General features: G+C 41.0%; 1 protein-coding gene and 1 gene segment (V, D, J or C); both read right to left on the reverse strand.

The window, feature by feature from the left end:
- Nucleotides 1-40,394: 40,394 nt before the first annotated feature.
- EPHB6 (EPH receptor B6) lies at nt 40,395-107,074 on the reverse strand. Of its 3 annotated transcripts, none has more exons than XM_059493987.1 (17): nt 106,929-107,074; nt 88,145-88,363; nt 77,650-77,714; nt 74,428-75,124; nt 61,875-62,030; nt 60,518-60,856; nt 51,932-52,056; nt 50,745-50,907; nt 49,862-49,976; nt 47,071-47,126; nt 46,836-46,955; nt 46,187-46,434; nt 45,075-45,290; nt 43,890-44,039; nt 43,548-43,741; nt 42,156-42,311; nt 40,395-41,119 (listed from the first exon to the last, which is right to left on the reverse strand). In XM_059493987.1, the coding sequence occupies exons 2-17, from the start codon at nt 88,236-88,238 to the stop codon at nt 41,011-41,013; spliced, it is 3,003 nt and encodes a 1,000-aa protein (XP_059349970.1). In that variant the 5' UTR covers nt 88,239-88,363; nt 106,929-107,074; the 3' UTR covers nt 40,395-41,010. The 3 variants fall into 3 exon arrangements, with proteins under 3 accessions (XP_059349970.1, XP_059349968.1, XP_059349969.1); XM_059493985.1 differs by having other exon boundaries at nt 42,156-42,329; XM_059493986.1 differs by lacking the exon at nt 106,929-107,074 and adding an exon at nt 106,448-106,842 and having other exon boundaries at nt 42,156-42,329.
- A 27,272-nt stretch (nt 107,075-134,346) lies between these two features.
- LOC132087327 (T-cell receptor beta-2 chain C region-like) overlaps nt 134,347-144,179 on the reverse strand; it is a 64,034-nt gene continuing 54,201 nt past the window's right edge. The window contains 5 exon segments of the C gene segment in view: nt 134,347-134,665; nt 136,237-136,343; nt 137,463-137,480; nt 137,865-138,200; nt 142,477-142,520. Coding sequence covers nt 134,639-134,665; nt 136,237-136,343; nt 137,463-137,480; nt 137,865-138,200; nt 142,477-142,520 — 532 coding nt within the window.

Genomic DNA, 144,179 nt, shown 5'->3' on the forward strand with positions numbered 1-144,179 from the left:
TTATAATCTGTTTTGTTTGACACAGTCTCTGTGAAGAAAGAACTAGGTCCTTAAGGGCATGAAATACTTCAGGTTGGAGGGGACATCAGGAGGTTGCTTTGTCCATGTTCCTTCTCGAAGCAGGGTCTCCTATGAGGTCTGACAAGTTTGCTCTGGGATTTCTCCAATCTGATCTTGAAAGCTTCTGAGGAAAGAAACTGCACAAGCCCTCCAAAATCTCTTCCAGTTCTGAAGAGTCCTCATAATTAAAAGCCTTTTCCTTATGCCCATTCAGAACCCCTCTTGTTCTGACTTTTGTCTCTTGCCCTCCCACCATGCACTGCTGAGTAGGTTGTCTGCAGATATAACACTCATCTGAACATCCACAGGAACATTAAAGCAGTGAGAACCTCACTGAAAATAAGTATTTTTCCAAATGGCTTGAAGAAAGTTCAGGGGTTTTCCACATATTGCTCAGTGCAGAAAACATAAACACAGACAATGCAGTGAGCTACTGTGGCTTGCTACTAGCTCAGTTTTATGCAGTACCTGGAGCAGAGCCCATGGTGACTTCAGATCTTATTAATGGAGATGGTTTTACAGGGGGAAACACCACAAACTGCTATAATAAATATTTCTTAACAATGAACAGGAAGATGCCCAGGTCCTGTTACACTTGAAGCTGAAAAAGAACATGAAACTGATATTATGACATGTAGCTCTGCTGGAGAATGTAAAAAGAAGTATTCTGTGGCAGTTTACAAAGGGAGCAATGGAAATGTTGGTGATATGTCATGTTGGGACCTAAACCCTTTCCACTTTATTCATGCAGATGACAGGAAGATTTCCAATATAACATCAAAGTTACACTACACTTATATTTAATTGACATGACATCTTGTCAATTCCTAAGTATGACTCAAAAAAAACCCCCAAACACAAACAACAAATAACCAAAACAAAAACAACCAAACAAAGGAATTTAAAAATTATGAGGAAAAAATATGATTTGGGTCTGACAATAGTACTAAAGAATTTGCACATTCTTCTGGCTGAATTGTTTGCAGAGGTCTTGTCTAATACTGAAGACTCCCAAAAGTCTCGACCCTGTGTTTCCACTCATGAGACACCCTGATTTTCATCATTCTTCAACAACACTTGCATGCAATTATCCAAAATCTGGCAGCATGGATTTTTAAAGTATTTTAAACCTGGAGGGATTCTTAGATTCCCTTGGAAATCTCATGTGCAAAATGAGTGTCCAGATATATTCTTGGGTTGTGTTAATGGCCTTCACTTGGGGAGGTGCAGTGCCACAGCTCTGACTTTCCATATCCTGTTTGAATTTGGAGTTATATTTTCTAGACTGGCACATAACTGAGCAGCTGTCAATTATTTAAAGCTTTTCTACTTAAAAAATTCCTTTGTGGCTCTCTCTCAAAACATAATGATAAAGAGTTCTGTTACTGGGCCTCTAACATTACCCTAACTCTTCATTATGTCAGCTCAGTAAGTCAAAACATTTGCCTCTAGAAACTGGGAACTTATGTAAAACTTTGTTTGCCAAGTCTCATAATTTCATTACATTTTTACATTTCAGCCAACTGGAAAAGTGTTTGAAAAAAAAACCCAATCCAGAATTATGACAAAATAAAAGTTTTTAGAAATAACTTATAGCAAATAAATAAGGGGCATTTTTATCATCAAAACACCACAAAATTGTCAGGCACTCCTCCATTTCACTTTTGTTCACTTAGTAAAAATGCAGCTTAAAATTGGGCCCCATGGTGCAGTTGTCTCATTCAGGCACCACTATATTTGAAGGCTACCTTGTTCTCTGCAGTTATAGTACTACCTGGGTATTTTCAGATGGCTTTGTGAATGTGAAACTGGAAATGCCATTATTTTAATTGTAAAGGAAAATTTTCTGTTGAGCTCAAATCTGCGCTTGAGAAAACAAAATTTGGGACAATTAAGAAATTATTTTCATTCAATCAGTTCATTTCAGTGTGTTTCCAAAGATTGTTTTACAAAGTTAAACCTAAGTAAACTTCCTGATGCTATCTTTTTCTAAAATCTATAAAGAAATGTCAAAAAAGTAGGCCGCTGAAAACCTGAAGATAAATCACTTTGGCCAGGAATTTTTATATCATTCCAGCAGTCTGCAAGACTGGGTAACTGATCTCCAAGCCTTGAGCCTTGAAACTGGGCTCCAGATTGGAGGGTTAGATGAAAGACCGCAGAAATGCAATTTTTAACTGTAAGAGGACAACCGTAGGTTCAGAGAACTGCATGACTAGAACAACCAGAATTTCTCCATTCCATCTTTCTATTTTCTTGCATTCCATATTTCTAATAAATGTGCTGCTTCATGTGGGAGAAGATGAAGGGAGGGAAAAGAAATAATGATCAGACTAGAAATAGAGATATAGAAGACAGACAGAATTAAAACAGATAAAAAAGAGAAGAGAGAAAGTGATTCCCAAATAGTTTAGATCACGTCTGTATTTCACTCCAAAATGAAAAGAAGGAAAAGTTTCTGTACCATCATCGCAGGTGGTGGTGAATGTTCCCCCTAAAACAGCTGGAACACTGTTTCCACAGTACAGGGGATCACAGACCTGCAGGGAGTGAAAAATTTTTACACTGAACATGAAGGCATTGCCTCAGATTTCCATCTTTCATTTCACACACGCGGGATGTATGAGTTTGGTAACACCTAACTAAAACAGGTAAAACATCACAGTCGGAGGCAGAAGAAAGGAAAGGCCTCCATGGCCCACAGTCCATTTTGCCTTAATCTCACCTTGAACGAGCGGAGCGTGTCATGGATAGGGAGTTGTGTTAGCCTTGGTGGAGTCATGAGTTTCACAGGATATTTATGCATCAGCAAGTGAAGGTGTGTTCCACATCAGTGGCCCAACTGTTATTGGAATGGTGATGAAGGACTTGAGTTCATTCAGCCTTGACTTAACTATCGCAAAAAGGGAAATAACTTCTGTAGACTTGCCAACAGAGAGAGGATGAGCTCCTGCTACAGGCAGCAGAGCATTGCTAACTCCCAGCATTCATTCTTTCTCATCAAAACAATGAAGAACGTCTGGAATATTTTCTTTATTAGATGAAAGGACAGCTTGGAGGAATCTGTTTAGAGTCCCTTAAGCTTGCTCCAGAGCTGTGTACATGATTTATTTTTCATTTGAGAAAACACCAGAATCATCCATCTGAAGATGTGGTTTCAATTATTCCTATTCTTCTACTGCTATGTGGCTTCCTTTTTGCCAATTTTCCTTTCCAGAAACTTTCTTCTTTCTGTTTGTCAGACAATACACAAGACAATAGACATTGTTTCACATTGTCTATTGTCTAATAGAACAATGTTGGGGGCATTCCAGGCATTATCATAAGTACCCAGTACTTAGAAAATAAAGTCACTCATTACTCTTTCAAGCTACAACTCAGTATAAGTAGGTGGAAAAGAAAGGAAAGAATCAATGATTTGTTAGGTCCAACATTTCTCATATTTACTAGAATAGAAGTGCAAATTATTTTCATTAATATATACTGAAATCCTGGCGCAGCAGAGATCGAAGTGAATGGGATGAAGAGGCATTCTGAATTTTCCATTTGTGGCTGAGTTTTTCCTGATCAGCATCCTTGGCCAGCCCATGGGTAAAATGAGCAATGAAGCTGAATCTCATGATTCTCTCCCAGCTCAGAGACTGCCAGTACATATGTGAGAAAGAGATGGTTCCCAGAGACATGTAGCAAATGTGACAGGAAACCCTAAAACATTGTGACATGACGCTGGATCCAATACATTGCACACATCAAATTTTGCCAGGCCTTTTTCTTTTTGCTTTCTGCTTAAAGCATAAATAGAAGAAAACAACACTCTTCAGTAACTGGTCTGCCAGACACGGTGTGAAGTATTGCTTTGCCTTAACCTTAAAAATTCTTAAAGATAAAAGAAGAAGATAGCAGAGAATCAGAGGGGTTGAAGGCAGATGCACTATTTATGTTTCTCCCTATGAACTCAGTGACTCCAAAGAATGCAGAGATGAAAAAATCCTGCACACCTGAGGAAGGTAGAAGGAAGAAATAGTTCTGATTTCTCATTACAGACAGAGAAGTGGCCATGAGAACATGTAATGAAACAGAAAAATGCAATCTAGAAAAGCTATTGATCATTGAAGGGGGACAGTGAGTCCTGGCTATTTCCACAGTGCTTACTAGGAGCATCAATTTCCCTACAGAAGATCAGGAAAATAAATGTTGTCCTCTAGATAAGCATATAAAGGACTCTGGGCTTTTGCCTCATTCATATCTGTGAGCCTGTCACTTTGTGAATATTCATGTGTGCACACTTGTGTGTACGAACTCGCTTTCAGCTTCTGTAATAATATTTTCCTTTCAGCACTTATGAAAGGTATTCAGTCTGGTGGCAGTCTTTCAGGGATGCCTTTATATCTTGATGATGCTTTTAGCTGAGTGGTGTCAGATTAAAAGCTTTTTCTCATAATAGCTGCCTAATTTACTTCATATACTGTCAAATTATAGTTGACATTTCCAGTACCTGTTCATGTTGGGCCATGTTAGTATTCAGATCTCCCTGCTTCAAAGAGAAACAACATATGAATCAAGCTTCTACTCTGAGGAAAATACGAATGCTGCAGAATAATAATGAATAAGTTGAACTGGAAAAAAAAAAGGGAGAAATTAAATGCATTTAGTAAATTCAATAAATTAGGACTCAGAACTGCAAAGTTAACTTTGAAGTTAAGTGTGGGAAGAAAGAGAATAGAATTTGTGTTTATGTGTGTATATATAGGTGACTGCTGACTCTGCTCGGCTATTTAGAGGGTAATAGAAGAATGGAATAGAGAAGACAATGGGTTTACATTTCTCCTTTGATAGAAGTTGCTTTGTAAATGTAAAACATCTTGAAAACATTGAGCTTTTTCTCTTAACACACAACTCTTCTTCAGCATCTGTCTCTAAAAGAACAATGTCAGAATTGGTACTTTTAGGCAGCAGATGAAGGTCATCAAAAGTCCTGCACTACAGAGCTCCTATTCCCTGGCTGTTCTGGTAAAAGCTTTCCTCAATAAGTGAAAGCACATTCAGATGGAGGATGCTGGACATATGGTCCCAATTTGTGATTGCTTCTTGGTCTGTAAGGCCAAATCATGCAGTCAGTTCACCTGAAAACCTTCCTCACGTTTGGTTTCAGGAGTGTGCAATATGTAACAGGCTTTCATCCAGCTTCCTGTCAATTTATCTTGACTGTTGAGTTACCCATTAACATTTTACATTTCTATATCCTTAACCATGCAAAGATGTCAAAACACTTGACATATCCTATGGAGTGGGACATAATTATTCATCCTAGCAATAGTCAAATTCAAGGACTTGAAATGAAGACTCATTTAAAATTCCTGTAATTTTGAGAGAGCTCACTTTTGAGAGAGCACACAAGATTTGAAGACCCTTAACGTGTTCAAATTAAATAGTGTCCAAAATTGCAGAAGAAAATACTACTGGACCGCAACACAGAGAATTACACTTCCCTTTGTTCTTACATGTTCCAACCACAGAACTCTCTTCCCATCAAGACACTCTATAGCAATGTCATGTGGCCCAGTTTTTACTGAGATTTTTAATTTGGCTCTTTGTGGAGAGTTAGCTGATCTAGAATAAGACTGACTGGAACACCCATTAGAAATGAGCATTTCCTGTACCACAGCATCTGACTGAATGCAGAAATTTGGCACTTTCCAGGAGCAGCAGGTAGGGTTAAATTGTTTAGTGCTAATTTTCCATCTTGACAATGCTCCCTTCAGCCCATAAATATCCACATAATTTACAACTGCCTCTTTCTCAAGATTATTTTTCCCATTGGACATACAAGCAATCAGTAGTGGTGTTGTTTCTCATTCAGACAACAACTCTGTCTGCATGGAATCTTCAGGCAATATATCCTCTATTGTTTTCTATAGCCAGATCTTAAGTTTTAATAATAACTGTAAAATTACAGACGCCACTGATGGCTAGCAGCTTCCAGATGTATGAGGCAAATGATGCTAATGATGCATAGCTAAGTGAATAAATTCCTCTGTTCAGAGCAGTGATGTCCTAACAATGTGCTTGTGAGGGGCTGTTTCCTCCAACAGACCCTTTGTATTTGCCTTGTCTAAAGGCTCTTTGTTCAGGAAAGTGATGCAATTGAAGAACATATTTAAATGCTTTTTTTTCATTCCTCACATACAGGTGATGTCAGTGTTTGCTAGTAGAATTATATTTAGAGCTTGTTTTCAAGCTGAGAGGTATGTTAGCCTTTTCTTTTGTTAGTGCAGAGAGGTGAAAGAGTCAGTGGTGCTAAATTATAGGTACTGTGTGCCAGGAAGGGTCGTGGAGGTTGATTCCTCACTATAACTAGGCTATACTACCTTATAGTCCTGGTCACAAACTTATCAAACTTTAAATTAACCACACAAACAATAAAAAATAAAGACATCTCCTAAACAAATGCAGGATCATGGATAACATACAAACAATGGCAATGGAAGCCAGGCCTATTTCTGTACATGAGGCCATCTGCTTGATTCCAGCTAAAACTGCTCAGGTAATTTCTGACATCAGCCGGTGGATTTCCCTTAACTTTCATCATGTAAGTATTAGGAAACTGCTCAGTGTCAGGTTTTCTCAATGGTCCATAGTGGGAGACTTCCAGGTAGGAATTCAGCCTGCTTTGAGTGCCTCTCTCAGTCACAGAGTGAACTTGTTGGCTCTCTGACTAGTGACATTCAGATCTCTGCCACTGGTATTGGATGCCTGCCTCTGCAGTGTTATGGTTCAAGGAAATTTATTTTCTTAGCACTTGCTTAGCAGGATGTCCCTGTGATATTTCTTACTTTTTAAACATGCATGTGTCACTTGTCTGAATTAATAATGACTGCAGATTAGTGGTTTGTATGACCTCTGAAGGCAGAAATAGTTAGAGGTACACATTTTGACATTGATTTCTCTGGAAGTAGTCTACTTTTTAACAGCAATTTCACCCACTTGGGAGCCTTTTCTATATTGTGGTAAATATTTAGACAGCTGCATTTGAATCAGAAATACAACAGCATTGAGATACTACATAAAACTTAACATTTCATGGTTTCCTTTCAACTTCCCTTTAAGGCAGGTTTATTGTATTTCCCCTTTTTAAATAGAAGAACAACACATTTGAATAGGTGACATCTTTGAGATTCCAGTGAAAGCGTCCATTTATTTCATATATGCACTCCAGATACATTGTAGTTACAGAAAACAAAATGAATTCAACCCCATTTCTTGCCTCAGTATCACTTTGGAGATCTGCCATCTGCTGTGACCTCAGCAGCCTCATTTGCAGCATGAACTGAATGCTTCCAGATCTCAGGGTTAGGGCTGCTTTCCAATCAGAAATCCAGAAGGGATTTTAAACATGTTAGGAACACTTACTGGAAACTGCTGGGCCAATGGTAGCTAAGTTCTAACTCAGAACATTATTCCACAAGTTTGAGGGTATTATTTACTGTAAGTAACCCCCCTCCAAATGAGATCAAAATTTCTAATACTTTAAAACCAGCTCCCTAAAGACTGAATGAGAGACTGTAGTTACATTGATTTTCAGGATTATTTCCTCTGAATATTCTTCGTTTGTTTGTTTGGTCTCCTTTTCTTTTCTTTTCTTTTCTTTTCTTTTCTTTTCTTTTCTTTTCTTTTCTTTTCTTTTCTTTTCTTTTCTTTTCTTTTCTTTTCTTTTCTTTTCTTTTCTCTTTTCTTTTCTTTTCTTTTCTTTTCTTTTCTTTTCTTTTCTTTTCTTTTCTTTTCTTTTCTTTTCTTTTCTTTTCTTTTCTTTTCTTTTCTTTTCTTTTCTTTTCTTTTCTTTTCTTTTCTTTTCTTTTCTTTTCTTTTCTTTTCTTTTCTTTTCTTTTCCTTTCTTTTCCTTTCTTTTTTCTTTCCCTTTCCCTTTTTTCTTTCTTCAGAATTTTGGATTTCTTCTACTTCTGATTTTTTTTCTGGTCTCTGTCTTCAGTTCTGTTTACTCACTAAGCATTTTCCCCTTTCTGAAGGTCTTTTGCTTTCTTTCTTTCTTCCATAAAAATCACTCCATCTCCCCTATATTTTTCATTATCCCAACTTTCTTTCCTTATCCTCAGCCAACTATGAGAATGCTGCTTTAGGTTGTTCTCCCCACCTCCTACTTCAGAAAACAGCAGGAGTTGCAAAAGTAACCAGGGTCATCAATATGGCCAGGACTTCACACGTTTTGGGAACCTGGCCCCACTGACCTTTTCAGTGGTGTAATTGAACTGGTGCATATGGTGTTGAGAAGGATTTCTGAATGTCACCTTCATGACTACATTGTTATTCCTGGAATACTTTTTTCATCAAGAAGAGTTTGCTTACTTGAGTCATTTGTTATTTCCATGCTTTAAAAATGTCAGGAACCCTGTCAGGGAGGAGATCCATTACCGTATAATTTTGAAAACCATCACAATTGAGTATATTTAATTGTTTTCATATCTGTCATACTTTACAAGGCTTTATTTTATAGGATGAAGAACACGAAGCAAGATTTCTTGCCTCTTAAACCTCAGGTTAAATTTGTAAAATAACACTTAATGTGGAGCTAGACATTTTTAATTTTCAAATAAAAAGGTTGAGTCAGAGATCGTTCTACCAAAGAGTAGATTATAAGTAAAAAGCTCTGTGTATGTTCCTTATTTAGGGTTTGCTTCCCAAAGCTGAATTACACTTGAAAATGTCTGAACAAGAAAATAATAAAATCAATATCCTCAAATATTGTTAAAAGGGTCTGGGAGTAGGTCCACAAAGATGATCAGAGGGATGGAGCACCAGCACCTCTTCTATGAAAATGGTTTGAGAGAGCTGGGGATGCTCAGCCTGGAGAAAAGAAAGCTCTAGGGAGATCTCATTACTGCCTTTTACTACTTAAAGCCTATAAAAAAGAGCATGAGTCACCTTCCACACAGGCAGATAATGACAGGACTGGGGGAATGGTTTTAAATTAAAAAAGAGAGACTTAGATTAAACATTAGGAGGAAATTCTTTACTATGAGGTGTTGAGGCATGGGAACAGGTTTCCCAGAGAGATTATGGACTCCCCATCCCTGGAAGCATTCAAGGCCAGGTTGAATGGAGTTTTGAGCGCCTGGTCTAGTGAAAAGGTGTCCCTGCCCATGGCAGAGGGTTTGGAACTGCATGATCTTTAGGTCTTTTCCAACCCAAACCACTCTATGACTTTATGATTCTATGAAATACCAAATTTTTTGCTCTTGGCTGTGTTATGAAGGAAAGAGAGAAAATGGAAATGCAGGAATGAATCTTCCTATAAAGTTAGCTAACTCATGATGAAATCCTAATTGAAAGTTCTTGTTAACATGTTAAGAGATAGGACCAAAGCCCCCCTAGGCTTAAACATGCATTGCTAAAGCCAGGGCAAAGACTAACCTTCCTATCCCCTGCAACAGTTCATCACAGCAAATTCTCTATGTAAATAATTCTCCTTCTTTGCTATGCACATCAACTCTGTAGCATTTCCTACCTCTCTTGCCTATGGAGAGTTGAAAATACTAAGAACATAAAGGTAATTTACCATAGTAGTATGTGTGATTATCATTGCAGATTGGGAGCTAATTGGTCACGCTAAGACAAATAAAATTTAGTGTTATTGCTCCCATTTTGTATAAGATGGAATTGAGATATAGAGCTGAGCTGCCCAAGGAAATAGCTGTACTTGGCAGCACAGCTGCTGTCACATTAATGTCACTTTAGTATACACCTGAGATAAATACAATAGTGTGGTAGGAAAAATAAAAATCTTCTCCTCAGTCCATCCTACTGGATATATACAGTCTGCTCTGGATGGACTAGATCAACTTCAGGGCATGCAGCCATCCACAGGAACCTCAGCAGGCTGGAGAAATGGGCTGACAGGATCTTCATGAGGTCCAACAAGGAGAAGTGCCAAGTCCTGCCCATGGAGAGGAGCAATCCCATGCACCAGCATTTCCTGGGAGCCACAGCTGGGAAGCAGCTCTGCAGAAAAGGACCTGGAGGTTCTGTTGGACACCAGGTTGTCTCTGAGCCAGCATTGTGCCCTTGCCACAAAAAAGGTTGCATTAGACAAAGTATCGCCAGCAGGTCAAGGGAGATGATCTTTCCCATCTACTCAGCTCTGGGAAGGCCACATTTGGAATTCTGTGCCCAGTTTCAGACTCTCCAGTACAAATGGACAATCTGGAGAGACTCCTGCAAAGGGACATGAAAATGATTAATGGACAGGAGCATCTCTTGTACAAAGAGAGATTGAGATAGCTGAGACTTTTCTGGCTCAAGAAGAGAAGCTTCTGGAGGGGATCCATCAATCTGCACAAATATCTGAGGAAAGGATGCAAAGAGGACAGAGCCAAGGTCTTTCCAGCAGTGTCCAACACCAGGACAAGAGGCAGTAGGCACAATCTGGAACCCAGGAGGCTCTGATTGAACTTCAGGAAATGGACATTTCTGAGTAAAGATAATGGGCCAACTCTTCAAAGCACCTAAAGGATTGTTAGGAAGTGAGACTGTTCTGAGTGGGCAGGGCAGGATTTTACCACTTCTAGTCCTTTTCCTGGTCAAAAGTCAGACCCTTGATATTTAATCATTTTTCAAGGGACTATCCTTCAGCTAAGAGGACTAAACCAAATTGTGTTTGTCGGATATTTCTCTTAAGTGGTCCTGAGAACACAAGCATCCTTGCTTCCCTAAAGGAAAGGCTGGTCACAACCATCAACAGAACAGTGAAATATATATTTGGTTTTCTTGTGTGAACACACATTCCTACCTACCCTGAACCTGAATTTATCAAGACCCTCACATGAGGATCATGACAGGCAGCTATACAGTTCTAAGTTACAGAGGCTCCCCTTGTCCCTTCGTTCATGTCTTTGGACAAAGACAGACCTCTCATCCTGGCTGCCCCAGATGCTCAGAGGCAGCAGAGGTTTATGTTCCCAGTCACTGAGGTTCTCACACTTGTTCATGGACAGCTCCCTCCCACCAGGCAATTCCTTTGAGGGCAAAGAGTCAGTCTGATGTCCACGGGGGTAGTGAGGCTCTCTGAGTTCACAGGGTTTATCCTCATGCACTTCAGCAGACAGACTGTACCCAGAGACCTCACTGGAGCCAGCCGGCCAAACCTTCAGCAGATTACAATCATTCCAACTCATGCTTTATAAATCTAAATTACTTTTCTTTGATTTCTGCTCAGGTTTAGAGAATGAAGCTGCTGCCCTTGGTTTATGGTGCCAGCCAGATGATGCTGTGGCTTTGTTATGTCTTTTTAGCAAGAGACCTGTAACCTAACTGAACCTCACACATCAGTTTTGGGTTGGAGTTCTTTGCATGCTCCTTCAGTTGAGCAGCATGAGGGACATGAAACAACAGCCTGATTCCTGGGCCCTCACAGGTTTTTTATTGCCAATATGGCATGATCAAATTTTCATTCAGGGATACCAAGTACCTGCAGGGATTATTAAGCAGGCATAACAGAAATAGGCATAAAAGAGATCTTATGAAGATGGCTTCTTTTCAATCCCTATGCTTATATACTTTTGTTTTGATGGCTCAAAAAGGGGAAAAGAACATCTTAAGACAGCTGAAGGCCATGGGCAGCTCTTACTCAGGGCTGGGTTTTAAGCATGTGCAGATGGGATGGCTATTGTCAGAAAAAGACACAAGAGAGAAGTTTGCCTAGAAACTTAAAGCAGAAGAGCTTCAAGCAAATCTTCACATTCTCCTGTCACTAATACTGTTCCTGCTTCTGCAGACAGGAACGAAATATACCTGAAAGAGAAACAAAGTGAAAAGAAGTGGAGGTGAATTGGATCCCCTGACAATATTTGGTACTCTTGTAAATGTGCTGTTTATCTTTGAAATCTATTGTTGCAAATATGATTTGAAAGTCCTGCGTGGAATAAGTAAGACTATGGGAAACACAGTAGATTTCTTACAATCTCTGAAGAAAGCTATCTCTTTTTAAAAGAGGGAGTAGCTTGGGAAAGAGGTGTGTGCTTGCTGTCTTTCACTCAGCAACTCTCCATCAGGCTGTCTGTCCCTGAAACTCAGCCAAGCTTCATCCTTAGTCAAGTGTTGCAACTCCCTGGCACTCTTCTGCACCAACATTTCCTGCAGAAGCATGATTCCCACTTGGGTAGCCTTACCTCAGGTGGGGTAGCCTTATCCCAGGTGATACAGGGGAAGTGCCATTCACACATGAGAGGGAAAAAGAGATGGAGGTGATGGTTTGAGTTCAGCTGAGGACGGCACAGAACCACGGAGATGGCCCTGCCTAAGTATCATGGGTTGCTCTGGAGCTCTATTTCAACACTTTACAGGGTGACAGGACTCAGGTCAGATGTCTGGATGAAATCAATCTACTGCAGCACAAAATGTATGTCCAAGGCTTGCAGTACCTTTCTGCATTTTGCTTCAACTTTTTGTGGGTTTTTTGGGTTTTTTTCACCCCATGTTTACCTGTCTTCTGTCCCAAACTTGCTTCATTCAGACAGCTTGGAAACAGTTTTTTCCTTTCATATATCATTGGATATTAAGAAATGGGCATTCCAAAGATGCTAAAAGCAAACTAAAGGATGCTACAGCTCAATGGCATTGGTACTTTGACAACTGAGAATTCAGCAGCTCCAAATTGTGAGGGAAAGAGCAACAGAGATCACAGGAATCTCCTGCCATCATTAATAGTTTGTGGTCTTGAGGGAGACATACTCTGAACTTTGGCCCAATTGCAACCAGAAATTTGGTGTGTCACACCCATGATTATCACATAACATCTCTTTCTCTTCTCTGCTGAAATGTTTATGGAGAGGGACAAATTTTTAAAGCATTTTAAAATTGTGTGACTGTGGAGAAGAGTAAAACAAAGATTACAGGAATGTTCCATCATGTCCATGTAAGGTCCTAGGGGAAGAAAGTCAGCCACTGGAAAGCTGTATTGGCCTTTCAGTGAGGCTGAATTTGTGTGGCCACAATTAGATGAGGTTATGTGCTTTCTTTGCCACTGAGAGCAGGAGTCTTCTCCCTGTGTCCCAACCCACCTACACTCACTCATCATCTTCCTCATGCCAACACTAATGCTGATGTTGCTGTGCTGCAAGCTGATGAAGAGATGTTAGCTTGTTGCAGAAAAGAAACCTGAGAAAAATATCTGTTTTCAGCTGGATGGGCTCTTGATGTGTCTTTGTGAGCTGAACATGAATTAAACTCAGCACAAGGAGGTACAGATAGCTGCACCCCTGGGGTGCAAGGGTGAGGCTGAGCCCTCCTGGTCTGCCCTCCCCACCCCAGTGGTGTGCTGCTGCATCCCAAGACACAACATACCCACTGCTGATCCATCTGGCTCTGCTGCCAGGCTTTTGGCATCCTTCTTTTCTGGCAGTGGCATCCTGTGAGGTGGGGAATAGCCAAACAGTTTGAAATTAGGCTGGCAAAGGGACTAGCACTGCAGTCTGCTTGGCGAATGGGCACTAAACTTGTTCCTTTGAGCCTTAGCTATCTGAGAAGTATCTCACCCTTAATTGCAGGGAGCTACACATAACAATTATCATTGTGACTAATTTTCAGGATTCATAGCACAGGGGTCTCAGTATCTGTGTTTCTGAAACAACACTTAGGTGAGAGAGGTGAGCTACTGGATTTTCAGAATACAACCAGAGGAAAAAAAACCTCCAACTATTGCCAGGATAAAAAAATTTCACAATCCTAACATAGTACCTGCTGTGGACCCTGTTCTTGCAAGGTATTTGGGGAAACTGAGTACTGCAGTGTGGGTGATTATTTCCTGGGGGTGGCCAAACAAGTGAATCACAGGACTGGCTTGATCAGCTATTTATTCTATTAAGTCTTAGGGTGTGCATGCTGTAATTGTATCTGGCTTAATCATGATGAAGGCTTGCACCCAAGGAGCTCATGAACATGGAGGCAGTAAAACTTGGCTTGAGAACTGAAGTCCAGAGGGCCAGTAATTAGTAACTAGAAGGTTAGCAACTGGAAAACCTTTCCTCTAAGCCCTCCTACTCTATTACCAATTAATGCCACTGAATTAATGAACTGTTGAAAGCAAATAATGAAATTAATGGAATGTGTCTGAAAAGAGGAAAGGGTGGGATGTTAGAATACTTCCATTGTTGGCAACTTCATTTTTAAAATTTTGGCCTATTTAAGAGTAGGATGAAAATAACAATGGGAATATTGTAATGCTTAGGGCTGGAAGCAGCCACAAGCTGAATGAGAGAAGTGAACAGTTACAGAGCCAACATCCTCCAGAAAATTTTCTCCTCTCCCAGTCTGTAAAGGAGTTCATTCAGCCTTGGTCATCATATCTTAATAAATGAGGTGAATGTAAGAATGAATACAAAAACTTATTTAAAGCATAAAGAAAATGTGATATGTGACAGTGTTTAAATTGTTTGGTTTAGGAAGATTAGAAGCTGGGTGTGTACACAGAGGGAAGATTTTCTAAAACAATAAATGAGAAAGAAGAGGATGATCCTGTTCTTCACATAGTGGAAGAAATCAGAGAAGCTGTCAACAAAAACAAAGTTTGCTTTACATAAGAAATACAATTTGCTTCTAGACAAGTAAGTTTTCTACAATGAAAAAATTAAAATGCAGGAAATCTAGACCTTGGGCTTTTACTTTGTTTTGTACAGGGTGTTTTTCTTTTTTTTTTTTTTTTTTTTGTAAGGTAGATTATGTTCATACCAATGTCCAGCAGCATGAATCTCCTGTATGCAGTGGGAGATGCAAGAGACCTGTTGAACAGCATTCCCCAGGTGAAGCTCTGCCAGGAAAGGGACAGTTAAATGTCCTGCAGATTCTCCCATCCTCAGTGCTGTTATGTGCGGCTGCACAGGGCACCACTCCCCAGCAAGCACACTTCACTGCCTTATTTATATCCTTTAGTGCATATGTAAGTTGTACCCACGAGTGCATCTGATCCTCATCCTGGCATTGAAGAAGCCTCTGTCATCTTTCTGCACTGTGCATGTCACTGGGCATTCTCTGACAGGGCACTGAGTGAGCTGCCTTTGTGCCACAGCATGGCCAAGGACATGTTACCCCAGTTTCACAAAATAAGAAAGGAAAGCATCATATAACCTTGAAATGTTATTATAGTGAATGGCCTTGGATAACTTGTACTAACTCTCCTTAATTTCAGCCTTATAACCTGTAGGGTAGGGCTTCCCTGTTGGTTATCTCATATCCCCCAGCAGGTCTATGTTAATTGAAAAATTTGACTATATCTTAAGGAGTGATATATTGTAATTCTTGTGTGCATTAAAATAGGACTAGGTTGATTTGCCCCAGGATTTTATTAATTTAAATTATCATATATGTTTTGATTATTCCTGTTCAAATTATTAAGTACCATTAGATTATATATATATCATCAGAACGTGCATAATATTTTTTTCAACAATACCTGCGTTCCTGGTGTAGGAAAGGCCAAGTGCTATCAGCTCATGTTTCACCAAAGTTGTTTATTCAGATATCTAAAAAGCACCCCACTGTCCAGCAGGAACTGGAATTTCATGTAGAACTGTCTGGGACATTCTTCTAGATGATTACATAGATAACAGGCCGAGGAATGCAGCACTGCTAATAGGGTATTAGGAAAGTAGTCATTACCATAAATTACTGTATTTTTAAGAGTGACTTTTTCTAACAGGTTTATCTAAAGAGTTATTATGTAACACAAACAGCCCACAGCCGTTGCATTTTTATGAGGTAAATCCTACTCTCAGCGACACTGTCCAAACTCATTGACCTCAGTTAGCCCGTTCAAGTGGCTCCAAGAACAGGTGACCTTTTGGCCAGCATTCACCTCCTCTTCTGTCCTCTCATGAGGCTACACAATTTAAAGGTTTCTTTCATGTTAGAAACACGGTTTGATTTTCTTTTCAAATTAGAATAGAATAATTCTTGTTGGAAGGTCCCTTTGGCAATCACCAAGTCCAAACTTAACCAGAAGTTAAAGCAGGTTATTGAGGGCATTGTCCAAATGCTTCTCAAACTGACAGGCTTGTGTCCTTCACCCCCTCTCTAGGAAGCCTGTCCAGAGGGATGCTGTGAGAAATAGCATGAAAGCTTTACTACAATCCAGAAAACCTTCACTGACTCTCTTCCCTTCACCCACTAGGCAGCTGATGTTACAGCAGAAAGATTGGTTAGACAGGACTTTCCCTTTAACTGTGCCGGATTATTTTGTCATTTCATTGCTCTCTAAATGCCTTTCAATAGCATCCAATATGATCTTCTCCATAATTTTCCAGGTGCTGAGGTTAGAGTAACAGTTCTGTAATTTCCTGGATTTTCATTCTTGTAAACTGGAATAATGTAGGCTAGCTTCCATCTTCCAGTCAGGAATGAATTCCCCAGATTTCCAAGGCCTGTGATAGATTATTTCAGCAGCTGAACAGACCTGTAAACTGAACTGTTAAGTTTAGTACTATCTCTTTTTTGGAAGAGAACTCTGATCTTGGAAGAAAAGATCATGAATATTATTTGTCATTCTGCAAGATTTAAATTTTCATGACCATAGTAGAGGGAGATTTGGAATTGTTCCTTAAAATTGGTTTAATCAAAGAGATCTAAAATTAGGTACAATAATTTTAGTGATTTTAAACTTAGACTGACTGTAGGCTTTTCTAACCCAGTGTACCATCTTTACTCTTATCTGTGCTACATGGTTCTGAAGAAGGTAAAAGAGCACTCACAGTTAACGCCTTGAAAAAGAATTTATTCACTGTTAGCTTTTATTTTGAAACAAAGGCTGTATTTTGAAGGTTTACTTGATTGTCCCTAAAGTATTGCCCCAGATTTATTATTTTTTTCAATAGTACACTGAATATAAGCTGTTGGCAATTCTGATTCTGTTAAAAAGCAAGCAGATATGATCTGCCTTGTTACTTTTTCCTTAGGAGAGGAAAGGATGAAGTAACAAGCTGTTTATGAAGCAAATTTGGCTAAAATAGCCACTATAGGATGCTCTATTTGATATTTATTCCTGAAAGTCTCCTGTTGATGTAATGCTACCTTTTCCTACAAAACTGTGTACACCTCCAAAACACAATATTTATTTATATCTGTGAAAAATATCCATCCTTTCCTGGCATAGAATAGCTGCTACATAAGAGTTTACTAAGACAGTAATTCTAATCAATGTGCTTCTTAAATTACATATGTGTATGGGAAAGCAAGGCAAGGAAAGCAGCAAGAGAAGAAAGGGTGCAGACAGGTTTGCTTAATTTCATGCCAGCTGAGTCCCCACAGCATATTCAGAGTGATGAACAGAAAGGCTAACAGGAGACATTAATACATGAAGAGATTATGTGTTTTGATCAGAAACAGATGTGCTGAACTGAGACTTGAAAGGGGTGCTAGCATCTACATCTTGGGTAAGGTACACTGACATCAGTCAGTACATGTTGGAACTGTTCCTGATTAGAAACTGTCTGGACTTTGCAGGATCACTTTCCAGAGAACACCTACTACTGCAAACAATGACAGTGTGAGAGAGACACTTCTAGTCTTTTTTGTTATGAAAATGACAAATGTCATTCCAACTGCAGAAACTATAGAGAGGCCTCTTTATTCATCTAGACCAACATAACAATTTTTGATGGAGGTCTTTATTTCACTTATAGGAAACTTCAGGTATGTATTTATATTTTATATATTTTACCTATGTATTACTGTTGTTAATACTGTGAACTCTGTAAGTTTTATAAAGTTCTGTTCTCTGAAAGGAAGTATAAATATAAAATTTTCTGTTATACATACTTCTGTCTTCCTACTTTTGTTTTTGTTTTGTTGTGATTACCCATATGCAAGCTTTAACTTCCAGGAGAGTTGCAACTAGCTTGACATCCATGAGCAACCTATTCTCTGAATTCTTAGAAGTATTCACAGAAATTCCCTTTGAGTAGCAGCTGGGATGCATCCAAGGATTCTCTGTTAAACCCCCCCACACACAGTGTTTTGGGAATTAGGTTATCAAGCAGTCGTGGCGTCACCAGTGATCTCAGTGGAGCACAGAACATTCCCCAGCAGCAGAAATATCTGATAGTGTGGCACTGCTGGTATGTTTAAGTATCCAGTAGGTTCTCTGAGGTAAGAGCCACATGATGCAGTGAAATTGCTCTTGAACCCTCTGACTGGCCTGGTGACCATGAGGAGCACAGCAGGTGTGCCTGCAGCACACCAGAAATCCAGTTCTGTTCTGTGTGCAAGGCTCAACACAAACTGGAGGCTGCGGCTGTTTGTGTCATTCTGTTTGTGACACAAGATTACTGTCAGAAAGATTACTGTCAGAACACATTATTTCCACACTGTTTTTCACGTATGTTCTTTTCTGTATGAGTTTCCCCATGTGAAGATACTGTGATGCTGTGTAGAAGGGATATGTGTTCTATCTTGTCAAAATTATATAACAAACATACCACCAAAGCAGTGCCTATTCTAATAATCACTTTCCTGTCTTCTTTTTCCCTTTCTTTTTCTAAATAAGTTTTCCCATAGGCCTATGGAAATATTTTTGTATTGGCTACCTGAAAGGGCATCAATAAACTTGAGACACATCAGTTCCATTGGTTGCCATTTGCCTTGGGTGTCATTAAATAACTGAAATTACTCATGTTCAACAAATGCCACTGGGTTTGTGTGTGTTTAAACTTTTCCAGAAATTGTTTCAAAATCTCTATAAAGGGGGAAGAAAAAAAGCTTAAAATACAATTTAGTCTACAGAGACCTACCTAAAGTGGAAGGAATAAATCCAGTAATAATTTGCCACTTATGCACACAGATTACAGGGCTACAAATTGAGAGCAAACACTAACTGCTGGTTTTTAGAATTAAATGTTTTATTCCAGAGGGACACAGAACCCTTTCTACACTGGTTTCAGACAGTGCAGAGTGGTGAACAGGTGACATGGGAAAAGAGATAATTCTAGGCCCATGCTTGCTTGTAGGAGGATGTAAGGTAAGAAGGCAGCACATATTATCTGTGGATAAACCTTTTAGGACCAGGGCATTGCTCCTGTTACTGTTTAGTCAGTCTGTGAGGAAGATGGGGGAATGGAAAATGAGACCAGATTATTTTGCTCCTGGGCTCTCTTTCAGGTTTCACTGTGAGCTTAGTGTAAAACTGGATAACAGAAATATTAATGAAAAGAGAGAAGGAACAGATCACTGCTGTTCACTCTATCATCAGTGCTGCAAAAATAAACAGAATAAAGATTAAAACAAAGGAGTTCTGCAAGACACTGGGTGTTTGGTTTTGTTTTTTTTTGCAATCTGGATCCATACTTAGAGATGTAAGTCTTGTGTGTGTTGTTTTTCTGTTTTTAATAATACAGCTAAATAAACCAAGATTATCAAAGAAGAAAGTTACCTATAACAATGGTCAAGGTGTGAAGGGGAGCACAGAACTGAAAACCATTTTGGGGTAGTAGAGAACAAAGAAATTGACACGACAGTCAGTGTGAAAGTCTTGGCATGCATATTGAAAATATGCAAGAGAAAGAATGTAAAATGTTAATTAATACATAAATTGTTAAAGCATCCTGAAAAGTTAAAAAACTTGCTGACAGGAACTCTAACAATGAATCAAGGATTGGACGTCTGACACTGAAAAGCTTACAAAGTACAGTCCATGCAAGTATTAAAATAAATAACAATGAGAAGTGGCATGTTATAAGTGTTAAGTATCTCCACAAGGATAAAATGCCAGCCTGGCAACAGCTCTGTGAAGTACCTGAGAATGATGTAACAAAGAACAGTGGCTTGGAGCTTAAGCCAAAATTAAACAAAAGGAGTGATATTATCTGTAACTGCAGCATTGATTAACTGAGGAACAAAATTCTGCAACAAATGGTAAATTTTTAATCCTCAACACTTTCTTGAAAACAAACTCCATCCAGACACCTTTACCCAGAGCTCTGGTATGTGGAGATTTATAAGCGTCTAAGATGTATGGAAGGTCAGCCTGTGTGATTTTAGGGTTGCTTCTGGCCTTAAATTCAAATAATCCCCTTTATTTCAAAGAGGTAGTGAACATAAACTCTGTAAACATGGGAACAGGGGAGGAGAGGAAAGACGATAAGAAAAAAGCGAGGAACAGCTACACATAACCAAGTTCAGAATTTATTATGTACAAGCATCACCTTCTGCCAAAATGGTGATAAAGCACATTTTTGTCTTTGACCTTGTACTTGTCCTTCTACGCTGGCTAAAGCCAGAGGTGGAGAACACCCTGTATTCTGAGGAGGCTGTCAATGCTGTGCTAGTCAGCTGGAGAACTATTTAGTCAGTAGGAAATATGCCTGCGCCTCATTAAACTGTTCCTTGTGTGTTGCAGTTGAAATTGTTTTGCTCTTTGTGCTACCGTTGCTTTCTGTCCTCCCCCGTTTTATAAAATTGAGAAGAATTCGTGGAATCATAGAAAGTTAAGGGGTTGGAAGGGACCTTAAATGTCATCTAGTCCCAACCTCCCCTGCCATTGGCAGGGCCATCTCCCTCCAGGCCAGGTTACTCAAAGGCCCATCCAGCCTGGCTTTGAACACCGCCAGGTTGAGACATCGACAGCTTCTCTGGGCAGCCTGTTCCAGCGCCTCATCACCCTCAGAGTAAAAGGTTTCTTCCTAACACCCACCCTCTGCCATGGCCAGAGATTGTCAGTCACACAAGGGGTTTTGCTTATACTTTGAATCTTTGAAATACTTGTGTGCACCTTGCTGGGTTAGTCATTGCATATGAAGTTGCCTTTTATAAGATTGCATCAAATAGTGATAACCTACATATTTAAAAGATAATAAATCTAGTGAAGAATTTCTAGTCTCTGTTTAGATAGGTTGTTGTGCTAGCAGTGGTTGCACAGTGCACAACCAGCTGAAATACACATCATCACAGGCTTCTGTCCTGTTTCTGGATATTGGCAAATATTATAATACAGTCTTGAGTTTTAGTGACTGGGGTCAAGGCACTTAGTGGCTGCTGTCTCATAACTCTTATATGCTTCTTTACCTTACACATTAAAGGTACTTGCCTTGAAAATTACAATTTAGGATTCTAGGCTCAGCTCTCTGTGACAGAGGCCATCCTGTATTTTATGGGAGAGTGCACTGACTAGAGCAAGGCCCATATATGAAATAACTATTAGGATAAGGTGAAAACTAATTTCAGATTTAAATTTCTAATTTATGGTGCATAATATTTGATGATCTTCCCTTTTCTAGCAATGCTATTTTGATTGTGGCTGGGGTCGGTGTTCCATAACTGTAGAGCACAAACCAAAAGAAGGTTCCAATGCCAGAGCCCTTTGGTGTCTTTTGTGCAAGAGCCCATAGACCCTGCATTGAGCTGGTCACTTTTCTGATAGAAATTCTGTGCAAATATATGAGTAACAGCACTGTGTAAGTGAAAAACGGTCTAAAGACAGACCAATATCCTTTTGTGCTGCTGTAGAATTTCTCAATCAGCTTCATTTTCTCAGTATTTTAAAATCCTTCAGACTGTTTTCACATTTGCAAAGGTAAAATCTCATCTTTTCCTTCCCATGTTTCAAGATATTTGTGCTGTCTTTCTCAGTGGTAATCTGATTCAGAGGGTTTTTTAAGCAAAGGACTAAATACTACAGCCTTGAGTGCCATAGATCAAAAATTAGGAAGATAATAGAACAAGAAAGTGTGAAGAGAGAAAAAAATTAGGAAGACAATAGAACAAGAAAGTGTGAAGAGGGAATGTCTCCCAGTGAGAAAGATTTTATGTAGGAATTTTTGTGGTAGGTTAGGTGTCTGGGATTTACTCAGCTTTTGGAGCAGCTGTAGTGATGCCTGTGCTGCCTTGGCTGCATTTAAAGCTTGCTCAGGTAAATAAACTGGAAGACACAGTTGTGACATCAGTTTAAAATCCCCAAGTAGGATAACATTTTCAGCTACTCAGAGAGAAGAACAGCTGTATTTGCTCTCAGCTTAATAGTTGAGCTGTTTGGAAGTGCAGCACACACAGAGCAGAGATGTGGAACTTGGGACTATGCAGCCTGTATTCAGAGCCATGATGCATTTTGAAAATCTTTTTGTTTGTATCCCCACTGAGAGGTGGAATGCAGTGGGTGTCAATTTTCTGGCATTGGTTTAAATACTTCTGTGGTGTGTAAGAACGAGGGCTCATGCATCAACTCCCTTAAAAAAAATTGCTAAACCCATTTATTCCTGACCTTTGGCATCTTGGACAGGTCCACACTCTCACTAAGGAAATACAAAAGCCTGCAATCACCCAGATCACAGCTGATTGGAAATAAGTATATATTCAGTGTCTATAATAAGGGAAGCAGAATTCTGGCACAAATTAGTGTAACTAATCTCTGAGGGATTGGCCCAGATGAGGTTATTTTTTTGTGTAGAATCCAATTTAACTCTGTATCAGAAACACAACTCTAATTAGATAAATGTAAACTCTCTTAAGGGCGTCCCAGACATCTGATTTGAGCAGAGTAGTTTTAATTTCAAAATTGCTGGAAATTTTCTAACTGTTGTTACTCAGAATAAATTGCCATACAATTATTAAAGAAAGTGTCTAATAAAAAAGCAAAGTATATAACATGGAACAATCTTGGGTTAAAAAAAAAACAGTTTATGTTTTGCTGTTATGGCTTCTGAACCAGAACTGCTTCAAGGGAAAATGTCATTTCAGCAGGTATGTAGGACACAGATATCAGAACTTTTCTATGTCCAAGTAGAAATTAAATAAATTTCTGTTTGACCAAGCATTTTCAGCTATGATTATCTTCACATTGGGCTGATCTGGTTTTCAGAAAAGCTAAACTCCTATAAATTCTGATGGAGTACTTAGCCATAGAGCAATAGAGATCACCCATATAGAAAACTTTTTGCTATTTACAAGGGGTGCATGTCTGCTAAACCCACTCACCCTATTGTGAGTCAGTGGAGAAAAATTATGCAGAAGCTGATGCTTATCATGATCTGATTGAATCACCTCTATCATTCCTTTCTGCTGCTGCCTGGAAAGTTCTATTGTGACTTTGGAATCTTGAGAACAAGCCCAAATCATCTGCTCATTTATGTAGGTGATTTTTCTTTTTTAGTTACAAAAGAATGTAATATGTTTTATTCAAAGATAGTAGGATTTTTGTGGGGAGAGAGGAATCTCACTGAAAACTCTTTTTAAGGGGTCTTCAGTGTCTCAGAATGCAAATAATTCTGAACAGCAAGATATTCTTTTCTTCTAAAAGATCTTTTGGGCAAATCTTGTTCTACAACTGCCTGCCCTCCTTCTGTGCAAATGGCTTCACTCTGAGCAGCACGCAGGAGTTTGTATTGAGGGGCTCAGGAGCCAGAAATGTGGCACAGCTGAAGAAAATGTAATTAAATCAGGCAGACAAAAAAATGCTACCTTTTTAAAAAAATAAATTATTTATATTACAAGAGCTCTGTTAGCTGATATAGCATTTTCAAATAAACCAAGAGAGACTCATTGTCTGAGCCAGGGTGCAGTCAAGCCTGGGAATGAGAACCAGGTGTATAGTTTTATGGACAAACTCCCTGACATTTAGAGGCAGCAGCTGCATTCCAATGTTGTTAATCTGGCCTCATAAAGCCTGTTCACTTTTTATACATGGGGTCTGATATACCCCCAGGTGTCAATGGTTTAGCCAAAGAACAGAGTTTATGGTGGGGGTAGCTTGCTGTTTGTAGCCACTTGAACTAAAACCCACTTCAAATGGCTTGTATTTAACAGGAGTTGGCAAATACATGCCTTCTCCAAACAGAGATAAGCTGAGCAAGTCTTTATATGTCAAGTTCAGGCAGAGATGAATTTCTTCAAGCCCTCCCTGTTCTCCACTCAAGTCTCTGCTGCAGCCTTGTGTTCATTTATTCTCACTGCAGCAGAATGGCTCCATCCTCACCACGGCGTGCCTGTGGTCCTAGAGTGACCAGCAAGAATGAGAGTTCCAAGTTTATTTAAACATTTGAAGTAGCCATTTAAAGTAAGCCTTTTTGTGCTGGGTCGGGCAAGGCATCTCTCAGCTCAGCAAATTTTTTTCTAGTCTTAGAAAAATAAAATAAATTATTGTTCCTGTCTCAGACCAAATTCATTACATTTAATTTCAAAACCATAAATCACCACTATATGCCATCAGATCTACTGCCATTTCAATGCTGGGCTTGTTTTCTCAAGGACAGTTTCACTCAGTCTTTGGGGAAGGGAAGGGAAGGGAAGGGAAGGGAAGGGAAGGGAAGGGAAGGGAAGGGAAGGGAAGGGAAGGGAAGGGAAGGGAAGGGAAGGGAAGGGAAGGGAAGGGAAGGGAAGGGAAGGGAAGGGAAGGGAAGGGAAGGGAAGGGAAGGGAAGGGAAGGGAAAAAAGGAGAGGAGAGGAGAGGAGAGGAGAGGAGAGGAGAGGAGAGGAGAGGAGAGGAGAGGAGAGGAGAGGAGAGGAGAGGAGAGGAGAGGAGAGGAGAGGAGAGGAGAGGAGAGGAGAGGAGAGGAGAGGAGAGGAGAGGAGAGGAGAGGAGAGGAGAGGAGAGGAGAGGAGAGGAGAGGAGAGGAGAGAAGAGAAGAGAAGAGAAGAGAAGAGAAGAGAAGAGAAGAGAAGAGAAGAGAAGAGAAGAGAAGAGAAGAGAAGAGAAGAGAAGAGAAGAGAGAAGAGAAGAGAAGAGAAGAGAAGAGAAGAGAAGAGAAGAGAAGAGAAGAGAAGAGAAGAGAAGAGAAGAGAAGAGAAGAGAAGAGAAGAGAAGAGAGCCTCTCCAAACTATAGCACTGCAAAAATAAACTGGTCAATATATGGATCCTGCTGTTCTCTTGAAAAATCCATGTTGCTCAGCTCTGTGTCCTGGACAAAATTACATGTTTATCTTTTGCAGGCCACTAACACACCTGTCAGAACTGTTGTTACCTGAACTATCAGCCAAGCCAATCCTAGCTGGATATCACAAGGCAGCTACCAAAGGGAGCAGATGCTCTGTTTACTCAAATGAAAGCAAGTGAAGTTTTCTTCTTGGTTAAATACCGTGACACTGTTACAGTATTTAAACAAACATAAATGGAATGACAGCCTCAAAATCTGGAAAGGCTAAATGACAGTCAAACTGAAACCATAATTAGTGACCCAACAGCAGGCCTTAAGGATTGCTTTAAGGATTAATAATTAAACAATAAAAAGATTTCATAATTGTATGAACTTCCAAGAAAAGTGAATGTCACTGCTTGAGTCATCTTAATATGAATAATCAGTGAGTAACACAATCAAACACATCTGAGAAGAATAAGTCTAGTGAGGCATGAGCAGAGATTAATTCCTCTATTGAAAGGCAAGAAGGACAAAAAGGCAGGGAGCTTCTCCTTTTTCTCTTCCTTTGTTGAGGGACTTCATTACAGACTAGCAATAACATTTCAGACCATGGAACTACCAGTCAAGTGGTATTTTGATACTCTTCAATATAATTTTAATCAAAATATATTTAATGTTTCCTTAATAAAATCATCAGGCTTAAACCGTTCTCAAAATTCTACTTTCGCTACCCAGGGGGGAAAATAATTCTGTAACAAAAGAATGTAGTTTCTTGATTCCTGAATACTTTACAAGTAGTACACTGACACACACACTCTTCCACAGCCTTGTTACAGAGTTCATGAGATCTGTACAACTATCCAGTCTTATGTAGATACACATATCCAATCAGGTGATGAGCACCTATATTAAAAATCATTCCAAATAACACAGAATATACTTTACAGAAGTCTGATTAAAGTTTTAATTAAGGGGTATTGCATTTACTGCATCTTCACAAAATTTTAGTTGTAGAATTTTAAAATTCACTTTAGGCATTTTAACATAGTGAACATCCTGCTGAGAATAAAGACAGAGAATGTGTTAGGCACCGATGCAAACAATTTTAAGGCAAAGGTACAATTATACAGTGACTGACCTTATCCTTAAAGATAAAGCAATAGAATTGGTTAGAGTTGCTCAAAGAAAACACAGGGAACTTAAGAAAATAATTAGGCAAACCCAGAAGATTCAGCTAGAATTATAAGAGATCCTTCAGCACAAATGCAGTTCTGTAAACCTGTAAAACATTCCCCTCAAGCACAGAAGACCAAACGCTTGTAATCTAAAAGATTTAGACTTCAGCAGTGGCAAAAAATGTGATTTTTTGACTACCCAATGAAACGACATTCCAGACTTTCACATATATTTTCTTCTGAGAAAAAATAAGCTTGACTTTTGTCCATATTTTTAATTTCCAGTAACTTCATGTTTAAAATCTTAAATATTCTGTAATCAGCTCCAAGGGTGTTTTTTTAACTAACCTTATAAATAATTCCGACTTAATCTGATTTAATTCTTGACTCTCTCTAGGAGTAACAAGTGACAGGAAGACCTGATCAATTTTCCTGAGGAACCTGCTAAACTGAGGGACATTGCTGCCATCTACATTTTGGCCCATTCCTAATACTGAAGACATCACAGTCTGCATGGATAGAGAGAAGCTGTAAAAACTCCAGAACAGCCCCCTTTTCTATGAAGTGCTCAGAAACCATGCAGAAATACCAGAAGGGAGCTCAAAAGACTTGGCAGAAGGGTTTCTCTCATCTTCTTGTAGGAAACTAATGGAGGATCAGGACCTACTTTCCACAATTGATTTAGGGTAAATGATGAGCCCTATATCCTCTTTCAATGCCTCTTTCAATGTTTCTCTGGGACTAATATCCAAATACATGTGCACGATACCTCTGTTACCTTGAGCAGAAAGGCAGCAAAACAGAGGTCCTGGGCTGTGATTGCAGATGTTTATATTACCCTCTGAACCATGAGGAACTATGAAAACCATTTACCTTATCTATCTTTTTAATGAATCAGGAATTGCAGTCCTGGTAAAGATGAGTAGTTGACAGCACTAACCTAGTGCTATGCAAGTGCTGACTCCATATTCAAGTATACTCCTGTCTCTTCATCCTTTTCAGCTCTTTCTTCTTTGATTTCTGTATCCCATTTTGGAGATGCAGGTTAGAGAGACACAGCTCTTTTCCTAATTTTGCTCTCCAGCCTTGTATATCTGTGGTGTGACACCTTGTTGGCAAGATCTGCTGTTACCCCAGTCTTGCCCTTTCAGCATGTTTGTCAGTAACTGCAGGCTTGACTTCTCAATTTCTTAAGCACAGCCCACCTCATTAAAAGCAGACAGAAGGGTTTTCATTCCCTCCTTATGAAAAGCATGATGCTGCATGTTGTTAGTGCATTTTCTTAGCATATCTCCTTATTTTATTTAATAGAGAGATGAAGAAGTTTCTTTTTTTATTTTGATTTTTTTTTTTTTTTAATTTGGCAGATTAAGCTGGCTGGGACTTTACAGGCTGAACCCCTGTGGCTCTCAGTATCACAGATAATTACAATGGGCATGCAGCCAACCTTTATGTTACTTAAAAATTATTTACTTCTCTTTACAATGACATCTTTATTTTCAAACTTTCCAGAGGGGTCATTATGTATTATATTGAGCTGAAGCTCCCATGCTGGGATGGAGCAAGATGAAAGGTTTAAATCTTTAATTAGGATTCTTTTTTATCCGAATTTCCTGGTTAGAGCAGAAGGATGAGAATCAAAGAGACAGCTTTGTGGTCTGGCTGTGTATTTCCATCTGTCAGAAAGAAAGGATTTGGTTACTGAATTTTGTACTGTGGCAAGAATCAATGATCCAGCCTACTTGAAACTGGTTGGTGAACTTGAAATGGGAACAGAAATCCAGAAATAATGCCAGGAATATGTGCAATATCTGCATGGATCTCAGATGTCATGTGCTGGAAAATGCTGAGGCCCAGCCGTGTAAGATTGGAAGGTAATTTGACACCTTGAACAAAGTCTAGTCAAGTACAATAAATGTGCAATAACCCTGGAATGCTGAATTACCACCTGTGTCAGAATTATGTTTCCTTTGTGACATCTTCATCAGCTCCCTAGTCATGTAAAAGCTGAATTATAGATCTTCTGGTTATGCAAAATATCTGATCTATAAAAGGTGGATCATTTATATGTGTGTCTTGAGAGTTCTCAACATGTCCACTACCTTGAGAACAAAAACCTCTAACCAAGTTTGCTGATGCAACAAAACTCATTTCCTGTAACCAATGTATTTATTTTAAGACTATGAATGGGCAATTTTTATTGTTCCAGGCTTTGAGAATCTCCCATGCTCCAGGCCTTGGAGGATAACGAGCTATTCAGAAACTTCTCGCTTGTAAAATCTGTCGTACTGGTGAGATGGGTGACGCCCCTTCTTGTGCCAGTCTAGGCTGCAATACTTTTTTAGAAGAAAACCACTGGGGCCTGCATGTTTGGGCAATGGGTCCCAGACTGTAGCTGTAGCAGAAAATAAACTTGCCAGCTTGAAGGGGAAATGGCTGAAGGGTGGGGACTCAGCACTAGGATGGTTAATTTGTTAAAATGTCCCTGCACGTATTCTTGGCATTATTTCTGGATTTCTGTTCCCATTTCAAGCTCATCAACCAGTTTCAAGTAGACTGGATCATTGATTCTTGCCACAGTACAAAATCCAGTAACCAAATCCTTTCTTTCTGACAGATGGAAATACACAACCAGAGGCAGCCCTTCATGTGACTGCCTTGTAGGACAGTGTGGGAGCTGCTCAGCTGTGACAGACACAGCCCCAGAACCCGTCAATGAAACAATGACATCTGAGCTGTAAGCAGGTATAAATATATGAAAGGACACTATCAGGACATCCAAATGATCAAACGTGGTCCAGTAATTGTCCAGAACCATGTAAGAGATTCACTCAGGATCCCAAAGAACTAGTGAAAATTACCTGCTCAAGGATGTTTTATTCTACTTACCCATGACTCAGTTTTATGATACCTCTGAATACTTTGCTTTCATTCCAAGAGGTGAACTGTGTACCTACACAGTCCAAAACACTCATGTCCCTAAACTGTGTATTTAGGATGACCTAAAAAGCCTGTAAATCAATTTTGTCCTTGGAATGTATCCCATAATCAGCTTTTTGTTTCTCCATTTCTTTTTCCTATTTGATTTGTCTGGATTGATAATTGAGAAAGATCACGTTGTGATCACCTCTGCAGACATATTTCAGCGCTGACAGAAGCAGTGTGGATCCAGATGATGCCTTTCCTATCTGAAGCTCATTCTCACAGATGTTGCCACACGGACCTTCCAGAGAAAGCAATGGAAACAGTCGTGGGGAGGAGCCTCCTCCCTGAACAAACATAATTCATGAGAGGAGAAGGCATCTGAAGTTATCTGAAGTTCTTATAAGATCATGTAGCCCTCAGGAGCAGTAGTATTTATTTGTGGTTTTGCCTAAATTTCAGGGTGAACACTACATTCATCTTGTGAATTTTTGGAGGGGTATGTCACTTTTTAAAATGCTTTCATAGCAACTCTGCATTGTGTGAGAATTGCATTCACCTATTTCAGAAAAAGTCTAAAAAAAGGTAGGGAATTTGTGTGTGAAAGCTAGTTATGGTCAATTTCCTATCTATGAACAAAGATCTTCATTTCTCTGTGCCACAGCTTCTCCATCTCTAAGAGATCATTAATTATTTCAGAACCATAAACAAAAGCTACTTCACTGAAATCTGGTGAACCAGCATTTCCAAGTGCTTGAGATATTCACACTTAAGTGTTTAGAGAGTATAAAATTATGACTGGGAAGAGAACTGGAATAAACAAAGTGCTAAAACACTTAAATGAGAAATGCTGACAGTGAATTTGTTCACTCTGAATGGCAATTCATTTCACAGATCTAATATCTGCCTTTGGGTCCAAACAAATTGAATCCTGCACAGATGAGAAACTAGATTAGATCTTAGGTTCTTCCCACAGGACAAAACCTAAACAGACTGCCTTCTAGAAGTCACTCCTAATATGAAAATGAGATGAGCCTTGAACTGACAATTTCCTGAGACTTGAAGGAAATCTTATGCTTCATCTCCCTAGCTCCATGGATATTCATCACTCATTGCCATGGAAATCTTTGAAAATCCTGTGGTTTCCTACTATCTCTCAGTTTTCCACTATTAAAATACCTGTGGCTGTGCTGTGGATTTCTAGTTGTTGAAGTGTTTCTGGCACATTTGATATGGTGTGAGAGACAATAAGGAAATCGTGTGCTGCAGGAGAGATTGCTCTTCACAGTGCTGTGGTGAAAGAAACCATCAGTTTGGTGAAAGTGATGATGGAAAAGGGAGATGATGTCAAGAATCCTCAGGCCACTAAATAAATTTTCAGCCACAACTATTACAATCTCACCTACTTTAGTATTCACCTGTGGGTTAAACTGCTTTTAAACTGTGTTTTCTTTATTTCTGACATGGGTGTCTCTGCAACTGTCCAACTTTTCTTCCTCTGTCAACCTGTTGAATCAGTAGCATGTCTGTGTCTCTTCCACAAATCGTAACTTCAGAATTGCCAAGAAAGACAAATCTTATGAGTGAACTTTTCTGCAGAAGTTTGGTCTTATAAAAGGAAGTACTTTTTTGTCCCTGTACCCTAATGGAACTATATCTTGTGGAGAAATGCCTGTCTGAGCCTGCAGGCAGCCTGATACAGTGAAAAGAAGCAGCAAACTTTAATCCTGTAAGATAATGGTACTGACAAGAGCTGGCAATGACTTCGCTGTCACCCATTACAAGACTAATACAACTAATATGAATCTTCATACCATGCTTCCTCTCTCATACCGTGCCCAAAACCATCAGCTCTTCATATGCAACTATGAAAATATTCTGCAACCTCAACTGTGAATAGAAATATGCAATATGAAGTTCTGATGTCCGTGGAAAGTGATTCTAAACCAAAGTCATCATAAAAAAATATCTAAGGAACCCAAAAGGGCAGATTGTGCAAATGCATTCTCATTGTTAATAATGTATTCAAATGGAACTGTTGTTCTGGGGGTCCAGATGTATTGTAAGGTAACATTTGACATCAGACATGGCTTCATGGTTTGCCCCTTCAATTAATACAGATGGCTTTGAGAAAGTGATATTGTTAATTTAAAATTTAGATGTCTGAACATATGTATATATTAAATATTCATATAATCTCTTATCTACCCTTCTGAAATTGAAAAGCATTGCTTCAGAGTGCACAGACTTGTGATTTTCTTTCCAAAGCTGTCTTTCCAATTTGTTCCTCATGTGGATGCATTTCCTTCTTCCATTGTCTCCTACAGTCTTAGTGTCATCACAGCACGCCACATCATCTCTTCTCACCTAATCATATGCTTCAAAAAAGCATGCAACAGTCACAGACAGCAGATATTCAAAAAGGCTTCAAAAATACCACAAAAAAGGGGTTGAAATTTGATAAGCAAAAGCGTGTGCTGAGTGTCAGGAAATATTTGTGATAGTATGGAAATGGGGATATTAAGCATTAGGCACTTAGCAGACAAATTCCTGCTCAGTTTAAATTAGAGTAGATAAAGAATTATTATTAATATGCTAACACTCAGTAAGTCTCTCTCTTGACACAAAACATCTGTCTATGATAAAAAAAAACTCTCTTTGAAATGCTGGAACACCTCTGCTGCCAGGATTTGGCAAGGCAGAGATGGAAGATCAGCATAGTGCCTTGTTGCAGGAGAGAACAATCTTTTCATTATACTGTTAATCTGAATCACACCTGAAGAGCAGAAAATCTCTGCAGGACAGGTGGAAAAGAATGCAAATCCAAACCAATTTTTTGTATTTCCATATTTCATTTTTGTTTTCAGTTTTACAAATTCTGTAGCTTGCTTGTTGTATGGCCCCTTCCTAGAATGCCGGGTTTTCCCTTTAAGATACTACTGAATTGTCATTTGATACAAACTGGAATAATGCAATAAATGCCAATATTTTATTTATGATAGTCAACCAGCTGGCCACTGTATTTAGTAACTGTCAATGCCACCAACTGTGAGTGTAAGGAAATAAGAGAAGAAATTTGCCATTACTTTTATACTGACACTTCAATTAATTTTTAAGCCAAACATCTGTGTGGTGTATACATGTACATACCTGTGGTGTGTACAGAAATATGCGTACTTTGTTCTTACACATGACTGTACTATGTGTGTATTGCATTTTTGCTTCTATTTCTTCCCTGGAAACTTCAAAATCTTCTCCTACTGAAACTAACATCGTAGAGCTTTCCATCCCATTGATTTTTCAATATTCTGCTTTAAAACTGTTACTGGTCCATTGTCTAAATTCCAATTGAGAAAGTATGAAAAGTTCCAAAAGAGGGTCACTTATCTCTCCATGTAGATACTTAATAAAAGCAACTTTTCAGAGAGTTAGACATTTTTCAAATAAAATGTTCTACAGATGGTGGTCTAATCTTACTCTTGATTACTTCACTGTAAATATAGTGACATTTCATTGAAGTAAAGGCATCTCAAGTGAACTACTTTTATGAGGAAAAAAATTCTGTGTAAATGGAGCCATTATGAGGCTGATGAACTCCTTTACATCCCACTCACACTATAAAATAAGATTGAAGTGGGACGTAAGCCTTGCACTGTGCATGATGAACTTCTCTTGCATGATGAATGCCAAGTAGGAGCATCCACTCAGGTTCTGCACTGCCCTGCTAATAGAGACCATGAGTAAGAGCTCATTAACAGGAGATTATAAACAGGAGTTGTGATTAATATAAACAATTCCTTTCCCCTTTTGTTTGCCCTTTCTAATGTTTGTAAATAATTATTTTGTTATGCTTCCACTTGTATTTCATTATATGAATAGTTCTTTCTCTCCATCCCACAAAATCAAGGAGATATTTTTCTTTTAATTCCCGCACTAAAATGAAATGCTGAAAACAAACCCCCCTGTTATAAACCATGCCTCTGGCTGTATGGCTTTGCAGAAGTGAGTCTGGGGATACTGGTTGTCCACAGGTTGAACATGAGCCAAGCAATGTATCCTTGACACCAAGAAAGATAATCCTGGGCTGCATTAAACAGAATGCTTCCACCAGACCAAGAGAGGTGATCATTCCCCTCTGCTCAGCTCTGGTGAGGCACCACCTGGAGTCCTGCATCCAGATCTGGGCTTCCAAGTTAAGAGAGACACGTAGCTGCCACACAGAGCCCAACAAAAGGCCACTAAGACAGTTTAGGGAGTGGAGTTTCTTTCCTGTGAGGGGAGGCAGGGAGACCTGGGACTGTCCAACATGTACAGAAGTCTGAAGGGAGTGTTTGAAAAAGGCAGATCTGGACAGGCTCTTTCAGTGGTGTCCAGTGATAGAAAAAAAAAGCAATCAGCATGAAGGACAGCATGTTCCATCAGGAAATGTATTTTACTGGGAGGGTGATAAAGCACAGGAGCAGGTTGCCTGGAGATGTTGTAAAATCTAAATTTGCTGCATTTTCAGTCATTCTGAGGCTCTAAGCCCAAAGATGTTTCTTACTTTAAAATTCTTCAAGGGTTTGCTTGTTTGTGTCTTATATATTTTCTCAGTCTGTAAGTTCTTATTCCCTTCATCTTCTCCTCTAAAGAACATAAATCTTTCATTTGCTCTGTCTTTACTCTCTGCTATGACTTAATTCTTGTCAAAATAATTTTCTCTCTCTTTCAGCCAACCCCCTCTAGATTCCTTTACTCTTTTTGCCTTCAGCAAATAATTCTGGAATGTTGTTGAGGGAATTTCAAATGAAGTGGTGGTGTGTAAATGGAGACATTTGTTGACACAGAGCTCTCCCTCTGGATCATTTGAATGGTATTTTTCAACCTCATGGTGAAAAATATTCAGTCTTAGGCACTGGTTTGGTACACTACAAACTTGAAGAAATGAAATTAGTTCTCTAGTTTACATTAATGGATTAGGCATAAATCTATACTTCTTTTTTACCTATGCCACCATCAAAGCAGATGATTAAACAAGACAGAGAAGATCCAGGAATGGATCCTTGACCTGACTTGGTATGCCAAAAAATGAAAAAGCAGGGGAGATTGATGACTAGGACATCATGGATACAGTTGCTTAAGAACTTAAGAGTAGTTCAGTATTGTGGGATCTTGACTATGATGGATCAATTTGAAGAGAGGACTGGAAGGGGTGCATGTTATTTTTTATATCTATCATCAGCTTAAAAGACTTGGTAATTCACCTGCTCCATTTCTCTGTGAATGGCATCACAGATCCCAAGTGATGTATGGACAACCATCGGGTTGCTATCATGAAACACACACATCACAGCCCTGTGCAACCCAACAGCACAGTCAGTTTCATAACAAATGACAGGAGAATTTTATGGCATGGCCATCCAGATCCACTAAAAGATTTCAACACCTGAATGCCTCAGCCTGTGATCCATAGTTGCTCCAGCAAATCTATTTCGGTTTCAGAGAGGATGTAGTTTAGGAATTTCTTGACTGAGTTATTTTAGATCCTAGGATACTGCTGTAATGCTTACCCATAAGATCACATATATGTTACTTAGAGATTATCTCATTAGCTTTGCCCTGGCTGTACGTTGTAGGGGACCTATTTGATAGGTATTCTCTCCAAGCAGAAATGGAAAAAATTGACAGGATACAAACCAGCAGTCATGAACCAACATTTAGCAGGTGAGGTGGTAAAGTCTACCTTTGATAGGGCCATTAGGGATTCAAAAGTTCTGGATCATTTTCATTTTTAGACATTTTATGTTTGTAAATTCCTGGTTGTAATTAAAAAATGCTGTAACAATATGGCCCGGGATTTGTAACTCCTCTGCCCTTGGAGTTTCACCAAACTGGAGTCACACGTTCATTCCTTATTGTATTTAAGAAGGGCTTACAAGCCAGGAACAGCTAGATGCTGGATTTTCTGATGAGGTGCTGAACAAGCAAGAGAAAACTGAGTCTATGGAGGAAGTGGCAGACACTGATATATTTTCCTTAATTCAGGCAGTTCTTACAAATACGTAATTTGAGATTTGGATAGCAAAGTTCCCATACAATTGATCTTAGGTAGTCCAGACTTGACTTATGGATCATTTTATGGTCTGTTAGATTGAAATACTGATTAAAAAATGCTTAGCATTGTAAAATGCCAATACAAAGATCCATTTTTTTAAAACTCTCCTCTAAGGGTAGCGCTTGACAGCTGAGAAAAGGGTGCACTTTCTATCTATATAGAATGGGTTTCCTAAAAAAAAACATTTACGTCAGAAGGACCAGAGTGCCCTGACTGAGTCAAAGAACTCAGTTGTGAAAGGCTTACTATGATCTGTGAGTGAACAAGCAGTGAGCAGTCAGTGTGAGAGGCTGGTTTCCTGTCCATGGAGTGTATTAGTGAGACTGGTTCTGTCTGTTCTTGATATTCTCTTCTTAGAAAGGAAGGCAGAAGATGAGATGAAGAAGAGAACCATAACAAGGATGGGAGGACCAAACAAGATGTGTGACAGGGAAGGAGACATGTAAATATTTCCTTTTTTAAGAATATAAAGAAGTGAGTATGTGACCCAAGGAGGGCGGAAAAGGCAGAAGTATCAGATTACAAACAGCTCTTTATCCAAATTGGCTAGTAAACAAAAAGTGCAAGGGAAATGGCAATTAAAAATTATCACAGCCACAGGATAAAACAGTCCAAGGTATCTTTTAAAATCATTATTCCTGAATTAACCAAGATTAGATGCCTTTCTAGCAAAAATTCTTCAGTCAAATGTAAGTTAAACTCAACAGGGGGTCAAGAGATGAAGTGTACTGTCCTGAAGGGTAAAGATCAATGTTCCTTCTTCTACCTTAATAGTAGAGACAGTAAGGCACATTATAATTACTGTCTCTTCGAACAGAACAACATGAATAGATCTATTTTTAAATAGCTTATTTCAGATAGTGCCTTGTCATTCATATCTGTCCAACTAGATGACTTCTCTGAATAACTCTGATTTTTAATGTCCTGTTCAATTGAAGAGTTAGTAGGGTTCAAAGAAGATAAGTGTCTGATCTCAGCAACAGAACTGCTTATAAATGATCAATCTGCTCCAGCTGTTCAAATGCATAGGCAGTACTAGGTTTGGCTAAAAGTGTCCAAAATGCGATGAGATGTAACTCAAATTCCAGTTGTAGCCAGCAGCCTGTGTAGTTTCTAGTGTCACTATAAACTGGAAAAAAATCCAACCTTACTTAGCATGGCCTGAATTTAAAGGAATAAGTTTTCAGAAGCAAACAGCTTTAGCACTGTCAGCTAAGCACACTTGGTCTTGTATAAGACACATAAGTAACAGGACAAACTATTAACGATTTGGGGCACAGATGTTAACCCATTGCACTCATACTTGTGACTTGCTCTTGCAGCACTTGAGTAAAAGACCACATTACCCTGTTTGAGGAAAAGAGGTCATGGAAGAAACCAGAAGGAAATCTCAGAATGTTTTCATGAATCCGCATGTTTCAGCTGAGAGTATTTCAGGAAGAGAGTTTTCTCATCACTCAAGAAAGGGAAATGAAATGGCTAAGCTCCAGGCTTTTTGAGGGCAGTTCTGTGCTACAGCAAACTGGGACACTTAAGCTCTGCATTTAAGCACACCAGGGGGAGTGATTCCTCTTTGATGAGGTCCTAGTTACAGGTCCACAAGATCTGGAAGACACAGTGGCTTTTCAACAGCTCAGTGCAGCTCTTTCAACAACACTGAAATGGAACAGCTTTGCACAAAGAACACGATGACCTTGAATGCCACAACAAAATGTAAATTCTGAGAGAGGTGCCATTTTTTCCATATAAAGAGTGAAGGACTAGACTAGCTTTTAAGTAGAGCAATGAGGTTTGCTCTTCCATGCTGTCTTTTAATGATATCCAAAGATTCGAATTTATGTGTGATCTGCAATCTTCCAGATGCCTGGTACTCACGAATAGTTGCTAGTGCACATCACATGTGATCAGCTGATTGCATTGCCCCTCTAGCATTACCTGGTTTCAGGAAGATAATTTATCACTTTTGTCCTGAACCTAAATCTCCTGCCTAGCTGCATCTCTAGGTGTAGAAGGCATGAACTGCACATAGAAGACATGAATTCTTCATGAAGATGAATCGTGTAGCCAGCTGATGAGAAAATGTGCCAAAAGCAGGATGGATTCAAGCTGGTTACCTTCACTTGGAATTGCCCTCAGGTCGACGAGTTGGCTGGAATCATGACCAGGGAAGATCCAGTAGCAGGGACAGTTCTACCCTTGTTTGTTTAGTAAAGCTAAGTTCCTTGGTGGTGTTCATTGTTTCCCACCACACCCATAGGTTTCATTCAGCTTCATAACATGTGAATTGTCTGGGACTAGCTACAGCAGCTTCTCTCTTTCTACACAGCCCTAGGTGCTGAATATGTTTGTGCTAAACAGACAGACTCTTTCAGCATTTCTCTCCATGGAGCAACTTGTGCTCTCTCAATTAGCCCTAGTACAGTGTTGTTGAAGCATGGACTAAGATTACACCCTTCAATTAAAAAAAAAACCAAACAAGCAAACAAGAAACCAGGGACTTCAGCCATTTCACCCGCACATGCATTGAAGCTACTTGGGCACAAAGCACAGAAATCACTGCGTAAGTTATGCCGTCATTGAGCCTTTCATTAAAATCATTTCAGGCATGGAAGAAAAAATCTTAGCTTACGTGCTTGTCTTTGAACACTCTGGTGAGCAGGGCCTGCTTCTGGCAGAAACATGCCATGGCTTAGTGAGGCAGGAGTGCACAGGCATGTAGCTCCTGGCTGAGAATTTCGCTTGGCTGCCAAAGCAGCATAGGTGGGAACTTGCTTGCCCGACGTGCTCTCTGGCAGCACAGAACATTAATTGACGCCCTGGTGCAGATCCAATTATCTGTCTGGGAGGCTGTCCAGCAACAGACACCAAAAAGACAGGTTCAAGGAACCTCATCAAGAATAATTACAAAACAGCTTGCCTTAAGGTGAAGTTTCTTCCTGTTTCCAGACAGTGAAAAGTTGGTGTTTAAGCACAAAAGACATTCATTTTTGAAATATATTCTTTCTAGCTATAGGCATGACTCTTCTGAGCTTTCTTACAAATGCCTAACACTCTTAAGAAGGTTTGTCCACTGATCCCTATGCATTTAGTTTATTCATTATTCTTGTACACTGCCTGTTGTAGAAACCTTATGGAGTGAAGGTGGGCAGTAACTTCTCCCACTGCTTCCTTGGCAAAACTCTGTGAGACGTTTTCAGCACTGTTTCTCACTCTTCTGGTGAAGGGCAGATACTAGGTGCCTAGATGAGCCCACTGCTTTCCCTCCTCATTTCCATGCCTACCTGTTAGGATTGCAGGACATCCCAAAGGACTGTGGAAACAGAATATAGAATTTCTGGTTTCAGACGATTAAGAAAAGTAAGATCAGGGTACTTCTAATGCTTTTGCCCCAACTGCCCTTCCTCCATGTTTGCACAGTTAAAGAGTGACATGATGGCAAATGACACAAGTTGCATTGCAACTTGAGAACCTTTGCATCCCAAACTGTGTAAGAGAATAACTGCCTGAAAACTGGGAACACACTGGGAATAAAGAGAATGGAGACACTTCTTACAGAAAATAGTTATCCATTTGCACTCAAATGTGATGCCAAGCCTGTTCCTTGTGCAGTTCTAAGTCTCATTGAACAGAATTCAGGCAAGGGTCCCATTTAATTTCCTATCACATGAAGAGAGCAAGAAAATGTTTTTCTGCATATAAGTTTCTACTAGGCTGAAAAGAGGCCATAGAATTCTATCTAGATTGCTAATCTCTCCAGTAATCCTGACCACTCAAGGCATGGAAAAGAAAGGCTGCCTAGTTTCCCCAAATGGCACACAAACTTCTAGAATATGCTCATATATGAAGATGCATACATGCACTGTTGTCCTCTGGTGAATATATATGGAAGGTGCTAGAGACCACAGATTCCCCTCAACATCTTGTGCTCAATATGCTTTCTGAGGAGGACAACACTTGTTCTGTCTCAGATGCCGTGGGTGGAGCTGACAGTCAGCATACATGTGACTGGATGTGTGAGTATTACAAGTTTCCAGAAACCCCTTAAAAAGCACAGACTGAGATTTTCTGGGTTGGACTCTAGATGGATGTGATTTGGGTTTTTTTTTTAATCTTCACACTCTCTTTGTACTGTCATGAACGTTTTATTCATGTTTCCTTTTATTGTTTTTGTATTGACTTTTTATATTTTGAAAATGTGCTGCTGTTCTCTCTCTCTTCAGCTAAAAAATTAAAATAACGTTACTCTAATGCTGCAGCAAGAAGTCTGAACTGCACTGGCTATTCCAGTGCAACTATTCTGGAGCACATCCCATTATATTATTGGACTTTTCAATCACTCTTAAATATGACTTCTTGGTCTTCAGTTGTTAGGTTGACTGGGGGAATCTTTAAATCCATACAGGAGTAGTATGTGAAGAAGTTGTGATATACTTGACAGCTAGAGAAATACATGAGGTTCATGTCTAGTCCTCAGATGAGCACAGATCACAACAGCTGGGGTTGTTTCCTCTCTAGACACACAGAGGGTATCATAACTGGGGTCTTGTTTACCTTGGTCATTTCCCTTCCTATGTGTTGATGAGGTAGACAAGTGTGTAGTTTATGAGTTTTCCTCTGAGGTTCAACTTCATGGGGATAGATAGACAGATACAACCCCAAAGCTCTGCTCCTTGAAGCAGAGTTTCCCATAAACAGGTAATAGTCTGCCTGAAGGGATACATAAACTCTGCCATTCTGGTCACTCTCATGTGCCTTGGGATCAACATTGTTGAATCCAAGAACACTGTTACCCCTTTTTTAAGGACTGAAATGACTTATGGAACTGGTACTATTCCCTGATCACTCTTGACAAAACCTTGGAAAGAGTTTCACCTCACTCATTCCAACTGTCTTTTTGAAGTTGACTACTGCGTGTCTGCATTTTCTTAAAAAAAAAAAAAAAAAAATCAAACTGTCCCTAATGGCTAGGGTGAGAAAAAGAGGAAGTATTTTTCAGCAGCAAAGAGTTTCAGATTTTTGTCATTCTGTTTTTCATTGTATGGGGTTCAGAAGAAAGCAAAACCCAAGATCTGGGTACTCAGGATTTCCATATATCACAGGTTATGCCTTTCCTCACAAGAATGGGCTTGTGAGAACCAGAACCTGTTTGTTTCCCCCTTCACTTGCAGGTCTTGCAGGATGGATTCTAGGTATCATTGTTTATTCTCTTGCAGTCCCATAAATAGAGATGGGACTGTTCCTCAAGTCAGCACAAAAGATTAGCAATTCCCATCACGGAGCATACCCAAGAACTGCACACGAAATAGCACTGAATTTCGATTCTTTACTCTGAACCTGAGTACCAGGTGACATCTGTTTTTGCTTACCACATGCTGTGCATTAGCTGGAACTTCAGTTCCAAACTGAGCTGGCACACCAAGTGATAGCCTGATGCTCATCTCCATCTGAGGAATAATTTTTCACACCACAGTGGCATTCTTCAAAAAAAAAGCTAATTTTTTGTTGCCTTTATTATGTCTTTGCAGCTTTGCTGGGCTCTCAGCCATAAATAAAGCCTGCGGATGACTTTGTAAAGTTGTCAGATACCTTTTGTTGGCAGACAATAGGCAACAGGTGCTTGTGATCTGTCCAAGCCATTATTTCATCTCCACCCTCTGTTATTTCAACCTTCCCTCCCCAAACCCATTCCCAATGTATGACATCAGCCACATGTAATTGTCACCAGTCATTCAGTTCTGCTTTCAAATCACAGCAAGGCTTGGTTTTTGTTCATGGAACAGGACACATGGTGTGCACTCTCTGGGTGCATTAAGTCTTCAAGTAGCATACTGACATCTTTTCCTTACATTGAAAATTGCTCTGAATTCCCCCAGGACCTTTCCAGAATTTGAGACTAGTGGAATGAGGATGATGTAAACATCACACTTCAACTGGTTCAAGTTGATTCAAATGGACTCGCATGAGCTGGATGCTGTTTAGAATCTTCTTCTGGTGACCAATGAGGGTGATTCCAATACGCTGGATATCTCTGCAAAGGAACAGAGGACACAGAAGATGTTAAAATGAACTGCTTGTTCTGAACAGTCTCAGTCTATTTTGCTGTAGATGCAAATAAATGTGGATGGATATGTGCGTGTGTCTATCTGTGTCTGAGAAACAGCTGACGAGGTTTCTGCTTTTGCTTGAAAAATGTGTGTGGGTGGAGGGGGTGTTGGCAGAACTTGGTAGGTACAAAAGGAAGCAGTGAAACTGGGCCACAAAAAAGAATCAGAGGGCTGATCTCATACAGAAAAAAAGAGAGCTGGAGTTGTTCAGTCAGAAGAGAAGGCTCCAGAAAGAACTTTCTCAATCAATATATAAAGGGGTCTTACAAGAAAGATGGACAATGACTTCTTACTAGGTGCTGTAGTGACAGGACAAGGGGTCGAGGTTTGAAACCGTTGAAAGAGAGCAGGTTTAGACTGGAAATAAGGAAGGGTGGTGGGACACAGAAACAGGTTGCCAGGAGAAGTTGTGGATGTCTCATCCCTGTAAACATTCAAGGTCAGGTTTGACAGTGCTGCAAGTAACACCATCTAGTTAAATGTGTCCCTGCTTATGGCAGGGGTGTTGGACTAGAGGATCTTTAAAAGTCCCTTCCAATCCAAACCATTCTGTGATTCCAAGAATGTTTGTTTTCCTGGATCCTGTTTTTTACATAACACTTCAAGGCAGTATATGGTGTGGCTGGTTCTACACATCTGCTTAAAAGTAGTTGTTATTATCAGTGCTAGCTGTCATGAACACTCTGATATAAACAGGCTCTCTGCAACACTGACAATACGTTTTCTGATGCACATTGGATCAGAATTGCTACTTACAGATACAGGTTACAAGTGTATCACAGCATGGGTGCCGTCCAGAGACCCTAGTAATATGCAAGCAACAGTAGCTACTTTGCTTTGGCTTCCCTCTCCTTTTCCATGTGTATGTATTTTCCATATAGCAAATTTCTCAGACTGCTTTCACTTTCTGCATGGAAAACTTAGTGTCTGGTATCTGCTGTTCCCTGCTCTGTTACTTACTCGAGAGTCATGCGTGATATGACATCAAATGTAGCCAGACCAGCCTGGTCAAAATTCTCCTTGTAGCGACCCATCTTGATAGCATCCAACCACTCGTGGGCATTGCTAAGGGAAGGGAAATCTGGAGGACAGTTGCTCAGGAGAGGCTGAGATGGTCTGCAAAAGAGGCAGGTTCTAAAACCCAAGTTATCAGCATCAGCTGAGCACACTAGTAAAATAAGAATGATGAGAGGGAGAGAATGCAGCCTCCGAAGAGGACAGAATGAAGAACAATATTTGTTCTTCATGCCCTGGTTCCTGAAGTCCCACCTTGATGTGCTGTTTTTAGACTTCCAGTGTCCCTTTTTCTGCCTGAAAACAATCAACCAACCCAAGAAATTGATTCTCCCTTCCCATTGCCTGTATTTTCTCAGACACATTCTCTTCTTGTTGCCCAAGATCCTTCCACATTTTCTTGGTCTAGACCTATTAGCTGGGCAATGAACTGCAGTGAGGAGGTTTCTGAAAGAGACCTTATATACCTTTTCACTTTTGTGACTAGGTCTCTCTCTCCTAAATGTTCTCTTTTGGTCAGATAGTGACCTATGACACAATGAGTGCATTATTTCAGCTCCAACACCCATCAGATAAAAGACTTGCACTAAAAGGCTGAAGAGATTACTGTTTACATATGGTATTTCCTCTTTTCCTCATCATCTGAACTTGTCCCAGAGCTTTAACACTCTTTAGGTGCTGCTTTTAGTAAACTGGGCATCACTAGATACTTTTCCCCTTCCCCAGATGTGGAGTGCATTCCACTGATAACAAGATTTATAACCACAGAGAAAACCCCTCTAGGCCAGCAGGATGTAATTTCGTCATCAGCCCAGCAGCCAACTAACCTTGGCACCATTTATCCCTCCAGAGACTTCTTCTTTGCTGACCTCCTGCCTCTTGTTCCATCAGACCGCAAAATGTGTTGGGAAAATATGGGATGTAAGCTGCAGTTCTAATTATTCCCACGTAGAGACTTCCTTCCCTCCACAGGCTGTCTTCTTTTTCTTCATCATCTCTTGTGCTCACATAATATGGTGTGATCACAGAATATCTCGTGCTGCTGCACCCAGATGTGTCCCTCCCTTCATTCCCTATGATCCCTCAGTCACTCAATCTCTGTGCAACTCATCGAGATTTTTCTCCTGTCATATTCAGCACTCAGAGCTCCCCGTTAACTGAATCAGGATATACAGTTCTTCCAACCTGCTTCCCCTCTTTTTTTCCACTTCCTGTTTGTTCCCAATCTCAAATGACCGGGTTAGGAAAAAATGATATAGCCTGATTTCTGGCTTTCCTTTCCTCATGATGCCTACTGAGAGACAAGTCCTGTTATTTTGCATTAAATCCCCATCTCACCTGCTGGTCCCAGTGCCAACGGCTTTGAGGGCCGATGGCTTGCGAATCATTTTATCCAGGGCACTGACTATTTGCTCAAATTTGGGTCTCTGGACCCTCTCCTTCTGCCAGCAGTCAAGCATCAGCAGGTGCAAAACAGTTGGACAGTCTGGGGGTGGTGGCAAGCGATAGTCCTGGTCAATGGCATTAATTACCTGCAGGAAAAGAAGAACAAAGCTTTATCACAACTGGGAAAATAAAAAACAAAAGAGCTTCAATCATTCGGTGTGTGTGCCTTTCTTCTGCTTGAACTGATACAGGACAGGCAGGCAGAAGTAAATCCTCACCACTTCCAAAACTTACATCCTGATTGGACATATCCCAGTAAGGCCTCTCACCGTAGGACATCACCTCCCACATGACAATGCCATAGCTCCAGACATCACTGGAGGAGGTGAACTTGCGGTACTGGATGGCTTCAGGGGCAGTCCAGCGGATGGGGATTTTGCAGCCCTGGCAAGCAGACAGAAAGCAACCAGAATGTATTGAGATAAGGACTGCTTGTGAAAACACCATCACTGAAACAATCAGATGTTAGCAGCACAACACAGCCTGGAGCACGGAGTGACAGTTCCATTGATTTGGTCTTGGAAACATTGCTGGTTTTAATTCATACTATGTTCAAGGTTTCCACCTTGTTTTGCTGACAAGTGTAAATGAAAAGAGAGAATCATGTCTCCATGATGCTACAAATCCCATGATTTTATACTTTCACAGCTTTACTTGACAGCATTTGAAAGTGGCATATAGCAGAATCCTCCTGAGTCACAATCATTTGGAAATCTAAAACCGTTTAGATAATGTCAAACTGCAGCACTTAGGGACAGATACACTGAGTAGCTAGCATTAACTCATTTCCCTTTCCATCTTGACCTCTCTAACTGCAGGTATGACCTGTAAGATTAAATACCATTCAGGTGCTGGTTCTTCAAAATGCACAGATCTAAAAATTGTTCCACTTTTCAGTGACTGAATTCTTCATCCCCTTCTTTTTCAATCCACCTGCTATACTCCCACACTTTTTGTAGTATGTGTGACAGGTGTCACAACTTCATAGGCAATAAGCTCATTTGATGGTTGGTTGTAAGCCCATAAATACACTTAGGTCATTTATCTTTTCTGTAGGAAAAAGCCCAACTTTCTTCAAAGAGTGGCAGTACGGGATTGTAATCTCTCCTTCGGTCCTTTATCCTTCCTACAAAAAGCTAATGAAAGGGGGAAGATAATAGCTACATCAGGCTGTGAGGTTTGACCATCAGGCCATCAGGCCACAAAGAACAGCACCGAGACTTCACATGGCAGAGTGGCTCAGGTATTCAGTTATTTTTCATTTTTACTGCTTTAGAACAAATAGCCCACAAGACAGAAGGCTCTACTCCATGCTTCTCTATGGTCTTAAGACGGAATTAAGAGGGTACACCAAACCAAGGAGGAACACAGGAAAAATTCTGTGAGCACTACACAACTCCCACCACAGCAGTGACTCACCAGACCCCCCGTGTAGGTGGGATTGGAAGCATCATCCTCCAGGAAGCGGGACAACCCAAAGTCTGACACCTTGCACACCAGGTTACTGTTGACCAGGATGTTTCGTGCTGCCAGGTCCCGATGCACGTAGTTCATGTCTGACAGGTAGCGCATGCCGGCTGCAATCCCCCGCAGCATTCCCACCAGCTGCAGCACACTGAACTGCCCTTCCTTCTGCTGCAAGGCACGAGGCAAACACAGGCTCTCATGGCCACAGAACATCAAGCCAACAGGAGAGAGTAACAAAGAGCAAGGTAACAATGTGGATGTATGAAATTAGAGAACACACAATCTTAATTTCAGCCCAAATCTGCAGGTTCAAGGACAACACATAACAAAGGAGGGTGGGCTTTAAGCAATGAACCTCAAATAAAATCAGACATTGGTGAATGAACTTCTCCTGAAGACAAACCTCCTCTTTGGGCCACATCCCCCTTTAGCATCCTACACCTAACCTCACCAAGATGGCTAAATGAATGTGTACAGACAAATCTGCTTGTACTAAGATCTTTACAATGGTCTCTATGCAGCTCTACTCAATGTGCTATTCAAATTGCACCTGCCAAAGCATTTCTGGCTGAATGAACACACGAATCAATAAAAAGGAGAACTGAAGCAGCTATACTACACAGATTGTCCATATTTGTGTTTCATTACTAGAAAACTTGAAATCCAAAAATAACTGCAAGTTTCATTACTTCATCACAATGTTAAAACTAGAAAATATTCTGTGAAATAAAGTCTGAAAAATGTTTTTACAAAGGAAAAATTTGGAACATGTATATAAGCAACTGAAAGGGTGTGTACAAAGATTTGGCACTGTTTACATTAATTATTGAAGAAGTCTGAAATACTGAAATTTTATATGGTTGTTGAGCCCTTGGAGTATTTTCACCATGTTGTTCTGAAACCACTTACTGTGGCTATTTGCTATAATTTCTACTGCACCTGAAGAGGGCAACTGAGGACTTAGGGAGACAGGAGTGAAGAAGAAGGACAGGCAAAATTATCAGGTCTGAGACTGGCACACAGCAAGATGAAGAGGTTAGTGGTTGTGGGAGACTCTGTGGTACCCTGAGGAAGGAATCCAGCGATCCATTCTCCATGAACTCTGTGACAATCATGACTGGTCGGCTCTTGGTGACCACCCCCTCCAGGTGGATGACATTGGGATGCTCAAACTGCCCCATGATGCTGGCCTCGCTCAGGAACTCCCGCCGCTGCTCCTCTGTGTAACCTGACTTCAAGGTCTTAATAGCTACCATGTATTCACGCTTCCCTGGGTGTTTCAGGCGCCCAAAGCACACCTCTCCAAACTCTCCTGTCAGGGAGGGAAGAAACACACCTCAAGTAAGGAAACACAGCAATGGATTTTAGTCAGATGTACTAAAGCATTCTACTGTGGATGACTTTGGGCAATGCATACAAATGAGGTTATGGGGCTCTTTAGATTAAGTCAAAATTTTTGGTGAAGGTTGGAGACCACTACATCTTTGGTGTTCAAATGAGCAGTTTTGAGTCTTCAAAGGGTGTTTTCAATTTGGCTTCGAGCCAGCATCTAAGAGTTAGTAGGTTAAAATGAATTTTGGTAAAAATGAAGGTTTAGATATCCTGAGACACTTGATGTACCATGGATCCATGGGTCCACTTCAGGCCAGTACTGTGCCAGGACTCAAGGTGAACAAGAAGGCACTTCAAACACTCTGCAGATTCTCACACTACCTGATCCAATGACCTCCTCAATCTTGATGAGGGACACATCAATCTCCTTGGCAAATTCTCGAATGGCTTCATTGGGATCTTCATAGGTTGAAGGATCAATGTAGTACTTCACTCCAAGTCCTGAAGTGGGGGAAACAGCCCAAAAGATAACCAGGATCAAACCCTGAGACACACAGGTATTAATGAGTCCTAGAAAGAGACAGGCCCTTGCCATCTGTTGCTCAAACACACTTACCTCGTGCACCGATATACTGCTGCAGGCGGTCTGTGTATGGGGTCTCTCGCCTTTTACTGCAGGACACAAAGGAAAGGAAAGTCAAAATACACACGAGAGTCTCTCATCAGATGCTGGGGTAGGCTTCTCAGTGCAAGGCTCAGAGAATCCTTCAAATTAGGGGTAGAAGACGGATATTATGATCCTGCCCATCTCCTGGTAACCAGTGCATGCTTGCTTTCTATGTGGTGGCTTTTACACCACTGTTGGCACCCCCACATTAGAAAAGACAAATGATAGGGCTTTCAACACTATCCTGAAAAAGCATATTACAGTTTAACTTTACTGCCTTGGAAGTTTTATTGCTATTCAGGCTAAATTTGAATTTTAATTTAATTTAATTACAACAAATTATTCTTCTCAATTATAATGTATGCCTTCTTCTGTGATGCCTTTTAAGTTCTTCAAAAACATTCTAAGAGTCATTTACTCTATGTACAGATCTCCCCCAATTATTTTTCCTCCTGGCTTTCTTTAACAGCATTTACTTTGGCCATTCTATTCATAAGTATGGTACCCAAACAAACCACACAGACCCAAACAGATGGAAATCTGTTCCTTGATGTGACTTTTGCATGTACAGGTCAAAACAGGTATGGTCTTTATTATTGTAGGTTTATTGCATATATGCATCTAATTTCCAGTAAGCACAGATCCTTCTCAGCACAGGCATTTATCAGATTTCATTCTCCTTCTGAATGTGTATGATTCAATCATTTATTTCCCACAAAATCTAATTATTTTAGAAGTTTCATTCTATTCTTTGTTTGCACTAAATCTATTTGCCATTTTCAAGCTACTTCCTTTGTTCCAAGCAGTGTTCATTTAAAAAAAAAAAGTATGTTTCATGCTAGTTTCCAATCATCCTATTAATTAGACCAGACTGTAAATCAAACCCTACAGTATCCTGCAGTATCCCTGCTGTCTGCATGGATTTGTGTCAACTCATGTTTTGCTGTTTCAGCATGAGACCTTTTAGCTGCTGATTCAATTAACATTTGAAGGCAAAGTATCATGAAACATTATGTTACTTTTCTTTATGAACATAAGTAATTCTGACATTCTAACAGCTAACTGTATTATTCTTACTTGTCAGACTTATCTCTTTAAATTCTGCTTTCAAATCCACAGACAGTTTTAACGTCAAAATTTTTTTTCTTGTGCAAAGAAATCAGCTTTGCTGGGAGCCTATACCTAAGAGCTCTAATTCTGTTGTTGAACCTGAAAGTCAGGTCTACAATAATGTTTTTTATAGATTATCTAACAAATTAATTGTTTTCCATATAAAAAGCCAACAAAACAATTAGCCAAAATAGACGTTTCACAGTGCATATTGCCTGAAAAATGTGTACCAACAATTTACAAAAACAAGTTAAAGTCTTAGCATTTGACTCTAGATATGTTCAACCTTTTAAGGAACTACTCATTTCATCTGGCGTTCTTAATTTTCTGCATCTTCAAACTTTTCTTATCAAGGACAAATTTAAAATAGAAATTTAGTATCTCCACTTCTTCTGAAAAGCTGTCTATTAACTGTACATAATTCTTTAAGTATAAATGAATGTATTTTTTATGATGTTTCCTCATATGTATATTTACAAATGCCATTATTGTCTTTCCCCAACACAGTTTTGGTAATATTAACTGATTCTGGGTTTGGTTTATTATTTTAGAAAAATATATGCTTTATTGAGTTGTGCACATAATATCACATTTCCAGCTGGAACAAGAAATTGTATTTTTAACAGTTCAAAGTAACAAAAGGAGGCAACATTTAAAATATAACAATATGTGATAATTCTTTTCTTTCCAGAAAGAAAAATATTAAAAGAGAATATACAAAAGAGGAGAAAACAAATGTAGAAAAGAGAATAGAACAAAAAAGAAATCATTAAAACTAGACTTCACTTTCTAAAGTTAAGTAGTTTATACATTTTTTTTTTTTAGGTCAGCAGAAAAAGCTAAAAAGTCCCTCTTGTGCAGAGGCACAGTAGAGCAAAGACACAGAAATCCATTACTGACAATCTAGGGGATTAAGTTCAAACCTCAGTAAATTCAAGGAGCGGGTAATGACTGTTTCTTTTCTTCAAATAACAAAACCCCCATTGTTTACTTTTGTACCTCTATAAAAATAGCAACCCTCACCTTTTTCTCTTTAAAATTTCTGTCCTTTTTCTTTTTTTTTTTCTGTAACAGATTATCTCAACAATCTTTTATATGCCCTTTATTCTTTTCAAAATGGAAAGTGGTATTTGCTTTCTTTAACCTGTATTTTATGAGCTAGTGTTCCATGGGGTTGAATAGATTTTATTCTTCAGCAAATGAGGCCTTGTGTTTTGGTCCTTGGTGAAAGGGTATTTATCACCTTCTAAATAACTGGATATGCATACTTATTCCACCAGTCCTTCTCCACTACATTGTTTCATTCTCCACTTGCTTGCCTAAATTGCAATTTACAGTCCCTCCTTCATAGTGATGCATTTAAGTACCTTCTGAGTAACAGCTTTGAAATGCTTTCCTTGTGTTCATATTGCTAACTAGCCAAATATCAGCTAAGTACATGAGTGGTTTACCAAAGGAGAGGCTCGTCAGATAGGAGTAATGGGGCAGGATCTTTCCTTAATTAGAGAATGGCATCTCAAGGGCGTCTGGTTAAATGCAGATCAGGCTGTTTCCCTTGGGACAGGGTTATGTTGCAGGGATAAGGAAGTTCCACTGTCTGAAGTGCACATGAGCAGGTCAAGGAATTCACCTCTTGAAGATGATGGCAAGGATGGCAATGGCAGCAATTACCAAGAAGGCCAGACCCCCGAGCGCTGAGCCCACGATCAGCGGCAGTCGGTCCTGCACCATCTCCGAGCGCTCCCCTGCCAAGGAAGACACACACACACGGATGCAGAGGACAGGAACTGTGCAGCTTCCCTTCTGCTCACCGAGATCTTTCCCACAATTCCAGCCCTACCAGCCCTTTACTCCCCAGTCACTGTGCTTCTCCAGCACTTTCTTTCCTACATCTGAAAAGCCAGTGTTCCCTCTAAATCCACTTCCTTTCTCTTCCCTGGTCCACTGACAGCTGACAAGCCACTAAAGAACAGGTTAGCTCTACACCTGGGCTGTATCCCACTGTCCCCTATTAAAGTAGCTTGCCAATACCTTTGATCCATACCAAAAGGATGGTGATCCTGCTGGAAGGCAAGCTCCTGCACATATACCTGTGTCCAATCTACCTTTGTGTCCTCTGTCCCACCTGTCTTTTAGACATTCTCAGAGTTTTCAGCTGTAAGATGTCCCCATGACAGCTGAGGGCCAAACTACAGCAGTATATAGTGCTATGTACTGCCACATCTCCCTGAAGAGATTTTTACTGGCACACTGCACCTGCTGGTCAGAAGCACAGAGGCAACAAAGAGCAGGGCTGGGGAGTATGGCAGTAACATAAACAATACCCTCTGACAACATGAAGCTCCTCGGAGTGAACAAATCTACATATCCAAATTGTTATAAACAGAAATACAAGTTGAGTAGGAGTGTCTGGTAGCAGTCCTCCAGGGGATAAGCCAATACACTCCATGGACACAGGCAAGTGCAAGGTGATCATGTGCAGACCTGAAATGGCACAAAAAGGCAACACTTACCTCCTGTTGAAGTCTGGAAATACATCTTCCCACTGTAAGGGCCGTAGCCGACTGCTGTCCTAGCGCGCACTTGGAAGGCATAGATCTTCCCTGGGCTCAGACTTGATATCGTGGCCATGTTGGTCTCACTAGTTAAGGTCAAGGAATTATCCTCATCTTCTGCCTGCGAATGTCAATGACCAAAAAGGAATGTGAAACTTCTGCCTACACTGCTCACTCTCCTCATCAAGGCATGACAGTTTCCATGTCAACCCAATATTCTTTGAACCTTTACAGAGCCTCCCAACAACAGCTGCTATTCCAGACCTTACTTCCTCTCACACTACTCATTCCTCACTGCTGCTTTTCATTCCCCCAGGCCTGGGCTTCCCACAAAGCTCTGCTAAAGACTCTCAATCTAAACAAAAATGAAAGACAAAACTTTGTCCTATGGTTCACTTTCTATAAACTCCAAACTCGTGTACTCCCCCAGGAGAATTCAGAGCAAGAACACATGTAAAGCTGTATCCAGGAAGCTGCTATACACATCATCACAAATAGCAGTTCTTTTTGCCACTAAAAAATAGTAGCCCTGCAAAATCCTGCAGAAGTATTTCTGTGAAAGACCAGTAATACGGAAGGGGAGTTTCTCTGAACAGCCCCACATATCTCTTCCCCTCAAGTCAGATGGATTAGGAGTGACAAGACATGAGAATGGAGGATAAATTTGTATTTGCCACCCTGTAATTCCAGCACACAAAGAGGTATTTGCCACTTAGTGAATGAAAGAGGGCATTTCTTCTCATAAAATTTCTTAGAGATGTCTGTCCAGGCATAAATGAGGACACAGGACTTCTCTTCATAAATGAATGACAGATTTGCAGTGAATTCAATTCCAGTAAATATATTTAGAAACTTCAGCTCCTTCCACTGTTATCAGTGTCAGCTGATACTAAACTTAATGTTAGCTGCAGCTTTTAAGCTTAAACAAGCATCTTCTTTTTTCTTAAAATCTGTTTGTCCCTAGATGTTTCCAAGTTGGGAAATGCAGATGGACTGATGCCAGAAGACATGTATATCACAAACTTCTGGTATTGCTAAAGTTTGTTCCTTCCTCATAACTGATACTTTTTTTTTCCCACCTTGTTGATTCTGATGCAGGGGTGCATCACCCAGACAGAAAGTGCTCAGTGTCCCTTTTTGCTCACCTTGTCAAAGTAGCGTAGCTGGTAATCCAGGATGACCCCATTGGGCTGGTCTGGCTGAGGCCACGACAGTGTGATGCTGTTGGTAGTACGACTCACCTGATGCATCATAGGCACAGCAGAGGGGACTGGAATAAAAGACAAAAAGGAGAGATTCCAAAGGGATAAGCTTAAAAATGAGCTGTATTTGAACAGTCCTTAGGATGAGTTATTAAGTTAGGCCAGCTCTTCCCTTAATTTTCCTTAATTTGCATTATGAAATACTTTGTAAAATAACCAGAAGAAATCCAGGCACAATATTACTCCACTGGGGGATACAGTCATTGACAACTCAGACTGAAAGGAAGTGAAGAAATTCACATCCAACTGATCACGCAGCATAGGAGTTAAGAAATTATCTATATATTAGCTGGAATATAATTCTGATCTTCAAATGTGCAATTTATATGTGCAAGATGAGAAGGTGCTCCATGCCACTGCCTCAAGATCACGCCTGGACAAAGAATACAACAGTGGTCAAAACAAATGCAGAGCACATTACTTCTCTTCTGCTCCTCCCCCAGACTGTAATTCTTTTCCTGGGGGAAAAAAATCAAGTATAGGCTACCAGAGTAATGGAGGCCTTGTATATGAAACATGTACATGTACATGTTTCATATACATAAATGGAAAATCTAAAGAATGGAAATTCACTTCTACCAAAATCATCCATGAACCCATCTGCACACACATGCACACCCTCTAGGTTCATACAAAAGCTAAGAGTGTATGAGTTTCATCCTGGGAAGAGATTTCCAAGCAAAAATTTCAGGACAATTTCAGAGGATCCAGCTCTTTTTTCACAAAGCTCTTCTCAAGTTTTGCTTTCTCTCTGCAAAGAAAATGTCACGCTGCCAAGAAACCTACAGGTAAGCAGCTAGGGTATCCTCATTTTCCTAATGGATGCAACATTTTCAGCAACATTTAAATTCTCCAGAAAAAGCATGCCAATGAAAAGTTGCCACCAAACCCCACTGGTTTTAGAAAATAGACATAAACTTCCTTGATGTGAAGAATGAAGCAGAGACTTTTGGCAAATGATCAAAACCTGCAGAATATAATTTTCTTCCCTCATTAATCGTGAAAAAGATAAAAGGATTGTTTTTAATAACAAGATAAAATTATTCTGAAAAGCATATTTGAGATGGGCTTCAAACAGCTCAGGCAAGTGGGAACTAATTTAAAAATGTAAATGAAACAAAGTAAGAGTCTAAGCAATAAAATACTTTCACTCCTTGTTACTCCTTTTACTTTTTACCATTGCTCGTCCTTCAAACAAGATTACACAACAACCTCACCTGCCAATGAGAATGTTGTGACAAGAATGGAAGAGAGAGACAATTAACCAAGACCATATGTAGCATTTAAAATGCAAATGAATAATATTGTATTGAAATATCAGGAGGTAACTGGTCAGCTAACATTTGACCAAGACAGATTCTGCTACATTTAATGTTCCTGAAGTTTAACTTTCTTCCACTGAGACACAAAGCAAACACTCAGGAGGGGTGCAAACCTAAATGCAGAGCTACAATGCCAGGGAACAGTCTACTTCCTTCTAAGATTTTACAGAATGATCAGAGTTAAATCTCCCCACAATTCCTTTCCTGCCCAGCTCTAAAAGTTATTCTTCTCTTGCTTCTCATTTCTCCCCAATCCCAAATTTTCCCCCTACCTGGAAGAATTAGTCAACAAAGAAATAACAAAAACATCACTCAAGTGTATCTCTTGACCATTTGCCACAGCATTCTAGAAAGTTCCTATTATCCAGATATGTCCATCTCTTAGGGTAATCAGATGGTGGCAGAGGGGAGGCAAACAGGAAACTGCAGTCTGTTGTATTAAAAATAGTAATTTTAGTGATTTGCACCTAATAAGCAGACACTATTTAGAGCAAAAGCCATTAAACCTCTCAGAAATAAAACCAGCTATGAATCACTGAAAGGCAGATTGTCTTTAATCTGCCTCTCTGAGACATAGTTTAGATTTTGATACATGTGTGCCTGTCTTTCAAGGACCTAAAAATTATGAAACACTGACCAGGGAGCTCTTCCATCACTTGAATGAAAAGAGATAGCAAGATTTCTCTTTTGAAAGTTTCCTACTAACATGGTTTGAATATCAATGCTAAGGTGATGTGCAAGGCAAACATAATTGTTGGTGGAGTAAGTACGTATTTCCTGTCAGAGGTTATTCTCTGAGTGTTAATACATTAGGAAATATAAAGTTCAAGATTTTATGTCTATAGACATTCAAAATTCCACAGAAGTGCTAGGTGAGTATTTTCCCTTGTTTCCATGACAACTTTTAAAAATGTTTATAACAGTACTTTGCTTTCAAAACTTTCTTTTGTATACACAAATGTGTCTCGGTCTATATTGATTTGTCAGTTTTATTCTTTTCTTTTTACATGAGGTTTCTAGACATAGATATGTTAGGTCCCTGTCTAATGGCAGCTGAAATCACAGCGCCTGATTCAATCCAATCTGGACAGTTGGACTAGATGACCACTATAGGTTCATTTCCAACTATTCTATTTATTCTATTCTATTGAGAGCAAAAATATGCTATGAGATCAGATCTTTAATTAAGATTGAAAAAGCAGTTCCCATTGTATGCAATTTAAATAATAGCAAATGTATGGAAAATTCTTGCCCACATAAACCCAGCTAAGCTGCAAAGAAATCCAAACACCAGTTAAGTACAACTCCCAGTTTCTATATTTTGTGGGCCGTCAGTTGCAGGACAAATTTTTTCCTGGCAGCAGACACGTGCCTGCAAGATTAAAAATCTATCTCAATCAACAGACAGGTAAGTTAGGAATGTGAAGGAAGTGCAGACTCATCTAACAACACATGACAATCCCCACTTCTGCAGAGAACAGCCAAGTGCCATTCTCAGCAGACCATGAGCATTTCTGGCATGTGACATTCAGCCCATATTACATTCCATGAAGATACTTAGAGCCAATGTGACCCCTTGTGGTTCTGCCTGGAGGAGTCCCATGGGATAATGCCCTAGAGGGAAGAGTGGTTCAAAAAAACTAGTTCATGTGCAAGGATCACCTCTTCCATGTGCAAAAGCACCCCATCCCAACAAGCACAAATTCAGGCAAAAAATGCCAACAGGCCTGCATGTTTGAACAAGGAGCTCCTACCTAAACTCAGACACAGAAAGGAAGTACACGGAGGGTGGAAGCACAGACAGGTAGCCTGAGAGGAACATAGAGGCACTGTCCAAACATGTAGACACATGGCTAGGAAAGCCAGAGCCCACCTGGAATCACATCTGGCTCTCTATGTCAAAAGCAAGAAGGGTTTCTCTTTAAGTGCAGAGCTGGTTGAAGAAAGAGGGCAAATGTGGGCCAGCTGCTGGGTGGTGCAGGGTCCTGGTGATCAGTCTTTACCAGCAAGTCTTGCCTTTAGGAACACCAGGTTGTGCAGACCTTGGGGAAGTCTGCAGCTGGGAAGATCTTCCTCATGCCAGATCAGGTGACTGAATATTTAGGCAAACTACTGCATTCCATGGACCCTGATGGGATGCATCCTTTGGGCTGATATTATTTCGAGAGCACTCTTGATAATCTTAGAATCATCTTTGTGACTGTGAGAGGTGCCTGAGGCCTAGTGGAAAACAGATGTCACTCCTCTCCTCAGTAAGGGAAGGACAGAGGACACAGGGACATGCAGGCAGCTAAGCGCCACCTTCATCCAAAGGGGTTGTGGAGTCTCCAACCTTGGCAATATTCAAAGGTGTTCTGGTTGTGGTCAGGGGCAATTTGCTTGAGGCGACCCTGATGAACAGACAGGTTGGAGAGTATGTTCTCCAGAGGTATCTTCCACACTTAACCGTTTTCTGATTCTAAGGAGTCCCTCATTTAGCAGTACTGACTGGATACCCGTGGAGTACAAGAGATCAGACACCTGGCTCATGGGTCATCACTCCACCAGCATTCAAACTAAATCCTGCCAAGACCTGTGTGTTACATCTGTGTTATTTATGTGTTTTCTTCCCCTTCCATCTTGCCCCACAATCTTCTGAAGTCATATGGTTTGATCAACCTCAGCTAGGCCTCTAATGTTCACTAACATGTCTCTACAGTCTCTTATAGATATTTCACTTTTGTTACCTCTTCAGGTATCCTATTCTTCTCATATTCCAAGCAGATGACATGAAGACCCTAGCTTTGTTTATAGCTTTGTCCAGTTTCCCAAACATCATCTTCTAGGAAGATCAGTCTGAATGCAGCATGGAAATTCCCTTCTTGATGTGTTTATTATCTTATCCTTATTTTGAAAATGCCCTACATTTTTCCACACATTTCAATTCAGTTCTGGTCCTTTCTCTAAATACCCAAAATCCTTTAAAAGTATCTTGGATTGTCTTCTGTCATAACCTTGTACTTTTGCTCCCTATGGATGAAGAGTGCTTTAAAAGGGCAAATTAGTCAGTTATTTTAACTTCCCTTCCCTCTCTTATTATTAGTTTTTGTATATGCATTCCATTCATGCTTAATAAAAAGGAAAATAGCCTTTATGACACAAGGTGCCATGTTTTACTTTGTATTTTATATTTCCACTTGCTCGAAAGATTTCTGACTTCATTTGAACAGTAAGTGAAACCTGAATTTTGAAAACAAGCCCTTTCGTTCTCTGCTCAAGCTGCAGAGACTGAGCATAGTAAAGAGAGAAACTGGAATAGTTCCTTTTTGTGGAGTGACCATAGAAACCATTATTAATTCCCAGTCATAGCTTGGCAAATCTATTAAAGATGGGTAAATTGAAAAATGTCATTAATGTCACTAAGGGAAAAATTAAAACTTAAAAAACTATTTTTGCTGTTCCTATCTGAACAGAAAACAAAAGGCTGAATTCTTTGGGAACATTGGAGAGTGCTCCAGGTTGGCAATTAGATCATAAATAAACAAACAGCTAAGGACTTTGAAAAACAACGCATTTCATTCAGAGGACAATGAACACTCACACTCCACTTGCTGTACCTGCTGGCTTTATCTTGGCAAAACACAACAGCATGTAGCTTTTGTCAGCTCTCTTCTTATTTCTCTCATTTTGAACTAGAAAATGCCTTGCCTTTGTCCCTGATTTTGCCAACTAAGTCTACTGTACTCTTTTGGCTCTCTTTGGAAAAGCAAACATCTTCAAGCAATTCATCATTTCTCTTCACAATCTCATAATCATACTTGGCATTTAATTCCTTTCCCCTTCTCACACCATCTCATGTGAAAATCTTCTGTCACGTCCTCTTAAACTTCCTGACACTACCCAAAAGTGTCCTTGTCCCCATTCATCCTCTTACACAAGCCTTCAGACTGTCTAGCACTCATTTCTGCAGCGCGATACAGATTTTTGGTATAGCCAGGTCCCACTGCTCTGATTTCCACTGATGCAGAAGGCTGCTACATATATTTTCACAGGTACAAGGCAACCTGGTCAAATAACCTTTCTCAGAATGCGTGGACCTAGCTCTCAGAATGTGTGGACTCAGCTAAAAACCGCAATACACTTGCTTTTAAAAGTCTGCATTGATTTGTTCCAACATTTAAATCTCTGCTGCCTTTCTTTTTTCCTCTTCTTTCTAGGAATGTAAGAACTGCCTGAACGAATAAGTTCAGTAGCATTTCTCTGGCAAGAGACATTACTACATGCTTCAGTGAAATTGGCAGGGAAAAAGTGGTAGTTACAGGTAGTTACAGCTGTGCATAGAATAAGTTTTTTCACAGTCCTTTAAATGAAAACCTGACTTCTATCCTTAGACATGAGAAGAGATATTTGTTTACCCTTATAAGTACACTTGAAAATGTTAAAATACTGAATAAAAGATTAGTCTGTTTTATTTTTTGTGATAATATGGTAGGAGTTTAAGTTCTTTGCATTTTTGTGTGTCAGTTTCACACCTGTGATAAAGTATAACTTCATTAGAATTACATAATTGCCTTTCATCATGTGGTTCCTGCTATCTGGAAAAGCCTCCCAACATCTCTCTATACTTCCTGACATTTATTTAGGTATTCACCCTCAGCACTTCAAACCTGAGCTGAAAGCAATTCCCTTCTCTTGTCTCATCTCTTCACAGTTCTTCCGGTGATTAGCATATCATATTTGCATTTCACACTATTACTATCCAAACAGGTTTCATTACTGGTATCCAAACAGCTCTCATGTTTCAGGTTAAGTCTTACAGTAAAGGAGGTTTTTCACTGACAGCCCTTCTAATTCTGATTTCAGGCACATGGTCACTGAAGAGTAGGAACATCATAATCAGTCTGCACAGAAAAAACGTCATTCTGTAACCAAGGGATCCTATCATGCTCTGAAGAAGGGCCAGAAGACCGTGAGCAAACTCTTAGAGGAACAGTGTTTTGGAGACAAAGTTGAAGAGTGAATAGGTATCATGAGAAGAAGAAAAAGTACAACTGCTTCCACACAGAACATTGCCTAAGATACCTCTAAAAAAGGGGCAGGAGTATTTTTTGGACCAGCAATTTTCAAGAAGAGAGAGAACTCAGACTGATGTATGAGTAACCAAAATCTTCAGAAACTGCCAGGACTGGAGGGTCTTTTTTTGGGTCATCTTTGATTCAGTGGAGAGAAAAAATTTATGGCCCTTTATCCTGACACTGTACCTTTTTCTTTTTGCTTCTTGATTTTTTTTTGATACCCTTCATGTTTTCCTGTACCCTTTTTCTCTCAGCATGTAAAATCCTCAAAGTTCTATCTCTGCTTGTATAATAATAATAACAGAAATAATAATAATTGTTACAATAACACAACATCAACAAGCAATGATAAAGTGAAAAGCTGCTGAAGGGATCAAAAGGAGGGGGTATGGATGAGACAGGCCACGTGATGGAGAAAGCAGGGCCTTGTTAGTATGAGCTGTCAGTACAAATCGAGGGCAGCTCATCTCAAGCTCACTCCTAATGATCTCAAGGAAAAGCAAGGAAAGAAAAAACTGTGACCCAACACAAAAAGAAGCCACTCAGTACACACTGATGTTTAAGGAAGTTGTTGTCCCCTGAAACAGCTTTACTGCACAAGAGAGGCATCTTAGAGAGGAGTACCCAACATACTCAAGACACCCAGACACTGTAAGACACTGTGAGACACTTGGAAGAGGAGTGGTCAGAAAAATCAAACAGAAACAGAAGAAGAGGTTAGACTGGGTGATTCCGGGAAGGAGGAGGAAGCAGCTGCTCAATTAAGTTATCTCTGATATAGATAAAGAAGGCTGAGATGAGAAACATGAAGAAAGAGAATTCTGTAGGACGTTAATAGAACACCCACCTTTCTCCAGGAGAAGCCAAAGGAACTGCCTGGAATTACCATACAAATTACCCAGCCACATTTTACTGTAAACAAAAACTGATCACCCACTTGCAGCCAGCCTCTTAAGGGGACCAGAGATCCTAGAGGTGCTTTGCTACTTGATGTCTGTCAGGTAACACTTCAAAGGGAACAAATAGATCAACCCTCTGGCATTATTAACAGCAGGAAATTAGTTGGGGGTATATATATATTCCCTTTCTTTCCATATAATAGAAACAGAAATGAAAAGATGTGATTTAACTAAGCCCATGATGCTACATCTGGTTTCACAGCACTTCTCTGGAGCTTTGCCAAAACCTTGTTTTGCAGGGGTTTCCACACTACACTCTGGAATCTCATACGGGATTTGTTTCAGTTTAACATTTACACAACTCTAAATGTTTGCAGACATTTTCTGTCACTCAGTTCAAAATGTTCCCCCTCCTTCTCCTCTTCATCATATTACTCCTTATTATATCCTCTTAAACAAGCTGTGTATAATTCCTCTCCATATTAGCTTATACATGCTTGTGAAGAACAACATATGCCCAGTCTCTTAATGCTGACATTTAGCAGAACTCTATGCCTGGATGTATGTGTCTCTCTCCAGCTCCAGTCCTTGTAAATTATATTTACAGGAAACAGAACTCCTCTGACTGCCCACACAACCCATTAGTATGTTAGTTTAGTCATCTCCACCATTTAGGATCACGACATTTTTGAATATAACTGCACAACACATTTTAATATTTCTATCATGTAAAGAGAAAAAAAAATTGTTTCTTATTAAGAGGAAAATAGGATGATGAAATGGAGAAGCGTAGGGGATAGAGAAAATTAATAGCTTCTCTGGAAAAATGGCGCTCACAAAATCCTCATCAAGCCCTGGTAGCATCCCCTCTCTTGCACAATGAAACAATGTGCTTCGTCTGACCCACAGTGCTACATCTCCCATTGGAATCTTCTCCAGGGCAGCTTCTTCCCCAAAAATCACACCAGCTGCTAAACTGGAGTTTTTCTGCCAAGAAGCAAGAGTGGAAAGCCCATTTACGTAAGACAGGAATGAGAAAGGCAAAAGTGAAACTATGCAACTAGCAGGGCAGGATAAAAAAAGGCACATGACACAAGTAAAAAGACAAAACTCCATGATTCAAAAGATAAAAGCAAATCAAATGAGACAGAGAGAAGTAGAAGCTTCGGGACTCGGATGCAGGGGTCTCCTCACCTGACTGGCTGGTGCTGACATTGATGGTGGCAAAGTGGGGTGCTTCTGAGCTGAGCTCAGTGACGAGGTTGACGGCCTGGATCTCGAAGGTGTAGTGCACACGGGCCAGGAGGTTGGAGACCTGCACGCGGCTCTCGGTCAGCCCCACCTGGCGCGGCTCGAAGTGCACGCTGTCCCCGCAGCGCACGCACGGCCCCGCCGAGCCCGCCGGGCACACCTTGCAGATCACGTTGAAGAAAACGTCCTTGCGGCCGCCCAGGTCCTTGGGGAGGCGCCAGGTCAGCAGCACGTTGGAGCCCACGATTTCGTAGCTGAGGTCACGAGGAGCAGAGGGGATGCCTAGAAGGCAGAATGAAGGATCAAAATCCCAGGAAAGAATGGGAGAGAAGTGAGGGAAAGGAAGGCAGGAGGCAAAGCAAAGAGAAAAGAATAGAAGAACAAGTTGCTTCTTCTTCTCATTCTTACTCTTCATCAGTTCTTTCTTAGAGCAAGGCTAAGAAAAACATACTCTTTGCTACATCAAGCACACATATTAACAAAGGAACAACTGTATTAGCACATTTTAGACAAACCAAATTACAAAGAAGAGTCTTTGTTTCAAGGGTGTGACATTTTAATTTCCCGAAAAGAACAGTCATTGTTTAGGGAAGTGCCAATCCCTTGAAATTTTAAACTTCACACAAGCTTAGTATAGATTTATCTCTACTGAGACCTGTAATTCTCTCCTTTGGCACCTAATTATCTCTGAACTTTCTCAGACTTTAGTTAACCTGTTGCATTTGCTCCAGGAACTGGACACCAGTTTTGCCTGCAATTACTCCTGGTGCCAGCCAGATTCCTCAATGCCATCAGAGGTAAACTCTGACAGCTCAAAGAGTGCCCATCCTGTGCATCCAACACTTCCCTTCCCTCGATGGCACAGAGACAGTGAGGAGAAGGAGGAAAATGCAGAGGGTGAGAAGAAGGCATGGAGATGAGAATGGGACAAGACACTGCAGCTAAGAAGTGAAAAGTTCAGAAAGGTAGAAGTAGGCAGCAGAATTGCACTGCTAAACCTGAGCACAGACACAAAGCAAGATGGGAAGGGGAGGGACAGAGAGGCTCAGCTCAGTAACAGGGAGGGGTAAGGGAAACATTATTTACAGAACATTTTTCTCTGAAGGCTGTAATGAAACCCAAGAATCATCATTCTCACACCATCACTCTGTAGTCAGGTGCAGGAGCAAAGGGAAGTTTTGGGTTATCTCAAAGGTCTTGAGAAGAGTGGAATTGCAACCCCTTCCCCCAAATAATTTGGGCACATTTCTCTCTCATTAACTTCCTTTCTTGCTTTCAAACACTTCATCCAAACACTTACCAGTGCAGGGAGCATCAGAATTGTCCGAAGCAGATCGGTAGTACCGGTTCTGACACACACATTCCCGGGAACCCGGCAGTGGAGCGTGGCTGTGGGCAGGGCACAGATGGCAGGGGTCATCTCCCACAGATACTTTAAAGAAACCAGGGGCACAAGCTAAGAGGAGGAAAATAAGAGAGGCAAAAGCAGGAAAATCATTAATTCAGGTTTCAGAAACACTGTAATCTAATTTACATTTAACTTCTGCTGCTGGGAGAAGTTCTTGCATAGAGCTGCTGCTGGTTTTGGTTCTTTATGGAGCATATTTTGTCCAAGTTGCCATTTCAAAACAGTTTATTTTATTCTGTATGTAATTGCTTAAATTGATTCACTGGCAGATGAAAGAGAACCAGTCCTGAGACAGCTTTGGCCACCTCAAATAATTGTCTTCTCACTATTCACTCAAAGCGCTTTTAAATTGGAGAAGTCAAGGAGCCTAGCCAAGCGATTTGTCTTGAAATATCAAACAGTTACCCACATCTCCTTCCCCACACCCAACACAGCCACAAAATTGGATTTTTTATGCTGCCTACAACAGTTTCACTGCTTAAAGTAATATACACTACCATTGCTGATTAAAACTAAGAGCAGACACTAAGACTGGCAGTCCTATTTTTTTTCCTGTAGGTCTGAAAACTTCCCAGTAATGGATAAAAGTATGTTAATTAGTCAAATTTAATCTGCAAATGCATAGGAACATGTATATGCAACAAGTTGAAACAAGGATGGAAATCCATCCTACAGGGAAAGAAAATGAAAAATGAAAAAATAATTTATTAACAATATGGCAGTATGGCACATTTTAGGTTTGGCAAAGATGCCTAATAGGAGGTGCTTGGACCTTATATAGAAGTGCTAGGATACAGCTTTTACTGCTGTTATGTATGTTTTCTAAAGCTGATTTTCTATATAAATAGATACAGCTCTTTTAGATTTTATGGACTAACAAGCTCAGGTGAAAGTCCATTTGCAGCTGACATTTGGTTTGTTAATTTCACAATAAAGAGCATTTACAAGGAATGGGAAACTTTCAGATAGACCCCAGATAAAAGCAGAACTATTCTAACAAGCAGAATATTCCAATGGATTGAGGATAGCAAAAATTACCTAAAAAAGGCAAAGCAAGTAAGAGAAGAATATTGTACAGAGCTGTTATATGAAATCAGAATCATATGTGTTCAGTCCCCCTTGAGGCTACAGGCACAGTCCAGAAATAACAGCCAAAAACATCTGTGGAGTCCCATCAGGTTTATGCCTCTTGTATTACTTCATCCTCTCTATCACAACTCTTCTAGGATGCACAGAGCAACCTCCACATGTACACAGATAAGAGTGATCAGTCCTGGAACAGGCCAGACCACAAAGAGGACTTCAATAACTCTGAATGATAGCTGTTAGATAGGGGAACACTGTTTCTTTCCAGCACTCAAAAAAATGACAACACTCAGCGTGTGATACATTGCCATTTGGAAAGGAAAGGGGAAGAAGAGACTGTAATTTTTCATGTGATAGATGATGATTAAGAAAAGTGCAACTGTCTTTGTCTTCAGGCCTTTATCCAGCAGAAAATCAAATTATTCCCATACGGAGCGATACATCCGTATGTATGGACAAGAAAGAGTATGTAAGATTTTATCCACTTCATAAACTATACACCTTCCACTCAATTTTAGGCTCTCTTAACAGACACAGATGTAGAATATAATATTCACACTTGTTGGCAAATGCATTTGTACTGAAACTACAAGTAGTATGGATGGGAAATTCTCATCCAACACACTGCAAAGTCATTCAACTAAAATTTCAGGGATCTTTCTTTATTTCAAGTTTGAGAATGCTGAAATTAATGTGAATGGCTTTAGTTTCTTAAAAAGTAATTTTATCTCATCTGTTTTTTCTTGCATCAAACTCCTTCTTGAGCTTTTGCTGAAGCTTAGAACTAACGATACATTCATTCCACTTGTCAAGGCAGACCCTCTAGAATGGTTATTTTCTTTCATTCAGTATTACAGCCTGATATCAAGTAGGACACCTGGCTGCTAGTCAAAATAATGAAAATGAACAGGTAATGGTAATGTCTGCCATGTATGTGATGCTAAAGGGAAATCTGTAGAGGGTACAGACTTCACCACAGAAGTACAAAGCCATATTTACCCTACAAGGACAGTGCAAAAAGATTTCAGGTAAATTCACCTTTAGCCCAATTGCAAATCATATGGAAAGCTAGCAAAGCTGTGAATGAGGAATTTGTCTGGTGTTTAATAAATAAAATTAATCTAAAAATAAACATGTTGTGTTAAAATAGATAAACATCTATTTTTACAGAGTTCTTTTAACATCTACTGGCAACTTGCTGTTGAGCCTGGGGATGGAGGGGTGAGGTCTCCAGAGATGGCTAATTCACTCTTGATGAATTAGCCAAAGGCAGTAAGCACAAGTGCAGCGCTGCAGGTTTTATGCAATGGAACAAAATGGTTTCTTTACCACCTCAGTAAAGAAAAGCGGTCTGTGTAAGTTACCTCTATTGGCTTAAAAGCACCTCTCTTGCTTAAAAGGCCATGCAAGATTTCATCCATGTTATGGGCAGTCACTCCAAGTGACCATAAACATTCAAAAGCTGCTTGTAAAAACCAACCAACCAACCAACCAACCAACCAACCAACCAACCAACCAACCAACCAACCCACCCACAGAGCAAGAACACAAGCCTCTGGACAGGGACATGATGCCAGCTAATGGCTAACAATATTATCTGCTTGTATCACTGATGCAGTACACCGCTATAGGGACAACACTGGAACAGCTATGTGTAACAAACACTAGTGATCAAATACTTACACCTGTTCTTAACTGCCTCACAAAATCTAATTTTACTGTCCATGCACTGTGCTTGGCATTATATGTCTGAACCATATGCAAAAGTAGGTTATTGCTGTCTCCCCAAGCACTGCCCAGGGTCCAATGCCTTTTGTCTTGTGACACTGAGCTGATTCCTTGCTACCTAAGAGATCTCTTACTCACTGAGGCTGCATCTATTTTTGAGTGCAATCCCAGAACTGTGAGAGTCACTCAATGAAGAATTGTTTATTTAGGTTCAAGAGTAATGACAGCATGAGAACAGGTGACTTTACAGTAAATTACAGGTTTAAACAAGAATATTTCCACCAACTAAAGTAGCACGCTTCTGAGAAAAACTTCAAATACAAGCAGAAGACAAAAAAACACCAACAAAAAAACCCCCCCAAAAACAAAACAAAACAAAACACAAAAGCAAAAAGCCTAACCACATTTAAGAAGGAACCAGGCCTGTTTATGAAATGATTTTGATACAGTTGCCATTTACATCTCTTCCTTCCAACATCTCCAGGCCAAATATTCCCTTGTCCTTTATTTACTTTAGCACAGTAAAGCAGCCACATAGGCTCATTAATAAGTACTCCACTAGAGCTGAGTGAACTGAAGAAACAAAACTTCACTGCAGCTGTTCCAGTAATAAACCAATAAACAAATTTCAGTAATATGCTCACATGTCCTCTGTGCTACACCAGAGCAGACTGATGTCTTGGCTACACCAGACGGCATTCGATGTTTACCCGTGAAAAACTGGATGGATCCCAGAGCTGACAGCAGGAATTAGCCTCCCATTCATTGGATCTTCAAGGGGGACTACAACCAGCCTACTGTACTGGAGGAGGAACACAGCAGGGCATAAGGGCTCCAGAAGTTACTGGAAAGGATTGGGAACTACTTCCTGACCCAAGCAATGGAGGCAATGAGGGGATGTGTCTCCCTGGACCTGATGCTCACAAACAAGGAAGGGCTCACTGGTGTTGGGAGGGTTGAAGGCTGCCTTAGCTACAGCGACCGTGGTGGAGTTAAAGATCCAGAGTGCAGTGACCAGAGCAAAGAGCAAGCTCACAACACTGAACTCCAGGACAAGCAGATATGACCACTTGGGTGATCTGGAGGAGTCCTGTGGGATAACACCCTGGAGTGAAGAGTGACTCAAAGAAACTAGTTCATGTGCAAGGATTACCTCTTCCAGGTGCAAAAGCACTCCATCCCAACAAGCACAAATACAGGCAAAAAATGCCAACAGGCCTGCATGTTTGAACAGAGCTCCTAGAACAGAAAGGAAGTATATGGAGGCAGAAGCACGGACAGGTAGCCTGAGAGGAACATAGAGGCACTGTCCAAACACGTAGACACATGGCTAGGAAAGCCAAAGTCTACCTGGAATCACATCTGGCACGGGATGTCAAAAGTGAAAAGAGTTTCTCTAAGAAGAGAAGTGGCTCAAGGAAGACTAGAGAAAATGTGGGTAACACAGGACAAATTCTTCACATCAGTCTTAACTAGCAAGACCAGCCTTTAGGAACTCTAGGTCCTGGACACTTCAGGGAATTCTGCAGCAAGGATGATGACCTTTAGCTTCTACTCAGCTTTGGTGAGGGTACACTTGGAGACTCACGCTAAACTGTGTTGAGTTTTAGGCTCAACACTAAACCATGCTGAGTTTTGGGCTCCCCAGTACACTAGAGACGTTAACGAGAATCCAGCAGAGGGTCATAAAGATGATGAAGGGGATGGAGTATTTCCCACAGGAGAAGAGGCTGATAGACATGAGACTGCTCAGCCTGGGGAGGAGAAGGCTTCCAGCAATCTCATGAATGAACACAAACAGTTGAAGGGAGGAAGTGAAGAAGACAGCTCTTTTCAGTGTTTCTCAGTGACAGGCCCAGAGGTGAAGAGCACAAACTACAACACAGCAGGTTCCCTCTGAACACAACGAAGCAGTTTTTTACCATGAGGGTGACCAAGCACTGAAGCAGGTTACCTAGAGGGGTTTTAGAGTCTCCTTCCTTAGAGAAATTAAAAAATAGTCTGGACCTACTTGCTAGAGATGACCCTGCTTGTGCAGGAAGGGGCTTAAGGTGTACTCCAGAGATCTCTTCCAAGTTCAGCTATTCTTTGTTTTCCCTTAAACATAAGCCAATAAAAATGTATGGATAGAGCCCTGTGGTCTTGGTTGCCTCACTGCCAGATCATTCATCACATACATGATTGCGGGTGGGTGGACAAGGAACAATGAATGGAAAGTTCTTGACACTAGACTACATCTCATTTCAGATGTTCAGAAGTGAAATGAGAATAGGATTGTCAGGTTCCCTCTGAGGGAAGGGCCTAAAAAAAGACTTTAAACAAGACAGAAAAGTGTGAAGAAAAGGAATAAGGGAGGGATTTGCTTGCCCAGTTCCACTCACATTACAGAAATTGCACCTGAAGAACTATGGAGTGGAATACTGAGCAACTTAGGAGGGAAGATCTCTCCACAGTGATTATTTTTTATTGTCTAGTGAAAAAAATAATTACTACATAAACCTATAATCTCACGTTGTTATTTCCAGGAGGGATGGCAGATATAGAGAAACAATCATGCTTTGAAACTCTCATTCTGCCCCTGGGTATTTCTATTTCCAGAAGAAAAACAGCAAAATGAAATCACATAGCATACTGCAAGCAAAGCAGATTTACAGTGATTAAAAATGATTCACATCTCTCTCACTTTCTTAATAAAATATAGTTGGAAAAATAATACTATGGCCTAAGTTTTCTGTTGCTTATATTTTACATCTGTAATTTTGGCCAAAATGGCCGAACTGAATAAAGTAGACACTAACTGGCCTCAAGCTACAAGAAGCTAAAGAATGGCTTCCAAAGGCAGGCACTGCAGCTATCACAAACTTTCTACTTCCAGCTGAACCCTGCCTCTGCATCCAGTCAGAGAGCTGCTTACATTCACAGGAACCATTATCCCTTTCCAGAATTGTCTAAGATAGGCTGCCCATAGCACTCAGGACTTTAGCCCACAGATAGCAATAATAATTGTTCCCAGGACATGGAGCTTTTCCTGGCATTGCCTCAGTCCAGTCACTATAAATAGTATATCGAAAGTCAAGTCAGGAGGAAAGAGAAAAAAATTCCCTGGCAATCTAAATAGGCAAAAGCCACTTCCTCTTATTCAAGCACTTACAGTGAGCCTAGGGCTGTCTTCGTACACACAGACAGAATCCATCTCTCATTTGTTTCTGAATGATCTTGCCTTGCATTCCCCTCTTACAGCAGATCATGGCATCAGGTCCACTTGCCGTGATCCTACAGCCTCTGCAGATGACTGTGCTCACTGGAGACAGTCGTAACAAATGATCAGACTGCAGCAGGATTTCCTTTAGTGAACAATACCACCTCAGGACCATTGCAGAGAAAGTCTGAACAAGAGGGGCTTCTCTTGAAACACCTCCACGGTGTTCCTGCAGAACAACTTCACACAAAACAGGAACACCAGCTAAGCCACAGTCCTTGTCACTGAGGATAGTGCAACTTACCATCCCCCAGCACCAGGACTTTCCAAGAAAACGCAGATCTAGCTCTGATTGATACACAATATCGGATGCAGGGACAGAGGGTTGCAGAGCTAGCACCTCAGGGGGCAGAGCAAGCTGCCACTTCCCATCAAGACAAGCCTACTATGAAAGTAGAAGGCAGAGTTTGGAGTGCGCAAGCGCTTTTCCCTCAGCTTGTCTCAGTCATTTTTCATATCTTGGCGCAGCGTCAGAATGCCACAACAGTTCAGCTGGGCACAGCTCATCTCAGACACTGACCCAGTTTTCCTCAGCTCCCCCTACAACACTTGCCCCTGTGTTGCCTGTGTTTGCCTGACTGCTCACTGGAGACAAGTTCCACCCGGGAGGCCAGAGGAACAGCTTCTGGTGACTTCTAACAATAACAAATAGCAAAACCAGCAGAGAAAAGTGCTGGGATCATGGAGGGGCAGTAGGGAGAGGTGTAAAGAAAATGAAAATGAAGATGAAGAGAGGACAGACCAAGAACCAAAGAGGTAGAGAAAGAGGCATTTAAAAGCTCATTTGGACAGTAAGGCCAGAGAGGAAATATTTAGAGAACTAAGCAAAATGCAGCAAGAGGAGAAGGACCAAAGAAAGGCAGCTTGGAACTTCACCAGAGCTTTAGGTACATGCAGCAGTGACTTTAGGGAATGTGATGCAGGTGACACTGACTTTTTGTATGCAGATATGACTTGGAGCTGAACTGAGACATAAGAAGACATTTAGAAGAGCATAAAATTGCTCTCTTCTTGACTGAGGCAAGTGACCTGTATCTTGTATAGGAGTTCTGCTCCCAGGTGAACTGTGGGGCAGCAAGAATAAATACTAGATGTGAGAGTATTGAAAATGAACAGTGTCAAAGCTGGAACTGGAGTCAACCTGAGAAGGATGAGTGGACACAGATGATTTTGAGACCTAGGGAAAACTGGATGTAGAGAGCTACAGAGGGCCTCAAATGAGAATGACTCTAGGTAAAGGGATGGAGATTGGCACTTAAAGGGCACGATGGTGGAAAGGAGTTAGCAACCAATAACATTGTAGAATCATGATGCAGACATTTAGACAATACATTTCTCAAAATGCTAGAAATATAGCATAATTAGCATGCAGAATGCACACTAGGAAATAAAAACTGTAGTGTCTTTTAGACAAAACACTTCTTCCCCCCTCCCCTTCCCATAAATATACCTATGGCTTGCTTATGGTGGTTGTAAATTCCTACTGGGCCAGGCTATTCCACAGCGACTGCTACTGTGCATCTTGTTATGAATAAGGTGGGATCAGCCTGCAATAGAAGCCAGGCACAGTGATGCAACAGGGCCCTGGGTTGATCTGGAGTCTCACACTTACTACAACTGTTTGGGTGGGGAAGAGAGACTGGAAAATGAAAGAAACATAAGGAGAGAAAAGTGTGTCTTTTGAGTCTTGAAGAAGAGCATCAAATCAACTGAGATAAAATAAATGAAGAACTCTTTCCTGCTTAACTGTTGATAGGAGATCAGTTGAGTAAGGGATTTTTTAGGTAAAAGAGGTGGAGCTGAAGCAATTACTGCCTAATTATATGTGGGAGAACTGCCAGGGAATGGGTTGTGTGAGGAAAAAAAAAGGCAAAAACACGAGAGGAAAGATTTGGGCAGGGTAGGACAGAATATGAGTAGACAGCAAGCACTTGATACAGGAAAAGAAGCAAACTACTTGAAAGCACCAAAATGTATGTGCAAGTAGCAGAAGGAGGCTGAAGGAGCTGATGAAGGGAGCAGTATGGAAGAAAAAAAAATTGAAAAGGGTAGTCTAGATCAAGGCACCAAACATTGTTGTCAGCTGTGAGTTTACCTTGAAATTAAAGCTCTTACCCAGGAGAGGCTAAGACACTGGGTTTGAAGCAGAGCAGGCTGTGGGGTGGGAGCTTACGGCTGTCATCAGCCACGTAATGGGAGGATATGATGAAGGTGTAGGCACAAGGTGGCAGAACATGAGATAACAGACAGAAGCTGTAATAACCTCTTACTACATCTTACTAAAACCTTCTTCTGCATAGGAAAAAGGAATTTCACCATGGGTGTTGTAAAATATTGGAACAGTTGCCCAGGGACATTGTGTAATCTTCATCTTCAGTAATACCTAAAACTAGAGTAGAACAGGCCTTGAGTGACCTAACCCAATTTGGTCCTGCTTTGAGCATGGGGTTGGAGCAGATGACTTTCACAAGTCCCTGCAACGTAAATTATCCTGTGCTTTTAAAGGAAGGATCCTTTAAGTGATTAAAATTTAAGAAGACCTTATTGTGCTCTTTTTTTCCTTTGCTACCAGTATGTGCATATTTTTAGCAGACTATCTAATATTTTATTTTAACATAAATCTTAACATTCTTTTAGCCTCACACACTGAAAAAGGTTTATCCAAGATGATGAGAAAGGGCATTTTTTAGTAACACAAAAATAATCATGCAATATTCTTCCCAAATGAGACCTCCAACAGCTCCATGCACAGTTGCTTGCTCCTGTAGTTATCAGTAATACAGATGTGATTCCTTCTGCAATCAGAAGGGACCGCATATATCAAAGGACATGGGCAATTTTATGGAATCCTTACATGAACTACAGAAGACAGGCAGACCTTTTGCTTGCTAAGTACTATTAGAAACAAACATCCAGAGAAAGAAGAGAGGAGAAGCAGCCATGTGGATGGCTAACCTTGGTAAACACCCAAATGCCCACCCTCTAACTCTTTCTCCTCAGCAAGGCATAGGGAGAAAATTGGATAAGAAAACTTGTGGGCAGAGGTAAAGAAGTTATAAAGACAGGGAGCTTGTTTACCAATTACTGTCACAGGCAAGACAGACTTGGCTTGGGGAAATTTAATTTATTGCTGATTAACATAGATTTGGGTAATGAGAAAACAAAAACAAACGTTAAACCAACACCTATCCTCCTCCCTCTCCCAAGTTCAGCTTAAAGCTTTCCACTCCAAACTTGTTACCTCCTCCTCTTTCTGGCTGGCATTTTCTGCCTCTGGTTAAGTATGTTTGTACAGAGGTGCCACACACATAGCTAATCAGCTCAGCTCTATCCAGAGCTCTGTCCTTCTTTATTTGTAAGTTAGCTTAGTACTATATCAGGCAGTCATTCCTCTTCTATTTTTTTCTATATTGTCATTTAAAAATATTTTTTAAAATGCCCCCGTCATAAATTCTAAATACTATTTTCTAAATATTATTTCAACATTTCAAAAGCACCTGGTAATCTAAATCCTATATGATTTTGCATGTCAAGGCACCCTGTGTGCATACATCTACAGAAAGAAAAGGAACTAAGGTCCCAAGCTTCTTTTTTCCTCTGTAAACTGCCATTCTCTTTTTTGACTGTTCAGCATGACAAGTCTAATTAGATTAAGTGAAAAGTGAATCCCACACAGATTGCACCCACATCACCCAAAGGGCTTGCTAAAGGTTGCTGTTTCACTCTTCTATTTAGCTGGAGAAATCTGCCATATAGTAACACAGAGCAGGCAGTCTTATAAAAATACGGAAAGAAAGAACCTTAAATCATGATAGGGGGCAGGGGGAAAAGAAGGGCTTTCTATCTATCTGCTTAGAATGGCTCTTGGCAGATTTGTTGCTCTAAATAAAGAGATAACAGCTGGTCCAGGAAGGACTCCACAGGCTTGCATATGGTGAGGGGGAAGGCAATGCCCACACACTCTTTCTACCGAAGTGTAAGAAGGAAACTTGCTTCTCCTTCTTATCCTTGGTTGATTCTTCAGACTTATTAAGAACACCTCTCTGCATTATCATCAGTAGAAACCTGCCCTTGAGCTATTGCTTTAATTCTGCGTTTCCTCTAGAACACTGCGGCTGCTCTGTATCAGGGTGGACATCTGTTCTTAGGGAAGGAGAACACAAGAACAGAGGAGAAGGGCTGGAGAGGACTCTACACAGAGGAACACCAAGCAAGGGAATATGAGCTGAATGTGGCTTCATTCAGACAGGACAGCAACATGTTGTTAGCAGGAGAAGAGACTGGGAATGATGATCAAGCCAGAGGAGTTTACAAGAAACATGAGGAGGAAAGAATACCCTTCGACATTATGATTCATATTTGATTGTCATTGGCTGCTCTAGGCTGCTCATGGAATCTCGGGAAGTAAATTATAGGAACTGACTTTTGTAGCTTGATAGACTGTCATTATTTCAGTTATTCCTTATAATATTAACCATTTTCACCTGTCTCCAGCTTCTGTGACAATGAGGCTGCAAGGAAGTATCAGCTTTCACTGAATACTATGGAAAACGGAAGAGATATTTTTTAAAAAAATCCTTGTTTTTATTTGGCAAGCCAAATTTCTTTCATTCTTTTTTTTTTTGACTGCTTAAGACTACTATTTGAAACTAAATTATTGACTGGCAGTTTATTTAGACTGTAAACTTGTCATGCTACTGATGCACACAACAAATTTAGTGCCATACAGAGCTGCTCTGTCAGAGCTTACTGTCTCTGAAGCAGCACTAAATGAATGTAGTTACATTTCTCTCAGAATGAGCAGGATAAAAAGGCATACATATTTTAATTATTCTCAAAGTTTAAACAAGTGAAAAGCACTTACCAATTTTAATTGCTTTTTAAGTTTCCAGTACAATGACCTGTATTTATTAAAGCTATTTTGCATGACCCAAATCACTTCATGAAGTAGGAATTTAAGGTAATATTGACAACATTAATTAGTCATTGCATTTGCACTCTGGTGTTAACCAGAGTATTTGTACATTCCGGGTCCAAGTTGAACTATTGGTTGAATAAATCCAACTTTTAAATTTTGTCTGCAGCCAAAACTGTGTTCCACGTGACATTTATCTTTTAGAGTACTAAGTGTAGCGCAGCAACATTTTAAACTGCTGAGAGATTTTGAGTAGATGCATGTTAAAACAAAGGAAGCACCAGAAGAACATCACACACAAATTACACAACCAACATAAGCAGTTTGCTCTAATGGACTGTCCTAACCTTAAGACAGGAACACAGTCATGACATTAGACTGGGTGCTCAGGCTTGGCCAGATTTTAGCCCAATATCACTTCTGAGTGACACGTAATGTACTCTACTTCCTCCAACAAGCATATCACAGAAATACAGAGAGTACATTATTGGTAATGATGATACCATTGTGACTGCTTTTTCTAGTCAGGACAAGCTCACAGACCCACATTTTCCCTCTCCCATGACCAGGCTGCTGCTCTTTCCCTTTTTTTTTATTGTATTACTATACACTAGCAAAAAGGCCCGAAATAACTAGGACAGAGTGTATTAGCTCTGGACTCAGCTCTCCTCCATGTGGCATCTTCCTTCTAATGCTGCTGCCTCTTGGTAAAGAAGTGGAATTATACTAGATCTGGCTAGTGACAGCTCCTGCTAGATCTGTGTGAGTACCCTCAGAGGCTGTCTCTGGTGGCAGCAGTAACTAAGGCCTGAGTGGAGCTTCCAACCATATTCTTAGCAGCAAGCAGTGGTGTCCTGGTTTTGGCCAGGACAAGGACAATCTCTTGCATTAGCTGGGAGTGGGCATGGCTGTGGGGGTGTAACCAGGAACAGATGTTACTCTACACCACCCTTATCATTGACAGGGGTGGAGGGAAGGCACTCACACTTCAAGGAAAAGGGTATTCCTTTCTGTTGGGAGAAAACCTTTCTGTGTTGGAAAGAACCAATGCGATCAGTATTTGTTTATTGTCACTTCCCATGTAAATCATCTGTCATACACCTTTTGTTGTTAATATTGTTGTTGTTATGTTCATTTTATTATCTCATTGCTGTTTCCAGTAAACTGTTCTTATCGTAACTGATGATCTTTGTCTTTTGTGTTTCCAACTGGAGAGGGAGTGAGTGGCAGCATGGTTTTAGTGGCAATACCAAACTAAAGAACACCATTCCTAAACCAGGAAAAAAGGTCACTCCAACTCCAGTCTGAGGAGTTAAATGTGTGAAACAAGGCGATCTCTGTGAAAAATTATTCTCTCTCCCAGCTCTCTGAAATTTTGGCTAGGGCCAAATATTGCTGACACAGAGAACCAATGAAAAAATGGCTGCCTAAGGGGAAGAGGAAAAAAGTTCTCTCACCTTGGCAGGCTCGTTCATCATCCACAGGCTGGTAGCCAGCCTTGCAGGTACATCGTCCAATGGCCACCATCCACTCCCCTTCTCCATTGCAGTGCAGCCGAACACTCGAGGACCCCGTCGTGCTCGTCTCTTCAGCGTTGGGTACACACGTCCCCGGGGATTCCACCAGTGAGGTCCTCTCCCCGCCAGCAAACGTTTCAGGAAAGGAGGCAAACCCTTTCACCACAGCTGGGCACTTGTAGAAAAAGACTTGGACTGCCACCAAGGACATGCAGGCTCCCGAATCCTGGAAGGCCAGGTAGAAGCCATGCTTGGTGAGTGGCCCAAAGCTACGTACTTTAACATTCATCTTGACCACCTTCCCAGTGCTGTCCACCTGGGAAAAGCTTTCATCAGCTGCAATAGTATCCACTTTGGTCCAGGGGCCCTCACGCCACTCCGGCATGTCCTGAGAGGCAATGTCAGCATCCGACTGGTGGTAGTAGAGTGTGAAAGTCTCCTTGCAGGAGGAGGCCACGGTGCGCATGCTGGCGCAGTCCCTCACGGAGAAGCGGAGCCGGACGTGGACGCGGTGGGCCCCGCGCCGCTCTATGAAGTGAGTGCGCAGCCAGTTATTCTGACCTGGTTCAGCCACGTTGCACACTTGAAAGGTGCGGATCAGGCGCTTCTTGTCATCCAGGACACTTACCTCATCCCACTACAATGGATATAGAGGAGAAAAAAGAAACAGGAATAAAAAAATAGATTCAGTATTCAACTGCACCAAAAATACAGGACAGGTCTTTGTCTTCCCCCTCTCCTTGCCATGTCTATGACGAGATTTGAACTTATTTATGCTATGTGCAGCAGAGCCTTCTAGACAGAGTATGACCCTGTAAAGAAGAGCAGTCAAAGCTCTGAAGTAAGAATTGTTGTGACAGAAAACATAAATCATGCAAACTTGGCCACACGACATTGAGAATCTTAAAATGCGAGAGTCACACTTTCTTCCTTCCTATCTTCCCATCTCTTGTCTCCAGAGACAAAACAAATGATACAAACAAATGAAACAGAGCAAAAGACACTGTTCTCTGGAGAACACATTAAAGCGTAAGTCCCTTCTACGTAGCTCTACCACAGCAAGAGCTGTGCTCTGACATTTCTTATCACCACAGCCACTACAGGGGCAGGTCCAGATCGAGTCTGTGCCTGCAGGAAGGCACAAGGGAGGGATAAGGAGGGGTAGAAGCAGGCTCCTGTACAAAGCCGTATGACAAAACCCTCCTTACCCTCTCAACAAGCTTTACAGAATAGGTACAGGGCCCTGGGTATGACAGAGGACGTGCATAGCTGAGATAGAAGAGAAGGAACCTGCTCAAGCATTCTCATGAAAGTCCGACCAACCAACTTCTCACAATAAGATCTGTACTAAGACCATTTGCCAAGAAGAAACAACAGCAAGTTATGGTCATTAGTGACTCCCTCCTGTGTGAAACGGAAGCACCCTTTTACTGATCGGAACATCTTTTCAGACAAGTGCTGTCTCCCTGGGCCCCAGTTTAGCAATGTCACCAGATGATGGAAGAGCTCAGTACAGCCTTCAGACTACTATCCACACCTGCTTTTTCACATGGGTAAAAATGATGTCCCAACAAAAAGTGAAAAGTTGATCAAGAGTTTTCAGGGCCCTGGATGAAATGTTAAAAAAATCAGGAGCGAGCATGGGTAGTGTTTTTCTCAATCTTTTCAGTAGCAGTAAGGCACATTTGAAAGAAACAAATTATGCTGAGACACCAATACTGGCTTCAGGATTGGTGCCTCTGCCAAAATGCTTGGGTTCGTAACCACTGAAGAATCTCTGAGACACAGGGTGAGTTGGGACATGACAGGATCCAGCGTTCTGATGAAAGAAATGCATCTTTGTTAATAAACTGGAGGAACTGATTGGGAGATTTAATCTATAATTGATGAAGGAAGGGTATACCACCAGGAGAGCTGAAGATAAACCAAAGACTGGCATGGCCTAGACTTAGGACGGCACTGCCAGCTGGGATCATGTATGCTGCTCCTGGGAGCATGGAGAGCTCAGGAGAACAACTGAAATGTTTGTATACCATGGGAGCATTGGGCAATCATTCATGGCACAAAACTTAACAAGAACAAGTGCCAGATCCTGCAGCTGGGATGGAGTAAGTGCAGGCACAAGTACAAACTGTGACAGGAGTGTCTGGCAGGGAGGGCCCTGGGGGTGCTGGGGGCAGCAGCAGCTCAGTGAGGGTCAGCAGGGCATAGCCCAGAGGGCAGGAACCGTGTCCTGGGGGCATCAAACACAGAGCACAGCCGGGCACAGGGGGATCATCCATCACCCGCTGTGCTCAGCGCTGCTGCGGCCTCACCCGCAGTGCTGGGGCTGCTCTGGGCACCGCCACTCCAGAGGGGTGGGAAAGTCTCTGAATGTGTGCAGAGGGGGGAAACAAAGCTGGAGAACGGGCTGGAAGGTGTGTCCTGGGAGGAGTGGCTGAGGGCTCTGGGTTTGTCCAGTTAGGAGAAAAGAGAGGCTGAGAGGTGACTGCCTTGCTCTGCAGCTCCCTGAGGAGGGGAACTGGAGACGGAAGTGCTGATCCCTTCTCCTTGATCCATGATAGGATGCATGGGAATGGTTCAAATCTGCCTCAGGGGAACCTCAAAACTGACATCAGGAAACATTTCTTTACCTAGAGGGTGGTCAGACACTAGAACAGGCTTCCTAGAGATGTGGTCAATACCCCAAGCATGTCAGTGTTTAAGAGACATTTGACAGTGCCCTTTATAACATTTATAATTCAACAGCCCTTAAGTAGTTAGGCAGCTGGACTAGGTGATTGTTGTAGGTATCTTCCAACGGAAATATTCTATTCTATTCTATTCTATTCTATTCTATTCTATTCTATTCTATTCTATTCTATTCTATTCTATTCTACTCTACTCTACTCTACTCTACTCTATTCTATATGGAGGGGTGGCTGTAGAACTCTGTAGTATTTCTGGAGCAGAGGTGAAGGAATAGGATAAGGATGTGGCAATAGCATCCTACTCAGCACCCTTCTCTCTTAACAATCTGGCTTTGCAAAACACACTGTGTTCAAATTCTTCATATGTACAAAACCTATAAACCAAGTCTCTCAGTTTCCCTTTCTTCATCAGATGCATGCATGGCTTCCCAGCAGACACGTAGTCGAGAGGAGGGACAAGGGAAATGCTTACCCCATCAGAAGGATGTGCAGTCCAGCCAATCTCTGAGGTCTCTTGAGTTGTATCCAGAAGTATTTCTGTTTGTATTTAAAAAAATTAAATAAAAAAAAGTATTCTGTGCTATTCCAAGTCAGACTAAAATCTTATCTGTTCCTCTCAAGATTTTCTTGTAGAGGACTTCCATACACCAAAAATAAACATTCATGTTTTGAGACTAAATATGACAGGTTATGTCCATACTAATAAATTAAGAAAGGCCAAGACAAAGGCAGAAGCACTGGACACATAATCATGCTAAGTCATGATTCTCAAGTGGCTTGGCAATATTCTCACCAGACTTTCCCAAGCAAAGTATAAGCACACTGACAGCATGGTGCAGAGTTATCATAATGAGCAGTTCAGATGAGGCCCCACTCTTTTTGGAAAGGAAAAGGTGGGACATAATATGAGCTACATGAATGCATGCCACTCTCATTAGAACTATGGCTGCCCATTGTATCTGCACATGTAAGTGTGGACACAAGGCCAAAGCATGTTTGTTCCCAGCTCTGGTACCAAATTTCTTTGGGAGTTTATGACCCAGATGATCCTGTAATGGATTGATTTTGTTCTGGAGTTGGGAATTACATTATTAAATAATTACAGTATTAGGAATTATAATTACATTATAAGGAAATACAGTATTAAATAATCTGTTGCATTATTACACTGCTCAAGAGTAGGATACATGCAGAACTTCACAGGCCTAGTTTATTCCCACAACTAATCTGCATTTCCATTGTTATTGAATCTACCACTGCAGACAGATCAGGTATCAGCCTTGACTGCTCTTGGGCAATTATTCTCTGCTTGAGTACAAAGAAACACAAAAGAGATTCTGACAGTCCAAACTATAAACAAAGTATTCTCCAAAAGAGAATGTCAGGGTCTGAGACCACTGTCGTATGCAAGCATGTACTCTTCACTCTGTATATTTAGGACACAGAATAAGAAAATGACTCAGGTGAATAGGTTATTTACATGTGTTGATATATACTGTATAAATCAATTGGCTTTTCCTAAATTCTGGGGAGCTTTATTTGCTTATTTTGATTTTCATATTTCTATCTTATCACTTAAAAAAAACCCTGCAAAAAACAGATTAAAAAATCCAACCCAAAACCTAACGCCAGCTTACAAATAAGGTTCATGATCCATTATTAAACCTTGCAAAGGTTAAGTAATATGATTGCTCCATGTTTTATGTAGGAGAGAGATCCTCAATGTTTTCTATTTCCAGTTATGAATTGCTTATGTCACTATCCCTATCAATACACCTGGGGATTCACTCCCCATTAATCACTGGAAAGGAAAGACTCATCCTAATGCAGACATTATCAAATGAGCAAGTTTATACAGACCTCAGCCTTCACCAATGTCCCTGAACTATATTCCCTATATTCCTACAGACATTTTATACTTTTTAGACCTCCCTCAGGATGCAGCTCCTTGATTCAAAAGCAGTGCAAAATACGAGGCCTGGCTTGCCAAAACTGGAAAGAACTACTGGTTACAGCTGAAGCATAACCCCACTAAAATTATGTAACGGACCTCAGGAAATGCTGAGCAGCTCCATTCTCAAGGATAGCTCAGCTCCAACAGCCCCTCTGAGCAGCAGAACATCTGCAAAAGGCCTATGCCTCCCTGAGGCACAGCCTGCCCTAGGCTGCCCTAGCAGCAGAGGAACTTGGCATTCCCCCATGCCCATTACCTTCTCAATTGCACAGTCTGGCACAGGGATTGCACAGTGTCTTGTCATTACTTTGCCACTGGAATCCCAGACATATGCTGAAATAATACACAAGGCCATTTTTCAACACAGAAAGAACTTTTTTCTAATCAGATCTGAGTCTCCCATTTACCAAAGTACAATACTTCTACCCCTTGGAAACTCTAGAAGTAAAATAGAGAAAAGTTAATCAGGGCATGGAAAGCCATACAGAAAGTGAGAAAGAAATGGAGAAGAAAGGAAATGGAGAAGATTTGCTCAGTAGCTCTTGCTCTGCCATGTCAAGCAGATTCCCCAGACAACTTCTCACCAGTGAGCAAGGCAGTTATTTACCAAGCACGTGAGTATTTTACAAGCAAACAGAAATAGGCAGCCTGAAGCAGACAGAACTGTCCCTTTCACAGTGAGTACTTTAAGTAAGAAACCACTAGAAAAATAAGAAAAGTACACAAGAATTTTGTGTGCATAAATCTCATTTCGCAACCTACGGCCAAAAGTCCCTCACTATTTTTGTTCTTCCTCCCTTTCCTACTGGCTGTGTGCCTGGAATCACATCCCCAGTCACACTAGCTGCATGCACACTCATAAATCTAACAAGCTGTTAAACAGCTCTCTAGCTCTGAGGACAACAGGCACAGTATGGTTCATGTTCCCATGGCTAAAAATTCCAACCCCACAGAAGTACACAGCTGCATCCAAACCACCTCCCAGGAAAGGTCCTCAGTCCATCCAAACCCCTGTTTGTGATAAGATTATTTGGCATGGGCCAAACAAACCCATGGCTGTGCTCATAATTTAACAGTATGAATGACTACATGTGTACAGGTATAAGCCTTCACTCTGACACTTTATTAGCACTGATGACTAAATAGCACTTCACATCCTCACTGGGCTGGGCCACACCAGTATTCTGCTCCTCTTCAGCGCCAACAGAAATTATCTGTTCAGTTGAATTTATCACCTTGGAAGAAAAATGACTTATACCCTTTCAATATTGCTCAAAATCAAGGGTCTTGCAACATCAGGTTAGACTCAGTCTCAATCCAGCCCACGATGCTGCTAGGGGCAACACTGATTCAGGTATCTCAGGGTATCATTGGAGCAATATTCTATTCTGCATTAAAAATGAGGAATAGGCAAGGTATCTGAGCAACCTAGAGGCTTTGAAACACGTGAAATTATGATAATTCTACAATTCTTTTTCTACTCCTGATTTAATCTCAGTTTTGAATAATGATATTCCAATTGCATATTACAACTGTTATTTTACTTCAAGGAAGATAAAAACAACTAATGAGAGATTCTCCTATATTTCTCTTCTCTAAACTAAAAAAAAAAACAACCAAAAAACCATCACTTTTTATAGAAGAGTCAAATGGGTTCATTACACTCTGCAAAATCTAAACTCTCATTTGAGTATTCTCAGCTCTTGCCAGCCAGAAAGGTGAAATAAAAATCCCAAATACTTCAGCTCGTACTATTCTGTATTTACATCACAAACCAATCTCTTGGGCTACATTATGCTATAATGTCAACATCCAGAAAAACTGGACAGAGGCTGGAAGCTATTACAGATCAGGCTGTTCAGAATAGGCACATTAATAATTTTTACATTTTGGTCTGCCTGTACTTTCAAGCAAGACTATTAAGCACTTGTGTTACAGACAAAATGATCCCTTGATGCAAGAGGATGGTAATTCACCCAAGGATGACTGACCCTTAGACAACCTTCATGGAGGCAGAGATGGCCTAACAGCTTTCTGGATTGAAGAATATTTGTCCCTGGTGTCTTAACAGTGCAGCGGTGCAAGAGGGAATTATACAACCAAAGCCTTGCAAACTACAGCCACGGACAAGTGAGTCGATCCTGAGAAGAGAGTAAAAGAATCCCTTTACCTGTGTGATGAGAATCTGCTACTAAAACTGTAGAATCACAGAATGAAACAAGCTAGAAGGGAGGTACAGAGGTCATCTTAACCAACACCTCCCCCCGCTCAAGGCCAGGCTAAATTACAGTAGGCTGCTCCAAACCTTGTCCAATTGAATTCTGAGTATATCCAAATGTACACTGATAGAAGGCAAAGGGCACTATGGTAAAAGGTAACAGTCAGAGAGTTTGCTTTGCTATGGAGTGAATGCCTCAAGCAGCAAAACTTGCTTGCTTAACAGATTTGAAAAGAACTGAAACCTTTCTGAGCTTATTCTGCCTTCCATGATCATTCCTTGAAAAAGTAGGAAGTGTGTGAATGCTCTCTAAGAAGGCTGGGAAGAGAAAGCATTCCCTGGGCTTATGCAAAAATAGTGTTAGGAGCTGTCAAATCCAGTAACCTCACACAAGCCAGGCTGCTGCAGCTCCGTGGCCCCAGGCACAACCAATAGCAGGGTTAGGTGGGTATTCCCAACAGGCACACACACAAACACATGCAGGCACTGCACATCTATGAATGGCCAGCCACAAAGATCAACACAGGCAGAAACACACACCAGTCATGCAAACAGAAACAGCACCACCAATGGCCTCATCCTGCTCCCCTTTCTGGTTGGTCAGGATTCAGGTCTGCTAGTGGGAAATATATATGCATTTGTATACAATGTGGATCTCTGCAATAACTGTCCTTAAAGATTTAGCCTCCTGACCTCTGGATCTGTGGTCTCTCCATCTGCTGCTACCTGAAGCTCAGCTGAAGCTCACTCCTGGTGTGAGCAGCCAGACAAGCTCACTCACTGTCTGTACACCCCTTCACACACACACAGAGGCATGCTATGGATCCCCTGCTAAATGGCTTTAAGGGTGCAGCCTACCCAGCAGCTAGCCCTGGGTGCTTGCTCTCCTTGCTCTCCACAGAGCTGCTATTCTGTGGATCTCTCCATGAAGTGGTCTTTGACACTCTGCCTACCCAGGAGCTGCCCTGGGATCATATTGTCTCTGGGTACACTGAGATACACAACACATAGACAGTACTCTCAAAGAACCCCTGGAATTCATGGTGACCAGAATACCCGACATGGACCTCCTCATAGTTCTTCCCTCAATAGATAAAACCCTCTGCTCGTCTCACTCATAGAGACACACACATTTAAACTGGTGTCTCACTCTTCCTCCAGACTCTGCTCTTTCCCTGCCTTCCCAACCCACTAACTCCACCAGCAAGCTAGTCTGGCTTGCTATAGAGATCACAAACTCACTAATTCAAGCTCACTCACTCCAGTTGCTGGCTGCTTGCATCACAGATCCTGTGACCCGTGGTCCACCTTGAGTTCCTAGCACTTGCTTTTCATCCATTCCATGATCTTCAGCTGCTGGTAGCGCTGACTCATGGGCCACTCTGAGCTGTGGTTCAGCTCCAGTTGCTGGTATATAAATGTACACACACACACACACACACACACACACAGACACACACACACACACACAGACACACACAGACACACAGACACACACAGACACACAAAAACAAAGCCCCTTCACCCAGGTAACTGGTGAAAAATGGAATTTAGTAAGAAGATAGGACAGACTGTAGTGATCAGATGCCTGACAGCCATACTGACCTGCAGTTGGTGTATGTGACTGGCCCCTTATCTCTCTACTTTCTCACACTTAATCCTCCCTTTCCACACCTACAGTTACTCCCCTAAACAACCCACAATAAATTTTGCAGATTATCTTCCCTACATCCCATAATAAATACCCTGCCCCTTGCTGGCAATAATCTGCTTCAGTCTGAAAGGTGCTCCAGAAAGCACTTCCACTGATTTAACTTAATGGGCTCATTCCCACCCCATTTACTGATCACACTCCTGTGATAGCTCTGGGAGAAGCTGGGTCAGGGCACTTATTTCTCTGTTAGGTTATTGAGGGTCCCCTGCCTTTCACTGTTCCTATGTGCTCCTTTAAGCATGGGGAGAGAACCCTTTTATCAAGAAGTTTTTATCACTCATATAAACAAATATATTTATTCATTGGGTCAATCATTTGGAGACAAAACAGGGTGAAACCTTTGGGAAGCTCTAAATACAACAGAATGTCTTCCAAAACTAAACAGCAATTGTGGTGAAGTAAATAATATATCAGTAGCTAATGGCATATGCAACCATAGTAAGTACTCCTTTCTAAAAAATGAGTTGATGAAACAAGTAAAAAACCAACCAAAAATAGCCTAAAAAGTCCTAGTTGTTCATAACTATCCAACACAAAGGTTGATGTTGTTTTTTAAAAGAAAATGTCTTAAAGATTTGCAATGACTTAATACAAAAAAACAAGCTACAGAATTATAGAATATGCCTCCTAATATAAGAGAATATATATAAAAAGCCAACCTATATGAGAGAAATGAGTTCAAATTTTTTCTCGTATAAAGCTATAATGTCAATCCTTCAATGAATGATCCTGTGTTACTTCTGTAATGTTACTTCTCAAATGCAATTAATTTTAAAAAAGCTATTTGGAATCAATGGGATATGTGTTTAGTAAGTTCCATGAAGTATAATGTAATTTAACTGCTTGCTCTGTCAGAGCAAAATGCTGACATTATCAGAATATCAAAGTTGTCATCTGCAAGGAGGAATTCTCACACTCCAACCAGGAGTTATGTACCATCTGTGAAAGAGAGAAATGACAGCCAAATGCTGTAGGATATGGAAGTACACAGCTTTTTGCAAGGTAACACAGTTTTTAAGCTTTATGAATGATTGTGTATTTTTCTCTTCCCCAGCCCCTTTCTTTTGTTAAAGCTCTAAGGAAACTGCTGCGATTAGCATGTTGCACTACTACTGATGTCAGAAAATGCAGACATCAAGAAATTAAAATTAAAAAAGGTCCAACTTTGCATATGAAATCCAGTTAAATTACTATCTACAACTTTCCTAGAGATACAATATAATATCTACTCTTCCACAGCTTAAGAAGTTCATTCTCCAAACACTCACTATTAAGTCTAGAACTTGGGTCTAACTGCCACTGCCATCAAACCAGCTACTTTCAATGCAGCACAGTGTGACTTTTAATGCTTATCTACATTCTCCTGCTTGCTTTTCTCCCCAGACATTAAGAAGTGAGCTTATTTTTTCCAAAGTTATACCAAGGCATACACTGAAATTCCCAGAGACCCTGCATTACAAGAATGCAATTCCTGTTCTTTGCAGCTTTAATTAGCTTTGAATATAAACAGTGTTGGTTGCAGCATGAATAGTCTCTCCTGTCCTACTGGCCTCCAAGCAGCAGATTGGGAACAGGTTTAACACAGGGCATGGTGCAAACCTGGGAACAGGGATGTCCCTAGCACAGGAACTACACAGGAATCTATTATGGAAGGAAATGAATCAAACGGAGCTGCTGAGACTGACCAGAAGGATAAACCCCTGTCTGCTCCCCCTTTACAAACAGGCTGCACATCCAGCCAGGTCTTATTCACGTTCTGCATGCCTACAACAGGATATTCCTCTACCCTGGGCTTTCCAAGCATGTAGGCAAAGTTTTTGGCATGCAGGAGAGCACCAGGAAAGAACTGTGAAGAAAATGCTTGCTAGGATTTTTAACTCATGTGAATCACAAGCAATCAAACTAAAAAGTTAATTTCACTTTTTTTCCCCCCCTGAAGTAAAATGACATTAATTTAAACCTTTTTCTGTATATACTAAACTGCATATAATAAACCAAAAGAGAGTGGTATTTTTCACTCTGCTCTGAAGATTCCCTCTGAGGAAGGCATATTCTCCTCCACTTCAAAGGCAAGCCAATTTGAGCAATCAATATATTATTTTCAACAGCCCAAGACAACAACCAGCTAGTAGAAAAAACAGGGGAAAAATGAAATGTCTGACCTCACTACCTTTTTTCTTCCGTATTCCCTTTTGCCAAAGAGATACTCTTAATGCAAAGAGGTTTTACCAAAGCAGAAGAATTATTGTCTCTATGTCTTGAATTTCTGGAAGACACTTAGAAAGACTGTCCAGGGATTCTGCAGGCTTGCGAGCTTGTTGTAAAATAAATGCAATCACTTACAGACAGAACACATCATTCCTCTGGAACATATTTAATGAGTTCTACAAAATGAACTCTGCTTGTGTTTACAGCTGTAGACATTTAGAACTCCATCAAAGCAAAACCAATATTCCACATAAAATTGATCTCAGTGCCCTAGCAAGAGCTATTTCATTAACAAGTTATCACTTGCTCTCACCTGTCTTGACTGCAGCCCATCATGCATTCTTAAATTCTATGCTTGACAAACTTTTAAAATCAGAAAGGTTAACCTAAAATGTTAACTTAGATTTTCAGTGATAAACTGTAATTACATACATGTGTAGATTTTTAAAGAAATAAAATTACTGTATTTCTTTACGTAGCTTTGAGAAAAAGGAAAAATCCATTATTTCACCCAATATGTAGTTCAAAAGTAATGCTCTCAAAATCAAATCCTCAAAAAACTCTTGCAGAGCTATAAACACTGAGAAATGTGATCTTAATGAAAACTTCTGTGCAATTGTGTTTCCTTTTATAAAGCTAACTCCCCCCCCTCCCCCATATATAAATGTTTTCTGTTTTCAAACCAGTCTTCCCTCAAGTTTCCATTCAGGATTTTTTTTGGTGTAAAAATCATGTCTAGAAAACTTAGCACAGACATGTTCATTCCTGGTGAAATCAGTGTGTCCAAATACTAGAGCTATATTAAATAAATTCAGCCTAATGCCTCCTTTTTATGCATTAAAACCAATACCAACAAAATCATTTCAATTGCTTACAGGAACTTCTTCACTTTTGAGTCATGAGGGTGTTTAAAGTCCCATTAGGTCCTGTAAAAGCATGCTGTCTTCTTTCTATCTGACAGGCGTTCTGCCTAAGTATTTGCTCTCTTCATAATGCATATGAAGATAGTCTGAATCTTTTGACTACTTCCCCTCTCTATAGCTTCTCCCTCTTTCCTTAATGATTAACATTAAGGTGTAGAAAATTTCAAAGTTTGAACAACATTTAGTTTGAGACAGAATGTGATTTACATTCAGACTTTAACTCAAATGCTCGAGAAACACTAGGAAGAATTGATTGATTCATTTTCCCACTCAGTCAACTCTCTTTAGTTGGAGGTGAAATGTGTTTTAAACACCATCTAAAACTTCTAAGAAGCTCTACAAAAACTGAAGACCACACTGGATATTCCCTATATTTTTCAACTTAAATCTGAAACCTGAATTTCAAGTTTCTGCTGTATATAATGAGTCAACAAACAAGCCATGGGCCTTTTTTCTTTCTTATGGACAACTCTGCACTAAAGCAAAGTTTTCCACGTAGTTATCATCAGACTTTCCTCCCCTACCATATAATTTTTATTTGACTTTTGACCACAACAAAAATACTTACCTCTGAGATGCAAATCAGCTTTAAAGTGCAAACTTAGGACCATGCAGTACAGTCACAATGAAGATGCTGACTCCCTTGACCCTGAATTGAGAGCTGAAGTTCAGCTCATGGACACCTTTACTGTTTCCTCTCCACAGACTGAATTTTACTGTCCTATTTTAATCCAGGCAGGTCAACTATGCGATCTGTGAAGCTGTATCACACAGTGCTTTTGAAACTCTTTTTATCTTTACAAACTTTCAGGACTGAGCACTGAATTCAAAAAATGCTCGTTTGTACAGGCATCACTCAGTTACTTCATATTTGCAGAGAGAATTTCTATCTCATTTCTATACCAGTTACACAAGGAATTACACAGTAATTTTTAATACAATTTTAAAATCAGCAATTCACAGAATTTCGGAGATTTAAGAATTTGTATTATAATCTTACATAAATTATTTAGCCTCTGAACTTCACACACACACTGTATTCCTCTCCTATTAAGAGAAGGGATGCTTTAACAAGCGTTCCTCTTTTTGTTAGATCTCACACAATTCTCCTTTCCTTTCCTCTAGGTCTTTCCTTGCTTCCCTTTGATTCCATCTCTCCCTCCGCTCCTCTTTCAGTGGCTTTCAGAAATGCAAGAGATGAACATTCATCACAAAGCAGTACAGTTCACTGAGCACATGTAGCTGCAAGGATATTCTTGGAACAAACAAGGGGACTGTTTACAGTACCTCTGCCCTTCTCTAACTCTCTTCCACAGCTCCCATCTTATCTCCTGCTCTCATCGCCCTCCCTTCTACCATCTATTCTTTCTTCTACCATTTTCTTGGCACCTCTTTTCCCCTGCCTACCTTTTCCCTACTCTGCCTCCAGTGCTTTCTCCCTCCTCTCTGCTAGCTGAATGTGAACTGCCTCTTCTTGTTAATGCAAAACATCCTCTCCTATCTATTATTTGAGGCAAGTTTTTCAGAGGTGAGACAAAAACTCTTGATTTCAGCCCAGTGGGTGCTGTCTTCTTGAACGGTATAAACGTCCAGAGATTGTTTCACAAAGCAAACATGGTGCAAGAAGAGAAACACAAGAATCAAATACACACAAAGCATAAACAAGGAGCTTATTCCTGGATTAAAAAAAATCTATTCTTTGAGGCAGTCACTTCTGAGATAGTTAGTAGTAATGCTCACTAATGATCCTTCATAAGAGGGTTTGCCTCTCCCACCAGAAACAATACTAATAACTTTTTAAATCCCAAGAGATAGTGATCAACCATCAAACAGAAAGACATGTGCTCAATGCTCATCTGAACTAGGATATAAGCATACTGGAGAGCACACTTTTTTTTTTTAACCTCTACAGAAAACACTTTAAAGATGATGTGAAACATCTGTTCTTACCTTCTAATGAGGTGACTAGATGAAAGAAGAAGACCATCCAGAGCCAACCCATTCCCGACACTCTTCTTGCACTGATGCCAGCATTAGAATCCATGAAGATTCTCTGTAAATACCACCATCTTCAACAAGCACACACCACTCTCTTGAAATAGTCTGAGATTTCTTGGAGTGTTTTAATACCTTTCCAAATTAAAGCACAGAGGTCTTTGCAGAGAAATGCTGTTTAGGAGAAAACAGAAGGTAGAAACAGAAATCAGGTCACTCTAACACAAAACTGACAGTTTTTATACACCCATTCCATCATTTACTACTTCCAAGATATGGGTTAAAAAGGAGTAGCACAGACCCAGTATTTTCCATATACTCATCCCTCAAGACTTCAGTCAGTCACAGGTGTTTTTTGCACTGCCAGAACACACAGATTTTGACACTTTCATGGCATCAGGGACGGTGTGTTTCCCAAATCAACATTAATCTCTACCACAGTATAGGCTGTACTATTACTGAAGTCCTGATCCTTTCTGCATCTTTGGCAATGTTTCTTGGAAGGCGTCTATTCCATTTCCCCTGTATGCTTTTCGAATTCTGTCTCTTGTAGTTTACACTTTGCCTTTTAAGGACTCTGCAGGGCAGTAGCCATGACAGGAGAGTTTTTGCCAACACAAATCTGCACAGCTGACACACTTGTGCTGCATTTCACATGCAGGCATTTGTCCCTTTAAGCATATGACTGCACAACACTACTAAGTTGGACAGTATTTTTCCCATTGATATGTTGTACATGAGGAAGCAAACACTGTGATATTTCAGGTCAAACAGGGAGCCTGCATTACAGTCAGAAAAAGCACACAAGTCCAAGTTTATTATCTTAAGTGGGAAAAAATCAAAATAAAACTCTACCACCACCATTAAGAACCTGACATAAAAGCTTATCTTACAGTAAGGGAGCAGCATGTAGCCTAATCCAGCACTGCATTAGATCAATACAGCCTAACAATTTTGCTAAGCAAGGTAATTCTAGCTCCATCTGTCCAATTCTCAGCCCAACAGAGAAATATCACAGTAATATGTAGGTTGCATGCAAAAAGCCAGTATGTTTTTTTTCTTCAGGTGCTCTTTGAGCAGAGCACTGAAAATGCTCCAATGTCTTCAGTGAGACAGTGAAGCGTAGCTAAGGAGAAAGAAAAATGTCTCAGGCAATATACAGAAATGGCTCAATAACTTGGCTGAAAGAGGGGAGGAAGGGGGAAGAGTTGTAATTAAAAGGGGCAGCCTCAGTGCAATTATCTGAAAACCTTGCAGTGGGGGATTTGAGCAAGTTGGGCATAGCAGAGGAAAAAGCAGCCTGGGGAATATGAGAAAAAGCAGAGCGCAATTAGATTTGCTTTACTGGAGAGGGAGAGAAATTTGGGCAGGATGGAACAGCTCTCTCTTCTGCTGCTCCCAGTGAGAACCTAGAGCACCCAAGACAGATGAACCAAAGGCACTCTGGGCATCACTAAAATGTAGGGAAACTAAAGGAATCTCAGCAAGAGGCAAAAGATTTGGTCCATGACTTCTGAGGAAAGAGAAAAATAAAATCATTAACTATTACTGAGAAAAAATTAAGATTAAATATGAGGATGGATACAGGCACTGCTTATTACTTTACGAAGCATGTATACAACACAACACATCACAGAATAAAAACACCACTGGATGCAACTGCAAAGAGGAGAAAATTTCAGGGTGAAAAGTCAGAAAGTCCTTCTTTACAGAAACAACTACCCAAGCACACAACAGCAATCTCCTGGAAAAGGAGTAAAGACGCTGCCTGAGCCACCAAAACTAAGACTGGGCACACCAAAATCAAGCCTGCAAGACACCTCTACATGGAGACATAAATACTCACCATTTGCACTGGAAAGCTATAATATTATAATATCTGTAAGTTTTTTATTGAACCAGTGAAATCCTAAGAGATGGGGACTTATAAGGATTCATAATGAAGGCAAGCAAATGCAGGAACAGAGGTGAAACAAACTGAAGAATACTTTCATTTCAGTCAAGGGACCTCATTTATCTGCAGAAGGCTTGAAAACAGCTCGCAATTCAGATATTCTCATGTCACATAATGTCGGAGTCACAGAGCAGAAAACAGAACCCAAATACACTTTGGCTGCTGGATCTCACACCAAAGCATTGAAATTACCACAAAACAGATATAACTAAAATATCCCTTGCACACAAAACCAGACACAAAACAATTTCTGGCTCCAAGGAAATCAATTGTTCTTCTGCTGCCCTCCTCACCTGCACATCTCTCTTACAACATGTTTGTCTTATCCTGGTTTCCTCTGTATCCCACCAAAGTTACACTGCTCTTCAAGAGGAATCATGCAGCCTTTGTCTGGATTAGGCTGGCAATTATTTTTCTCAAAATAAACTGTGGCTAAATCAAAAAGCTGGTAAGCTGGTTGTGATTTAGCAGATAGAAAAGGTAACTTTTTTTTTTTTTTTTTTTTTTTTTTTTTTTTTTTTTTTTTTTTAGGTTTTGGGTTTTTAAATTTTTTTTTGCCTCTTCCACACCTCAATGAAAAATGCTTACTCCACAATGAAGGATAGAGAGAACATTATGGGAGCATTTAAGGGAGAGTAGGAGGGAGGCACTAGCCTCTGTGAATTAAAGAGTACCAAGCCCCTAAATTGCTAACCACTGCCCTGCCCTTCCCCCAAGCACTTGATGCGTACAGAATCTGACTACACCCAAAGACGCTCATCTTTCATTCTTTAGTTCTCCTACTACTTCTACCCTACACCAAACTACGTAAACAGAAACCTCAAACCATCCCAACTTTCCAACCACCCTCTCCTCTTGTCCACACAAGCACCTTTCCATGGCCGCCTCAACTAGTTACCTGCTCCAAAACTGCTTTCAGCAAGATTACTTCTCTTTGCTATGGAATCCACTATTCCCCACACTCCTCCAAATCCAACTGCAAAGCAATACACCCTCTGTGGACAGGATCCTTTGAAGAACTTCCTTAAATACCCTTTCTCTTCCTCTCTCTCCTCCAAGTACATGAACTTGCCACTCATGTACGAGCTGTCAAACCTCTTACGATAACCTATTTTTAGGCATATATTTCCTTAGCTAGTAGAATGATTTCTATCTCCTTGGAAGTCCTGAAAATTTTAAACTGAGAAGTGACAGTTCCTGAGGATTAAAATGTCTTTCAATGATTCAACCCTATGAAACTGTGAAGATCCCAAGCAGTCAGAAAAGACCACTCATATTATTTTTACGGTAAATCTAAGCTCCAAGAGATGGGAGACGGAAGTTTCTTTGTTGTCTCCTGACATTACTCACCAAAGCTATCATGACTGTTTACTTTGGCACCATCACTGTGGTACCTCGATTACCAAAATTTATGTTTGAGTTCCCAGTTAAAGAGATAAATACAATCACCACCACTATTTCCAAGAATCCTGGTTTCTTAGCTGAACAACCAGCAAGGGAGTAGAGTTCCTCGGGAAGCTTGTCAAGGTGAGTTTTGAACATCACCAAGGATGGAGATTCCTCAACTTTTTGGGGCTTCCGTAGCAGCATTGAAATGGGAAATCTAATTTCTTTTTTTTACTGGGGATTTTTTTCTTCCTTATATGTAGTCACAATCTCCTTTGATCTCTTTTGCTTTCTATCTCAACAGAAGAGAGTCAGCTCTTGCCAAGCACCTCAAAGCTTCTTCTACCCAAGACTGAAAACACAAGCCATTTCAGCTGGAAAGCCTTGAATGTGAAACAGCATGCCTGGCCTGACTGGCACTGTTTAAGTCCTGTTTATTGTCACCAGACAGGGCCGGTGCTGTAATTTCTCACTTTTTCTGAACTCAAATCTTGATGTGGGAACACTTCAGAACTATCTCCAGGCAAATGATGCTCAGTAGTGATAGTGCTCCCACATGTGCTAAAACAGCTGACAGTAGTACAGTTCTATGCTTGTGAGAGTTCTGTCACAGAGAACTCTCTGTCTGTCCATGCTGCACCCAAGCTGTGGCAAAGCATTTCATGCAGCCAGTAGCTTTGCAGCAGCTTCTTTATGTAAATAAAGGATTCCCTCAAAGTTCAAGCATTGTCAGTGATGACACCTGAAGGGCCATAGGGCACCAGTGCTGCCAAACAGGTCAGCATTAATCGAGAATTCCCTTCCATCAGTGCATGTGGGTTTTTTTAGAAAGGAAGCAGGTTTGCTCCAAGGTTTGTGCAGTCACTTATTTGAGAGCACCCCAATGATATATGTCTGGAGTCTTGATGGAGGTGGTCATGCACCTGACAAACCTAAGAGGGATCTCCTTAGAATGGACTGCTTTTTTATTCTTCTGGGGTTTGCACAGCATTCTGAGACTGATAAAAAACAGTGACAGCTAGATAAACTGTGCAAATTCTGTGCTGGCCACAGGTTCTTCTGGACCTAAGCTTTGAACAAAACCCCTCCTTTTCTCAACCTCTTCACTCCAACCATAAAACATTGGTCAGACCTTCACTGAAGCACGTTCTAACTTACTACACAGACAATATGTAGTCACATATCAGAAAGTAAAGTACAGTGACCCTATTTCCCTCTGACAGACACCACCCGCAGAACCTGACATCAAATAGCATTAACCACTCATCAGAACCATGCATCTGTCTGGCTTCCACAGGAGGAATTCAAGCATGCATTTCGGATTAAGAAAAAAATCTAGGATTGTTCAGGTACTGCACAAGCCTTCTGGAGAAAAGATGAGGGCCTGAATATAGCTGTTTCTTTGAGTTCTACACTTCAACACATAAGAATGTGCAAAAGCAGATGAATGTCCACCTAAGCCAAGTCTTCTCCGTGTCTCCAGTGCCAGGAAGAGGTGCTGTGTGCAGATGGCTTGCAAGCCTGACCTCTATGTGACCCACTTTCCTCCTCTTCCTCCGGTATCCACAAATGTAAGACAAAGATTACCAGAGAATATCCCCCAATTGATTCACTTTAGTATCTCCTTAGGAATTCATCCAAGCCCCATTTTGAACTTCTAACAGATTTGGAAAGATGTCTATCCTCGTGCAACACAGTATTTTTACGTATTTGATATTGTTCTACTAATAGAAGCTGAAGTCGTAACAGTGCCAAATTTTTTTATGTTTTCAATTCTTCTTATCTGTTCCAAGAACTTTTCCAAATCATCTTGTTTCCTCCCACTGGAACAATGCTTCTTCCTCATTCATTGTTAACTGACTCCTCTAGGCCTATTTCACAGTAGAAATCATTGTATGGGTCTAATTTCCCTCTGCTACACTTGATTCCACAAATTTTCCCTGTATTTATCATACTTATTCCTCACACAAAGGACCTAGATGCAAAATAAATACACCTCAAGAACTCTCCAGTGTAGAGAAAAGGCTGTACCTTTGCAAACACAGTCTTTCCTCCTCCTGCACATTTTGCACTGTGACTCATATCAGCTTAATATTATCTCTCAGCAAGAACCATTAAAAAGATAAATGAGCACAACATCTGGGAGAGTCAATAAACTACTATTCCAATTAATTTGTGCGGCACACTGATTCATCACATTTAGGCAGAGTACAAAAAGTGGAATTAACACCTCTCATTCATGATAAATAGGGAATCATGATAGTGTTACACATCAAGCAAAAGGCCTCCCCCCGTCCTTTGTTGCCCCCGGTTCTGTCCTACTATAATTGCTCCTTTGCCACTGGGATGCCCTTGCAGCAGGGCTCACTGGGATAACATCCACAATGCTGTTATGAAAAGCTGTCACTCAGTGCCTGTCCAGCAGTCTGAGCATGACATAATATTGCCTACCTTCTTTCTTAGACAATAATTACAATAACTGCTATTCATAGAAATCTTTCTACGCCCCAAACAGGAAGTGAAGGGGGGGGGGGGGGAGCAACCCATAATTTATCGCTCAGGGTTTTAATATCATGAAGTTAATGTGTTTTCTTCAAAAATTCTATTACTGGGACACATAAAGTACCACAGAAAAATGATTGACTAAATAAATAGATCATTTCAATAGCTGCTGTATATCCTTTTATCCTCTGTTACTAATTGAGATTATTTTTAATGACGCCAAACTACTCTGAAAATATCTGAGACAAGAGTAGGATTTATGGAAAAAACCCTTGTGGATTTTTTACAGTCTGTTCAGTTGCTTCATTTAATTTTGAGAGAAACGCTCTAGATGAAATGTATAACTAAGTTTAAAGGAATACTTCCTCAAGAGCATACTTCATAGCTGGCTTGATCATTTGCTTCCTAAAGATTATCTAGATAGAGTTGTGTCTGTTCCTCTTGGGATCCCTTAAGTATACAATGAGACTCCAAAAGCTGATTCTGAATGTTCTCCAAAGAAAGGCATTTATTTCCTTGTTTACCATGGAAACACCAGGCGTTGTGAAGCTGATCTTCCATGCTCTGATTATACATTTCCTAGTGGTATCCAAATTAAGAACTTCCATAGCTCTTAAAGGGAAGAAAGAGATGCTTATTTTCATGAATTTTTATTAAACCCTTGAGGCTCTAATAGGGTGCCCAACTTGAAAGCATAATGACTCAAGTGACCTCTACAGTCAGTGGACGGAGCTGAATCATGTTCATCAGGCTAACTAAGACCTGCACTAATTAAAAAGGGAGCCATGGACAGCAGAACAGCTCCCTCCCGATGACTCCCCAGGTGCGGCCTGAAGGTATCCGGGGAGATTCTGAGCCTCTCTATGATCTCCCAACCCACACAGGAGGCCAGGTTAGCATCTCTTTAGATAACTACAGTGCTTTCCCTTAAATCTCTCTTCTCTGCCATGACACACTTGGCTAGAGCAGCTATACAGCTTGGCTTGTAAATCTAGTCTTTCTTCCTAAGTAAAATTCATTCACAGCTGCCCGATGTTTCTGGAGCCTTTCTCAATGCCTCCACATCATGTTTTGCTATGCCTAACAAAGATGGACACTGATGTCTTGAAACTACAGCAATTAAAAAAATATTCTGATTAAAGATACGGATTCTTTCTTCCATCTATTATGTACTTGAATTACACACATATTAAACACAATTAAGTTCCTGAAAACAATTTCTTCCCACCTCACAAGATTTGACTTCACTGACAATTTTTATAGTGATTTGTGTAGTTTTCAAAGAAACATTGGCAACTATAGTCAAGTTTCTAACATTAACACCGGGAAGCAAAATCCCAGCTCCAGAATATTAACAGCATTATAGAATGAAAAATGTGAAGAAATTAATTGTTATTTATGTTATCCATTACTTGCCTCTTCTCTAAATATAACAGGAAACTCTTCTAAAATATAACAGGAATTGAAGTGATACAGAAATTACTCCCTTTGAATTTTCATACTGTAAATAAAGGAGACTGTGCAAACAGGGGGAAATGAATTAACAGCTATCCATCACATTTATCTTCTTTGATGGAAAGAGAAGATGACAACTGTACCCACTGGGTATGGCTTCACTGTCCTGTTACTGATTTTACTCTAATTCCTCAGGATACCTCTCTCAGTACAACTGTGCACAGATCCCTGCACTTTTATCTATGTAGAAATACACATGATGTTATCAACTTCAAGTATAATTTATCTTCAACAATTATACCTTCATCTGTACAAAAGGAAGTCATAAGGCTTCAGCAAAGAAAAAAATATGCAATTCACAAACTCTAGGGCACAGCTGCAAACCTTTGTTAAGCACTATGTAAAATGTTGTATTTCCAAAATTCTAAGTACAGAATTTTAAGTTTAGAATACTAGACTCAAGTATCCCTGAAGATCACCACATTATTAACTTCTAGGTGAAAGTAATCTGTGGTACTAAAAGTTCTTTGAAAATTTCCTTTTGTGATACAACTTAATTTTAAAGAAACACCTCAAAATTCACTGAAATTTTGTAATAGAAGACGTCTGAAAACAAGAAAAAAGATGCATCCTATTTCTGCATTTAAAAGGGGAAGGGAAATATCACATTTTCATAAATGGTTATTAAACAAAGAATGTTTTGCAGTCCCGGTTTTGGCTGGGATAGAGTTAAATTTCTTCTTAGGAGCTGGCACAGAGCTGTGTTTTGGAATGAGAATACTCTTAATAACACAGATGTTTTAGTTGTTGCTAAGTAAAGCTTACTCTAAATCAAGAACTTTTCAATTTCCCATGCTCTGCCAGTGAGGAGATGGACAAGAAACTGGGAGGGAGCATGGCCAGGAACAGCTGACCCCAACAGGCTGAGGAGATATTCCACACTCTGGAATGTCATGCTCACTACATAAACAGAGGGGATGTGGCCAGGATCTGTTGATGATGGGTCAGGGATGTGCTGGGCATCCATCGGTGGGTGGTGAGTGACTGTACCATGAGTCACTTGTAGTTTTTGGGGGTTATGCCTCTCTCCCTCTTTCCTTTCCATCATCATCATCAACATCATCACCATTATTATTATTATTTTACTACAATTATTAGACTGCTTGAATTGTTGTTATCTCAACCCATGTCTTTTACCTTTTCCCAATTCTCCTTCCCATGCCACTGGGATGGGAGGGGTGGGAGGGTAGGGGCTAAGCGAGCAGCTGTGTGCTGCTCAGCTGCCAGCTGGGGTTAAACCACGACAGTGAAGTAAAGAGAATGTCCCTAAAATCATGTTCTCATCTACTCAGCAACGCTGATCATGCTTTTTTTTTCAAGTGAAATTAAAATTATTGTATACCAAGTTCTGTTTGCTGATGGGTGGAAAGTGGTAAAGAAGCCAAGCATGGTGTTGGCAATGGCCAGACAAGCAATGCCACAAATCAGAAAAATAACCTTGACATTTGCTGACCAAGTGTGCAAATGCAACTGCAAATCTACAAAGACAACCCAAACACAGAGCTGCACAACAGCCTTAAAGGCATTTTCAGGACACTGGAAAAGAAATCAAGGGCCTGAAGGGTTGAGCAGGAGCAAAAGTGAGAGCGGCTTGCAACACTAAGATATTAGTAAGTCTAAGAAAAGAGATGTTTTATACTAATGCTCTTTAGCCTTACATGGCATGTCTAGAAATATATGAAGCGAGAGCCATGCACAAACACTCAAAAGATACAATGGAGGGGAAAAAAAGAACAAGCTGAAAATACTTTTCTTAAACTGTTCATTGTGGACCACTTTGCAAAATCCTTTAGTAAGGATTAATATTTTCTTCAGCTGCAGTAAAGAACTTCAAATTTTGCAAAAATATGCTTACTGTCCTCATCTCTAATTTTGCTTTTGACTTCATGAGGGTTTTACAGTAAGAAATATTTAGCATAAGCAGAAAATGCATGTCATTTGTATTCACAGAATCCAAGGTTATGTTGCCTGTTGGGATATAGTGGCAGCACGGACAGCCGGTTAAAAGATAATGTTCCTCTTCTATGGGAATTCCCATCATTTTGAAATTGCCTTTCATTCCATGGGAGAAACTGTCATTTCAAAACAGATTACAGAAAGGACTAATAATATTAAAGCATCTTAATTTAAGTGCAGCTCTTTTTATTAACCTCCTGTCTAGCTTCAATGAGGCAGCTTGGGTTTTCAGAGAATGTGCTTCATAATTTAAGGGTTAATTAAAACTACTTTTTTCCATTTTAATCAGTTTCACAGCCTTGGGCTGTCATAGAGCTTGGTTCACAAATTGTCGGCTTCATGCATTTGCAGATAGAGGCTACTTTTAAAACTAGTTAATTACTAGTATTATTTATCATCACTGTTTTTATTCCTGTTAAGAGAAGCAAGAATGCTTCTTTGTAAAACAACAAGGCAGAAAAGCACTGAAGCATGATCACTTTACTGACTTTTTCACTGCTTTGACCTTGCTGTCCAAACCTACTTTCCTACTTTCACTCCATGCAAATGATTACCAGCTACCTTCCATCTAGTTATAACCCCAAAGAATTACAAATACCAGTTTTTGAGTTCATAAGGTTGCCCCAACAGAGGGCTGTAACATAACATATTCCCCAAATGGAGTGAGAATAAAAAATTATATTCAGTCAAGCTGATTCCCTTACATTTTGCTGACTGCACCAACAGGCTGTACAATATACAAGCTTTAGCTCCAGCACGTAAATTAGAGCGTTTGATGTGGAAATATATGCACAAAACTAGGAAGCTATGAGGGAGGGAGAAAATGGCCCAGAGAAGAGCTCTACTACACAGCCGTCATTTTTTTATGACCACTGTTTGCCAAGATGGGAATTCTGTCTGTTCTACCACTAGTTTGAGTCTCACATTCATGTTAGGTATTAAAACATCACAAAACAACCCTGCACTGCACTGGTCATACTCTGAGAAGTGCACCACACCAACACTTACGACTACACAGCCATTGTTTGCAGGAGGTGTTACCTCACTGTGCAGACAGGCAATTAGGGAGCTGCCTTGGCAGCAAGCTCTTGAGAACACAGAGAAAAGAACCATGAGACCTAGAACCAAGGCAAGAAAATATATGGTTTCTCCAGTTTTGCTGTCTTCAGTTCCAGTCTTGAAATCCATAATATTCATTCAGACTCAGTTGTCTTTCATCTTAGTGCCTTGGTCTCACTGTTAAAATGACTGAACTGAGCAACAAGAACAGACATTATGGAAGTTCTGTTGGACTTCAGAAACATCTCACTTGGTCTTTCACACTAAGTTTCTTTCAACTTTTGTCACCATCTAGATGATTATTTAGAGAACAACACTAATGATTCATGTTGATTGAAGGCTAAAGTCAGATTTTCACTTTGATTTTGGGAATCAGGTTGCCCAAAATTGGCTCTCATCTACAAGAAAACTGAGAGGGAATTGAAGCAGAAACAGTAGCTTGAAGAAAAGAAATCAGATGAATGCTCCAAAGAAGAGATGATCTGAATGGCAATGACTGCTTGAAACAATTACCTGAGTTCAGTGAAGCATCAGAAAGAGCCCATGTGTAGCAAAAGTGGGTTAGAGAGCTCCACCAAAAATTTGAACTTGCCACTGGCAGAGCCTGAAGAACAGCCAATTTTGTTCTCAGGTCCTTCCCTCCTCCTCCATCCTGCATTTCCAGTTTGATGTTTCCACCCTCAGGAAATGGGGACATTATGTGCCACTAATACTTCAGCAGAACAGATATAGTCTTAAGAGGAAAAGGGAAGGCCAAGCAGGTTACGGTAGAAGGATATTTCAGGCTCATAGCATCTCTTTCTAATGCATGTTTGTATTTTTTTTGTGCCAGAGATGAAAGCAACAACACATAATTCTCAGAGTTCATCCTGCCTCCTCAGTGTCTCAAAGGCTTATTTATATTTCAGTGTGGATGCTGGGGCTCACTGCTCTTGTTACATCCACATCCAACCTCAAAACCAAAGGATTACATTTAAAATGGAGCGAGTACAATACACCACTTCCTTTCCTTGGATATCAACCAGTCTTGGTCTTAACAGAGCAGATCCAAGATATGTTTTCTGTCAGGAAGGTAGTACCTCCCCAGCTGATGGCAAAACTATAATAATAGAAATGAAATAAGGGGGATGGGCACCTTTATTTAGAGTCAACATCTGGCTTACAGTCCCATATCAACTGCAGGACTTTTGTTGGTGCATTTCTTTAGGCTTCCCTAGTCATATTTTTATATGTCATTAGCAATAAGGCTTCCATAACTTTCTACAATCTATGTGGGCCTTTGCTGGAAGAAAACACACCTTAATACTAAACCCCAACCCATCTACTTTGGGCAGTTTGAGCCAGCCCTTTTCCTTTGGCCAGCACATTGCCTAGAATCCTGTCAATAGTCTTTTAGGTACTCTAGCTACTCCAGAGCAAACCCTTTTCACTCATCAGTAAGTTAGTGGTTTTTAATAGCATTTTAAAAATTCCCTGTAGTCACCTAATCACTTCTGTGGCTCTTCACTGAGCTCCCAGTTCATCAGTGCTGTGGCACACAAGTTCACACAGTCAAACACAAATAGTCTCTGTGCATTTGCATTAGTGCCATGAAGTCAGGGACTGTACAATTTCAACACCACAGGTTCAGAGGCACAAAAGAAAAAAACGTAGAAAATGCCAGGCTGATATGCTATGATCTGGGTGGAAGAGGGGAAGGCTAAGCCTTTAAAAAAAATAATCTAAAAACTAATTTTAAAAGAACTTTCTAAGGATTTAGGGCAAGTTCCCCTTCCCACTCTGACTTCCATATACACAACTCTTTTCAACACTGGCCTGGTACAGTGGACTGGTACAGACTATTGGCCAAGAGAAGCAGGAAATGTACAATTCATCGGACCCTATTCTGATCCTTTCAATTAGGACTGTTCAGTAGGTGTTAATTTATCAAACAGAGTAAGATCTGTTTTAGCTTAATTCTTTTAAAGAATTTAACATTTTTGTTTTTACTCTGTTTCTGAAGACTGATGTGCTTTCTTCACACTCTGTCATCACACACACTTTTTGGAGGGTAATCCATTAGACATAATAAAAAGAATCTATTTAGGAGACAATTTTTAAAGCGATTCTTCTCAGGTAACAGGGATCTAGTCACTAATTTGATTTCACAGAATCACAGAATGGTTTGGGTTGGAGGCGACCTTAAAGACCATTTAATTCTGACCCCCTGCCATGGGCAGGGACACCTTCCACTAGACCAGGTCGCTCCAAGCCCCATCCAGCCTGGCCTTGAACACCTCCAGGAATGGGGCATCCACAGCTTCGCCAGGCAACCTGTTCCAGAGCCTCACTACTCTCTCAGTAAAGAATTTCCTCCTCTACACTAACCCTTCAAGTCTGAAGTTTTTCTCAGATATTGTATTGCTTACAGGTCCTTGCCAAAAGTCCCTCTCCAGCTCTCTTACATTTAGGTACTGGAACATTTAGGTGCTCTCTTACATCCCCTTTAGGTACTGGAAGGCCACAATAATGTCACTCCAGAATCTTCCCCAGTCTGAACAATCTCAGCTCTCTCAGTTTGTCTTCAGAAGAGGTGCTTCACCCCTCTTCCTGGCCTTTTCTGGCCCTCCCTTCATGGCCCTCCATCTTCTGCCCGAAGATGTCCTTAGCTCTTCCAAGAACCTGCAGTTCTCTGAGACCATCCAGAGCCACTTCTAACTCAAGAGTGGTAAAATCATCCATGAGAAACACACAGCCGTCAACACCATTCTTGCAGTCTGAGTTAAGAGAACTTCTGACTGAAACAAGGAGCACAAGTCATGCATAATTCCCATTACGTTATTTCACCAAATGTCTTTCTGGTGCTCAGCCTGGGGCCCCAAGCAAAAAGGTAGCTACAGCAAGGCTCAAAATGAAGACTAATTACTCTTCAGCATCTGACTCCACATACATGTCCCAGCAGAACAAGGCACGTGCAAAGTAAGAAAATTCCCTCTGTCAAAGCCTCTACCTATCCCCTAGATTTTAAGACTGATGATTTACACTCAAGTCACCAGAATTTGTTCTCACATCACATGAGAACATCTTTATGTACTTCTGACGTGGTTAGATACTGGAAGAGGAGAAGACCACTAAGATCCTCTCTGCACTAGCAATGAAACAAACACTCCTCAACAGCACTATTCCATTCCTGACACCATAGTGATGGCAGTGCTAACTGCTGATATGGTAGCCCCTTTATGGACAACACATGCACCAAATGGGATTAGCAAACTCACTGAAAAGTGAAAATGTCAGTACATATTTGCATCCCCCTTGCTGCTGGCACCATCTGAAAGCCTACTGACATTAGGAAGGGAAGGGACCATCTGGGAGACAACTACAGGCGTGCATCCCAATCCAGCTGTGCTTCCAGCAGCTTCTTCCTGGCTCAAACCCAAGAAGGAGTAATTTCAAACATCTTCCTGGTGCAGAAAGCATTCCAGATTCTGCGTACTGGAATGAAATTGATCCTAGCTGTGAGTGAAACCTAACACTTGGAAATTCAAACAGTCTTATAAACAGCCCAGTTTGAATTTCCAAATTGAAATTATTCAAAACCAGCCCAGAAGGATCTGTAATGTTGTCCCTCTTGTGACATCCCACTCTCTTCTTAGAGAATAGTTAAGAAGATAAGAGAGTTCTGCCAAGGAACCATGCTTCCATTTGCAGACATCCCCAGGATCTGAGAGAGCCTGTGGTAAGCCTGATGCTAAAGGCTTCCACACAGGCGTCTGTATCCTACACACTGCCTCTGAAGTGGTCAGCTGGGCCAAACAGATTCATATCATGTGAGTGTTTTGCAGTAAGTGGGAGAGAGATCAGGTCATTTAGGGAGCTTTGAAAGCTTTACAGTAACTTGGAGAAACATCAGTATGCTAAAACAGAAATATCTTACAAAGAGCCAGTAGTTCTCAGTCTTTAGCTTCTAGAGTTTAATTACATGATTTAGACACGTTGGATATTTTCCAGAGACATGGCACAGAGCAAAAAACTGTACTTGGAAACTGCAGAATCAGCAGAGGAATCATTTACTTGGCAAGCTTAAGGAGACAGGGGGAAAAAAAAAAAAGCCTGTCTGAAAATGAAGTCATGTATGTTTCAATGTGCAGGTCTGGGCTGGCGAGAATTTCCATCCTAAGGTGAATCAAGAGCTTAAGGATTCAGCTTTCACGTGTAAGACTGCAGTTTTCAGGCTGGAGAGGCTGTGCTCTTACAGTACCCAGCATCTTCTCTGCTGCCAGGACAGCCTTTTTTCCTGCTCTTTGCCCGCAGCTCTGTGCACACACGGGCATGCGCACACGCGCGTGCACGCGAGCGTGGGGGTGTGCATGTGAAACGTTTGAACAAAAATATTCTTGACAAGCAGGCCTGAGCAGCAGAATGCACAGGGGCCTCTGGAGGCACGGAAAACTGAAACCAGTGACTAGAAGAGCTTTTGTCAGAAGCGGTCTCAAGAACAATCTTCAAGTAGGACCTCTGTGACAGAAGCATCAGCTTGCTCCGTGATGACTTTTTAAGAGGCAAGACAGCACCTTCAGTATAAAATAAGGTGATAAGATCTCCAAAAAGTACATGCATTTTAATTGCATTTTTTAAAACACAACATATATTAACAGTACCCTTCCGATAAAATTCTATTTCTGGTGGCAGAGGAGTATTTCTTGAAAGCACAACAGAGTGCCTCTGAGAAGGAAGTACTGGTGTAGTTATTTGTTAAGTTTAAAACTCCTTGTATAAATCAAGTGTGAGAAGAGTGCCAACATGAAATGGCTTTTTCTTACTCAGAATTGCTGCTCACATGTTTGACTGCTGTGGCTGACATGACCAATTAAGGAGCTTTTATCCTTTTGGGGGTCTGTTTACACAGCAGCACTGGAGAAAAAGTGATAGTTTGCTGTTGTACAACATCTACGGAATTATTTAAAAAATACACCGGTGTTACATTTGTGAACATCCCTGAAGCCCATGACACTTCATGGTTGCCAAAGAGCAAACATGAGGGAAGAGTGATATCCAACCCAAGATTTATCAGGTAGAAGCTAAAGTATAAGGTCATAATGAGCTGGAAAACTGCTGAATGTGTGCAGTCGGCAGCTGGAAGAAATACCTTACTTGTATTTCTCTAAGATGATACAAAACTTGCTAACAAAATCAAAATCAACAGCAAGATATAACTGTAATATAATACTAAATCAATTTTAAGAAAAAAACCAACAGCAAACAAGACTAAATAATGACAGTATTACAGGGACTCATCAGTTTCCCCCTAAACCTTTAATCAACTTTTCACAGAAATAAGTCATTGAGATTTTTGAAAAAAAATCATCACATGTTTATGACTAAAACCAGACAATCTGGAATATTCTTAATAAATACTTTTTAATGACAGCACCCTTTTTAGAAGACACTGCCCTCTTGTTTGCTGGCTAAATGACATTATAAAGCTCTAGCTTGACCACCAATTTGTACTTCTTCCACCTTCTGTTGTTTATGTGTGCAGTAAATACATGCAATATGGCCACAGAAATGAAAAATAAAAATATATTGCGCAACCTTAGGTGTGCTCCAAAAGCACTCTGCACTAATCTGTAGGGACTTCAGGTTAACCCTCTGCACAGGCACTGCTGATGGATAATGAAATACAAGGAAACTAAGGTTTTAGGGAAAGCAGATCTGAAGACAGGAGCATTCCTGAACCAGAGGAAAAGTATGCATAAATCTTCTGACAATCCAGGGAAGGAAAGTTGGCCAAAAACCAAAACTGTCTTAATTGGAGGCACAAGAGATAAGAGGGGGGAGAAATACACTAATCTCTTACATGATTCTCTGCATATGGCACATGCAATATCAGAGGGGAGAAGGGGAAGCCATCTGCACCTGGGCACAAAGAGGGATCCACACAGTGAATCCCTACAGGCATAAGGAAGACAATTCTCAATGGGCTAAGGGATCAGCTCCCTCGTCAGACACATCTGCTGGCAGCCTATGGGAGCACGCTGGAGAATAAGCAGCTGTCTCTTTGGAGCCATCAGCTGCCTTCCCCCCAAAAAGGATTTACACTGTGCCATTGGTCAGCCTCCAAGAAAAATACGGGAGGCAAAGACAGTAGCAGCCCTGGGCAAAAGAAAAAAGAATTAGACATCTCCTCCCCAACCCCCTCCAAAAAGTCCTAACGTGCTCATGCCACTGATAACAGCTTGGAAGAGCTGAGAACTTCAGAACAATGCAAGAAAACATGACTTTCTGTGGGGTTTCAGTGATTAAATTAGAAAGAGATACAATCCTACCTCATACAATATCCAGTGCCCCAAAGTGATGCTTTTTCCAAAAATCAAAACACATGGCCATGCAAACAATTCTGAGCAGCTCAGTGCAAGAATGTCAAATAGGAGAGAACTCAGAAAACAAGAAAAAATGTTTAGTGGGTAAAGGGGCACACAAGTCAAGGAATTAAAAACTGCACCTGTGTAACTTGGCTCAGAGAGCATACATGTAAAAAGGCAGAAAAGGAAAGGATGCAATTATGTGCAGTTACCTGAAGCTTGCCAATACATTAGCAAAGTAAACTGAAGTAGTGCAAGGTGTTGAATTTAGGGAATGAACTTCTAAAGAAAAACAGTATTTTTTTTCTGCAATGAGATGGGGTGAGAAGGATATTAAATTGCAGATTATCTTTTCCTTTCCTTCTCCCAATGGAACACCAGCATTGGAATTATTTCAAACTGGGAATGAAGAAATATCTAAAAGTAGCCAATAAATATTGTATTAATGGCTTAGGGCAGGTGGATCAGCTGTGACTAAACATGAGGTGCACCCACACCCAGTTCCATGTTTTGGATTAGAACCTATAAAACAATTAAAAAGGAAGCCTCCTCCTTCATTGCAGCTGAGGCTACAGATTTGTCTCTCTAACAGACGTGTCTGGTGGCAGCTAATTCTCCTTTGACTTTGTTGTTTCCATTTGCCCCCTCACTCTCCTTCATCATGAATCTGCATGACTTGGTATCTCTGCTAGTGAAGGATGCCCCTTGGGAGGAGATTTGCTTCCCCATCTTCACTCTCCGATTTCTGGAAGTTGTAGGAAAGGCAGGTGATACTCACACTCCTTCCCAACCGAATGAGTGTGGTAATAGCAAGAGAAACTCCAGAGTAAGTGAAATCATCTTAGTGGATCCCACAAAAGGCAAAATAAAAATTACCCATCACAACAGCCCCTCCCACATTCACAGATTTATTTAGCTTGAGTAGTAGTAACTTGCATCATCTCCTTGAAAAATAGCCTAACATGGCTTTTCTCTGCCACAAGCACTAATACAGCCATCTGTCCCCCACAAGAGCGCTGAGCAACCCTACCAACAGACAAGGCCACACAGCCTCCCCTGAGTCGTTCCACGAGGATCGCGAACCCACACCAGCATCCATCAAGCCCCACTTCAGAGACTTCAAAGGCAGCATTTCCTTACGGTTCTCCAGGGCTGGAGAGAGGGGAAACACGGCTCGTGGAGCAGACCAAAGGCAGCACGGCCGTGTGGAAGGGCACTGGGGCTGATGGCAGCCTCCGTTAGCGGAGAGGCCGTGACCCGATTCCCCACATCTGTCCTCTCCGTGCCCACGGCCGGCACCTGACAGCAGGCGTGCACTCGGGGGAGGGTCCCGGTAACGCCGCCTTTGAACAGCACACACCGGGAAAGGAGGCAAAAGAACATCGCCTGAGGAGTTTTAACCCCTTTCGAAGTAGTCCCCGTTTGTTCTGTGCCCCCTCCCCCGGACGGCAGAGACCCGCGGGTACCCGCCACCACGTCCCGCTCGCTCCGAGCGCTCCGGCCGGACTCACAATGCCCGTCCTCGCCCGCCCGCCACGGTACCTTGTGCAGGACTCCAGCAACACCCCCTCCACTTCCCAGCATTACTCGAGCAGTGTTCGCAGGAGCCCTTCCCGCTAGAGCCGTGCCGCCCGGCCTCCCGGCATCAGAAAAGTTGGACAAAGACCATTTTCACCGCTCGAGTTGCACCATCCCGGCGGGCCAGCGCCAGCTCCCTCTCGCTCCGCGCCCAACGCCGCTTTGTCCCCCGGCCCCGGGCACAGCCTCTGGCCTCGCTCGACGTCTTTCAACAAGTCGAATGCTTGTGAGCAGTCCCGATCTTTGCGCTCCCCTCCAGGCCCTTCACCGGCAATGTCCTCTCCCCGCTCAGGTCCCCCTCCTGCAGGAGTCTCTCTTTCTCTCGCTTCCCAGGATCTGCCTTATCCCTTTCTCCAGGCTCCTCTCGCTCTCTCGCTTTCTCTCCCCCTTCCCTCCCTCCCTTCCTCGCCGTGCCCCTCCTCCATTCTCTCTCCGCCCCCCCGACCTGCTTTCCTTCGCAGAAGCCCAGCGACGGCAAATGGGGGTGGGGGCGCTGCGAGATCCCGCACTCTGAGGCGGCTGCAGCCACTCCTGTCACTTCCGCGGCCATCGCCATCCTGTGTTCCGCACGCTCCGCCGGCTCCCCCGGCCGCCGGCAGCCTCCCCTCGGAGCCGCTCCGCTGGGCGGGTCACTGGGCGGCACCGGCTTCCCTCCGCGATCCCAGGCTGTGCTGCCGAACCCCTCCCGCTTGCCCCAGCCAGCCTCTTCCAGATGGGGATTTTCCAAAAGAGTGTTCCCTCACCGCCTGCTCTCCGCGGATCCCGAGCGCGGCCTCAGCTGTGCCCCATCCTCTGGCCGAGCCCCTGGCCCAGCCCCTACCCCTGCCAGGCTCAGGTCAGGAAGGACAGTGTGGCTGCACAAGTCTGATCCTTGGTCAGTCTCTCTTGACATTGTTGAAATCCTTGTTACTGTGTGCCATCTCCTGTTGGTCTGGATAACCCAGGCTCAAGTTCGTGCATCTGTGCTTACTTGTTCTCCACCTCCAATGCTTCTTCTCTACGGAGCCTTGAAGAGGCTCCTCTGGACTGCTGTGTCCAGTTCTGGGCTCCTCAGTCCAAGAGAGACACAGAGTTCCAGGAGCGGGTCCAGTGGAGGGCTACAAAGATTCATTAACAGGCTGGAGAGAGCTGGGCCTGTTTAGCCTTTAGACGAGATGTCTGAGAGGGGGCTCATCAATGTCTCTAAGTGTCTGCAGGGAGGGTGTTGAGGGTGGATCCAGGCTCTTCTCTGTGGTGCCATGCACTAGGACACAGGGCAGTGGGCAGAAACTGATGCACAGGAAGTTCCACCTGAGTATGAGGAAGAATTTCTTCACTGTGCAGGTGACTGAGCACTGGGATGGATATCCCAGACAGGTTATGGAGACTCCCTCACTGGAGATATTCCAGAACCATCTGGACATAATCCTGTGCCATGTGCTCTGGGATCATCCTGTTTGAGCAGGAAGGTTGGAGCAGATGATCCCTCCTGTGATCCCTTCCAACCTGACCCATGCTGTGATTCTGTGAAATGTCACAGAGGCAAGGTGCTTCCTTGATTCTAGGTACTGACAAACTTCAATCATGTGGGTGAATCAAACAGGGTTTCTCAGTTCTTCCAAAAGAGGACCTCACCTTCCAATGTGGAAAGAAAGGACTGAAAGCATCTTTCTTGAAGAATCTTTCTGGATGTCTCCTGTTTCTTGCTGGTATGAGAACAAGAGTCTACCTACTCATTCTGGAAATGTCACTGGGCTGCACACAGAGAAATGCCAGTGGATGAGGCACACAACATTACCCTCTGCTCGTTCCTACCATTCAGTGAGTTATACAGCCGAGTGGCAGAAAATGAGGGAGGGTGCAGTGAGCTAAACACAGCATGGATTAGGACTGGACAGAAAAGATATGAAAAACCCAGTGCCTTACAATTCATAAATGCTTCTGTGATAACACAGAGCAGAATTTTGGGCTTCTGTTCCCAGAGTAACTCCTTTTGGTTTGAAGTATGAGCTTCACAACACACACAATAGAAGGTGACCGCGATTCCCTTCGACATAAGACACTGGTACACATACAAAAGGAGAAAGCACATTCAATAAAGTTCTGCTTAAAAGAAGTACCATCAGCAGACAGTGACACATCTCAGTGTTCAAAAAGCTAGGGCTGGTTTCCACAGAGCACAGCCTTTTCTAGCAGTTCTGTATATATGCAGAGGAACACAAATACCTACTTCTTCCCAGACAGCATAGTTTCTTTCTTAATCCTCTCTGTGGGGGTTTCTAGACACCAATTACAACAGACCTCTTTCCTTCCAACTTCCCTCCCTCTCCCTCCCCCCATCTGATTCTAAAAGAAATTTACTTCAGGAGAAATTGCAGGTATTCAGCTCCTCCTGGAATCTGGTCCTTACTAGATGGGTAGCAAATTTTTGCACATATGTTTTCCTTTCTTCCTCGTTTTACTACTATGAGTAGCATCTGGCCCCTAGAAAGGAGCAGTGGGACTGTACCATTGCACCGGGGTCGGGAAAGAGGTTAACTAGCTGCTTTGTTCAATAGCTGCAGAAACACTTCCTCCCCTTTATGGTAACAGAATATTCCCCCCAAAACCTCCTCCTCCTCCTTCTTGTGGAATGAAAGCCAAGCATGAGCGAACTGCTACACTGAATGGGGAAGTCTGAGAAAAGTTCCTGTGCACACGTGCACATGCAACATCCCAACCCTCTTTAAAACTTCACCTGGTGAAAGGATAGCTGACAGTCAGTCTTTTACGAAGGATTTATTTTTACATCAGCATTTAAATGTTTTTTCTCCAGTGTTGCAGCATTTTGCAATGCTGGAGAATGTGTATGTTTAAAAAAATTTCCAGTTTCTGAAATCTTCTCTTTGCTAGGCAAACTAATGCACCCTACCAGAAAACCTCAGCCCTCTCAATATATAAACAATCACAGCCGACATGACAGAAAGAGAGAAGAAAAAGCTCTCAATCCCAACTACCACGCATGGATCAGATTCTCAGGAGAATCTTAATTGTGACAAAACCAGCATATCTCATGCAACAGTGTGGCTGGCATGATAGAGAGCTGTGATCTCCAAAGAGGGCTGCATGCACCCCAAAGGGGTATGCAAGGCAACACATTGGTGTGCAAGAGGAAAGCAACAGAACTTCAGTAGTATGTAATTTATAAATAAGTAAATATATGTATAATGGGGGTGTATGCTAAAGCCTTTTACCAAGAGGGATACGTGATCAAGAAAGTTTGGAGACACTGACAAAGGCAATCATGTACTCCAAATTACACAGACAGACATTCATTTTATAGACATGATTCCACACAATAGTGAGTTTCAAATGTCCAGACACACAAACAGATCTCATAGTATTTAAAGTTGCAGTTATTAAAACAATGGTCAGAGCAGCAAAGCATAATTCATTTATCAAATACTCTCCTCACTGTGTGAAACGTGTTAGGTCTTGAAGAGAAAAGAATTGGAATGTGCAGGGCAGACCACACAAACCAAAGAGAAGAAAACCACCCATGAGAGAATAGCTGAGGAGGATAAAAGGGAGGGGTGAGGCTAAGACAAGGGGAATAGAGTTTCAAAGAAAAAGGAGAGAAGAAGGAGGGTAAGAATAAGAGAGGTGGGAGACAGAGGTAGGGAAAGCAAGATACACACAGTGCAACTATAAAAGACACACAAGGAAAGAAAGGGATGTGAATAAGAAAGGGAGGAGCTGGGAACAGCAAATAGAATAGCAGGCAGATTAAAGAATAAAAAGGGTACTATTTATACATGAGAGAACATGTTTGACAAGCAGTTTTGAAGCAGAACTATTTAGTGGATAAAATCTTCAAGAAGATTTTTTCAAGAGCAATTTTATCACTGCAACTGTCTGAAATAGCACATTTTCTTTCACAGATTTCTGGAAAATAATCATACAGCTCAGTAAACTAAAACCTTGTAATATCCTTCTGGATACCCTATATCCAAAGCCTTGTTGTTTTGTTTGTTGCTGTGTTTGGTGAAGTACAAAGGTATTTTCTCCCTAAGAAAGCCTGGCACAGAAAGAGGAGAAGCCTACAGAAAATCCATAAGAGATAACTGAAGATAATTTGGGGAAGCACAGAAGTGCAAAGGACTGAGGGGCAGCTCAAGATGGAATGTGAAGGCCAGACCCTGCACTTTTACAGTTTCCACACTGGCTCTTGGCAACCATCAGTATACAGTATGCTTTTTAATTATTTTTTTAATCTTTATAACAAATAATGAGATTTTTTTTTACCACCAAGAAGGCTTCTGAGTCTCAGTTCTCCCTTGAAACAAGCAGCGTTCTTCTGCTTACAGACCAGGCTTACTCTCTGCTTTGTTCCTTCTTTGTCATTCACTTCTGCTTAGGGCTTTGCTTATGAGCTTTAATGGCAATAAATTCCAGAGAGGAGAAAAACCACAATCTACATTAGCTGACTATTCACCCACCTGTATTTTTAATTATTATTTTCATTATGTGTATCAGTTGTTATGAAAATTATCTTCCTTGACTATTATATCAAGCAATCTTTATAGTGTAACAGTGTATTAATTTTGTTAACATAATATTATTTCATATTGTACACTGTATTGTCACAAAGCTGCGAAATTTTACTGAAGTTAGTATTGTTCCTACTTAAGTAAAAGAAACTAAAGGGTAACCTAGTCCTGGAAATATGGACTTTGACAACCAAGATAACAGCAGCATCTTAGACCACATCTTGCCAGCATCTTCTGGCATCAAAGCAAGTAATTATGGCAAGACTGAATCCAGGGATGTCTGGATCAACAGATAAGCAGAAAGAATTCTGCAAAAATGCAGGTGCTTTGCAGAGATTTACTGTTATTAATAATCAGTAGTGTGGGTGTAAGTGATTAGTCAATCATGTATTACCTGAATATTTTAAGGGTATAAGAATTGTGTGTAAAACCACATTCGGGTTGCCCCAATTTGGCTGGGACACCTTGTGCACGTGAATTAACATTTGCCCATTGTAATTCTATGCTTTGCATCCTAACCTCTCTCCTCAGTTGGCACGGGCCAGTTGCAAATTTTCATGACAGTCTCAAAGGGGAAGAAACAGCTAGACTTGTGCCAGTTCACCAGAGCTACAGTCTGAATGTCTGTTTATCTATCCATTTTCCAGCATCCTACCTATGCAACCTGAGTGTTCTAACACACTCATCACACAGACTGAGTGCCAGCGGTCATCATGCTAACAGCCAGAGGGAAAACCAGCCATTTTTGCTGTGGACTAGGATGTGGGGAACCTTAAAAAGAGAAGTGTCTGCCTGGGAATCCATGACTGGTTTTACACTAAGCCTTGTTCCTTGCTGGGACCGGACACTATTTAGTCAATTCTGTGCAGACCTGCAATCCAGCTGTGTAAGTTCAATACTGCTACTAGGTTTCACCTGAATACCCAGACCTTGCAAATTAATTTTTTGCTTACTGGAACATGAGACACTACAGGGTTTCTGAAGCTGCCAAAGGGAGAAAAAGTAAAATTCATGGGCTCTTCAGCCATGGCTGAGGAACAGAAATGTGCAGTTAGAGAGATGGTTATTTATTTTGTATATGTTGTTATTAAAGTCCTATGAATTATTTAGAAAATATGAATGTATAGATATATCTTTTGCAAAGGGATTGAAGTTGTGAACTTGTATGTTTTACAATCTCCTCTATATTCTATAATGTACCTGAGACCAGCCCTGTCTATCTGCTGATCCATGTTGATCCAAGCCTCACTCACTTCCTTTGGATGTGTGCTGCAACCACAGTTTTTGACCAAGCAAGAAATTTCTAATTTCTCCTGTGAAAACTAGAAACTACAAACTCCGTTTGGAACAGCGCAGACAAAGAATCACTGTATTTTTTTCAGTAATGTCTGTTTGACTTGGAAGGAAGAAAGGCTCAAGTAAACTGCAATTATCCTATTGTTCTGTTGCTTCCATGAGAGTGTTTGGAAATATTCCATGCTTGAAGGAGATCTGTGCTGGATTTGGGTGACTGTTGCTCATCTGAAGAATGACTCTAGAAAGTTGCAGAAAATTTCATAAAGCTCTGCTTTCAGTTGCATGCTTATGCTCTAGTGGAAAAAATGTACCAACAGTTACGTAGATGGAAAGGGAAGTTGCACTTCCTAAGTGCCCTGGGATTTAAGCAAAATCACCCTGCTAAAAAGATCACATAACATACAACTTATTCTTGGAAGCCCAGTAGAAAAATAAGGACATTAAGTTACTGACATTGAAAGGCAGAGAGGGGAAGGCTTCACACCCTCAGGAAACTGAAGGGAATGGAGCTGAGCTTCTGTGAAAGAATGTAAGGTACCCAAAGGAGTTTTCTTTTTGGCTGCCAAAGAGGGTGACTGGTGCCACCCTATGTCCAGACCCATCAGTAAAGGTCTGTGAGCCTGCCCAAACTTGCATCGAGGGGTTACATAAATGACTGCCTTTCTCATTTAGCTCTTGGCTGAAAAATGAGTAGGAAAGGAGAACTACAAATTTAGTTGAGAATAAAATTATTTATTTTCTTTCAGAGAGAAAAAGAATGTGGGAAGTGTTAAAACAATTTTGTTTAGCATGAAGCTCCACTTAATGTAATTATTTCAGGAGTTTTTCAGAGAAGGGAGTGAATGGCTGGATAAATCTCCTGGCAGAAAAAGTGTTTCATGAACAGAACTGGTCTGTATCCTGGCAGCTCCTGAGTCTCAGTCTGAGCCAGTTTCTTCCCCAAGCAATGCTTAATTATTTGTAAGACATGGAAACATCTCAACAGAAAAATTACTTTCTCATTCAATCTCCCATGCACAGACTGGCATATTCAGGAACCCCAAGGTGGCAACATATTTCTAGAAAACAGCTTAAAAGCACTGTAGTGCAAAATGGGAATTTACTTCTAAGGCTGTAGTCCCACAGATATTTCAACTCCACAAGAATATGAACCTCTACAGAGACAGATAAGCTTACACTCTTTTTTTTCTCTGCCCTTTCCTCATCACCTTCCTAGTACTATCAGCAAAGATTTGCGCAGTGATCTGGATCAGGGACCTGATCTGTCTGAAAACTAATTCATGAAAAATTAAATGCACAATTGTGGTGTACATGGAGGAGACTTTATGGAATTGAATAAATGCTACAGCTAGAAGATGGGTGGGAAGGCAAAGGGTGGGCAGGTTGGGGAGGGACAGTCAAGAGAGCTGATGTTTGTTTTAAGTGGCCATACGCCAATCCCCAGAGTATGAGGCCTTTGAAACTGAGTATCCCATAACAGGGATGTGTTTTCAGTACCCCTTGCTGTTGCAGTCTATGTATGAAACTGTTCTCTTCCCACCAAAAATAAAGCTGCAAAAAAGAAAGAAAATCGCCAAGAAACTATGCAAGAAAATAAAGCTAAACCTGAAAATGCCTCTAGAAATTGCTGAAATGCCCTTGTTGAGTAAATCTGGAAAACACTGAGGGTGTGCAGGTGTGAAGTCACACAGGTTTAGCCACAGGGTAACATGCAAAGAGTAAACCCCCTATGCATTAGGCAGCACAGCTGCAGAAGGTGAGTAAGCACCTTGAAGGTAACAAAAGCAATGAACAACTGCTTATCTTCATCATGTTGGGAGTAATATATTACAATCACATCAGCTGTCTTGCTTTTCACCCTGCATCATAGAATTATAGAATCAAAGAATTATAGAATCACAGGATATCTTGAGTTGGAAGGGACCCATAAGGATCACTGAGTACAACCCCTTGTTCCTCACAGGACTGCCTAAATCTAAACCATATGACTTAAATGCTCCTTGAACTCCAACAAGCTTGGGGCTGAAACCGCTTCCCTGGGGAGCATGTTCCAGTGACCAGCAGTGCTCTCAGTGAAGGAATTCTTCCTAATGTCCAATGTAAACTTCCCTTAACACAGCTTCATATAATTTCAGTGGAATAAAAAGACAATAAAGATGTCTTTATAAATACATCAGCAACAAATGGAGGGCTTAGGAGAATATCCATCCTTTACTGGATGCTGCAAGGGGATGAGGAAAAGCTACATAATAGACCTTCCTTGCCTCAGTCCTTATTAGCAAGACCAGTCGTTCTTCAGGTACCGAGCTCTCTGAGATGGAAGACAGGGAGCAGAATGCACCCCCATAATCCAATGGAAATGCTCAGTGACCTGCTGCATGACACACAGGGCTTTGGATCCAGATGGAAGGGAAGATCCAGGGAGCTACAGACCTGTCAGGCTGAGCTCAGTGTCAGGGAAGGTCAAGGAACAGCTCATCCTGAGTGCCATCACACAGCATGTGCAAGGCAACCAGGGATTCAAGCCCAGCCAGCATGGATTTAGGAAAGGCAGGTCCTGCTTGATCAACCTGATCTCCTCCCATGACAGGGTGCTTAGTGGATGAGGGAAAGGCTGTGGATGTTTTCTTCTACCTGGACTTCAATAAAGCCTTTGACGCCATTTCCCACAACATTTTTTTTGGCATAAACTGGCTGCTTATCACTTGGACAGGTGTACTTTTCACTGGGTTAAAAACTGGCTGGATGGCTGGGCCCAGGAAGTGGTGGTGAAAGGAGTTGTGTCCAATTGGCAGTTGGTCACCAGTGGGGTTCCTCAGAACTCAGTACTGGGGCCAGTCCTGTTTAATATCTTTACTGATGATCTGAACAAAGGGGTCAAAGGCATCCTCAGTCAGTTTGCAGGAGATAGGCTGGGTGGGAGTGTTGACCTGCAGGAGGGCAGGGAGGCTCTGCAGAGGGATCTGGACAGGCAGGATCCATGGGCTGAGGCCAATTGCGTGAGGTTCACTAAGCTTGAGTGCAGAGTCCTGCACTTGGGTCACAACATGCAGAGTTACAGGCTTGGAACAGAGTGAAAGGAATGTGGCCCAGTGTAAAAGGACCTCAGGGTGTGGCTGAACAGGAACTAGCAGTGTGCCCAGGTGGCCAAGAAGGCCAATGGCACGTGTATGATCAATACTGTGGCCAGCAGGGCCAGAGCAGTGATCATCCCCTATCTCCTTGTCACTGGTGATGCCACACCTCGAATCCTGTATTCAGTGCTGGGCCTCTCACTACAAGAGAAACCTTGAGGTGCTGGAGCGTGTCCAGAGAAGGGCAACAGAGCTGCTGAAGGGTCTGCAGCACAAGTCCTGTGAGGAGCTGCTGAAGCAGCTGGGGGTGTTTGGCCTGGAGAAAAGGAGGCTCAGGGGGACCTTAACACACTCCACATGTGCCTGAAAGGAGGTGTAACCAGGTGGGGGTGAGTCTATTTTTCTATGTAGCAAGCAACAGGACAAGAGGAAACAATCTCAAGTTGTGCCAGGGCAGGTTTAGATTGGAAAATAAGGAAGATTTGTTCACCAAAAGGTTTATCAAACACTAGAACAGGCTGTCCAGGAAAGTGGATGAGTCACCATCCCTGGAGGCATTTAAAAGATGTGCAAATGTGGCAGTTAGGGACATGTCTTAGGCACAGACTTGGCAGTGTTTGGTTTATGGTCTTAAAGGACTTTTTCAACCTTAATGATTCTACATTTCCTTGTGTCCTATCTTTGGTCACCAGAGAGAGACGATCAGCACCTCCCACTCAATTTACCCCATGAGGAAGCTGTAGGTCACTCCTCAGCCTTCTTTAGGCTGAACAAACCAAGTGACCTCTGTCTCTGGAAACCTTTTATCATCTTGGTTGCCTTTCTCTGGACACACTCTAATAATCTGATGTTCCTGTTACATTGTGGTGCCCAAAACTGCACATAGAACTCGAGGTGAGGTCACATCAAAGCAGAGCAGAGCAGGACAATCCCCTCCCTTGGCTGGCTGTGCCTGATGCACCCCTGGACCCAGTGAGCCCTTTTGGCTGCCAGGGCACTGCTGACTTATGCTCCACTTGCATCAACCCAAACCCCCATATCCCTTTCCACAGGGCTCTCCAGCCTCTCATCCCCCAGTCTGGATGTATTAGAGTCCAGGCTGTGAAGAGAGCGGACTAAGATTTGTGAAAGAGGTACAAAAAAGAATTTAAGAAAACCATGGGATGAATAGGGAGTGTAATTTTGAACTAGACTCAGGAGAATAGCGAACAAGTAAAAAATTCTTCCTCGCGCTGAAGTCCGAACGCAGAGTGAAGACACTGTGTGGAGGGCCTGGCACTTGTCAGGCCCGTCCAGGCGAGCCCGGCGCTCCGGCGGCTGAGGGCGTACGGACACCCGGGGAGGCCATTTCGGGGCGCCCTTGCTCGGGCCGGAGGCTGGGCCGGTTCCGCGGCTGAACAGTGCCGCCCGGCGGCCACAGCTGGCACTGCACCCCCCGCACCGCCTCGTCCCTCGCGCTTCCCCGAGCCCGGCGTGTAAAAGCATCGAGTATTCAAATGTTAGAAATCCCGTGAAATTAAAAAAAAAAAAAAAAAAAAAAATCACAAAAAACCCCCCCAAGAACTGGGACAGTACTAACCCTTTCCTTTTTTGGGTCACCACTAGCACTGCACAGTCCAGGGTACTGAACTCGGTAGGGAAAGTAATTTGAAACTACCTACCTAATCTCTAGCGTTTCAGGGATACTCGTGAATTCTAAGTGACTGTGACTGATCACTAATCATTAACTACTATCCTGATGGGCTTTCTCTGCTGCAGAAAGTACCTTGAAGCAACGGGTGCTCGCTGTTTAAAGTCATCATTATCCTACTGACACAGTCTGGTTTAAGTAAATATTTTTTTCAAAGTCTATGATTTCCACTGTGATGCTTGTTGAAGCTGTACTCCTTCAGCCAAGACAGTCAGGGTCCTGAGTGCACCAATAAGCTTTAATTGTTCTAGACAAGCTCACCTGCACTCTCCAACAATGCCGTTTCTGTCCCTTGCCCCAAAAGCTGTATTTAAACTCAAATGTCAGCCCACATCCCTTGTCTAAGTTATGTTGAGAGGTGTTGTTGGTAAAATGAGTGAAATGCACCACTGGTCTGCAGGTCCTGCCTTGCATTTGTCATTGGAAAAAAGCTCCAGAGATCTTTTATGGACCATATTTACAAATTGCCTGTTCTCATGTTGGCAGTCGTCTGCTCATTTAAAGGCTTTCTCTCCTACTTAGTGACCCTGGATTGATGCATAAATGCTTGGGAGCATTTTAAAGGCAGAGTGTCATTCAGGAAAGGCCAGCTTAAGGTTTTTGCCACTGACACAAGTGGCTATGTTACATTGCCAAAATACAGACATTTTTCTCAGATCCCATTAGCATTACTGAGACAATAAATCAGTCCATGTACAGGCAAGAGCAGGGAAATGTCATGCCAAAGAAAACTGTAGGTTTTATGGAAAGTGTCATTGAGCTACTTCTGCAAGGTCTATCAATTAGAGTCAGGCTCGTGAGGACCCATATGTAGTTACATCTCATCTGTACTGCAGCTCGCTTGCTGCATAAAACAAAAGTTAACAGTTTTGACAAAGTACAGCCAAGTGAACAATAAAAAGTTGCAGGGGAAAAAGAAATTTTAAAAAATGGGGATCTTGCTTGCTGTGCTTTCCAGCAAGATTGGACAGGTCATCCAAATAAATAAATGAATAAATAAATAAATAAATTGTGGGCACGCAAAATGTGTGGTACAGTTGTTGTTTCGTTACAGCTGATTATGTGTTTGCTCAGAGAGGACATAGCAAATAGCTTGTCTGGGCACAAAATGCAGGTGAGGAAGAGGACACCTCTCCTAAAGCAGGTAATGAAGGCTGCTTGCAGTGAGGTGCTTTCTGGTTTCACATGCAACAAGATGAACAAGAATGTGGTTGAAAGTTTTCTGTCTGTAACTGCAAGTTTGCATCCTTGGCTAAGAATTCTCCGGCTCAGAGAAAAAAGTAGCTTCAAGAAAATGCTGTGACTTCAGATAAATACAAGACTGTATTTGAGGATTAGTTCCTAAACTGTGGCCTGTAAAGAAAGTAAAGCTGTTTTGTCCACAGTAATGTGGCTTTGCTTTTTTCTCCATAAATAAAACTAGCCTAATGTCTTGCTTGTACCTCAGTGTCCTAGGGACAGACCTTACTCCCAAATTACCTGTCTTTTGCTTTCTACAAGTCCATTTTTCTTTTTCATTAACATTTATCCTAAAACACAGCCTGTGTCAATCTGCCTTACAATGAGTCTGTGATAGTCTAATCAGGCAGTCTGGTATTTCTACCTACTGACTTTCTGTCATTCCCTTCATAATGAAGTGCTTTTTAATGAACTGTGGAAATTCTTCATTTTCCTGGACTGAGCTTCTGCCTGAGCAAGACTAAATCAACAAATGTTTTGAGCCAATCATTTAAGAGGAGAGGAAGTTGCCACATGCAAAGAGGTTCATGCAGTTGGTTCAGGGTTCAGCATCCTACCCTCAAAGAAAATAAATTAATGTGAAGAATTGTAAAAAACAGAAATTAATGTGAATAAATGTAAAGAACAGAAATTAGTGTAAAAAAAATCATGTTTAAGGTGCATTTATCTCTTCTTTCAAGGATGGAACATAACTCATAAAGGAATACTCCAGGAAAATGGGACCAGTTTCATAACCAGTTTTTCAGTAATTCTTTGGTAAAATGATTCTGTGGAAGTGGAATGTTGAGCAAAGCATCATAGGAAAAAGTATTAACTTCAGATTTTTCAGGAAATTGAAAAAATAATTAAAGAGGGAGAACTGGGAATAAAGGGAGAGTCCACGGCACAACCAAATAACAAATCCAGACTAATGAATTAATGTAGACTGGGAAAAGGGAGGTTTTGTTGGGAAAAATAAAATCCAGGCAACAGATAGAACAACTGGCTTCCAAGTGCCTGATATCTCTTGCTGACATCGGTGCAGTTGCAGGACAGGAAAATGACGACATGGTTGCTTCTCTTTACATCTGCTGAATGTAGAGACACATGGTAAGCTCCTGACTGGAGCTGTCAGGACCAAGAGGTGTGTCTTCTCTTTCTCTCCTCCTTCTTTCAGGTGAGTGCTCTCAGACCTTTTGGTAGCCTCCCTATTTAGTTTTTCAGCTCCAGGGATGATCAGTCCAGTGTTTTGGAAAGCCGTAGTGAGTGGCACAGTTCCTCTGAAGCTCTTGCAGAGCCGGTGCTGTGTGCCGCTGGGACAGGGCGAGCATCCTGCCCAAACGTGTCTGTCACGGCTGCTCGGCAGAACTGGCAGCGGCCAGCGAGCACACGGAGTTCCATCAGCAGTGACACCACAGGTGTGTTACTGGTGCCTGGAGCCTCATGCTGAAAACACATTGTTATAAATGATCAACGAGAAAGCCAGAGTCAGAGACAGCGTCAAGCCCGGAATCGGCGCTGGGTGAACCAAGATCCGACCTCTATAGCATCAGACTTCCCTCTGTTCACGAATGCCGTCTCCAGCAAGGCTGTTTTATAGAATTTTTTGTGCCTGAGGCAGAGGTGCCTCGATTTCTTTTGTCACCCTGCATGTGTATGAGGTTTCTTTCACTGTGCAGGGTTGGACAATCGCTGTTTCTTGGATGGTGTCAGGTGCTGATCATGTCAGGAGAAGTTGGGTATTCAGATGTATGTTCTTGATGACTTCTGTTATCTTGATTGATGACACTTATCAAGTGCTGATCGTCCTTGGGTGTTCCCGTGTTGTTCCAGAGGCATCTCATCTCCACACTAGCCAGGTCTTTTTACTTGTTAACGAGGCATTCTTTCCTGCTGCCACCAGGAGTGTCCCAATTTCGGTGTGGTAATCTGTCTCTGGGTTGTCCGTGGTTTCCACCCAAGCATGAATTACTTCACATCACATATTACACACATGAAAACACAGCTCTTGCACGGAGCTTTTTATGGGCTGAGCAGAGCTGGGCTGATTTCAGCTGGCACTTCCCACCCTCTCTCAAGGGAGGTGCCCCGGCTGCTTCCTGATAAATATGGACTGTTTACCTTTTGTTAATCCTGGAAGCTGAATGAAAAAGGAACTTTTCATTAGTAAAGTCTTTTCAGAGGTTTTGTTTCAGTTCACAAGTACAAATACTCCCAAGTTTCAAAGAAAATTCTGAGTCAATCAAAAGGCTTTTTACTGATTTATTTTCAATATCTCTGATAAGTTTTGTACGTTGTCTCATTGCTATTTTACATATAAAAATAAGATTCACTGGAAAATATAAAACTGCCTTCTCCTTGGGACTGTTCTTAAAATCTGCATTTTCAGGATGCATGGAATGTGGTTCATCTACTTCAGTCTAAGGAATGCTCATCAGTGAGAAATCCATGGAAAGGTGAGCCCTCAAGTGTGTTCATGCCCTAGGGGAAGGGGAAATAGGATCAGCTCACAATCAGTTTAATTAAAGTCAAATTTCTTTTGACTCACCCTGCACTGAGATTTTATTAATGAATAGGAACAGGTTGTTCTTAAATCTTGTTGAGGCATTGTGCCTGTTCCCTAAGATCCTGCTCAGGAGCTGGCTGGCACAGCTCGTGCTGAGGCCTGACGAATGCTGGGGGCAGACACTGGGTCAAAGAGAGAGCGCCAGCAGGCAGGACAGGTGCCCAGAAAGGGGCAAAGGGCCATTATGCAGCCACTGTCACCTGCAGGTCCCTGGCACCTGCAGCCATCGTCTGCGTCTGCCACTCTCTGCACAATCTGCTAATTTATGGAAATGATTTAGACCAAACCTTCAGGATGGAAGATATAAAACCATCAGCTTACTCAGAGTGCATTTAGAGCAGGCACAATAGAAGCTGGATTGCTGGGACTTCCGTGGTTGCCGGTGTTTCCCAGGAGATGCCCAAAGCATGATGGAAGAGAAAGGATGAATATTCTCACCATTGGATAGATGACTAATTGATTTTTTTTCCTTGTAAAGGCATGAATTAACAATTATGGGTTCTAAGATTTGAAGCCGTATGATTTGAATGCTGAATAAATTAATTCTTGTGATAGACTAGTCTAGGTAAAAGGGGGTGGAGCTCCTGTTTGTCAGACTGGCTGCATTTCTTTATGAGCTTATGACATGAAATTTAGACCACAGATATTTTATCCTGTAAATTTGAATTATCCCAATGGACCATGGCCCGACATTTAATGTGACAGCACCTGACAACATTGAGTATTTCCTAATGTTGTTCCATCTGCAGTCTTTTCTAGAGATGCTTGACATTTTCCCACAGGTCAAGAAAAACTAAAGGGTAAATGAAACATACGAACTTGTTTTAGGGACAGAAAAATGTTGACAATTTTCAAGTAGAATAAACAAGGCTATAAATAACATCTTCTTGGGCTGTGTTATGAGAGAAAAACTGATGTTTTTACAAAGAGTTTGATGGGTGAAAGTGTGGATGTTAACATCTTTGCAACGGGAGTTAATGTCTCTACTGACCTAGACCGCAGGTTTGCTGCAGAGCCCTGGCACCTTGGCCCCTGAAGCAGACAAGGGATGCACAAGCCTGAACACCTGAGCTTTGGGGTAAAACAGCAGGTTCAAGGGGGCAATGTGTGGTAGGCGGTTCGGGAAGGCTGCACCTTCCCAATGCCTCAGCAATGGGGAAAGGAAGAGGGAAATGTGTGGCCTGGAGTTTAGGATCAAGGGAGGCTGCGCCCTCCGAAACCCTGAGAGAGAAAACCCTGCGGGTGTGCCCCCCAGCGGACTCCCCCCTTAATTCAAACAAAGCTGAAGGACTCCCCTGTCTCCTTTTTGGGCATAAACCTCTGGCGTTAGTGGATTTTCCTGAAAATTATACCAGTTTTTTAACATAAATAAACTTTGTTTTCTGCTTTCTTTTAGAGTATCCTAATACAAGTTTAGCTATAGTGAATAATATGTATAGGAAAATATCCTTTAGCCCCATTGCTATTAGAAATTAGGCCTAGTTCTTCTTAAATCATCATATGTAACTGCAGAAATAAGAGATTAATTGATTTCTAGTCTTTTATATTCCCATTTGTCTGCATATACTTATTTATTATCATATGTTTGATGCCAACTTTATATCACAGTTTGAGAGAAAATTGTTTGACCACATTTTGCATGTACATCAGCATAAGTTCATTCCTATAATCACATTGCTCCCCAAACTCTTTTTCAGCTTCACTAAACTGCTTCAAAAGCTTGTAAAGAAAATGTAATAAGGGTTTTTCTGTGGATTCAAGTATATTTGCTAAAGTCAATAGTGTAAAATGGAGAAGCTCACATATATCTTCGTTATAGAAGTTTATCAATGCTTATTGAAAATCCTTTGTCTTTCTCTATGAAAAAGTCTAGATACTTAAGTTTTCAAATGGAATAGTACAGTTTATTTGTACTTTATTCTCCTTGCTTCAGCTGGGGTAGAATTAATTTCGTTCCTAGCTGTTGCAGTGCTGCATTTTGGATTTGGGAAGAGAATGATGCTGCTAACACACTAATGTTTTGGTTTTTTGCTTTATCCCGAGTCAAAGACTTCTTTCTTTTTCCATGTCTCATGCTCTGCCAGTGAGGAAGTACACAAAAGAAGCTGGGAGGGAGCATAGCTGGGACAGTGGACTCAAACTGAGCTGAGGGATATTCCACACCATGGAATGTGATGCCCAGTATTTAACCTGGGGGGAGTTAATGGCACCACAGCCTGTCTGGGGTTGGTCAGAGGGTGGTGAGCAATTGCGTTGCAATGGTGAGTGCATCACTCATTTGTTTAATTGTTATTAATGCTCATTATTATTATATTTTACTTTATTTTCAATTATTAAACTGCTCTTATCTCAAAATACAAGTTTTACTTTGATTCTCCTCCCCATTACACCAGGGGAGGTGTGGGGGGAAAAGGAGGGGGAGAGTGGCCATGTGCTGTTTCATCTCCAGCTGAGTTTAAACCCATGACAATTCTTTTTTGCCAAAGTGGGGCATGGAGGGTTGAGATAAGGACAAATCCAAGCAGAGTCTGTTATGAATTTTTTTCTTTTTTTTCTTGGTACTTTGATTACCAACACAACATCAAATGTCACCACAAATAAAGGTGCTTAGGGACTTAACTGTTATTTATGATTCCCATCTTATTTCCCAGAGAAGTGTGTTCAAGCAAGTATAACTTAACTGCATGAGTTATTTTCTCAGGATGTAATGAGTTGTGAAATATAACAGGGTTTGTGTACATTGTTGCACAGTGAAAGTGGCCTGATAGATCATGCTCCTGAAACTACAAAAAAAGTTATCAATGTCACTCAGATTCAGCCCCCCTTCCCCTCCATGTTTTACTGTTCACAGAATCAGCTTTTAGGTAATTTTAGCCAGTATGTAATAATATTTTTGGAATAATCTGAACAGTGAAAAAAAGGATAGTTGTGACAGATATAGAAATAGTAGTACTCTTTCTCAATCACATCCTGTTACCAAACATATAGTTATATCATGAATTATTGCTACCTTAAATACTGTAGGGTTATACCTCTGTGTTGTGGTATCATCGGCCAGAAGGATTTCTTCCTTCTCCCATACAGTCCTGCTAGCATCATAAAACACAAGCTGTGTTTCTTGGTCCTGCAGTATGAGACTCTCACTTTATTCACTGCCTGGCTATATGTTATTTTGATGTTTGCAAAGTCAAATGTTTTGGTTTTATTTTTTTATCATATGGATAAGATTGGCAAAAAAGAAATTATTTTTATTTGGTGGTTATATGTGAGATTTTATACAGATGTGCCAGAAAGAAAATTCTGCAATTAAATACTTTCATCACCATATGATAAAATACAGTTTCAGGCTGGTTTTAAGGTTTTGCTGACTTGTCTTCTTTCCTTGGTTTTTCAGTAAACTGTTGAATAGTTAATGAGCAATATCTTCTACTCAAGAATGTGTGGCAGCCAGCATCCTTTAGGCTTTATTTGCAGCTGTGCTGTAAAGCATGCTTCTTTACTTACATGAGAATTTAGAGGCCTATAGCTTTTGCTTCCTCTGCAAAGTATTTTATTGACTGCATTGACAGCAAATATACACAAAATCAATACCTTGAATGTTAGGCATTGCTTAGGTGAAGGACAAGCAGCTGTAAAGCTGTAATTGCTGCATCTCGGTGCACAGCATTGCAAGGAAACATCCTATCCTTGGCTTTATATTCTCTTTATTTCAGCCTCCACCTATCTCTCTTCTGGCTGAGGTAATACACCTGTTGGTCTGCTGTCTGCTATTTCCAGTTCTATCTTCCCTCTCACCTAAGTAGTTGCATTGTTAAGAGACAAGAGGACTTAGCTTTATGCCAAACTTTCTCTTTTACTACTTGACTCCTAATGCTGGCTCTTCTCCCACTGACTCTCCTTTCTAAAGCACTCACAAGCTGGTTTATTAGTGAGAAGCAAAAGATCAGTATGGCTGCAACATGCTTGATACCAGCAGCTAAAATAGGAGGCAGACTAATATGAGTTGTGATCAGCCGCCCAAGGAGCCATCAGTCCTGCAGGACAGGATATTCATGGCTGCTAAGTAGTGTGATATGAAAGACTAGACCTGGATGAACGTGAGAATGTGCTTTATCCTGGTGTTGATTGCCAAACAGAGGAAGGCTTTCAGTATAATTCCTCTCACTCTGTGTGATTGAAAGAACAGAAGGTAGAATTTGCACGATGAGGTTGTGTAGGCCAGATGAGTGGGTGGGGGAAGCCTGAGAGTTTCTTGTGTTCTTAAACACTTACAAGATGACCAAAAGTAGTCATTTGAAGGTCTAGTAATGGAAATTTTAAAAGGTTGCTTTGTTATCTGGAGACTAACAAAAGTACAATCTGATCACAGCAGTGAGGTTTGGCAGGCCTTGATGCAAAAAGGCACAGGCACAGAAAACCTGTTTAGAAATGATGAGTTTTAATTGAGGAAGAGGAGGAGGAAAAGCAAGAAGATGGGAAGAGGGGAGAATGGGAATAATCTGTAAGAGTGTTGTATGCAAATTCTGGAGCAAATTAGGGATAAGCCTAAGACAAATGGCAGTGGATGATAGAAAGTCTGCAATGGTATGTGATTCAACTGATCTGTCGCTTTATCTGTCTGGAGGAAGGAAAATTATCTGAGATCAGTGATGTTTAAGGAAAGAAAGATACCTGGGTAGCCATTGCTTCTTCTTTTTATCATGACATTCACTAAATACATGAACAGAAAGGATCTGCTGTGCATAAGAAGACTTTCTCCTTTCTCTGGTTTTGTTTGTTTGTTTGTTTTGCTTGTTTTACTCCTTACGACATTCCTTCTTTTTCAGGTGGATTCTCTGGTTCTCCACCAGGAGGAGCACAGAGACAATCTTGCATTTACTGCTTCCAACAACCGGTTCAGGGAGTTGAGACAGCGTTTTAGTGCAGGCAGCCAAACAAGTGGAAGTTTAGCCTGAGTATAAAAACACCTTATCAGAAAAACAGAGATCCCAAAACACTGGGGTGCATTACAGTGCCAGGAGCATTCAGTATGACCAAGCACGAGCAGATCCTGCAACAACAACAAAATAATTTCCTTTACTCTGACTGTGAGTAGCTGAACAGACAGTTTCTGTCAGTAGTCCAGTTTCTTTCCCTTCCACCCTCACCAATGGATGTTCCTGAGATAAACAGTCCATTCCTTAATTCCATTGTATTTACAGTAAGAATTTACAACTGGTTCAAATGAAAAAAACCAAAGAAGCCCTCCTAAAAATAGTGGATTGAAATTCTAGGCCTGAGTAGGAGGGCCATAGCACCAAACCTCCATTGCCAGTGGCTTAACTGAATGACAGCAATCTTGTGCTGTGCTGAAACTTCCATGAGCCTCACTGAGCAACACACAGGGTTCTGAAACAGAGACACTATCAAGAAGTTAGGGTTCTCCTGAAAAAAAACCTGTAATTCAGCCCTGAATAATAGCAGAATTCAAATTTCTGACAATGAAGAGAGCTAAGAGATCCCTGATTTATGAGATAAATATTTTTATATCTCTGGACATTATGAAATTCACGCTGAAACCCACACTGAAATCCTTCTCTATGTAACTCATCCTCACCAAAAGTGCTGTGTGAAATTGAACTGACCACAGAAGATATTACAGAACATGCAAATTATTCTAAATACCATTATCATATCTTTTTCAACACAACACAAGTCTGAAACAGCTGGCTTACAGACAGGAGTGAGTTTTCTCTCGTGAAATGTTCCTTATACTCATGACTGGAAGGTGACAAATGTAACTAAATTTTAAATAAATTTGACAAATTGAGGAAAAAAAAAGAGTGTGTTTTCTACTTTTTCTACATGTCATCTTGTCTTTATTCCTGACAGAATAATAGTCAGGGCATTTGAACAAATATTTTTTTTTCCTGAAAGATGTATTACTATTTACTGGACCATTCTACTAACATTGCTAGTAATAACTTTTCCCACATCTTGTAATTTCAGTGTCACACAAAAATTAAAAAACATGGCTAAAAGGTTAATCATGACATTTGTTGAGAGTGAAGCCCATGTTAGGTGTGTTTATTCCCATTTAGAAGAAAGTAAGCCTGTCACAGCACTGAGCTGATGATTAGGTGAATAGGTTTATCAGCCATGTTATGTTCAGTAAGATATTTTGATGCCTTTATTTTTACAACTTTTACAACCCAACAAACTCACTGCCAGGATTGAGTGATGAGGTCTCTCCCTCCAACTGCCCACTTAGACTTAACCACTAGTGTGCAGCAGGATGTTGTGAGTAATATTTTCCTCTTGAAATTCTTTCACTTTGTACTAAGTGAATACATAATTAAATAATACTTAAATATTTATTGAATAAATACTTAGATATTTATTGATCAAACATAGAATCTGAAATCTAAGTTATAATTTTGTGGGTTTTATACAGTAGCAAAAAATTAGTAATTAATCCCTTTGTGATACCTTACAGCACAGTGCACTAGAGAGCTGGTTTGTCAGGATTCAGATCTTGTCTCAAAACAGCAACATGGGATTTGAATCTAGATATTGTTCTGAAAGGTTTTACCTGTAACATTGCTGTAGACCTCCTCTGGCTGCTGTACCATGTAAAACCCAGAGGAAAACTGTGTTCTGAGTGAAAAGAGGTTTCTCTTCCCAGCCCATTTACCTGGATCTTAGGACAGTTTTTACAGCATATCCAGTTAGGAACTTCATCAGCTACTACAGACACTAGTTCCCCTCCTCATCTGCATTATGTTTTTGAAATCCCACTCAATATCACCTCTGATATTTTTCTTGTCCAGATAATGAACCTGTGTACTTCTGAGTCAACATTTTCAACACAGCATTTCACAGTCTCCAGTTTAACAATAGACATATATATCTCTGGTACATTAGTTCCAGTCCTTTTTCCACGAATATCTGCAAATGCAAAAATAAAGCTCTGTGAAAAATAATCCTCTAAGGATCACTGTAAACACCCCCTCACTCCACCAGATGGTGTCCTTTCCCTTAAATAAGAAAGAATATTTTCAGTAGCACAGATCTTGTCTTGCTTGATATGAGCACTGGCCTCTGGGGCTATAATATATACACTTCAAAGCTGTAAATGGCAAATTATGAGTGTGATGGCTCCCATTGTGCTTCCAAAATACCATGGTGGGGCAGCAATCAATCTTCTTAATACAGGTTAAAAGTTTGTGTCAGAATCAGCAGTATCATTTTGGATCCTGCAAGATATATATATATATATATATATATATAATATAATTAGTACAGGTACTGCTGGCCAAGAAATTGCTAGATATTTACTTCAGGAATAATCCAGTTTTCCTTCATTTTTGCTTTGTGCTAAGGCTGCAATAGGGTCCCATATAAAGCTCTTCTCAAAATAATATCATGCATGCTTGTTCTAACAGGTGGAGAAAGAAGAAAAAAAAAATTAAGGTCTAAGCATAGATAGTGTATTTATCCTGAAAGAAAAGATCCATCAGTTACCAGTACAAAATGAAACCACATTATTTGGTTGTACTAAACATTTTCTGGTTTATTCTGGAAACAAAATATCAAAAGGTAAAAAAACCACACAAGGATAAATAAAACCACAGCTGTCATTGGTAGAGTATGAAAAGCTTCCAGATGAGTCAGTTTGAAATTTTCTGTGTGTTTTCAACACATGCACTTCAAATAAAATGTTTGCTTGAAATCTTGCAGGAAGGAGCTTGTTTTTCAGCGTGGATGTAGCTGTTACAGAGATATCCGCTGTTGGTTTAGGGGAAGCAGGTGAAACAGATCTATATAAGTCATATGGGGTAGGGTCACTGACTCCCGAGGCAGAAGTGAGGATGTGGACGGCTCTGTGTGTGGCAATGTACTTCTTTGGAACAAGTAAGGAATCAGTAGAGCCATAATATCTGTTCTGATGCTGGGAGAATATGGCTTGCTTGTTTTACTGTGTTTTCATTTTGTTCTGTTTTACAGGAGCCGAAATCACCCAAACCCCAAGTCTTGTGGTGAGAGAAGATGAGAAAGTTACTCTGAAATGCAGTCAAAATGATAATCACAATTCTATGTACTGGTATCTGCAGCAGCCAGGGAAGGCGATGCAATTGGTTTATTATTCCTATGGTACAACTCTAAAGGAAGAGGGTGACATTAAGGCTGGATTCCAAGCTAACCGGCCAAACCTTGCTGAATTCTATTTGGATATTTTGTCTGTGAAGTTGAACCACTCAGCCCTCTATTTCTGTGCCAGTAGTTTGGACACAACACTTCAAAGTCACTTGCTTTCTTTACATAAACCTCTCCCCTTTCAGCACCTTCTGTCCGAAGGGAGCCACTCTCAGCACAGGAAAAGGAGTGTAGGGCAATCATCTACTCACAAACCAGATGTTACTGAGAAGATGGAACAAGAGTAGGCAGAAATAAGACATAGGCAAAATAGGTATTTGAAGTGCAGGCTAATTGCTGAACTCCTCTTTCCCGATCAGCCATTTATCCTCCACCTTATCAGAACAATAAAGATGGTTAAGCAAATACAGATGTAAAATAAAGGAAATGTAAATTCTAGTTGATACAACCACAAGTTATTGTCCATTAAGACATTTTCATACCTGACACAAAACAGTTGCCTGACATACACAAGTCTGAAATACTTTAGAGATAGTGACTTCTATGTGCACTCTCATTCCTTTCTGAACCACAGTGTTTTTCACTGTGCTTGGAAACGTTACCCTAATCACAAGAAAACTGTAGAATTACTATTTCCAATGGTGATGAAAAGGAGTCTGAACAAAAGATGATGAAGGAATAGAATCTATACAGAACTAATATACAACAGACTGGATTAAAATTACAAAAGAGGAGTCATTACTATGGCTTGCGAGTACATGGACAAAATCCTGAAAAGCTGTATGTATATGGAAGGTATAAAGTGGGAAGGCAGGTAGTCAAGGTATTCCAACTTGGAATGAATTCACATTCAAGAAAACATAACATGTAGATTTTCATTTATTCAGAAATTGTTCTGACTATGGAGCTTACTTCTGGCTGCATAGTGAATCCCATACCACTGTGTGTGTCCCATCTATCTCTTTATATCTCTGTCTCACAACTGAATAAGCAGCAATATTCAGTATTAATCTGGTTGATTCCTTCTCTCTGTGGCTGAGTTCTGAGGGTGTTTTTTATCCAAGGCAACTTTGTGATGTTTCTCAAGGCCTTATAGATCTTTCTGAGTGTGAGCAAGGTCCTGATAGGAACACTGCTTCACAGAGCATCCATATTTTGAAGACAAAAAAATAGAGAGGGATGAAAAAACAGGATGTGAATGTAAATTTATATACTGCATAACCTCTCCCTGACAGGATATTTCTGGTTTGCCATGAAGACTCTTTCATGCCACACAAAAAGACTTACCAGTGTTCTTCCATCACCACCATTCTCCCAGACAGTGTAATTGATGCAGTGGGATTAGTCATAGCCTGAGATACTCATTGGTGTAAGCCTTTCATGGTGATAATGTAACAAATTGTCTTAAATTGTTCTAAAACAAAAAAAAAAAGCACTAAGCAAGGTTCTTGTGATGTATAAAAGGCACCTGCAAAATTTGCTAGTTCTGAAATAAAGAATAATAGTAATAATTATAATAATAATGTGTTTCCAGTTTTGGAAAGTTTTAAATAAAGGATGTAGAATGGGAAGATTCCATAATTAGTCACAGCATGCACAGTGTGATATTATTTTTATCCCAGTCTGAACTATGTTAGATTATATTTAAATGTTGTAGGGCAAAGGACTATTACCATGCATGCAGGATAACCATACTGATCTTCAAAGGAAATTTTCAACTTGTGATTATTGTGCAGAGTGTCTTCATTGGAATGGGAATTATTGGACTACAGGCACATCCCTGGAGAAAAGGCAAAAGAACTTTTATGTGAATCCTTTAAATATCAGCTGACTGGCTAGGAGAACCACCTTGCAGAACAGTAATTAAACATGAATAGGCAGCAAGTCCTTTCAGCAATGAGAGCTAGTTGCATTTTTGGTTGCATTAGCAAGGGTGCAGTTAACATATTGCAGCACCCTTGAGACTACATCTGGAATACCAGCTCTCTAGTCTACACACATTCCTGCCATGTCCTAGCCTCACTGCAGCAGAGATATCAAAAACTGTAGAGTGCAGCAGAGGGTCAGTCACTAAGACGATCAAGAGACTGGGGCAGAAAATAAGAGAGGTTGAAGGAATTGATTTTGTTCATCATGGAGAGAAGAAGACTAAAAGATTAGTAATTGCATGACTCCAAATGCCTAACCAGAGTTGTAGTCTTAGAGGGCCACAGTGGAACCAAGTGGGAACAAGCTGCAGCAAGATAAACTCTGATTAGGCTTATTAAAAAGTACTTTCTGTTGATGGTGCTTCCACACTGGAAAATGTTTATTGGACAATTTGTCAAATCTCTGTCCTTGAAGATATTCAGAAATTACCTGGACAAAGCTCTGAGCAACATTGAGTTAGCCCTGTTTTGAACAGGAATTTGTATTGAGACACTTCCAGAAGTCCCTTCCCATCAATTTTGCTACAAGTGTATGATCTTTGTTATATTGATTTGCTGATTTGAGATGTGTAGAAAAAGCATTAGAGGTTTTTTATTTTGTAGAAGCAGGTCAGCAACTCCTCCAAAACCACAAATCTTTTTTTTTGTTTTTGTATGTTGCACAACAGAAAGAGCAGCTGCATATGCAGGACCCATCTGCCAACTTGAGCAACAAGAAGATTGTGTGATAACTGGAGGCAAAAAACCCAACAGCTTTCATGAGACCGTTTATGTGTCACTTTTTCTGCCCAGCTGTAAAATGGTGAATAGAAAGCCACATCCTGTGTATTGTCCTGAGAAGTTGGGGTGCTGTTGTGCTAAGAGAGGCTGATATGTTATCAAAATGGTTTTCTGAGTAAATGTCAAACCGCATCCTGTTTTGGTAAAATTTAACTGCTGTTCCCTTAAAGAGATATTTTCCAGCACATTTTGGTACATCACCTGCTCTCATTCTGAGGTACAATTTTCTTCTGAGGCCTTGAGAGACAGTTTCCTCTGCTGTTGACTCTCTGTTAGACAGAAACTCCCTTTAGGACCTCTGCTCTAAGCCTCCCACTTCTTCTGACTGATTAGTACATTCTGAGGTCTTCAGCTTTGAAAGCTTCACAAGTGCTCCTCTACCTTAGACTGCATAATTCATACATACAGTCCTGTGTGAGCTTCCACTGAACTACCAATGGTTTTACTCGAGGTGTGAGAAAATAATGAGGTGCAAAGTGGATGAAAGATCTCCAGAAAGTCTCTCCACATTTAGTAAGCCCTTGGGTTTATAGTTTATGGAGCACAGAAAAGGTCCCAACAAACACAATTTTACAGAAACACATTCTGGTTCCCTTTGCTTCTCGTCTACTACAGGTTCAATTCTTTTGGCTATCTCTCAATTGTACTCATTTGCCCTGTCTCTGAGTTTAATGTTTATTTATTTTCATATTTGGTGTGATTTTCCTAGTTTTTATTTTCTTACACCTCCTATTTTCCTTTTTTACTCCTTTCATCAAACAGTCTACACAAGTTTATCATGCTAAATCTATTGCCCAGTGCACCTGGCATTCTGTCCCTCTTTTTGCCTAAAATTCTCCTCTTCATTCTCACTAGCTGGTTCTCTTGAAAATTGTAAGAGACACAGTGTAATTGTAGAGAAGTGGACTTACATAAATATCACCCTGAAGACATCACTTTCTCCAAAGTGGTCTCCTGTGTGGCTAGAAGGACTGATAACAAATGGGTGCAGAGCAGAATTCTGCTTCTCTCCTTGGACCTAAGCATCAACCCCATCACAAATATCCTCCGTAGAAAACAATCTTGAAAAAGAGCTTGATGGACAAAAGCTTTCCTTTAAACATACTTCAATTCAAATGAAAGAAAAGAAAAAGGAGACATTATATGAGCCCAGATATGTATGTGTCTCTCTTTTAAAGTGCTCTCTCTGCACAATCACCTGTATAATAGCAGAAGTGTGTGGGAATGAGAATTTCAAGGCTTGTAGCAAGCTTGGAAAAGAACAGGATTGGATTGCTGACCTTGGTCTCCATTTCCAGAGAATGACAGATATGAATTCAGTGTGGGAACATTCTTCTTATTCCAGAGTCTAAAGGGAAGTCTCTGTCATTTGACAAATTCTTTTCTTACATAGAACCTCTTAGTTAGTTCCTGCTTCACACCGTAGCTTGTCTGCTCCAAAAATGCCTATGCCCAAGTTTGTCCTGTGTTCACTTTGAGCAAGTTCTGCCATGACCATTCTGAAAGTCTGTGTGTGTGAGGACAAGATTGATCTGGGGATTCTTCTGACAGCCCTGATAAATGCAGCCATTTTTACCAAATGTCCTAATAAATTATATTCATCTTAATGTGTTTCAGGCTGAGCTGGAATTATTTTCTGATACTCCATTCTGCTGTGCTCCAATCTAATCTAACTTCATAGGGCATGAACAACGGGGTTTCCTGGGAAAAGAACCCATCATCAGAATCAAAAGATGTCTCTGTTTGCTTATCTTTGTTGTATCCCCTGAAACGTGCCCCTTTGTACAACCTTCTCGCGATTCCCACTTGCTGAGAACTGTTCCTTTCCTTTCTTCTCCAAAGGGGACACCTTTCCCTAGACCAGGTAGTTCACATCTTGTGAATGTAAGACCCCTTGAAGCATTTTTGTGAAAAGTTTTTTTCAGGAAACAGTTCTCTGTTTTGTTTCAAGCAGCCATGAGACTACTTAAGTTATTTCTGTTCTCCATATAAACAGAACACCAAATAAATCCCTTGGTTCAGTAGGATATTTTCTCCTCTTCTGAAGTGTTTTGAGGAGATTAAAGGAGTGTCAAACACAGAGCAGGAAAAACAACTGCATTTTACAGCATTATACCCATCTGCCCTCTGGCACTAAGATGCAGCTTTTTTCTTTAATGACATGAAAAGAGTTATGACAGATTCCTCTCAGGTCTGTCATCAGATCCTTTTGAAACAAACACATTAAGTGTCAGGTGAATTTTCATCTCTTCACCAAATTTTTCTTCACTGCCACAGTGAGTCTGGTGTCTTCACCAAGCTAATCTCACAAAAGAACTAAGAGAGAGAAAAAGCAGCTCCCATGCCTCTCCCAAGAGAATGTCACTTCTCATCTGGATGGAGTGCTGTTTTCTTCTCTACCACCTTTGAATTATGCAGCTCTTCTGGCTCCAAAGCAGCCCCTGGTGAGGGCAAGCCTCCAAAGCCCACAGCCCTGCTCCACTTGTTGGTACACAGTGTGAGTAGTGGATGAGTCTCTGCTGTTCCCCTAACAGATAAGTTATTTCTACAGGGATTGTCAGTGAATGATCTTTAATGAGAGTTGCTTATGGCACTATTCATCATTGTAAGTTGTGTGGTAGGACACTATTACTACAGAAGACCAAATTTAAAAGCAACGACTCAGGCTTTTCAAGGGAAAAGAAGCAAAACCTTTATTCCTAAATCAAGGAGATGAGTTCCCAGCCTCTGAGCATTAAGAAGGTGCTACTTTTAAAGATATGTTACAAGAAAATATGATACATTATGATATGGAAGTACAGGGAAAGCTCAGCAGTGATTACAAAATAGTGAAGAACAGGATGGCAACAGACAATTACAAGAAATTATATTCAGAAGTTCGTAGAAGCTTAGATATTTTGCTATGGAAAGGTAGCAAACTTGTCATGTTCCTGCTGACGTGATGACAAGGGTTCTTCATTTATTCTCTAGATAACTTGACACCGGTCTAATTGAAAACAAAATGGGATAAAATTAGAAGAACTGTAAAACAGCAGAGAAGACAACAACATACACCAACCAACGGAAACAAATAGAGAAATTGGCTGCATGACCTTGCCCAAAGAGTTACCATCCATGGCTGAGTGTTCAAGTGTCAGTCAGTCACAAACCGTATCCCTCAGAGGTCTGTACTGGAGCTAAAAGCATTTTTTCAACTTTCATCGGTGTCTCATTGACACAGGGAGCAAGGGCACCCTCAACAAGTTCACAGCTGACACGGAGCTGTGTGGCCCTTGGTGTGTTTGAGGGAAGGGATGCCAACCACAGGGACCTGGGCAGACTCAGAGAGCGGGCCCATGTGAGCCCCCACCAATCCCACCTGCAGTTCTGTGTCCAGCTCTGGAGGCCCCAACACAGGAAACTCATGGCCATGACAGAGCAGGTCCCGAGGAGGCCCACAAAAGCCAGTCACAGGGGCTCAGGGTATGGAGACAGGCTGAGAGAACAACCCCTCTAGAGACTGGAGCAGAAAAGCCTCTGGACAGGCCGGCCTGGGGCCTGCTCAGATAGGGCAGTGGGGGACTTCTATAAAAACAGAGATGTTTTACCAAGGCCTGCAGTGACAGGATGAAGAGCCCTGGATTTAAACTGATACAGGGTAGCTCAGATTAAAGGAAGACATTTGTTCTGCTGAGGGTGCCGAGACAGTGGAACAGGTTTCCCAGAGAAGCTGTGGACGTCCCACCCCTGGAAGTGTTTGAGGCCTGGTTGCATGGGGCTTTGAGCAACCTGGTCCAATGAAGGATATCCCTGCCCATTTCAGAGTGCGGAGGGAAGTACATAATCTCTAAATGTTCTTTCTAGCATAAGCCATTCTGTGATTCTAGGATTATGATCCAGAAATGGACAAATCTACCCCCTCCAGTATATCCTGGCAAAAGGACCAAAAAAAGGATAACTGAGATGATTGGCCTCCTTGCCCTCAACTCTACCAGGTCACGTTTCAAATACATCTCCCTCTTCTGCTTTTAAAGGGTCAAGTGCAGAGACTTCTGCTGCTCTCACTGCATGGATGTTTCTGCCGTAGGAAAAACTTACTAATAAAAAACATTTCCTGGTAGTTTGATTAATTTATCCCATTTCTTCAGACTGATCTCACTATTCTTTATAAATCTTTGTAAATATTTGACCACATTTTATGCCCTGCATCACTTCAAAAAACTGCCTGTTATTTTCACTGGAGCTGTAAGCCCCGTTTACAATGGTTACACAACTGCATGATATATCTGATCTTTCCCTCATTTACTTTCCGGGCAACTTGTCCTTAATTCTCATCTTTTTCATGAATTTAAAGGGGATTGTGAGAAGGAATTCCTCTGCTAGACAGCATTGATTTTATTTGAGTTCTGGAAAAACAGAAAGAGAAAACTCATCATTTGTGATTTTTCAGGCTGAACTGCACAAAGCCTGGCAGAGCACCTGCAGAACAGCCACACCTCTGAGAACAGGTTTAGTCTGCATCCACTGATGCTTGACTAGTGAGTAAAAGCCCAGCCTTCCTGGGCCACTCTGACTTACCTTGGCTGTCCACACCAGACCACTCACCAAAACTGCATAGACCAAGGCTTTGCCACAGAGGATGAGGTAAGTGAGCTTCAGGGAATTTCCATACCGCAAGTACGACTCTGCAAGTCAAACACCATTTGTATTTGTGTATTCCATTTTCATCATCATCATTACATGATGCTGGCTCTAATGGAGCTTTCATCAAATGAGAACCCTTGAAATCTTTAGCTAAGCAACATAAAGGAAGTAGAGGCAAATGAGTGGCTCTGTTGGCACCAGAGAACCTGGGAAGGGACAGACCACAGTGACTCAAAGAACCAAAAGAGAAAGCAAGTCTAGGAAAGACAGAGATTGGCTTTATGCTGGGATAGTACTGAGTTCCACACCTACTGAGGAACTGGGCTGCTCATCTGACATCCCAGTCAGGAACGCAAAGGAGGCTGAATCAAAAGATACCAATGTTTTATTTTGTCTCATTATTGTCAGTGGCATTATGAGTGCTGGTGATGTATCAGGAAGATTTAAAAAGACCAGAATAACATGCCTTCTAGAGGTTTTATTCTTGAAGATTTTCACTCTTAAGGGGTTGCCATAGAATTGAGATACAAGATCTGTCTTAGTTCATCCTTAAGATTCCTGAAGCATTCAGGAAGTTCTTGAAAAACAGGAGTGTGCAAATTTGTACATAAAGTGGAAAGAAATGTAGTTTGTAGTATGGATATCCTCCATACATGACAGACATGAGGAGCAGAATGTGACTCGTCATGGGAATTGTTCTGAGTTTGATACTGAGAAATAGTCAGAATATTACATCCTGAATCTTGATGTCAGAATCACTTGGGTAAGTATGGATCATTACTTTCCTGGCTGAGCAAAATATTCAATGGAAGCCAGTTTCAAGGACTGGAGGTGATGACAAAGAGTAAATTACAATCTACAGGAAGGCACCATGACTCCAACAATTTTCAAAATCGAATCATAGGGGAGAGTGAAACCCCAAAGCTGAGTTACATATAATATGCATAAACAGCCCTCCAAAAAACTCTTGTTCCTTTTCTTTTGTTTTTGTTTTTTTAATATCACATGCAAATCACTTAAAGGAGAAAGTAGAAGCTATTCATACAGCAGATATCTCCCACACGTTGTACATAATGTCAGTAAAACTGGCATTAAAATACACACTGATAACAGCCTGAGAGAAGAGGCAAAATTCCCTTTACGTGAGAAGCCACACGTACCTTCTGTGAGTGCACAACCTGAAAGACACAAAAAGGAGCTGAAAGTCACGTTTCTCTTCAGAGCAAACAGAATACAGATTTTAGAAGTCTCAGTTTATCAAACAGTGCCTCATTCTTCCTACTGAAAGTAGGTGTTTTATGATACTGTGCAATTTACTCTACTACAGAGATTTCTCAGTGGAAAGCCTGAAGAAACTCTAGATGTAGAATGGTAACCCAGGGACAAAGGCCCAGGAATGGGAAGAGACATATGCTAATACCTAGATCTTTAGGTCTGTAATTGTGCCAGAAGAACACCTTGTATGGAAGCTATCTATAGATGTGGCTCATATCACAACACTTGCTCTTTTGATTTGTGATTTCTATCTGATACAGCATGGTAAGAGATGTTTTTTTACTCACCAGCATCACCATGGATAAATTTGTTTATTGATGCTGTTGTTCCATTCTGAAAAAAATTGGCAATACACTCAAAGCGATTCAGAGGGTTGAACCACTCCCAGGCTGGCATCCTCAGTCGGCTGGTCAGCGAGTAGGTGCTCCCATTCTTTGTGGAGTACTCGTCTGTCCCCACCCCTTCGGTCCTTTTCACACCATTCACCCTCCAGACCAGAGTCAGGTGGTCAGGGTAGAAACCAGAGGCCAGGCACACCAGCGTGGCCTTGCTCTTCTGCTGGATCTCCTGCTTTGATGGGGAAAAGATGGCCACGGCTGGAGGTATGATTTCATCATTCTTGCCTGAAACACAAAGCAACATGGTCCAGAGCCTCCACCCCTCTGTTCAATCAGAATCCCCTGGAAATGATCCTGAGTTTGTGCCATGTTCCTCCTGAAATACCTGGCCCTTTAACTGCTGTCTATTGGACAATTTATGTCTACTGGATATGACACACCAGGACAGTGGAAGGATTTCTTTTCGCTCATCACACACAATTTTCAAGGGTCTGGCCACAGAAATGCACAAGCGCATGAAATTCTTTTATGGCCTCTTGCCAGAAGAATACAAATCTGCAAAGAAACTGAGCAAACAGATGGGCAGAAAAGTCCCCAGTTTTGCTGTAAGTAAGGCCTGTATTTGTAGTATTGTCTTAAAAGTTATGAAAGTCTGTTTTAAGGCACAAACATGTTTAGCCAACTGGGTTGCATTCCTGGAGAGGGAGTTAAGACATGGTGGTCATTGCAGTGTTCAGAATTGTACTGGCATTGGATACCCTACTTGGCCCCCTATCTATGAGATGAGCTGGAAGGAAGGAAGGAAGGAAGGAAGGAATCAAGGAAGGAGTTGATCCTTCTCACTGTCTGAAGTGAAAAACAATTGAGGCAGGTAACATGAATCTGCCAGGGACGGGTCTTGCCTTGAGTCTTAACCAATCCATTTTTAAGAACATTAAACATGATTTTATGTCATTTAATTTTTTGGTTATTGTAGGTATGAGAAGCTCTGATCCTAGGCTACACACCTTACGAGAATATTGCAAGATTCCATAGACTTGCAAATCAAATGTGTTTCCCTGTCCTAAAGTGTTTAATACCTACTTGTATGATAACTGAGAACAGAGTTCAGTCAGAAGGATGTTCAAGGCAGACATGAGAAGTTACTCAGAAGCCATGCAGTGACCCTAAAAGACAGGAGGGGTTTCCATATACTAAATCAAAATGCCTTTTTGACCCATCTAGCATGAGAAACCCATGAGGTCTGTGAGTGCTGCAGGAAAAAGGAATGTAGGCAAAACAATGGAGCCAAAGAGAAAATTATTACTCTGGGTTGGTTTTTTTGTATGAAGGCACAATGAATTGTGGACGTTCTTCCTGAGCACTCTGTCCTTTGCAGAGGGAGAGAGGTAGCAGAATGAGCAGAAATTAATATCCTGCAGAGATCTTGTCCCCTAAGCCCTGGTGTTTGCATTCAAATGATGCCTTAATTGTGACCACCAGAGCTTGCTCTGCAAAGATTCTCAGGCTGCTTCTGTATGAGCTTGTACAGACTTTAGATGACCTGGATATTAAATAGAGGTAACTCCCTAGAGGGTTTAGCACTGCTCTGCTTTCCTTTTCGTGGGTATGAAGAGAGCTTGATCGCTCCTACTTCTCCCTGCCAACACTTGGTGTTATGACTTTTTTTCCTATCCTAGAAGTATCTCTGACAAATTCTTCAGGTCATAGTCTTAAAGGCTAATGAATGAAGAGATGGAAACAGATAGGACGGAAAAAGAAAAAGGAGAAATTTAATAAGCTAAAGAAAAAGAAAGGAACAACTAAAAATTGAAGGTAGGTGGAAAAGAGAGAAAGAAAGAAAGAAAGAAAGAAAGAAAGAAAGAAAGAAAGAAAGAAAGAAAGAAAGAAAGAAAGAAAGAAAGAAAGAAAGAAAGAAAGAAAGAAAGAAAGAAAGAAAGAGAGAGAGAGAGAGAGAGAGAGAGAGAGAGAGAGAGAGAGAGAGAAAGAAAGAAAGAAAGAAAGAAAGAAAGAAAGAAAGAAAGAAAGAAAGAAAGAAAGAAAGAAAGAAAGAAAGAAAGAAAGAAAGAAAGAAAGAAAGAAAGAAAGAAAGAAAGAAAGAAAGAAAGAAGTATTGAAACTACTGGAAATACAAAGAAAATGAGAAAGTTTGCATGCTTGAAATGGAATAAAGGCATTAGAGCAAGAACTAGAAAAAAAAAGTCTGATCAGCAGCCCCTTGTGTTCTGGTCTTCCTTTCTGCTCATAGGCGACACTGACCGAACATTTGATAACTTCCATGCATAAAACTCATTCCCTGTCACACAGATTTCACCCACCCCAGACAAAAACTATCACAGTTCTTCCATTCCTATCACCGCAAGGTCAATTTTATAATTTCTTCTTATCTGTCACTCCTTCTCTCATTTTAAAATCATCTGTGTAAATGCTACATACCATGAACACAAGGGCAATTTTCAAGTGTCCTCCACACTGAGCACTTGGGTTAACAACAGCTCCTTACCTATGACTCTGAGCACAGTGCCGACTCCAAAGTGAAGCTGCTGGTTTGCACAGCTGTACAAAGTCAGGCTGTAACCCCCAGTGTCATTATTCTCTTCCTGCCAGACACATAGCTCCTTAAAATGGTACTGTTTAAAGGAGCAGGCACCAGGGAGGATTTCTACAGTTTGCTATCAGATGGGGAAGCAGCAGATGGAAAAATTAATTTGCCCTGTGATTCCAACATGCCCCAATATAGGTGATGTTAAATCCTTTCTGGAATGGGAGATAATAGAGAAAGAAAATTGGGAAAAAGAAAAAGAATAGAGGAAAAAAAGTATGCTGAGAGAAAATAATACTGTCCTTGCTGAGTTGTAGAAGTTGTGAGAAGGATTGTTTGCAGAACCCAGCATCCCAGAGCAACTATAGACAGCCTGCAAACCATCTGTGGAGAGGCAAGTAAAGTGCCAGCAAGATTACTCCTTCCCTCCATGGTTCAGCCCACAAGAGAATCCAGATTCTACCTCCAAAATGCTGCTTTGGATCATTATACAGATAAACTGAAAAAACCTGAGGACCTGCAGGAACATTTTTCATTCCTAACCTCTATAATATTTCCTTGAAAGATGGGTGAAAATTAAATTATTTATTCCCTTCTCCCTGCATGAAGTTCCCAGAAATGAAAGACAAAGGCTGCAGACACAAGGACCTCAGCATTGGTGCCTGTAAATCCTATGTTTCCATAATGGCACATCTCATTTTAATAAGCAACTAATAAAGCATTAATCTTGTTCTCATGGCTGCATGAAAAATTATCATTAGTAAGCTTTTAATTAAGAATGTTCTCGTCCCCTAAAGCAGTATCACATAGATCACAGAGATCGGACTTACCTATGACCGTAAGTTTTGTCCCACTGCCAAAGAACAGTCTATTATTATTCACACCATTTTGCAGCTGCAGAAAAACCTCTCCTCTACTCTCAGATCTCTAAGGCAAGCCTGTGGACTAACCCTCCCCTCATGTGGAACCAGCAAAAGAAGAAATACGGAGTACAGTTATCTCAGATCTCCTAGAAAACAGGTCCGTAAGGAAAACCACCAAATCTGTGCCTAAACAGCTGATATCAAGATCAGAAATACCCTGTCCAGAGCCCTTCTGCTTCAGGCTCAATCAGTTGTTGGAGGTTCCACCATTTCTTTGGATGATATTTCTCTATTTATCTAGGTGTCATATTAAAATATTAGAAAATATTTCCCATATGTCAACATTCCCTAAGATCTCTTCCTCTTTGAAATGAACCATATATTAGTTTTCTGTGGTTTTCAGTGGCTGTTTAACATCTATTCTGAAACTGCAAGATCATTGTCCTCTATGATCTTTGTATCCCCATCCGGGCAAGCCTGTATAGTGGAAAGAAACTGGCTGTGCTGTGGAGAGCTATTTTCTATAACAATAAGGACTTTACAAGCTGCAGAGAGATTTAGTATTGCTTATTATATAGTACAGTATATACTAGTGCCTTCTTTTTTATAAATTAAAAATGCTAGCACACTTGTTTTCCATGGTTATCTAAGACAACACATTCTTTAATTCACCCTGGGAAGATCCAAGGTAATTGAGGCTTGTATCGTCTTGACTTTGTTTCCTAGACCCCTTCAAAGTGTAACTGTAAGTCAGTTCTTTCCAGACAGATGGACAGCTTTTCACTCACTTGTCCTTAATTATCTCTAGCCCCAGCAGAACCAGCATTATAGAGAGTAGCCATACTTTTGGTGGAAAATTTTTGTATGTGTTGATTCATTAGGACAATGTTTTTGTGTCATGCATACATTATTTCTCTCATTCCTTATCCTCATTCTTTTTAGGGACAGTATTTTCTTTACTAAAAACACATTCATTCCATTCTCCAAAATGAAAAGGAGTCCCTACCTAGAAGACCCAACTTATACTATTCCCTGAAGTAGACAGGGTTACTAAAACACACCAGTTTAATAATGTTAGGGAGGTTTATGATGATGTTCTCTAAAGAGAAGACATGGCATTTGACGTGATTTAAAAGAGGAAACAAAAAGTTCTTACCTATTACTGTAAGTTTTGTGCCGCTGCCAAAACGCATATCAGCACTGCTCACAGCGACAAAGTGATGTATCATAAGCTAAGAGAAGGGATGCACTGCACCTGCCTTTCTATAAGCACAAGCTTTGGAAACTGTTACTGTTCTTGGAATCCCAAACATCACCCATTCTTTATTTGAGCTGGTTCACCTTTGGCAGGGAACTAAAATAAATCCCTTTGTTTCCCCTTCCATGGCAGGCCAGCTGTCTTGGATCCCTTCAGTTTTCTGATAGGTTAAAATAATCCACACAAGGAGGGCCCAGAAGAATCTGTTGACTGGTCCCACACAAACCCTTCATAGCCATTAGGAAGAACTGCAGTGAGACAGTGGGGATGGGGATTACAGGCAACCTTTGCTCTCATAGGCATGAGGCAGTCAGCAGATCTTGGAGGATTATTTCAGAGAAAAAAGCCCAACACATTTTATGCAGTGCCTCTGGGAGATACCTGCTATATGTCAGAATTCTTTCCGTAATACTTGTATCACTTTAAGAAAGAACCATTTTGTCATCTATTGCAAACATTGGTTAATCTGGAAAAAAATAATAATTCCAGCTTTGCATGGTTGATAGGCTTTAGGTGCATCTCTAGTCACAGTTTGGTTTGGTGAAAATGAATTTCGATATCTCAGAATTTCCTAGCTGGCTTGCCACGGAGGGCAGGCTCAGTTCTCAGATGATGAAAGTAAGTCCCAGCACAGAAGGTCTGTTAAGAGAAACCAAGGCAGAACATGCCTGCTCTGCTGCAGGATTCTGTGCAGCTGCCTTCACACGCTCTGCCACAAGGCTCATGCACCCTTGGGTTTTTGTAAAGGCTTCCTGGGGAATGTATCATCGTGGTCCCCCCCCCACTGTGCCACGATGCTATAACCTGGTACAAAAACAATCCCACCCATGACTCCACCCCTTCATTTTGTTAACTAGGAATGATTGCCATGATTACCTGTGCTGGTTTGGACCATGGTACTGTTGGACGGTGGTTCAAGTTAATTTCCTTGAAAGAGGTTACTGTGGAGTAGTGTTTGGGCTTGTTCTGCAAATACTGTTGGCAAGAGAGAAATGTTTTTGTTATTGCTGAGCAGTGCTTACATGACATTCAAGGACTTTTCTGCTTCTCATACCCCCATGCTGGCAAGGAGGCTGGTGGTGCATGGGAACCTGGGAGGAGGGACAGCAGGGAGAGCTGATCCCAAGCAATCCAAGGAATATTCCATATCCCATGGTGTCACGTTCAGTATGTGAAAGAGGCAAGTAGGGGGAAGAAGAAGGAAGAGAAGGGTGTTTGGAGAGATGGTGTTTGTCTTCCCAAGCACCGTTATGTGTGAGGGGGCACTGCCTTCCTGGGAATGGCTGAACACCTGCTCGTCCATGGCAAAAGGAGAATGAATTCCTTGTTGTCATTTGCTCGTGTGCACGGTTTTTGCTTTACCTCTTAAACTGTCTTTATCTCAAGCCACGAGTGTTTCATTTGTGCTTCTCCGATTCTCTCTCCAGTCCTGCTGGTTGGGAGTGAGCAAGCAGCTGTGGGGCTTGATGCTGGCTGGGGCTAAACCATGACACAACCACAGACCACATCCTTCCTTTGCCATTGCTGTTTCTATGTGATAGTCCAATCACCTCTCAGCGTATCCATTATTGCTCAATTTATAATCTCAAGATTTTTTTCTT

The sequence above is a fragment of the Ammospiza nelsoni genome, chromosome 2, assembly GCF_027579445.1.
Source record: "Ammospiza nelsoni isolate bAmmNel1 chromosome 2, bAmmNel1.pri, whole genome shotgun sequence".
In the NCBI taxonomy this organism is placed as follows: Eukaryota; Metazoa; Chordata; class Aves; order Passeriformes; family Passerellidae; genus Ammospiza; species Ammospiza nelsoni.

Excerpts from the sequence above, each read along its gene's own strand:
- EPHB6 (XM_059493985.1), bottom strand. The coding sequence starts at position 88,238 with ATGGATTCTAATGCTGGCATCAGTGCAAGAAGAGTGTCGGGAATGGGT. Across the intron at positions 75,125-77,649 it reads CTGCACATCCTTCTGATGGG|TGGGATGAGGTAAGTGTCCT; the intron begins GTAAGCATTTCC and ends TATCCATTGTAG. Across the intron at positions 43,742-43,889 it reads GGGATATGTCCAATCAGGAT|GTAATTAATGCCATTGACCA; the intron begins GTAAGTTTTGGA and ends CTTTTCCTGCAG.